At 46.7% G+C, this 144179-nt stretch overlaps 1 protein-coding gene across 2 annotated transcripts; it reads left to right on the plus strand.

The window, feature by feature from the left end:
- The first annotated feature begins 1602 nt into the window (after positions 1 to 1602).
- Positions 1603 to 120599, plus strand: LOC148431061 (uncharacterized). Of its 2 annotated transcripts, XR_015877274.1 has the most exons (6): positions 1603 to 1684; positions 53865 to 53997; positions 84614 to 84709; positions 87839 to 87976; positions 90784 to 92608; positions 120534 to 120599. XR_015877274.1 is itself a non-coding variant. In XM_088466381.1 (5 exons), exons 1-5 carry the CDS (start codon positions 1661 to 1663, stop codon positions 91998 to 92000), a joined length of 1608 nt encoding a protein of 535 aa, XP_088322507.1. In that variant the 5' UTR covers positions 1603 to 1660; the 3' UTR covers positions 92001 to 93850. The 2 variants fall into 2 exon arrangements, 1 of the variants encoding a protein (XP_088322507.1); XM_088466381.1 differs by lacking the exon at positions 120534 to 120599 and having other exon boundaries at positions 90784 to 93850.
- The last annotated feature ends 23580 nt before the right edge of the window (positions 120600 to 144179 follow it).

Here is a 144179-nt window from a genome sequence, read left to right on the forward strand (position 1 = left end):
GAGGCACTGATCACACACACACACAGGGACATCAGTGAGGCACTGATCACACACACACACAGGGACATCAGTGAGGCACTCATCACACACACACAGGGACATCAGTGAGGCACTCATCACACACACACAGGGACATCAGTGAGGCACTGATCACACACACACAGGGACATCAGTGAGGCACTGATCACACACACACAGGGACATCAGTGAGGCACTGATCACACACACACACAGGGACATCAGTGAGGCACTCATCACACACACACAGGGACATCAGTGAGGCACTGATCACACACACACAGGGACATCAGTGAGGCACTGATCACACACACACACACAGGGACATCAGTGAGGCACTGATCACACACACACAGGGACATCAGTGAGGCACTCATCACACACACACAGGGACATCAGTGAGGCACTCATCACACACACACAGGGACATCAGTGAGGCACTGATCACACACACACAGGGACATCACTGAGGCACTGATCACACACACACACAGGGACATCACTGAGGCACTGATCACACACACACACAGACGGACATCAGTGAGGCACTGATCACACACACACAGGGACATCAGTGAGGCACTCATCACACACACACAGGGACATCAGTGAGGCACTCATCACACACACACAGGGACATCAGTGAGGCACTGATCACACACACACAGGGACATCAGTGAGGCACTCATCACACACACACAGGGACATCAGTGAGGCACTGATCACACACACACAGGGACATCAGTGAGGCACTGATCACACACACACAGGGACATCACTGAGGCACTGATCACACACACACACAGGGACATCACTGAGGCACTGATCACACACACACACATACGGACATCAGTGAGGCACTGATCACACACACACAGGGACATCAGTGAGGCACTCATCACACACACACAGGGACATCAGTGAGGCACTCATCACACACACACAGGGACATCAGTGAGGCACTGATCACACACACACAGGGACATCAGTGAGGCACTCATCACACACACACAGGGACATCAGTGAGGCACTCATCACACACACACAGGGACATCAGTGAGGCACTGATCACACACACACAGGGACATCACTGAGGCACTGATCACACACACACACAGGGACATCACTGAGGCACTGATCACACACACACACAGACGGACATCAGTGAGGCACTGATCACACACACACAGGGACATCAGTGAGGCACTGATCACACACACACAGGGACATCAGTGAGGCACTCATCACACACACACAGGGACATCAGTGAGGCACTGATCACACACACACAGGGACATCAGTGAGGCACTGATCACACACACACAGGGACATCAGTGAGGCACTGATCACACACACACAGGGACATCAGTGAGGCACTGATCACACACACACACAGGGACATCAGTGAGGCACTCATCACACACACACAGGGACATCAGTGAGGCACTGATCACACACACACACACAGGGACATCAGTGAGGCATGCTGGGGGCTGTCAGTGTTGGGTGACAGCAGCGTGTTGGGGGCGTGGTCAGTCTCAGGCCCCTCCCAATCTTCCCCAGAATCCTTTGTAGCTGCAGCCATTCTGTGACTCTGCGGAAGACTCAAATCTCCTCCTATCCCCGGAGCTGCGACAGCACCATGGAGACTGCCGGGGGCACAGGGGTGAGTGCCGGGGGCACAGGGGAGACTGCCGGGGGCACAGGGGTGAGTGCCGGGGGCACAGGGGAGACTGCCGGGGGCACAGGGGAGACTGCCGGGGGCACAGGGGTGAGTGCCGGGGGCACAGGGGTGAGTGCCGGGGGCACAGGGGTGAGTGCCGGGGGCACAGGGGAGACTGCCGGGGGCACAGGGGTGAGTGCCGGGGGCACAGGGGTGAGTGCCGGGGGCACAGGGGAGACTGCCGGGGGCACAGGGGTGAGTGCCGGGGGCACAGGGGTGAGTGCCAGGGGCACAGGGGAGACTGCCGGGGGCACAGGGGTGAGTGCCGGGGGCACAGGGGAGACTGCCGGGGGCACAGGGGTGAGTGCCGGGGGCACAGGGGTGAGTGCCGGGGGCACAGGGGTGAGTGCCGGGGGCACAGGGGAGACTGCCGGGGGCACAGGGGTGAGTGCCGGGGGCACAGGGGTGAGTGCCGGGGGCACAGGGGAGACTGCCGGGGGCACAGGGGTGAGTGCCGGGGGCACAGGGGAGACTGCCGGGGGCACAGGGGTGAGTGCCGGGGGCACAGGGGTGAGTGCCGGGGGCACAGGGGAGACTGCCGGGGGCACAGGGGTGAGTGCCAGGGGCACAGGGGTGAGTGCCGGGGGCACAGGGGAGACTGCCGGGGGCACAGGGGTGAGTGCCGGGGGCACAGGGGAGACTGCCGGGGGCACAGGGGTGAGTGCCGGGGGCACAGGGGTGAGTGCCGGGGGCACAGGGGAGACTGCCGGGGGCACAGGGGTGAGTGCCGGGGGCACAGGGGTGAGTGCCGGGGGCACAGGGGTGAGTGCCGGGGGCACAGGGGAGACTGCCGGGGGCACAGGGGTGAGTGCCGGGGGCACAGGGGAGACTGCCGGGGGCACAGGGGTGAGTGCCGGGGGCACAGGGGTGAGTGCCGGGGGCACAGGGGTGAGTGCCGGGGGCACAGGGGAGACTGCCGGGGGCACAGGGGTGAGTGCCGGGGGCACAGGGGTGAGTGCCGGGGGCACAGGGGAGACTGCCGGGGGCACAGGGGTGAGTGCCGGGGGCACAGGGGAGACTGCCGGGGGCACAGGGGTGAGTGCCGGGGGCACAGGGGTGAGTGCCGGGGGCACAGGGGAGACTGCCGGGGGCACAGGGGAGACTGCCGGGGGCACAGGGGTGAGTGCCGGGGGCACAGGGGAGACTGCCGGGGGCACAGGGGTGAGTGCCGGGGGCACAGGGGAGACTGCCGGGGGCACAGGGGTGAGTGCCGGGGGCACAGGGGTGAGTGCCGGGGGCACAGGGGTGAGTGCCGGGGGCACAGGGGAGACTGCCGGGGGCACAGGGGTGAGTGCCGGGGGCACAGGGGAGACTGCCGGGGGCACAGGGGTGAGTGCCGGGGGCACAGGGGTGAGTGCCGGGGGCACAGGGGAGACTGCCGGGGGCACAGGGGTGAGTGCCGGGGGCACAGGGGAGACTGCCGGGGGCACAGGGGTGAGTGCCGGGGGCACAGGGGTGAGTGCCGGGGGCACAGGGGAGACTGCCGGGGGCACAGGGGTGAGTGCCGGGGGCACAGGGGTGAGTGCCGGGGGCACAGGGGAGACTGCCGGGGGCACAGGGGTGAGTGCCGGGGGCACAGGGGAGACTGCCGGGGGCACAGGGGTGAGTGCCGGGGGCACAGGGGAGACTGCCGGGGGCACAGGGGTGAGTGCCGGGGGCACAGGGGTGAGTGCCGGGGGCACAGGGGTGAGTGCCGGGGGCACAGGGGAGACTGCCGGGGGCACAGGGGTGAGTGCCGGGGGCACAGGGGAGACTGCCGGGGGCACAGGGGTGAGTGCCGGGGGCACAGGGGTAAGGGACGCGGGCACAGGGGTGAGTCCCAGGGGGCACAGGGGTAAGGGACGGCGGCAGGGCGCTGCTGTAAGGGGTCAGTGACGGGGGCAGGGCGCTGCTGTAAGGGGTCAGGGACGGGGGCAGGGCGCTGCTATAAGGGGTCAGTGACGGGGCAGGGCGCTGCTATAAGGGGTCAGTGACGGGGCAGGGCGCTGCTGTAAGGGGTCAGGGACGGGGGCAGGGCGCTGCTATAAGGGGTCAGTGACGGGGGCAGTGCGCTGCTATAAGGGGTCAGGGACGGGGACAGTGAACTCATTCCACGTATGAGAGTTACGCTAATGTGCCACAGATGACATAGAAGTCAGTGTGAAGTGTGTAGAGTAGCTGGAATCTCCTCACAAAATATTTCTAGGGTTTGGATAAGAAGTAGTAGAGCAGTATCAGGGGAAGAGAAGTTGTGGCAGAGAGGTGGAAAGTTGTAGGACACTATTAGAGTTAGTCTGTGGTATGAGGAGGCTTGGTAGGGTTCTATAACAGAGAGGTGGAAAGTTGTAGGACACTATTAGAGTTAGTGTGTCTGTGGTATGAGAAGGCTTGGTAGGGTTCTATAACAGAGAGGTGGGAAGTTGTAGGACACTATTAGAGTTAGTGTGTCTGTGGTATGAGGAGGCTTGGTAGGGTTCTATAACAGAGAGGTGGAAAGTTGTAGGACACTATTAGAGTTAGTGTGTGGTATGAGAAGGCTTGGTAGGGTTCTATAACAGAGAGGTGGGAAGTTGTAGGACACTATTAGAGTTAGTGTGTGGTATGAGAAGGCTTGGTAGGGTTCTATAACAGAGAGGTGGAAAGTTGTAGGACACTATTAGAGTTAGTGTGTCTGTGGTATGAGAAGGCTTGGTAGGGTTCTATAACAGAGAGGTGAAAAGTTGTAGGACACTATTAGAGTTAGTGTGTCTGTGGTATGAGAAGGCTTGGTAGGGTTCTATAACAGAGAGGTGGGAAGTTGTAGGACACTATTAGAGTTAGTCTGTGGTATGAGAAGGCTTGGTAGGGTTCTATAACAGAGAGGTGGAAAGTTGTAGGACACTATTAGAGTTAGTGTGTGGTATGAGAAGGCTTGGTAGGGTTCTATAACAGAGAGGTGGGAAGTTGTAGGACACTATTAGAGTTAGTGTGTGGTATGAGAAGGCTTGGTAGGGTTCTATAACAGAGAGGTGGAAAGTTGTAGGACACTATTAGAGTTAGTGTGTCTGTGGTATGAGAAGGCTTGGTAGGGTTCTATAACAGAGAGGTGGGAAGTTGTAGGACACTATTAGAGTTAGTGTGTGGTATGAGGAGGCTTGGTAGGGTTCTATAACAGAGAGGTGGAAAGTTGTAGGACACTATTAGAGTTAGTGTGTCTGTGGTATGAGGAGGCTTGGTAGGGTTCTATAACAGAGAGGTGGAAAGTTGTAGGACACTATTAGAGTTAGTGTGTGGTATGAGAAGGCTTGGTAGGGTTCTATAACAGAGAGGTGGGAAGTTGTAGGACACTATTAGAGTTAGTGTGTGGTATGAGAAGGCTTGGTAGGGTTCTATAACAGAGAGGTGGAAAGTTGTAGGACACTATTAGAGTTAGTGTGTCTGTGGTATGAGAAGGCTTGGTAGGGTTCTATAACAGAGAGGTGGAAAGTTGTAGGACACTATTAGAGTTAGTGTGTGGTATGAGGAGGCTTGGTAGGGTTCTATAACAGAGAGGTGGAAAGTTGTAGGACACTATTAGAGTTAGTGTGTCTGTGGTATGAGAAGGCTTGGTAGGGTTCTATAACAGGTGGAAAGTTGTAGGACATTATTACAGTTAGTATGTCTGTGGTATGAGAAGGCTTGGTAGGGTTCTATAACAGGTGGAAAGTTGTAGGACACTATTAGAGTTAGTGTGTGGTATGAGAAGGCTTGGTAGGGTTCTATAACAGAGGTGGGAAGTTGTAGGACACTATTAGAGTTAGTGTGTCTGTGGTATGAGAAGGCTTGGTAGGGTTCTATAACAGAGAGGTGAAAAGTTGTAGGACACTATTAGAGTTAGTGTGTCTGTGGTATGAGAAGGCTTGGTAGGGTTCTATAACAGAGAGGTGGAAAGTTGTAGGACACTATTAGAGTTAGTGTGTGGTATGAGAAGGCTTGGTAGGGTTCTATAACCGAGAGGTGGGAAGTTGTAGGACACTATTAGAGTTAGTGTGTGGTATGAGAAGGCTTGGTAGGGTTCTATAACAGAGAGGTGGAAAGTTGTAGGACACTATTAGAGTTAGTGTGTCTGTGGTATGAGAAGGCTTGGTAGGGTTCTATAACAGAGAGGTGGGAAGTTGTAGGACACTATTAGAGTTAGTGTGTGGTATGAGGTGGCTTGGTAGGGTTCTATAACAGAGAGGTGGAAAGTTGTAGGACACTATTAGAGTTAGTGTGTCTGTGGTATGAGGAGGCTTGGTAGGGTTCTATAACAGAGAGGTGGAAAGTTGTAGGACACTATTAGAGTTAGTGTGTGGTATGAGAAGGCTTGGTAGGGTTCTATAACAGAGAGGTGGGAAGTTGTAGGACACTATTAGAGTTAGTGTGTGGTATGAGAAGGCTTGGTAGGGTTCTATAACAGAGAGGTGGAAAGTTGTAGGACACTATTAGAGTTAGTGTGTCTGTGGTATGAGAAGGCTTGGTAGGGTTCTATAACAGAGAGGTGGAAAGTTGTAGGACACTATTAGAGTTAGTGTGTGGTATGAGGAGGCTTGGTAGGGTTCTATAACAGAGAGGTGGAAAGTTGTAGGACACTATTAGAGTTAGTGTGTCTGTGGTATGAGAAGGCTTGGTAGGGTTCTATAACAGGTGGAAAGTTGTAGGACATTATTAGAGTTAGTATGTCTGTGGTATGAGAAGGCTTGGTAGGGTTCTATAACAGAGGTGGGAAGTTGTAGGACACTATTAGAGTTAGTGTGTGGTATGAGAAGGCTTGGTAGGGTTCTATAACAGAGGTGGGAAGTTGTAGGACACTATTAGAGTTAGTGTGTCTGTGGTATGAGAAGGCTTGGTAGGGTTCTATAACAGAGAGGTGGAAAGTTGTAGGACACTATTAGAGTTAGTGTGTCTGTGGTATGAGAAGGCTTGGTAGGGTTCTATAACAGAGAGGTGGGAAGTTGTAGGACACTATTAGAGTTAGCGTGTGGTATGAGAAGGCTTGGTAGGGTTCTATAACAGGTGGAAAGTTGTAGGACACTATTAGAGTTAGTGTGTCTGTGGTATGAGAAGGCTTGGTAGGGTTCTATAACAGAGAGGTGGGAAGTTGTAGGACACTATTAGAGTTAGTGTGTGGTATGAGGAGGCTTGGTAGGGTTCTATAACAGAGGTGGAAAGTTGTAGGACACTATTAGAGTTAGTGTGTCTGTGGTATGAGGAGGCTTGGTAGGGTTCTATAACAGAGAGGTGGAAAGTTGTAGGACACTATTAGAGTTAGTTTCTACTTCAGGGTCCATAGGGGGTCCACAGGGTTGACCTTGGGGTATAGGTTGGGAACCAAATCCGGGCACCACGCAGTTAAAGCTTTTAGCTCCCAGGATGCACTGGGTCCACTCTCCCTATAACCCCACCCCCAAGCCAGAGGCACCTTAGTTTAAGTTGGTGCCCGGCCGGAGTCGGGTCACCGTTAGCGCAGGGGGAGCTGATTAGCAGCCCCTAAGCTTATTTTATTTTTTTAGGGACAAAGTTTTTTCCATGGACTTTGGACTCTTCAGAGCGGCAGCGTCGGACTGTCCATAGGACGTCTAAGCTGCCGCTCCGTCACCCCGCTGGCGCTGAGACGCCAGTACAGATCTGGGGATCTCAGCGGGACCCCAGAGTCTGTACTAGCCGGACTCTGTGGGCGCCCAGGACTGCTGCCGGATCCACGGGGAGCAGGTAAGGTCGCGGATCACCGCTTGCGGTGATCCGCGCATTTCAAATGCAGTCCTGTGCCTCCGGTCTCAGGGGACAGACCGGAGGCGCCGGCAGTGGCGGCGGGCCCCCCATACCCCGTGTGTCCACTAGACCACCAGGGACTTAACGATCGGTGCAGGGAGCCGGCGTCCCGGGGGTTAATAGCCGGCCAGGGGAGGCAGCCTTCCCTGTTACAGCGGCTCCTCCCCTCAGCTCAGCGCGCCTTTCAGTATCCATAGTCTGGCGTCGCTGAGCTGCTTCCTCCGCGGGCCACGCTTCCTCTGAGGTCTCCAGCGGCCATTTTATCTCTGTGGTGCAGCAGAAATCTCTCAGGATGGCAGTGAGTCCAGTCCCCCTGCGTACCTCACCATCAGGTCAGTGTACACAGCACTGTAGCCTTCCCAGACACTGACTCTGGGCAGTTGAATGCAGTGTAATAGTGCAGTATATTATATGACATGTTTATGTATATATGTATATATCTGCATTGTATGTGACTTATGCTAGTGCTGACTGTACTTTATTCTCTCACCTGTCAGTGTATATCTATCCCTTTTCTTTATCTGCCCTAATACAGCTGTACTTAGGGTGGTTCTGAGACCTCACATTTATATACTTGTTAATATTTGTGTGGTTTGTCACATACTGTTGCGTGCTGCACGTTGCCATATTTTAGATGGAACTGTGTGTTGCATACGCTGAAAATGGGTCCCTGCAGCTAATTTTTGGCATCAGTCAGGACCAGTATAGCGCTGCTTAATATTTCCGCCAAGATTGGTCAGATATGTCTGACCAGGAGATAGAGCGTTATACTGCACCCATTTTTACTATCCTGCAAGTCATGTGCTGCAGGTGTTAGTGCGGAGGATTTGACTCATAAAGGGTTCTGTATGTGGCGTCATCTGGTGCTGGCCTCTTTCACGACCCCCTTGGGCGGTTTGTTTTCTCGGGATCCTCTCAATTGCGGATCGCCGGGCGGGCCCCATTGTTGTACCTCACTTGGGGTTACTTCACCATACTGCCCTTTTCATCTCAGGGTATCTCGCAGCTTCTTGCACTCTTCCCCTGTGACACAGACTACCTCTCCCTGCAGGGGTTTTTCGCAGTATATGAATTCCCCCTGGTGCCACAATAGTCTGTCATTCCCCTTGCAGGGATTACCACAACAGCCACCCTGGGTGGATGTCGTTTTCTACGAAACGCTAATTGGCGTGGTTGACGCCCTGTGGTTACTTCCCAGTTGGCTCTGCCGTGAACTGGGTACTGTTCGGGGCTCTTTCCCTCTTACACGGGGGGAAGCCTATTTCAGGTATTATTATCCCTGCTTTAGGGCTGGTAGCAGGTCCATTCTGGTTAGAGTGAATGTTGACCTGCACCTGTATCATACACCCTCAGTATTGCGTGCCTTCGGGTTCCCTGTTGCTGACTAGCGGGTGGATCGCATAGCGGGACTCTGGCTGTTGCCAGATAGGAGGTGTTACAACAGTGTTTGGCCTCCTGTCCCAAATTCCCTGAGGGTCATCACGAGCCCCTCCTGGGGGGGATGGGCGTGTTACTCGTCTGATTACAGACGTTACTACGCCTCCCATTCCTGCGTGGTCGGATTCTTCGGATCCGTAGGTGGTAACTCTGCCTGAAATCAGTATACTTGCTTTCAGGAGTTGTTACCCATCCTACCATGGCTATAGCATGGTTGGTTAATACTATTGCATATTGGGTTGATGCATTTGTAACGTTTTTTCCCCTCCAACACGTCGGGGGTTCAAATGTATTTGGTCGCTCACGTAATATATGCTGTTGTCATAGGTGGAAATGCCTATATTGGATACCAGTCTCCTAACTTTCAGAGTTCCGGCTGCGACTGTATCCTCCGTAATACCCTATGGCTGCGCTCTGGGAATGCAGAGGTGCAGATACCATCTTTAGGGTTGATATTGTTTGGTCCTGACCTTGACAAGATTGTAGTAACATTGGCAGTATTACTAACGACAAGTTTACCGCTTTCAGCTATGCCCACTACAAGGCCTCAGACTAAGTCTGTTAAGTCTTTTTTGTCCTCTGGGTCAGCCTAAAGGTCTGTTTCTTCGTAGACTGTCGGCATCTACAAGGGCCGACATATCCAGTACCGAGCAGGCCTGGACTGCCAGCCGATCCTGCTTCTGAACCTACGGATATCTCTTCAGCCTGACGGGACAGGCCTACAACTGGGAGATACCGATTTTCTCAGTTCGCCCGGTATTAGTGTCAAGTTGCCGCGGCTACGTGGGTAGGAGGGTACGCCCTCTTTACAAGGGCCTTACAGATCCAGAAAGCTATGCAGTTGTTGCGGTAAGCGGAGCTAATTAGGCCATCCCCACTATCTCAGTGAGGGACTGGTTGTTCTGCTTTCTTTCTGGTGCGGTGGCTGAATGGTCCTCTTTGGCCTATTCTCTGTCTCAATTCCCTGAACCAGTTCCTAAAGCTACCTGGGCTCAGGAGGAAATCCCTATGCTCCATCATACGATGTTTGGAACCTGGGGACTTTATGGTATCACTGGATATACAGGACGCGTGCCTACGGGTACTTACAGAGACCTTTCCTCAGCATGGGCTGAGGTTTGCTGTATCACAGCAACACTTACAATTTTTCGGGCTCTGCCTGTTGGGACTGTCCTCAGCCCCACAGGGGTTTACCAGCGTTTTGGATTTTCTGACAGTTCTTCTGTTCAGTATATCCCAATGCTCCTGTACCTGGACGGCCTCCTGCTCTTAGCGGGATCACCGGGGTACTTTACGGCCAGGTCAGGATGACTGTGGCTTCTTCAGGGTGCAGACGTTTAATCAACGGGGAAAAAGTCCTCCCTGCATCCCTCTCTGGGTATTCTTCATCTAGGATCCCTGCTGGATTCTCAGAATCTGAGAATTCTTCTGGCTTAAGACGGAATCTCCTCTCTTCCATTAGGAGTACATGGTTGTCTGCGCAGTCGACAGATGTCTTTACACTCTGGGATGCATGGTGGAATGGGCTCAGTTCCATTCCAGGCCTTTCCATAATTGGCTCATCTCCAGATGGAATGAGTTTTTTCTGTCGGATAACTGTTCAAACGATGATGCTCTCTCCGGAGGCAAGTCGGTCCCTGTCCGGGTGGCTATGGCCATCTCGTCCAGGGTTTTCTTTGCTATGGACAGTGTCTGGATCGAATCCTTTTCAGTGCAGTTGGACGTCTGTCGATTCCACCCTGTCAATTAACTTACTCTGGCATAACTCTTGTTTCCCGGTGAACCTGAAAAGGTTCAGTCCGACAGGGTCAGGACAGTGGCTTCCTTTTTAGCAACACTGTTCGTTGGGTGGCAATGACAGGTATGTCACATATTCGGACATAGTCCGAGGGTCTCCTCCCGACCATCTCGGCAGCGTTCATTTCAGGAGCTCTCCATTGGGAAGCGGGAGTCCTCAGCCGTCACGACGTGCATCCCGGGGACTAGTCTCTTCCCCAAGAGAGGTTTCATCTCCTGGTGAGCAGGGGGGGCCCCCCTGAGGTGACCCTCATGGCCTTCTGACTTTATCACACTATGGTGTTACAGTTCAGCTTTGGGGATTCTGAAGCAACCTTCAGCGACTCTTTGTCGGTGAAGTGGTCCTTCCACTTTGTGTACCTGTGTTCTCCGGTCTCCCTTCTTCCTCAAGGTCTTTGGAAGTGTTTTCAATCGAGACGGAGATGCTTTCCTGCTGGTGGCTCCTGATTGCCCCAGATGTCAGGGGTACTTGGATCTTCGGAGTCTCTACATCGATACTCCATCCCTGATGCTTCACTGCCCGGACCTGTTGTCTCAGGGTCTTTGGTTTTGCCTTGGACCTGGGTCGTTTGTCTTTGACTGTGTCCTTACAGTGGTCTTACGGCTTCCCTGGCTTTGTCATCGTTGGAATGATTAGAGCACATGGATCAGCTTTTGCTGGGACCTACCACAAACTGTGGCAGCCATAAATCTTATGGTATTGTACCTGTCGATACAATCCTCCGGTGTCCAGGATTTCCAGATATTCTGGCATTCCTTCCGGCTGGCTTGGGTTTCACACTTGGCCTGGTCTTCCTGACAGTGCGGATCTCTACACTGTCAGTATGGTTAAGATATGGAATTGCTCCACTCTGGTATCCAGTTCATCCTTTGGAGTGTTTTCTTGATTATGCCTCCATTTGTCCTCCCTAGGGACTCCTGGGGAGTAAGTAGTGGTTCTTCGTTACCTCCGGGGACAGTCAATGGAACCGCTGGTTGTGATAGCCATTACATGGTCTATTGCTTAGGCTCTCTCTTTCTCTCAGGGTGTTTATATCAACCAGGAGAGTGTCTGAATTGGGAGCGTTCTCATGTGGCTCCCTCTTCTGGAGGGCATCATGTCAGGGTGGGAGTTGCTCTCGCCCTGTGTTGCTTCTTAGTGGTTTTCAGGTTCCATATTATTCTGGAACTTATGGTACGGCCATTCTGTCCCCAGTCCTCTCGGCTGGTGTGGCCTCATTGACTGTGGTCTGGCCTCTTTGGATTTTTGTGATCCGTTCAGGTTCCTTACGGAAATCGGACTCCTTATTGGTGGTCTGAGATTTCTGGTTTTCACAGGAAAGGATGGCCGGCCTATAACCAAATGTTGGCTGGATGGCCTCGTAGGTCTTCCTCAGGGGCCTACCCATGGGTAGGCCTTCCTGTTGTTGATGCTTGTTTTTTCTCGGGCCATGTGTGCGGCTCGCTGTGGCGCCTCGGCTGTTTTACCTTACTAGGTGGCCACGTGGTCTTCTGTCCACACCTTTTTAAGGTTCTAGGCATTGGTTTCCTTTGCCTCTCAGGATGCTTCCTTTTTGGCGACGGATTCTCCTCTCAGCACAGGAGCGTCCCCACCCTTGGTTGAACTGCTTTGGGACATCCCCAAGGTCAACCCTGTGGACCCCCTATGGACCCTGAAGTAGAAAACAAGAGATATGGTAAGAACTTACCTTTGTTATCTCTGTTTCTACGAAGTCCATAGGGTCCACAGGGCGCCCGCCCTGACGCACCTGGCTTCATATGGGCTGTGTGGCTGGTCACCGGTTTTCCGTCTCCCATTTCGGTGAGTATGGTTATTGAGTGTTCCAGTTTTCTCTCTCTTTTTCTCTCCTCCTCCGGCCTTTGGCTACTTACAAACTGAGGTGCCTCTGGCTTGGGGGTGGGGTTATAGGGAGAGTGGACCCAGTGCATCCTGGGAGCTAAAAGCTTTAACTGCGTGGTGCCCGGATTTGGTTCCCAACCTATACCCCAAGGTCAACCCTGTGGACCCTATGGACTTCGTAGAAACAGAGATAACAAAGGTAAGTTCTTACCATATCTCTTGTTGTGTCTGTGGTATGAGAAGGCTTGGTAGGGTTCTTAAAAAGTGGGAGGCACATAGAGAAACCGTTGTAATTCCTACACCGTTCACCTGATTTGGATGTAATTACCCTCAAATTAAATCTGAATGTCTGCAGGTAAAGCACATCTTGTTTGTTTCATTTCAAAGCCATTGTGGTGGTGAATAGAGGCCAAAATATGAAATTTCTGTCAATGTCCCAATATTTATGCACCTGACTGTGTGTATATATATATATATATATCAGTGTGTACACCCAATGTCTGTCATATATATACTGTATCAGTGTATACACCCAATGTCTATCATATATTCTGTATCAGTGTACACACCCAATGTCTATCATATATACTGTATCAGTGTGTACACCCAATGTCTATCATATATACTGTATCAGTGTGTACACCCAATGTCTATCATATATACTGTATCAGTGTGTACACCCAATGTCTAACATACATACTGTATCAGTGTGTACACCCAATGTCTGTCACATATACTGTATCAGTGTGTACAATGTCTATCATATATACTGTATCATTGTACACACCCAATGTCTATCATATATACTGTATCAGTGTGGACACCCAATGTCTATCATATATACTGTATCAGTGTGTACACCCAATGTCTATCATATATTCTGTATCAGTGTGTACACCCAATGTCTATCATACATACTGTATCAGTGTGGACACCCAATGTCTATCATACATACTGTATCAGTGTGGACACCCAATGTCTATCATACATACTGTATCAGTGTGTACACCCAATGTCTGTCACATATACTGTATCAGTGTGTACACCCAATGTCTGTCACATATACTGTATCAGTGTGTACACCCAATGTCTGTCACATATACTGTATCAGTGTGTACACCCAATGTCTATCATATATACTGTATCAGTGTGGACACCCAATGTCTGTCATATATACTGTATCAGTGTGTACACCCAATGTCTAACATACATACTGTATCAGTGTGTACACCCAATGTCTGTCACATATACTGTATCAGTGTGTACAATGTCTATCATATATACTGTATCATTGTACACACCCAATGTCTATCATATATACTGTATCAGTGTGGACACCCAATGTCTATCATATATACTGTATCAGTGTGGACACCCAATGTCTATCATACATACTGTATCAGTGTGTACACCCAATGTCTATCATATATACTGTATCAGTGTGGACACCCAATGTCTGTCATATACTGTATCAGTGTGTACACCCAATGTCTATCATATATACTGTATCAGTGTGTACACCCAATGTCTATCATATATACTGTATCAGTGTGTACACCCAATGTCTATCATATATACTGTATCAGTGTGGACACCCAATGTCTATCACATATACTGTATCAGTGTGGACACCCAATGTCTGTCACATATACTGTATCAGTGTGTACACCCAATGTCTGTCATACATACTGTATCAGTGTGTACACCCAATGTCTATCATACATACTGTATCAGTGTGGACACCCAATGTCTATCATACATACTGTATCAGTGTGTACACCCAATGTCTATCATATATACTGTATCAGTGTGTACACCCAATGTCTATCATATATTCTGTATCAGTGTGGACACCCAATGTCTATCATACATACTGTATCAGTGTGGACACCCAATGTCTGTCATATATACTGTATCAGTGTGGACACCCAATGTCTATCACATATACTGTATCAGTGTGGACACCCAATGTCTATCATATATACTGTATCAGTGTGGACACCCAATGTCTATCATATATACTGTATCAGTGTGGACACCCAATGTCTATCACATATACTGTATCAGTGTGGACACCCAATGTCTGTCATATATACTGTATCAGTGTGGACACCCAATGTCTGTCATATATACTGTATCAGTGTGGACACCCAATGGTTGAGCACTATTGTGTGTGTGCAGCTCAACAGTCCATGTTGTAAGGATATCCCTGCTTTTGCATGGGTGACTTAATCATCATTTTATTCACTTTGATTAAACCACCTGTGCCACGTATATCCTTAAATCCTGGACTGTTAGGGTACTTTGAGGGCATACCTGTAGTTTGGGAACCACTAGTCTAGTGTAAGAGTCAGACCTAAGGCCGAGTCCGAGATAGGAGGTTAGAGAGAGTATCCGAAGGCACGGCGGGAATGTGATCAGTCAGTCACACGTGGTGGCGGCGGCGGTGGTGGTCAGAGGAAAAGAAATGAGGCAGCCTGGCAGAGTCATATAGAAGGAATTGTTAGTATGGTCCAGGAGGCGATAGATCACATGTAGGTAGAATGGGGTGACCGTCCTGATAGATGTACTTCAACATATGTGACAGAGCCAGGTAGTAATGAATCCCTTCCTAGCGGTATGTCCTTACTGATTACACCCTCCCTACATTACTGATTACACCCTCCCTACATTACTGATTACACCCTCCCTACATTACTGATTACATCCTCCCTACATTACTGATTACACCCTCCCTACATTACTGATTACACCCTCCCTATATTACTGATTACACCCTCCCTATATTACTGATTACACCCTCCCTACATTACTGATTACACCCTCCCTACATTACTGATTACACCCTCCCTACATTACTGATTACACCCTCCCTACATTACTGTATGTCCTTACTGATTACACCCTCCCTACATTACTGATTACACCCTCCCTACATTACTGATTACACCCTCCCTACATTACTGATTACACCCTCCCTACATTACTGATTACACCCAAACTACATTACTGATTACACCCTCCCTATATTACTGTATGTCCTTACTGATTACACCCTCCCTACATTACTGATTACACCCTCCCTACATTACTGATTACACCCTCCCTACATTACTGTATGTCCTTACTGATTACACCCTCCCTACATTACTGATTACACCCTCCCTACATTACTGTATGTCCTTACTGATTACACCCTCCCTACATTACTGATTACACCCTCCCTACATTACTGATTACACCCTCCCTACATTACTGTATGTCCTTACTGATTACACCCTCCCTACATTACTGATTACACCCTCCCTACATTACTGATTACACCCTCCCTACATTACTGATTACACCCTCCCTACATTACTGATTACACCCTCCCTACATTACTGATTACACCCTCCCTACATTACTGATTACACCCTCCCTACATTACTGATTACACCCTCCCTACATTACTGATTACACCCTCCCTACATTACTGATTACACCCTCCCTACATTACTGATTACACCCTCCCTACTTTACTGATTACACCCTCCCTACATTACTGATTACACCCTCCCTACATTACTGATTACACCCTCCCTACATTACTGATTACACCCTCCCTACATTACTGATTACACCCTCCCTACATTACTGTATGTCCTTACTGATTACACCCTCCCTACATTACTGATTACACCCTCCCTACATTACTGATTACACCCTCCCTACAGTACTGATTACACCCTCCCTACATTACTGATTACACCCTCCCTATATTACTGTATGTCCTTACTGATTACACCCTCCCTACATTACTGATTACACCCTCCCTACATTACTGATTACACCCTCCCTATATTACTGATTACACCCTCCCTATATTACTGATTACACCCTCCCTACATTACTGATTACACCCTCCCTACATTACTGTATGTCCTTACTGATTACACCCTCCCTACATTACTGATTACACCCTCCCTACATTACTGATTACACCCTCCCTACATTACTGATTACACCCTCCCTACATTACTGATTACACCTTCCCTACATTACTGTATTTCCTTATTGATTACACCCTCCCTACATTACTGATTACACCCTCCCTACATTACTGATTACACCCTCCCTACATTACTGATTACACCCTCCCTACATTACTGTATGTCCTTACTGATTACACCCTCCCTACATTACTGATTACATCCTCCCTACATTACTGATTACACCCTCCCTACATTACTGATTACACCCTCCCTACATTACTGTATGTCCTTACTGATTACACCCTCCCTACATTACTGATTACACCCTCCCTACATTACTGATTACATCCTCCCTACATTACTGATTACACCCTCCCTACATTACTGATTACACCCTCCCTACATTACTGATTACACCCTCCCTATATTACTGATTACACCCTCCCTACATTACTGATTACATCCTCCCTACATTACTGATTACACCCTCCCTACATTACTGTATGTCCTTACTGATTACACCCACCCTACATTACTGATTACACCCTCCCTACATTACTGATTACACCCTCCCTACATTACTGATTACACCCTCCCTACATTACTGATTACACCCTCCCTACATTACTGATTACACCCTCCCTACATTACTGTATGTCCTTACTGATTACACCCTCCCTACATTACTGATTACACCCTCCCTACATTACTGTATGTCCTTACTGATTACACCCTCCCTACATTACTGATTACACCCTCCCTACATTACTGTATGTCCTTACTGATTACACCCTCCCTACATTACTGATTACACCCTCCCTACATTACTGATTACACCCTCCCTACATTACTGATTACACCCTCCCTACATTCTGATTACACCCTCCCTACATTACTGTATGTCCTTACTGATTACACCCTCCCTACATTACTGATTACACCCTCCCTACATTACTGATTACACCCTCCCTACATTACTGATTACACCCTCCCTACATTACTGATTACATCCTCCCTACATTACTGATTACACCCTCCCTACATTACTGATTACACCCTCCCTACATTACTGATTACACCCTCCCTACATTACTGATTACACCCTCCCTACATTACTGATTACATCCTCCCTACATTACTGATTACACCCTCCCTACATTACTGTATGTCCTTACTGATTACACCCACCCTACATTACTGATTACACCCTCCCTACATTACTGATTACACCCTCCCTACATTACTGATTACACCCTCCCTACATTACTGATTACACCCTCCCTACATTACTGATTACACCCTCCCTACATTACTGATTACACCCTCCCTACATTACTGATTACACCCTCCCTACATTACTGATTACATCCTCCCTATATTACTGTATGTCCTTACTGATTACACCCTCCCTACATTACTGATTACATCCTCCCTACATTACTGATTACACCCTCCCTACATTACTGATTACACCCTCCCTACATTACTGTATGTCCTTACTGATTACACCCTCCCTACATTACTGATTACACCCTCCCTACATTACTGATTACACCCTCCCTACATTACTGATTACATCCTCCCTACATTACTGATTACACCCTCCCTACATTACTGATTACACCCTCCCTACATTACTGATTACACCCTCCCTACATTACTGATTACACCCTCCCTACATTACTGATTACACCCTCCCTACATTACTGTATGTCATTACTGATTACACCCTCCCTACATTACTGATTACACCCTCCCTACATTACTGATTACACCCTCCCTACATTACTGTATGTCCTTACTGATTACACCCTCCCTACATTACTGATTACACCCTCCCTACATTACTGATTACACCCTCCCTACATTACTGATTACACCCTCCCTACATTACTGATTACACCCTCCCTACATTACTGATTACACCCTCCCTACATTACTGATTACACCTTCCCTACATTACTGTATTTCCTTATTGATTACACCCTCCCTACATTACTGATTACACCCTCCCTACATTACTGATTACACCCTCCCTACATTACTGTATTTCCTTACTGATTACACCCTTCCTACATTACTGTATTTCCTTACTGATTACACCCTCCCTACATTACTGATTACACCCTCCCTACATTACTGATTACACCCTCCCTACATTACTGATTACACCCTCCCTACATTACTGTATGTCCTTACTGATTACACCCTCCCTACATTACTGATTACACCCTCCCTACATTACTGATTACACCCTCCCTACATTACTGATTACACCCTCCCTACATTACTGTATGTCCTTACTGATTACACCCTCCCTACATTACTGATTACACCCTCCCTATATTACTGATTACACCCTCCCTACATTACTGATTACACCCTCCCTACATTACTGATTACACCCTCCCTACATTACTGATTACATCCTCCCTACATTACTGATTACATCCTCCCTACATTACTGATTACACCCTCCCTACATTACTGTATGTCCTTACTGATTACACCCTCCCTACATTACTGTATGTCTTTACTGATTACACCCTCCCTACATTACTGATTACACCCTCCCTACATTACTGATTACACCCTCCGTACATTACTGATTACACCCTCCCTACATTACTGTATGTCCTTACTGATTACACCCTCCCTACATTACTGTATGTCTTTACTGATTACACCCTCCCTACATTACTGATTACACCCTCCCTACATTACTGATTACACCCTCCGTACATTACTGATTACACCCTCCCTACATTACTGATTACACCCTCCCTACATTACTGATTACACCCTCCCTACATTACTGATTACACCCTCCCTACATTACTGATTACACCCTCCCTACATTACTGTATGTCCTTACTGATTACACCCTCTCTACATTACTGATTACACCCTCCCTACATTACTGATTACACCCTCCCTACATTACTGCATGTCCTTACTGATTACACCCTCCCTACATTACTGATTACACCCTCCCTACATTACTGATTACACCCTCCCTACATTACTAATTACACCCTCCCTACATTACTGATTACACCCTCCCTACATTACTGATTACACCCTCCCTACATTACTGTATGTCCTTACTGATTACACCCTCCCTACATTACTGATTACACCCTCCCTACATTACTGATTACACCCTCCCTACATTACTGTATGTCCTTACTGATTACACCCTCCCTACATTACTGATTACACCCTCCCTACATTACTGATTACACCCTCCCTACATTACTGATTACACCCTCCCTACATTACTGTATGTCCTTACTGATTACACCCTCCCTACATTACTGATTACACCCTCCCTACATTACTGATTACACCCTCCCTACATTACTGATTACACCCTCCCTACATTACTGATTACACCCTCCCTACATTACTGATTACACCCTCCCTACATTACTGATTACACCCTCCCTACATTACTGATTACACCCTCCCTACATTACTGTATGTCCTTACTGATTACACCCTCCCTACATTACTGATTACACCCTCCCTACATTACTGTATGTCCTTACTGATTACACCCTCCCTACATTACTGTATGTCCTTACTGATTACACCCTCCCTACATTACTGATTACACCCTCCCTACATTACTGATTACACCCTCCGTACATTACTGATTACACCCTCCCTATATTACTGATTACACCCTCCCTACATTACTGTATTTCCTTACTGATAACACCCTCCCTACATTACTGATTACACCCTCCCTACATTACTGTATGTCCTTACTGATTACACCCTCCCTACATTACTGATTACACCCTCCCTACATTACTGATTACACCCTCCCTACATTACTGATTACACCCTCCCTACATTACTGATTACAACCTCCCTACATTACTGATTACACCCTCCCTACATTACTGTATGTCCTTACTGATTACACCCTCCCTACATTACTGATTACACCCACCCTACATTACTGATTACACCCTCCCTACATTACTGATTACACCCTCCCTACATTACTGTATGTCCTTACTGATTACACCCTCCCTACATTACTGATTACACCCTCCCTACATTACTGTATGTCCTTACTGATTACACCCTCCCTACATTACTGATTACACCCTCCCTACATTACTGATTACACCCTCCCTACATTACTGATTACACCCTCCCTACATTACTGATTACACCCTCCCTACATTACTGATTACACCCTCCCTATATTACTGATTACACCCTCCCTACATTACTGATTACACCCTCCCTACATTACTGTATGTCCTTACTGATTACACCCTCCCTACATTACTGTATGTCCTTACTGATTACACCCTCCCTACATTACTGATTACACCCTCCCTACATTACTGATTACACCCTCACTACATTACTGATTACACCCTCCCTACATTACTGATTACACCCACCCTACATTACTGATTACACCCTCCCTACATTACTGTATGTCCTTACTGATTACACCCTCCCTACATTACTGATTACACCCTCCCTACATTACTGATTACACCCTCCCTATATTACTGATTACACCCACCCTACATTACTGATTACACCCTCCCTACATTACTGTATGTCCTTACTGATTACACCCTCCCTACATTACTGATTACACCCTCCCTACATTACTGATTACACCCTCCCTACATTACTGATTACACCCTCCCTATATTACTGATTACACCCTCCCTACATTACTGTATGTCCTTACTGATTACACCCTCCCTACATTACTGATTACACCCTCCCTACTTTACTGATTACACCCTCCCTATATTACTGATTACACCCTCCCTACATTACTGATTACACCCTCCCTACATTACTGATTACACCCTCCCTACATTACTGATTACACCCTCCCTACATTACTGATTACACCCTCCCTACATTACTGATTACACCCTCCCTACATTACTGATTACACCCTCCCTACATTACTGATTACATCCTCCCTACATTACTGTATGTCCTTACTGATTACACCCTCCCTACATTACTGATTACACCCTCCCTACATTACTGATTACACCCTCCCTACATTACTGATTACACCCTCCCTACATTACTGATTACACCCTCCCTACATTACTGATTACACCCTCCCTATATTACTGATTACACCCTCCCTACATTACTGATTACATCCTCCCTACATTACTGTATTTCCTTACTGATAACACCCTCCCTACATTACTGATTACACCCTCCCTATATTACTGATTACACCCTCCCTACATTACTGATTACATCCTCCCTACATTACTGTATGTCCTTACTGATTACACCCTCCCTACATTACTGATTACACCCTCACTACATTACTGATTACACCCTCCCTATATTACTGATTACACCCTCCCTACATTACTGATTACACCCACCCTACATTACTGATTACACCCACCCTACATTACTGATTACACCCACCCTACATTACTGATTACACCCTCCCTATATTACTGATTACACCCTCCCTACATTACTGATTACACCCTCCCTACATTACTGATTACACCCTCCCTACATTACTGATTACACCCTCCCTACATTACTGTATGTCCTTACTGATTACACCCTCTCTACATTACTGATTACACCCTCCCTACATTACTGATTACACCCTCCCTACATTACTGATTACACCCTCCCTACATTACTGATTACACCCTCCCTACATTACTGATTACACCCTCCCTATATTACTGATTACACCCTCCGTACATTACTGTATTTCCTTACTGATTACACCCTCCCTACATTACTGATTACACCCTCCCTACATTACTGATTACACCCTCCCTACATTACTGATTACACCCACCCTACATTACTGATTACACCCTCCCTACATTACTGTATGTCCTTACTGATTACACCCTCCCTACATTACTGATTACACCCTCCCTACATTACTGATTACATCCTCCCTACATTACTGATTACACCCTCCCTACATTACTGATTACACCCTCCCTACATTACTGATTACACCTTCCCTACATTACTGTATTTCCTTACTGATTACACCCTCCCTACATTACTGATTGCACCCTCCCTATATTACTGTATGTCCTTACTGATTACACCCTCCCTACATTACTGATTACACCCTCCCTACATTACTGATTACACCCTCCCTACATTACTGATTACACCCTCCCTACATTACTGTATGTCCTTACTGATTACACCCTCCCTACATTACTGATTACACCCTCCCTACATTACTGATTACACCCTCCCTACATTACTGTATGTCCTTACTGATTACACCCTCCCTACATTACTGATTACACCCTCCCTACATTACTGATTACATCCTCCCTACATTACTGATTACACCCTCCCTACATTACTGTATTTCCTTACTGATTACACCCTCCCTACATTACTGATTACACCCTTCCTACATTACTGTATGTCCTTACTGATTACACCCTCCCTACATTACTGATTACACCCTCCCTACATTACTGATTACACCCTCCCTACATTACTGATTACACCCTCCCTACATTACTGATTACACCCTCCCTACATTACTGATTACACCCTCCCTACATTACTGATTACACCCTCCCTACATTACTGATTACACCCTCCCTACATTACTGATTACACCTTCCCTACATTACTGATTACACCCTCCCTACATTACTGATTACACCCTCCCTACATTACTGATTACATCCTCCCTACATTACTGTATTTCCTTACTGATTACACCCTCCCTACATTACTGATTACACCCTCCCTACATTACTGATTACACCATCCCTACATTACTGATTACATCCTCCCTACATTACTGTATTTCCTTACTGATTACACCCTCCCTACATTACTGATTACACCCTCCCTACATTACTGATTACACCCTCCCTACATTACTGATTACACCCTCCCTACATTACTGATTACACCCACCCTACATTACTGATTACACCCTCCCTACATTACTGATTACACCCTCCCTACATTACTGATTACACCCTCCCTACATTACTGATTACATCCTCCCTACATTACTGTATTTCCTTACTGATTACACCCTCCCTACATTACTGATTACACCCTCCCTACATTACTGATTACACCCTCCCTACATTACTGATTACATCCTCCCTACATTACTGATTACACCCTCCCTACATTACTGTATGTCCTTACTGATTACACCCTCCCTACATTACTGTATTTCCTTACTGATTACACCCTCCCTACATTACTGATTACACCCTCCCTACATTACTGTATGTCCTTACTGATTACACCCTCCCTACATTACTGATTACACCCTCCCTACATTACTGATTACACCCTCCCTACATTACTGATTACACCCTCCCTACATTACTGTATGTCCTTACTGATTACACCCTCCCTACATTACTGATTACACCCTCCCTACATTACTGATTACACCCTCCCTATATTACTGATTACACCCTCCCTACATTACTGATTACACCCTCCCTACATTACTGATTACACCCTCCCTACATTACTGATTACACCCTCCCTACATTACTGATTACACCCTCCCTACATTACTGATTACACCCTCCCTACATTACTGATTACACCCTCCCTACATTACTGTATGTCCTTACTGATTACACCCTCCCTACATTACTGATTACACCCTCCCTACATTACTGATTACACCCTCCCTACATTACTGTATGTCCTTACTGATCACACCCTCCCTACATTACTGATTACACCCTCCCTACATTACTGATTACACCCTCCCTACATTACTGATTACACCCTCCCTACATTACTGATTACACCCTCACTACATTACTGATTACACCCTCCCTATATTACTGATTACACCCTCCCTACATTACTGATTACACCCTCCCTACATTACTGATTACACCCTCCCTACATTACTGATTACACCCTCCCTACATTACTGATTACACCCTCCCTACATTACTGATTACACCCTCCCTACATTACTGATTACACCCTCCCTACATTACTGATTACACCCTCCCTACATTACTGTATGTCCTTACTGATTACACCCTCCCTACATTACTGATTACATCCTCACTACATTACTGATTACACCCTCCCTACATTACTGATTACACCCTCCCTACATTACTGTATTTCCTTACTGATTACACCCTCCCTACATTACTGATTACACCCTCCCTACATTACTGATTACACCCTCCCTACATTACTGATTACACCCTCCCTATATTACTGTATTTCCTTACTGATTACACCCTCCCTACATTACTGATTACACCCTTCCTACATTACTGATTACACCCTCCCTACATTACTGATTACACCCTCCCTACATTACTGTATGTCCTTACTGATTACACCCTCCCTACATTACTGATTACATCCTCCCTACATTACTGATTACACCCTCCCTACATTACTGATTACACCCACCCTACATTACTGATTACACCCTCCCTACATTACTGATTACACCCTCCCTACATTACTGTATTTCCTTACTGATTACACCCTCCCTACATTACTGATTACACCCTCCCTACATTACTGTATTTCCTTACTGATTACACCCTCCCTACATTACAGATTACACCCACCCTACATTACTGTATGTCCTTACTGATTACACCCTCCCTACATTACTGATTACACCCTCCCTACATTACTGATTACACCCTCCCTGCATTACTGATTACACCCTCCCTACATTACTGATTACACCTTCCCTACATTACTGATTACACCCTCCCTACATTACTGATTACACCTTCCCTACATTACTGTATTTCCTTACTGATTACACCCTCCCTACATTACTGATTACACCCTCCCTACATTACTGATTACACCCTCCCTACATTACTGATTACACCCTCCCTACATTACTGATTACACCCACCCTACATTACTGTATGTCCTTACTGATTACACCCTCCCTACATTACTGATTACACCCACCCTACATTACTGATTACACCCTCCCTACATTACTGATTACACCCTCCCTACATTACTGATTACACCCTCCCTACATTACTGATTACATCCTCCCTACATTACTGTATTTCCTTACTGATTACACCCTCCCTACATTACTGATTACACCCTCCCTACATTACTGATTACACCCTCCCTACATTACTGATTACACCCTCCCTACATTACTGATTACACCCTTCCTACAGTACTGATTACACCCTCCCTACATTACTGATTACACCCTCCCTACATTACTGTATGTCCTTACTGATTACACCCTCCCTACATTACTGATTACACCCTCCCTACATTACTGATTACACCCTCCCTACATTACTGATTACACCCTCCCTACATTACTGATTACACCCTCCCTACATTACTGATTACACCCTCCCTACATTACTGATTACACCCTCCCTACATTACTGATTACACCCTCCCTACATTACTGATTACACCCTCCCTACTTTACTGATTACACCCTCCCTACATTACTGATTACACCCTCCCTACATTACTGATTACACCCTCCCTACATTACTGTATGTCCTTACTGATTACACCCTCCCTACATTACTGATTACACCCTCCCTACATTACTGATTACACCCTCCCTACATTACTGATTACACCCTCCCTACATTACTGATTACACCCTCCCTATATTACTGTATGTCCTTACTGATTACACCCTCCCTACATTACTGATTACACCCTCCCTACATTACTGATTACACCCTCCCTATATTACTGATTACACCCTCCCTACATTACTGATTACATCCTCCCTACATTACTGTATGTCCTTACTGATTACACCCTCCCTACATTACTGATTACACCCTCCCTACATTACTGATTACACCTTCCCTACATTACTGCATGTCCTTACTGATTACACCCTCCCTACATTACTGTATTTCCTTATTGATTACACCCTCCCTACATTACTGATTACACCCTCCCTACATTACTGATTACACCCTCCCTACATTACTGATTACACCCTCCCTACATTACTGTATGTCCTTACTGATTACACCCTCCCTACATTACTGATTACATCCTCCCTACATTACTGATTACACCCACCCTACATTACTGATTACACCCTCCCTACATTACTGTATGTCCTTACTGATTACACCCTCCCTACATTACTGATTACACCCTCCCTACATTACTGATTACACCCACCCTACATTACTGATTACACCCTCCCTACATTACTGTATGTCCTTACTGATAACACCCTCCCTACATTACTGATTACACCCTCCCTACATTACTGATTACATCCTCCCTACATTACTAATTACACCCTCCCTACATTACTGATTACACCCTCCCTACATTACTGATTACACCCTCCCTATATTACTGATTACACCCTCCCTACATTACTGATTACATCCTCCCTACATTACTGATTACATCCTCCCTACATTACTGATTACACCCTCCCTACATTACTGTATGTCCTTACTGATTACACCCACCCTACATTACTGATTACACCCTCCCTACATTACTGATTACACCCTCCCTACATTACTGATTACACCCTCCCTACATTACGGATTACACCCTCCCTACATTACTGATTACACCCTCCCTACATTACTGATTACACCCTCCCTACATTACTGTATGTCCTTACTGATTACACCCTCCCTACATTACTGATTACACCCTCCCTACATTACTGTATGTCCTTACTGATTACACCCTCCCTACATTACTGATTACACCCTCCCTACATTACTGATTACACCCTCCCTACATTACTGATTACACCCACCCTACATTCTGATTACACCCTCCCTACATTACTGTATGTCCTTACTGATTACACCCTCCCTACATTACTGATTACACCCACCCTACATTACTGATTACACCCTCCCTACATTACTGATTACACCCTCCCTACATTACTGATTACACCCTCCCTACATTACTGATTACACCCTCCCTACATTACTGATTACATCCTCCCTACATTACTGATTACATCCTCCCTACATTACTGATTACACCCTCCCTACATTACTGTATGTCCTTACTGATTACACCCACCCTACATTACTGATTACACCCTCCCTACATTACTGATTACACCCTCCCTACATTACTGATTACACCCTCCCTACATTACTGATTACACCCTCCCTACATTACTGATTACACCCTCCCTACATTACTGATTACACCCTCCCTACATTACTGATTACATCCTCCCTATATTACTGTATGTCATTACTGATTACACCCTCCCTACATTACTGATTACACCCTCCCTACATTACTGATTACACCCTCCCTACATTACTGTATGTCCTTACTGATTACACCCTCCCTACATTACTGATTACACCCTCCCTACATTACTGATTACACCCTCCCTACATTACTGTATGTCCTTACTGATTACACCCTCCCTACATTACTGATTACACCCTCCCTACATTACTGATTACACCCACCCTACATTACTGATTACACCCACCCTACATTACTGATTACACCCTCCCTACATTACTGATTACACCCACCCTACATTACTGATTACACCCTCCCTACATTACTGTATGTCCTTACTGATTACACCCTCCCTACATTACTGATTATACCCTCCCTACATTACTGATTACACCCTCCCGATTACACCCTCCCTACATTACTGATTACACCCTCCCTACATTACTGATTACACCCACCCTACATTACTGATTACACCCACCCTACATTACTGATTACACCCTCCCTACATTACTGATTACACCCTCCCTAAATTACTGATTACACCCTCCCTACATTACTGATTACACCCTCCCTACATTACTGATTACACCCTCCCTACATTACTGATTACACCCTCCCTACATTACTGTATGTCCTTACTGATTACACCCTCCCTACATTACTGTATGTCATTACTGATTACACCCTCCCTACATTACTGATTACACCCTCCCTACATTACTGTATGTCCTTACTGATTACACCCACCCTACATTACTGATTACACCCTCCCTACATTACTGATTACACCCTCCCTACATTACTGATTACACCCTCCCTACATTACTGATTACACCCTCCCTACATTACTGATTACACCCTTCCTACATTACTGTATGTCCTTACTGATTACACCCTCCCTACATTACTGATTACACCCTCCCTACATTACTGATTACACCCTCCCTACATTACTGTATTTCCTTACTGATTACACCCTTCCTACATTACTGTATTTCCTTACTGATTACACCCTCCCTACATTACTGATTACACCCTCCCTACATTACTGATTACACCCTCCCTACATTACTGATTACACCCTCCCTACATTACTGTATGTCCTTACTGATTACACCCTCCCTACATTACTGATTACACCCTCCCTACATTACTGATTACACCCTCCCTACATTACTGATTACACCCTCCCTATATTACTGATTACACCCTCCCTACATTACTGATTACACCCTCCCTACATTACTGATTACACCCTCCCTATATTACTGATTACACCCTCCCTACATTACTGATTACATCCTCCCTACATTACTGTATGTCTTTACTGATTACACCCTCCCTACATTACTGATTACACCCTCCCTACATTACTGATTACACCCTCCCTACATTACTGATTACACCCACCCTACATTACTGATTACACCCTCCCTACATTACTGATTACACCCTCCCTACATTACTGTATGTCCTTACTGATTACACCCTCCCTACATTACTGTATGTCCTTACTGATTACACCCTCCCTACATTACTGTATGTCTTTACTGATTACACCCTCCCTACATTACTGATTACACCCTCCCTACATTACTGATTACACCCTCCGTACATTACTGATTACACCCTCCCTACATTACTGATTACACCCTCCCTACATTACTGATTACACCCACCCTACATTACTGTATGTCCTTACTGATTACACCCTCCCTACATTACTGATTACACCCTCCCTACATTACTGATTACACCCTCCCTACATTACTGTATGTCCTTACTGATTACACCCTCTCTACATTACTGATTACACCCTCCCTACATTACTGATTACACCCTCCCTACATTACTGCATGTCCTTACTGATTACACCCTCCCTACATTACTGATTACACCCTCCCTACATTACTGATTACACCCTCCCTACATTACTAATTACACCCTCCCTACATTACTGATTACACCCTCCCTACATTACTGATTACACCCTCCCTACATTACTGTATGTCCTTACTGATTACACCCTCCCTACATTACTGATTACACCCTCCCTACATTACTGATTACACCCTCCCTACATTACTGTATGTCCTTACTGATTACACCCTCCCTACATTACTGATTACACCCTCCCTACATTACTGATTACACCCTCCCTACATTACTGATTACACCCTCCCTACATTACTGTATGTCCTTACTGATTACACCCTCCCTACATTACTGATTACACCCTCCCTACATTACTGATTACACCCTCCCTACATTACTGATTACACCCTCCCTACATTACTGTATGTCCTTACTGATTACACCCTCCCTACATTACTGATTACACCCTCCCTACATTACTGATTACACCCTCCCTACATTACTGTATGTCCTTACTGATTACACCCTCCCTACATTACTGATTACACCCTCCCTACATTACTGTATGTCCTTACTGATTACACCCTCCCTACATTACTGTATGTCCTTACTGATTACACCCTCCCTACATTACTGATTACACCCTCCCTACATTACTGATTACACCCTCCCTACATTACTGATTACACCCTCCCTACATTACTGTATGTCCTTACTGATTACACCCTCCCTACATTACTGATTACATCCTCCCTACATTACTGATTACACCCACCCTACATTACTGATTACACCCTCCCTACATTACTGTATGTCCTTACTGATTACACCCTCCCTACATTACTGATTACACCCTCCCTACATTACTGATTACACCCACCCTACATTACTGATTACACCCTCCCTACATTACTGTATGTCCTTACTGATTACACCCTCCCTACATTACTGATTACACCCTCCCTACATTACTGATTACATCCTCCCTACATTACTGATTACACCCTCCCTACATTACTGATTACACCCTCCCTACATTACTGATTACACCCTCCCTATATTACTGATTACACCCTCCCTACATTACTGATTACATCCTCCCTACATTACTGATTACATCCTCCCTACATTACTGATTACACCCTCCCTACATTACTGTATGTCCTTACTGATTACACCCACCCTACATTACTGATTACACCCTCCCTACATTACTGATTACACCCTCCCTACATTACTGATTACACCCTCCCTACATTACGGATTACACCCTCCCTACATTACTGATTACACCCTCCCTACATTACTGATTACACCCTCCCTACATTACTGTATGTCCTTACTGATTACACCCTCCCTACATTACTGATTACACCCTCCCTACATTACTGTATGTCCTTACTGATTACACCCTCCCTACATTACTGATTACACCCTCCCTACATTACTGTATGTCCTTACTGATTACACCCTCCCTACATTACTGATTACACCCTCCCTACATTACTGATTACACCCTCCCTACATTACTGATTACACCCTCCCTACATTCTGATTACACCCTCCCTACATTACTGTATGTCCTTACTGATTACACCCTCCCTACATTACTGATTACACCCACCCTACATTCTGATTACACCCTCCCTACATTACTGTATGTCCTTACTGATTACACCCTCCCTACATTACTGATTACACCCACCCTACATTACTGATTACACCCTCCCTACATTACTGATTACACCCTCCCTACATTACTGATTACATCCTCCCTACATTACTGATTAAACCCTCCCTACATTACTGATTACACCCTCCCTACATTACTGATTACACCCTCCCTACATTACTGATTACACCCTCCCTACATTACTGATTACATCCTCCCTACATTACTGATTACATCCTCCCTACATTACTGATTACACCCTCCCTACATTACTGTATGTCCTTACTGATTACACCCACCCTACATTACTGATTACACCCTCCCTACATTACTGATTACACCCTCCCTACATTACTGATTACACCCTCCCTACATTACTGATTACACCCTCCCTACATTACTGATTACACCCTCCCTACATTACTGATTACACCCTCCCTACATTACTGATTACATCCTCCCTATATTACTGTATGTCATTACTGATTACACCCTCCCTACATTACTGATTACACCCTCCCTACATTACTGATTACACCCTCCCTACATTACTGTATGTCCTTACTGATTACACCCTCCCTACATTACTGATTACACCCTCCCTACATTACTGATTACACCCTCCCTACATTACTGTATGTCCTTACTGATTACACCCTCCCTACATTACTGATTACACCCTCCCTACATTACTGATTACACCCACCCTACATTACTGATTACACCCACCCTACATTACTGATTACACCCTCCCTACATTACTGATTACACCCACCCTACATTACTGATTACACCCTCCCTACATTACTGTATGTCCTTACTGATTACACCCTCCCTACATTACTGATTATACCCTCCCTACATTACTGATTACACCCTCCCGATTACACCCTCCCTACATTACTGATTACACCCTCCCTACATTACTGATTACACCCACCCTACATTACTGATTACACCCACCCTACATTACTGATTACACCCTCCCTACATTACTGATTACACCCTCCCTAAATTACTGATTACACCCTCCCTACATTACTGATTACACCCTCCCTACATTACTGATTACACCCTCCCTACATTACTGTATGTCCTTACTGATTACACCCTCCCTACATTACTGTATGTCCTTACTGATTACACCCTCCCTACATTACTGATTACACCCTCCCTACATTACTGATTACACCCTCCCTACATTACTGATTACACCCTCCCTACATTACTGATTACACCCTTCCTACATTACTGTATGTCCTTACTGATTACACCCTCCCTACATTACCGATTACACCCTCCCTACATTACTGATTACACCCTTCCTACATTACTGATTACACCCTCCCTACATTACTGATTACACCCTCCCTACATTACTGATTACACCCTCCCTATATTACTGATTACACCCTCCCTACATTACTGATTACACCCTCCCTACATTACTGATTACACCCTCCCTATATTACTGATTACACCCTCCCTACATTACTGATTACATCCTCCCTACATTACTGTATGTCTTTACTGATTACACCCTCCCTACATTACTGATTACACCCTCCCTACATTACTGATTACACCCTCCCTACATTACTGATTACACCCTCCCTACATTACTGATTACACCCTCCCTACATTACTGTATGTCCTTACTGATTACACCCTCCCTACATTACTGTATGTCCTTACTGATTACACCCTCCCTACATTACTGTATGTCTTTACTGATTACACCCTCCCTACATTACTGATTACACCCTCCCTACATTACTGATTACACCCTCCGTACATTACTGATTACACCCTCCCTACATTACTGATTACACCCTCCCTACATTACTGATTACACCCACCCTACATTACTGTATGTCCTTACTGATTACACCCTCCCTACATTACTGATTACACCCTCCCTACATTACTGATTACACCCTCCCTACATTACTGTATGTCCTTACTGATTACACCCTCTCTACATTACTGATTACACCCTCCCTACATTACTGATTACACCCTCCCTACATTACTGCATGTCCTTACTGATTACACCCTCCCTACATTACTGATTACACCCTCCCTACATTACTGATTACACCCTCCCTACATTACTAATTACACCCTCCCTACATTACTGATTACACCCTCCCTACATTACTGATTACACCCTCCCTACATTACTGTATGTCCTTACTGATTACACCCTCCCTACATTACTGATTACACCCTCCCTACATTACTGATTACACCCTCCCTACATTACTGTATGTCCTTACTGATTACACCCTCCCTACATTACTGATTACACCCTCCCTACATTACTGATTACACCCTCCCTACATTACTGTATGTCCTTACTGATTACACCCTCCCTACATTACTGATTACACCCTCCCTACATTACTGATTACACCCTCCCTACATTACTGATTACACCCTCCCTACATTACTGATTACACCCTCCCTACATTACTGATTACACCCTCCCTACATTACTGATTACACCCTCCCTACATTACTGATTACACCCTCCCTACATTACTGTATGTCCTTACTGATTACACCCTCCCTACATTACTGATTACACCCTCCCTACATTACTGTATGTCCTTACTGATTACACCCTCCCTACATTACTGATTACACCCTCCCTACATTACTGATTACACCCTCCGTACATTACTGATTACACCCTCCCTATATTACTGATTACACCCTCCCTACATTACTGTATTTCCTTACTGATAACACCCTCCCTACTTTACTGATTACACCCTCCCTACATTACTGTATGTCCTTACTGATTACACCCTCCCTACATTACTGATTACACCCTCCCTACATTACTGATTACACCCTCCCTACATTACTGATTACACCCTCCCTACATTACTGATTACACCCTCCCTACATTACTGATTACACCCTCCCTACATTACTGATTACACCCACCCTACATTACTGATTACACCCTCCCTACATTACTGATTACACCCTCCCTACATTACTGATTACACCCTCCCTACATTACTGTATGTCCTTACTGATTACACCCTCCCTACATTACTGATTACACCCTCCCTACATTACTGTATGTCCTTACTGATTACACCCTCCCTACATTACTGATTACACCCTCCCTACATTACTGATTACACCCTCCCTACATTACTGATTACACCCTCCCTATATTACTGATTACACCCTCCCTACATTACTGATTACACCCTCCCTATATTACTGATTACACCCTCCCTACATTACTGATTACATCCTCCCTACATTACTGTATGTCCTTACTGATTACACCCTCCCTACATTACTGTATGTCCTTACTGATTACACCCTCCCTACATTACTGATTACACCCTCCCTACATTACTGATTACATCCTCCCTACATTACTGTATGTCCTTACTGATTACACCCTCCCTACATTACTGTATGTCCTTACTGATTACACCCTCCCTACATTACTGATTACACCCTCCCTACATTACTGATTACACCCTCCCTACATTACTGATTACACCCTCCCTACATTACTGATTACACCCTCACTACATTACTGATTACACCCTCCCTACATTACTGATTACACCCACCCTACATTACTGATTACACCCTCCCTACATTACTGTATGTCCTTACTGATTACACCCTCCCTACATTACTGATTACACCCTCCCTACATTACTGATTACACCCTCCCTACATTACTGATTACACCCTCCCTATATTACTGATTACACCCACCCTACATTACTGATTACACCCTCCCTACATTACTGTATGTCCTTACTGATTACACCCTCCCTACATTACTGATTACACCCTCCCTACATTACTGATTACACCCTCCCTACATTACTGATTACACCCTCCCTATATTACTGATTACACCCTCCCTACATTACTGTATGTCCTTACTGATTACACCCTCCCTACATTACTGATTACACCCTCCCTACTTTACTGATTACACCCTCCCTATATTACTGATTACACCCTCCCTACATTACTGATTACACCCTCCCTACATTACTGATTACACCCTCCCTACATTACTGATTACACCCTCCCTACATTACTGATTACACCCTCCCTACATTACTGTATGTCCTTACTGATTACACCCTCCCTACATTACTGATTACACCCTCCCTACATTACTGATTACACCCTCCCTACATTACTGATTACACCCTCCCTACATTACTGATTACACCCTCCCTACATTACTGATTACACCCTCCCTATATTACTGATTACACCCTCCCTACATTACTGATTACATCCTCCCTACATTACTGTATTTCCTTACTGATTACACCCTCCCTACATTACTGATTACACCCTCCCTACATTACTGATTACACCCTCCCTACATTACTGTATGTCCTTACTGATTACACCCTCCCTACATTACTGATTACACCCTCCCTACATTACTGATTACATCCTCCCTACATTACTGATTACACCCTCCCTACATTACTGATTACACCCTCCCTACATTACTGATTACACCCTCCCTACATTACTGTATTTCCTTACTGATTACACCCTCCCTACATTACTGATTACACCCTCCCTACATTACTGTATGTCCTTACTGATTACACCCTCCCTACATTACTGTATGTCCTTACTGATTACATCCTCCCTACATTACTGATTACACCCTCCCTACATTACTGATTACACCTTCCCTACATTACTGTATTTCCTTACTGATTACACCCTCCCTACATTACTGATTGCACCCTCCCTACATTACTGATTACACCCTCCCTACATTACTGATTACACCCTCCCTACATTACTGTATGTCCTTACTGATTACACCCTCCCTACATTACTGATTACACCCTCCCTACATTACTGATTACACCCTCCCTACATTACTGATTACACCCTCCCTACATTACTGTATGTCCTTACTGATCACACCCTCCCTACATTACTGATTACACCCTCCCTACATTACTGATTACACCCTCCCTACATTACTGATTACACCCTCCCTACATTACTGATTACATCCTCCCTACATTACTGATTACACCCTCCCTACATTACTGATTACACCCTCCCTACATTACTGTATGTCCTTACTGATTACACCCTCCCTACATTACTGATTACACCCTCCCTACATTACTGTATGTCCTTACTGATTACACCCTCCCTACATTACTGATTACACCCTCCCTACATTACTGATTACACCCTCCCTACATTACTGATTACACCCTCCCTACATTACTGTATGTCCTTACTGATTACACCCTCCCTACATTACTGATTACATCCTCACTACATTACTGATTACACCCTCCCTACATTACTGATTACACCCTCCCTACATTACTGTATTTCCTTACTGATTACACCCTCCCTACATTACTGATTACACCCTCCCTACATTACTGATTACACCCTCCCTACATTACTGATTACACCCTCCCTACATTACTGATTACACCCTCCCTATATTACTGTATTTCCTTACTGATTACACCCTCCCTACATTACTGATTACACCCTTCCTACATTACTGATTACACCCTCCCTACATTACTGTATGTCCTTACTGATTACACCCTCCCTACATTACTGATTACATCCTCCCTACATTACTGATTACACCCTCCCTACATTACTGATTACACCCACCCTAAATTACTGATTACACCCTCCCTACATTACTGATTACACCCTCCCTACATTACTGTATTTCCTTACTGATTACACCCTCCCTACATTACTGATTACACCCTCCCTACATTACTGATTACACCCTCCCTACATTACTGTATGTCCTTACTGATTACACCCTCCCTACATTACTGATTACATCCTCCCTACATTACTGATTACACCCTCCCTACATTACTGATTACACCCACCCTAAATTACTGATTACACCCTCCCTACATTACTGATTACACCCTCCCTACATTACTGTATTTCCTTACTGATTACACCCTCCCTACATTACTGATTACACCCTCCCTACATTACTGTATTTCCTTACTGATTACACCCTCCCTACATTACAGATTACACCCACCCTACATTACTGTATGTCCTTACTGATTACACCCTCCCTACATTACTGATTACACCCTCCCTACATTACTGATTACACCCTCCCTGCATTACTGATTACACCCTCCCTACATTACTGATTACACCCACCCTACATTACTGTATGTCCTTACTGATTACACCCTCCCTACATTACTGATTACACCCTCCCTACATTACTGATTACACCCACCCTACATTACTGATTACACCCTCCCTACATTACTGATTACACCCTCCCTACATTACTGATTACACCCTCCCTACATTACTGATTACATCCTCCCTACATTACTGTATTTCCTTACTGATTACACCCTCCCTACATTACTGATTACACCCTCCCTACATTACTGATTACACCTTCCCTACATTACTGTATTTCCTTACTGATTACACCCTCCCTACATTACTGATTACACCCTCCCTACATTACTGATTACACCCTCCCTACATTACTGATTACACCCTCCCTACATTACTGATTACACCCACCCTACATTACTGTATGTCCTTACTGATTACACCCTCCCTACATTACTGATTACACCCTCCCTACATTACTGATTACACCCACCCTACATTACTGATTACACCCTCCCTACATTACTGATTACACCCTCCCTACATTACTGATTACACCCTCCCTACATTACTGATTACATCCTCCCTACATTACTGTATTTCCTTACTGATTACACCCTCCCTACATTACTGATTACACCCTCCCTACATTACTGATTACACCCTCCCTACATTACTGATTACACCCTCCCTACATTACTGATTACACCCTTCCTACATTACTGATTACACCCTCCCTACATTACTGATTACACCCTCCCTACATTACTGATTACACCCTTCCTACATTACTGATTACACCCTCCCTACATTACTGATTACACCCTCCCTACATTACTGTATGTCCTTACTGATTACACCCTCCCTACATTACTGATTACACCCTCCCTACATTACTGTATGTCCTTACTGATTACACCCTCCCTACATTACTGATTACACCCTCCCTACATTACTGATTACACCCTCCCTACATTACTGATTACACCCTCCCTACATTACTGATTACACCCTCCCTACATTACTGATTACACCCTCCCTACATTACTGATTACACCCTCCCTACATTACTGTATGTCCTTACTGATTACACCCTCCCTTCATTACTGATTACACCCTCCCTACATTACTGATTACACCCTCCCTACATTACTGATTACACCCTCCCTACATTACTGATTACACCCTCCCTACATTACTGATTACACCCTCCCTACATTACTGATTACACCCTCCCTACATTACTGTATGTCCTTACTGATTACACCCTCCCTACATTACTGATTACACCCTCCCTACATTACTGATTACACCCTCCCTACATTACTGATTACACCCTCCCTACATTACTGATTACAACGTCCCTACATTACTGTATGTCCTTACTGATTACACCCTCCCTACATTACTGAATACACCCTCCCTACATTACTGATTACACCCTCCCTACATTACTGATTACACCCTCCCTACATTACTGAATACACCCTCCCTACATTACTGATTACACCCTCCCTACATTACTGGTTACACCATCCCTACATTACTGTATTTCCTTACTGATTACACCCTCCCTACATTACTGATTACACCCTCCCTACATTACTGTATTTCCTTACTGATTACACCCTCCCTACATTACTGATTACACCCTCCCTACATTACTGTATGTCCTTACTGATTACACCCTCCCTACATTACTGATTACACCCTCCCTACATTACTGATTACACCCTCCCTACATTACTGATTACACCCTCCCTACATTACTGATTACACCCTCCCTACATTACTGTATTTCCTTACTGATTACACCCTCCCTACATTACTGATTACACCCTCCCTACATTACTGTATGTCCTTACTGATTACACCCTCCCTACATTACTGATTACACCCTCCCTACATTACTGATTACACCCACCCTACATTACTGATTACACCCTCCCTACAATACTGATTACACCCTCCCTACATTACTGTATTTCCTTACTGATTACACCCTCCCTACATTACTGATTACACCCTCCCTACATTACTGATTACACCCTCCCTACATTACTGTATGTCCTTACTGATTACACCCTCCCTACATTACTGATTACACCCTCCCTACATTACTGATTACACCCAAACTACATTACTGATTACACCCTCCCTACATTACTGATTACACCCTCCCTACATTACTGATTACACCCAAACTACATTACTGATTACACCCTCCCTACATTACTGATTACACCCTCCCTACATTACTGATTACACCCTCCCTACATTACTGTATTTCCTTACTGATTACACCCTCCCTACATTACTGATTACACCCTCCCTACATTACTGTATGTCCTTACTGATTACACCCTCCCTACATTACTGATTACATCCTCCCTACATTACTGATTACACCCTCCCTACATTACTGATTACACCCTCCCTACATTACTGTATGTCCTTACTGATTACACCCTCCCTACATTACTGATTACACCCTCCCTACATTACTGTATGTCCTTACTGATTACACCCTCCCTACATTACTGATTACACCCTCCCTACATTACTGATTACACCCTCCCTACATTACTGATTACACCCTCCCTACATTACTGTATGTCCTTACTGATTACACCCTCCCTACATTACTGATTACATCCTCACTACATTACTGATTACACCCTCACTACATTACTGATTACACCCTCCCTACATTACTGATTACACCCTCCCTACATTACTGTATGTCCTTACTGATTACACCCTCCCTACATTACTGATTACACCCTCCCTACATTACTGATTACACCCTCCCTACATTACTGATTACACCCTCCCTACATTACTGATTACACCCTCCCTACATTACTGATTACACCCTCCCTACATTACTGTATTTCCTTACTGATTACACCCTCCCTACATTACTGATTACACCCTCCCTACATTACTGATTACACCCTCCCTACATTACTGATTACACCCTCCCTACATTACTGATTACACCCTCCCTATATTACTGTATTTCCTTACTGATTACACCCTCCCTACATTACTGATTACACCCTTCCTACATTACTGATTACACCCTCCCTACATTACTGTATGTCCTTACTGATTACACCCTCCCTACATTACTGATTACACCCTCCCTACATTACTGATTACACCCTCCCTACATTACTGTATTTCCTTACTGATTACACCCTCCCTACATTACTGATTACACCCTCCCTACATTACTGTATTTCCTTACTGATTACACCCTCCCTACATTACTGATTACACCCTCCCTACATTACTGTATTTCCTTACTGATTACACCCTCCCTACATTACAGATTACACCCACCCTACATTACTGTATGTCCTTACTGATTACACCCTCCCTACATTACTGATTACACCCTCCCTACATTACTGATTACACCCTCCCTGCATTACTGATTACACCCTCCCTACATTACTGATTACACCTTCCCTACATTACTGTATTTCCTTACTGATTACACCTTCCCTACATTACTGTATGTCCTTACTGATTACACCCTCCCTACATTACTGATTACACCCTCCCTACATTACTGATTACACCCTCCCTACATTACTGATTACACCCTCCCTACATTACTGATTACACCCTCCCTACATTACTGATTACACCTTCCCTACATTACTGTATTTCCTTACTGATTACACCCTCCCTACATTACTGATTACACCCTCCCTACATTACTGATTACACCCTCCCTACATTACTGATTACACCCACCCTACATTACTGTATGTCCTTACTGATTACACCCTCCCTACATTACTGATTACCCCCTCCCTACATTACTGATTACCCCCTCCCTACATTACTGATTACACCCTCCCTACATTACTTATTACATCCTCCCTACATTACTGCATGTCCTTACTGATTACACCCTCCCTACATTACTGATTACACCCTCCCTACATTACTGATTACACCCTCCCTACATTACTGATTACACCCTCCCTACATTACTGTATGTCCTTACTGATTACACCCTCCCTACATTACTGATTACACCCTCCCTACATTACTGATTACACCCACCCTACATTACTGATTACACCCTCCCTACATTACTGATTACACCCTCCCTACATTACTGATTACATCCTCCCTACATTACTGTATTTCCTTACTGATTACACCCTCCCTACATTACTGATTACACCCTCCCTACATTACTGATTACACCCTCCCTACATTACTGATTACACCCTCCCTACATTACTGATTACACCCTCCCTACATTACTGTATGTCCTTACTGATTACACCCTCCCTACATTACTGATTACACCCTCCCTACATTACTGATTACACCCTCCCTACATTACTGTATTTCCTTACTGATTACACCCTCCCTACATTACTGTATGTCCTTACTGATTACACCCTCCCTACATTACTGATTACACCCTCCCTACATTACTGATTACACCCTCCCTACATTACTGATTACACCCTCCCTACATTACTGATTACACCCTCCCTACATTACTGTATGTCCTTACTGATTACACCCTCCCTTCATTACTGATTACACCCTCCCTACATTACTGATTACACCCTCCCTACATTACTGATTACACCCTCCCTACATTACTGTATGTCCTTACTGATTACACCCTCCCTACATTACTGATTACACCCTCCCTACATTACTGATTACACCCTCCCTACATTACTGATTACACCCTCCCTACATTACTGATTACACCCTCCCTACATTACTGATTACACCCTCCCTACATTACTGTATGTCCTTACTGATTACACCCTCCCTACATTACTGATTACACCCTCCCTACATTACTGATTACACCCACCCTACATTACTGATTACACCCTCCCTACATTACTGGATGTCCTTACTGATTACACCCTCCCTACATTACTGATTACACCCTCCCTACATTACTGAATACACCCTCCCTACATTACTGATTACACCCTCCCTACATTACTGATTACACCATCCCTACATTACTGTATTTCCTTACTGATTACACCCTCCCTACATTACTGATTACACCCTCCCTACATTACTGTATTTCCTTACTGATTACACCCTCCCTACATTACTGATTACACCCTCACTACATTACTGTATGTCCTTACTGATTACACCCTCCCTACATTACTGATTACACCCTCCCTACATTACTGATTACACCCTCCCTACATTACTGATTACACCCTCCCTACATTACTGATTACACCCTCCCTACATTACTGTATTTCCTTACTGATTACACCCTCCCTACATTACTGATTACACCCTCCCTACATTACTGTATGTCCTTACTAATTACACCCTCCCTACATTACTGATTACACCCTCCCTACATTACTGATTACACCCACCCTACATTACTGATTACACCCTCCCTACATTACTGATTACACCCTCCCTACATTACTGTATTTCCTTACTGATTACACCCTCCCTACATTACTGATTACACCCTCCCTACATTACTGATTACACCCTCCCTACATTACTGATTACACCCTCCCTACATTACTGATTACACCCTCCCTACATTACTGTATGTCCTTACTGATTACACCCTCCCTACATTACTGATTACACCCTCCCTACATTACTGATTACACCCTCCCTACATTACTGATTACACCCAAACTACATTACTGATTACACCCTCCCTACATTACTGATTACACCCAAACTACATTACTGATTACACCCTCCCTACATTACTGATTACACCCAAACTACATTACTGATTACACCCTCCCTACATTACTGTATGTCCTTACTGATTACATCCTCCCTACATTACTGATTACACCCTCCCTACATTACTGATTACACCCTCCCTACATTACTGATTACATCCTCCCTACATTACTGTATGTCCTTACTGATTACACCCTCCCTACATTACTGATTACACCCTCCCTACATTACTGATTACACCCTCCCTACATTACTGATTACACCCTCCCTACATTACTGATTACACCCTCCCTACATTACTGATTACACCCTCCCTACATTACTGATTACACCCTCCCTACATTACTGATTACACCCTCCCTACATTACTGATTACACCCTCCCTACATTACTGATTACACCGTCCTTACATTACTGATTACACCCTCCCTACATTACTGTATGTCCTTACTGATTACACCCTCCCTACATTACTGATTACACCCTCCCTACATTACTGATTACACCCTCCCTACATTACTGATTTCACCCTCCCTACATTACTGATTACACCCTCCCTACATTACTGATTACACCCTCCCTACATTACTGTATGTCCTTACTGATTACACCCTCCCTACATTACTGATTACACCCTCCCTACATTACTGATTACACCCTCCCTACATTACTGATTACACCCTCCCTACATTACTGATTACACCCTCCCTACATTACTGATTACACCCTCCCTACATTACTGTATGTCCTTACTGATTACATCCTCCCTACATTACTGATTACACCCTCCCTACATTACTGATTACACCCTCCCTACATTACTGATTACACCCTCCCTACATTACTGTATTTCCTTACTGATTACACCCTCCCTACATTACTGTATGTCCTTACTGATTACACCCTCCCTACATTACTGATTACACCCTCCCTACATTACTGATTACACCCTCCCTACATTACTGTATGTCCTTACTGATTACACCCTCCCTACATTACTGATTACACCCTCCCTACATTACTGATTACACCCTCCCTACATTACTGTATGTCCTTACTGATTACATCCTCCCTACATTACTGATTACACCCTCCCTATATTACTGATTACACCCTCCCTACATTACTGATTACACCCTCCCTACATTACTGATTACACCCTCCCTACATTACTGATTACACCCTCCCTACATTACTGATTACACCCTCCCTACATTACTGTATGTCCTTACTGATTACACCCTCCCTACATTACTGATTACACCCTCCCTACATTACTGATTACACCCTCCCTACATTACTGATTACACCCTCCCTACATTACTGATTACACCCTCCCTACATTACTGATTACACCCTCCCTACATTACTGATTACACCCTCCTTACATTACTGTATGTCCTTACTGATTACACCCTCCCTACATTACTGATTACACCCTCCCTACATTACTGATTACACCCTCCCTACATTACTGATTACACCCTCCCTACATTACTGATTACACCCTCCCTACATTACTGGATGTCCTTACTGATTACACCCTCCCTACATTACTGATTACACCCTCCCTACATTACTGATTACACCCTCCCTACATTACTGGATGTCCTTACTGATTACACCCTCTCTACATTACTGATTACACCCTCCCTACATTACTGATTACACCCTCCCTACATTACTGATTACACCTTCCCTACATTACTGTATTCCTTACTGATTACACCCTCCCTACATTACTGTATGTCCTTACTGATTACACCCTCCCTACATTACTGATTACATCCTCCCTACATTACTGATTACATCCTCCCTACATTACTGTATGTCCTTACTGATTACACCCTCCCTACATTACTGATTACACCATCCCTACATTACTGTATTTCCTTACTGATTACACCCTCCCTACATTACTGATTACACCCTCCCTACATTACTGTATTTCCTTACTGATTACACCCTCCCTACATTACTGATTACACCCTCCCTACATTACTGTATGTCCTTACTGATTACACCCTCCCTACATTACTGATTACACCCTCCCTACATTACTGATTACACCCTCCCTACATTACTGATTACACCCTCCCTACATTACTGATTACACCCTCCCTACATTACTGATTACACCCTCCCTACATTACTGATTACACCCTCCCTACATTACTGATTACACCCTCCCTACATTACTGATTACACCCTCCCTACATTACTGATTACGCCCTCCCTACATTACTGATTACGCCCTCCCTACATTACTGTATGTCCTTACTGATTACATCCTCCCTACATTACTGTATGTCCTTACTGATTACACCCTCCCTACATTACTGATTACACCCTCCCTACATTACTGATTACACCCTCCCTACATTACTGATTACACCCTCCCTACATTACTGATTACACCCTCCCTACATTACTGATTACACCCTCCCTACATTACTGATTACACCCTCCCTACATTACTGATTACACCCTCCCTACATTACTGATTACACCCTCCCTACATTACTGATTACACCCTCCTTACATTACTGATTACACCCTCCCTACATTACTGATTACACCCTCCTTACATTACTGATTACACCCTCCCTACATTACTGTATGTCCTTACTGATTACACCCTCCCTACATTACTGATTACACCCTCCCTACATTACTGATTACACCCTCCCTATATTACTGATTACACCCTCCCTACATTACTGATTACACCCTCCCTACATTACTGATTACACCCTCCCTACATTACTGATTACACCCTCCCTACATTACTGTATGTCCTTACTGATTACACCCTCCCTACATTACAGATTACACCCTCCCTACATTACTGTATGTCCTTACTGATTACACCCAAACTACATTACTGATTACACCCTCCCTACATTACTGATTACATCCTCCCTACATTACTGTATTTTCTTACTGATTACACCCTCCCTACATTACGGATTACACCCTCCCTACATTACTGATTACACCCTCCCTACATTACTGATTACACCCTCCCTACATTACTGATTACACCCTCCCTACATTACTGATTACACCCTCCCTACATTACTGATTACACCCTCCCTACATTACTGATTACACCCTCCCTACATTACTGTATGTCCTTACTGATTACACCCTCCCTACATTACTGATTACACCCTCCCTACATTACTGATTACACCCTCCCTACATTACTGATTACACCCTCCCTACATTACTGATTACACCCTCCCTACATTACTGATTACACCCTCCCTACATTACTGATTACACCCTCCCTACATTACTGATTACACCCTCCCTACATTACTGATTACAACGTCCCTACATTACTGTATGTCCTTACTGATTACACCCTCCCTACATTACTGAATACACCCTCCCTACATTACTGATTACACCCTCCCTACATTACTGATTACACCCTCCCTACATTACTGTATGTCCTTACTGATTACACCCTCCCTACATTACTGATTACACCCTCCCTACATTACTGATTACATCCTCCCTACATTACTGATTACACCCACCCTACATTACTGTATGTCCTTACTGATTACACCCTCCCTACATTACTGATTACACCATCCCTACATTACTGTATTTCCTTACTGATTACACCCTCCCTACATTACTGATTACACCCTCCCTACATTACTGTATTTCCTTACTGATTACACCCTCCCTACATTACTGATTACACCCTCCCTACATTACTGTATGTCCTTACTGATTACACCCTCCCTACATTACTGATTACACCCTCCCTACATTACTGATTACACCCTCCCTACATTACTGATTACACCCTCCCTTCATTACTGATTACACCCTCCCTACATTACTGTATTTCCTTACTGATTACACCCTCCCTACATTACTGATTACACCCTCCCTACATTACTGTATGTCCTTACTGATTACACCCTCCCTACATTACTGATTACACCCTCCCTACATTACTGATTACACCCTCCCTACATTACTGATTACACCCTCCCTACATTACTGATTACACCCTCCCTACATTACTGATTACGCCCTCCCTACATTACTGATTACGCCCTCCCTACATTACTGATTACGCCCTCCCTACATTACTGTATGTCCTTACTGATTACACGCTCCCTACATTACTGATTACACCCTCCCTACATTACTGATTACACCCTCCCTACATTACTGATTACACCCTCCCTACATTACTGATTACACCCTCCCTACATTACTGATTACACCCTCCCTACATTACTGATTACACCCTCCCTACATTACTGATTACACCCTCCTTACATTACTGATTACACCCTCCCTACATTACTGTATGTCCTTACTGATTACACCCTCCCTACATTACTGATTACACCCTCCCTACATTACTGATTACACCCTCCCTATATTACTGATTACACCCTCCCTACATTACTGATTACACCCTCCCTACATTACTGATTACACCCTCCCTACATTACTGATTACACCCTCCCTACATTACTGTATGTCCTTACTGATTACACCCTCCCTACATTACAGATTACACCCTCCCTACATTACTGTATGTCTTTACTGATTACACCCTCCCTACATTACTGATTACACCCTCCCTACATTACTGATTACACCCACCCTACATTACTGATTACACCCAAACTACATTACTGATTACACCCTCCCTACATTACTGATTACACCCACCCTACATTACTGCATGTCCTTACTGATTACACCCTCCCTACATTACTGATTACACCCTCCCTACATTACTGATTACACCCAAACTACATTACTGATTACACCCTCCCTACATTACTGATTACACCCACCCTACATTACTGCATGTCCTTACTGATTACACCCTCCCTACATTACTGATTACACCCTCCCTACATTACTGATTACACCCTCCCTACATTACTGATTACACCCTCCCTACATTACTGATTACACCCTCCCTACATTACTGATTACACCCACCCTACATTACTGTATGTCCTTACTGATTACACCCTCCCTACATTACTGATTACACCCTCCCTACATTACTGATTACACCCACCCTACATTACTGCATGTCCTTACTGATTACACCCTCCCTACATTACTGATTACACCCTCCCTACATTACTGATTACACCCTCCGTACATTACTGATTACACCCTCCCTACATTACTGTATTTCCTTACTGATAACACCCTCCCTACATTACTGATTACACCCTCCCTACATTACTGTATGTCCTTACTGATTACACCCTCCCTACATTACTGATTACACCCACCCTACATTACTGCATGTCCTTACTGATTACACCCTCCCTACATTACTGATTACACCCTCCCTACATTACTGATTACACCCACCCTACATTACTGCATGTCCTTACTGATTACACCCTCCCTACATTACTGATTACACCCTCCCTACATTACTGATTACACCCTCCCTACATTACTGTATGTCCTTACTGATTACACCCTCCCTACATTACTGATTACACCCTCCCTACGTTACTGATTACACCCTCCCTACATTACTGATTACACCCTCCCTACATTACTGCATGTCCTTACTGATTACACCCTCCCTACATTACTGATTACACCCTCCCTACATTACTGATTACATCATCCCTACATTACTGATTACACCCTCCCTACATTACTGATTACACCCTCCCTACATTACTGATTACACACTCCCTACATTACTGTATGTCCTTACGGATTACACCCTCCCTACATTACTGATTACACCCTCCCTACATTACTGATTACATCCTCCCTACATTACTGATTACACCCTCCCTACATTACTGATTACATCATCCCTACATTACTGATTACACCCTCCCTACATTACTGATTACATCATCCCTACATTACTGATTACACCCTCCCTACATTACTGATTACACCCTCCCTACATTACTGATTACACCCTCCCTACATTACTGTATGTCCTTACTGATTACACCCTCCCTACATTACTGATTACACCCTCCCTACATTACTGATTACACCCTCCCTACATTACTGATTACACCCTCCCTACATTACTGATTACACCCTCCCTATATTACTGATTACACCCTCCCTACATTACTGATTACACCCTCCCTACATTACTGATTACACCCTCCCTACATTACTGATTACACCCTCCCTACATTACTGATTACACCCTCCGTACATTACTGATTACACCCTCCCTACATTACTGTATTTCCTTACTGATAACACCCTCCCTACATTACTGATTACACCCTCCCTACATTACTGTATGTCCTTACTGATTACACCCTCCCTACATTACTGATTACACCCACCCTACATTACTGCATGTCCTTACTGATTACACCCTCCCTACATTACTGATTACACCCTCCCTACATTACTGCATGTCCTTACTGATTACACCCTCCCTACATTACTGATTACACCCTCCCTACATTACTGATTACACCCTCCCTACATTACTGATTACACCCTCCCTACATTACTGTATGTCCTTACTGATTACACCCTCCCTACATTACTGATTACACCCTCCCTACATTACTGATTACACCCTCCCTACATTACTGATTACACCCTCCCTACATTACTGATTACACCCTCCCTACATTACTGTATGTCCTTACTGATTACACCCTCCCTACATTACTGATTACACCCTCCCTACATTACTGATTACACCCTCCCTACATTACTGATTACACCCTCCCTACATTACTGATTACACCCTCCCTACATTACTGTATTTCCTTACTGATTACACCCTCCCTACATTACTGATTACACCCTCCCTACATTACTGCATGTCCTTACTGATTACACCCTCCCTACATTACTGATTACACCCTCCCTACATTACTGCATGTCCTTACTGATTACACCCTCCCTACATTACTGTTTACACCCTCCCTACATTACTGATTACACCCTCCCTACATTACTGATTACACCCTCCCTACATTACTGTATGTCCTTACTGATTACACCCTCCCTACATTACTGATTACACCCACCCTACATTACTGCATGTCCTTACTGATTACACCCTCCCTACATTACTGTATGTCCTTACTGATTACACCCTCCCTACATTACTGATTACATCCTCCCTACATTACTGATTACACCCTCCCTACATTACTGATTACACCCTCCCTACATTACTGATTACACCCTCCCTACATTACTGATTACACCCTCCCTACATTACTTATTACACCCTTCCTACATTACTTATTACACCCTCCCTACATTACTGATTACACCCTCCCTACATTACTTATTACACCCTCCCTACATTACTGATTACATCCTCCCTACATTACTGTATGTCCTTACTGATTACACCCTCCCTACATTACTGATTACACCCTCCCTACATTACTGATTACACCCTCCCTACATTACTGATTACATCCTCCCTACATTACTGATTACATCCTCCCTACATTACTGATTACACCCTCCCTACATTACTGATTACACCCTCCCTACATTACTGATTACACCCTCCCTACATTACTGATTACACCCTCCCTACATTACTGATTACACCCTCCCTACATTACTGATTACACCCTCCCTACATTACTGATTACACCCTCCCTACATTACTGATTACACCCTCCCTACATTACTGATTACACCCTCCCTACATTACTGATTACACCCTCCCTACATTACTGATTACACCCACCCTACATTACTGATTACACCCTCCCTACATTACTGTATGTCCTTACTGATTACACCCTCCCTACATTACTGATTACACCCTCCCTACATTACTGATTACACCCACCCTACATTACTGATTACACCCTCCCTACATTACTGATTACACCCTCCCTACATTACTGATTACACCCTCCCTACATTACTGATTACACCCTCCCTACATTACTGATTACACCCTCCCTACATTACTGATTACACCCTCCCTACATTACTGATTACACCCACCCTACATTACTGATTACACCCTCCCTACATTACTGTATGTCCTTACTGATTACACCCTCCCTACATTACTGATTACACCCTCCCTACATTACTGATTACACCCACCCTACATTACTGATTACACCCTCCCTACATTACTGATTACACCCTCCCTACATTACTGATTACACCCTCCCTACATTACTGATTACACCCTCCCTACATTACTGATTACACCCTCCCTACATTACTGATTATACCCTCCCTACATTACTGATTACACCCACCCTACATTACTGATTACACCCTCCCTACATTACTGTATGTCCTTACTGATTACACCCTCCCTACATTACTGATTACACCCTCCCTACATTACTGATTACACCCACCCTACATTACTGATTACACCCTCCCTACATTACTGATTACACCCTCCCTACATTACTGATTACACCCTCCCTACATTACTGATTACACCCTCCCTACATTACTGATTACACCCTCCCTACATTACTGATTACATCCTCCCTACATTACTGATTACACCCTCCCTACATTACTGATTACACCCTCCCTACATTACTGATTACATCCTCCCTACATTACTGATTACACCCTCCCTACATTACTGATTACACCCTCCCTACATTACTGATTACACACTCCCTACATTACTGATTACACCCTCCCTACATTACTGATTACACCCTCCCTACATTACTGATTACACCCTCCCTACATTACTGATTACACCCTCCCTACATTACTGATTACACCCTCCCTACATTACTGATTACACCCTCCCTACATTACTGATTACACCCTCCCTATATTACTGATTACACCCTCCCTACATTACTGATTACACCCACCCTACATTACTGATTACACCCTCCCTACATTACTGTATGTCCTTACTGATTACACCCTCCCTACATTACTGATTACACCCTCCCTACATTACTGATTACACCCACCCTACATTACTGATTACACCCTCCCTACATTACTGATTACACCCTCCCTACATTACTGATTACACCCTCCCTACATTACTGATTACACCCTCCCTACATTACTGATTACACCCTCCCTACATTACTGATTACACCCTCCCTACATTACTGATTACACCCTCCCTACATTACTGATTACACCCTCCCTACATTACTGATTTAAAGCCTCAATTATTTTTAGGCAAAAATCAATGTGGTTTTGTCTTTATAAAATTGCTCCTTTAAATTCTGTGTTACTACTTTTGGCACACTCCGGGGACAGTGGTAGGTGGCGCGGTACACATGTCACACCGTAACGCAGGTGTCCTTTGGCGAGCTCAGGGAGGATATAAAGCTCCCTTGTAGGGCTATCGGGACCTGTCATCTGTGTGTAATGATTAGCCCATGATTAATGCCAGCCTCCTATGGGCCTCTTACCAGGCACTGATTAATGCCAGCCTCCTATGGGCCTCTTACCATGCACTGGTTAATGCCAGCCTCCTATGGGCCTCTTACCATGCACTGGTTAATGCCAGCCTCCTATGTGCCTCTTACCATGCACTGGTTAATGCCAGCCTCCTATAGACCTCTTACCATGCACTGGTTAATGCCAGCCTCCTATAGACCTCTTACCATGCACTGGTTAATGCCAGCCTCCTATGGGCCTCTTACCATGCACTGGTTAATGCCAGCCTCCTATGGGCCTCTTACCATGCACTGATTAATGCCAGCCTCCTATAGACCTCTTACCATGCACTGATTAAGGCCAGCCTCCTATAGACCTCTTACCATGCACTGATTAATGCCAGCCTCCTATGGGCCTCTTACCATGCACTGGTTAATGCCAGCCTCCTATGGGCCTCTTACCATGCACTGATTAATGCCAGCCTCCTATAGATTACCGCAGCCATAGTTATCCCCTTTGCTTGAAACCTGAGCAATGAAACATGCAATGATTAACTCCTTAACTGCTAGGATTCTTCTGAGACTTGTATAACTCTTTCCGTGATAGAGAGAGGCTGGAAATTCTGAGGGAGAGATGTGCCTCATTATTCCCCTTTGTTACTATGCAGAGCAATAAGGAACCCTGAGCCTGATGTACGCAGTTTCTGGGTAACACTCCGCTAATGCTGCAGGAAAAAGACGCCTCCTGCTGGCCACTCTGATCCAAGACAGCATCCGATGGCACCGGACGGGAAAGGCATGGCAGCCGTCAGTTGTGATGTTTGTAGCATCGGCCATCTTGCTCATGGCGACCACCTCCTACGCGCTTGGGAGACAGACCCTGGTCTCGGCACTCCTAGAAAATGGGGCGACACTCAGCCGCTCACCCATAGGGCTGGAGGCAGTTGCGATGGAGCGGCCAATGGTAACATCTAAGGACGCGCCAATCGGTATTTCAGTGCCTGCGGGCATCTCAGTCCTTGCACAGTCGGGCGCAGGGGTGATGTACACCAGGAAAGGGCTTTGTAGTTACATTGCTACGTATGACTTAGGGTACTTCCTGCCGCCATTGCTGGATCCTGTCACGTGACCATCCTGTATTATAGGGACATCAGCTGCTCATATCATGGAGTTAGTTACATAAACCATCTATGTACTAAGCACTAACCTTATCTGCTTCCAGTATGTGGCCCCAGTGACGTTTGAAGAGGTGTCGGTGTATTTCTCCGAGGAGGAATGGGCGTGCCTGGCAGGATGGCAGCGCCAGCTCTATAAAGAGGTCATGTTGGAGAATTTCCATCTTGTGACATCAGTGGGTGAGCAATGGACGCCTTATACAGAGGGAAATGTCTGTACAAAGTGCTGTAATGACTCATTATTCCAAACGTAATGCAAGTATACATAATGACTGAGATATGGCAGACAACATGGCGTTCATTCTAGGACCGGCGCGGAACAGGACGCTAGACCGTAGAAAGGACGCTCACAACGTGCCCCCTTTTCATCACATTTAGGGGTGCGCCCAGCACTTATACACATGTGCATGCACACGGCATCTATTCACCGGCAGTGGGCATGGCACCGCAGGTTGTTTTAGCAGGGCGCCGACATGGTGCCGCCATTAGGGAAGGGCACATTCTACCCTTTGAAATTGGACACGGCGCGGCGTCCCGCTAAGACAGCCTAATGGGAACGCTACAACAGTACTAAATGATTAGGTGGAGGTAGGAATAAGTACCATATGATGGTGTAATATGGAGGCAACAACTCCACTCGCTTCCATACCAAACCATTCGCTGCTGTACAACTCGCCTTTCCCTTTACACTAAGGAGCCATTCGGTTAGTTGGTGTCACCGTAGCTAATGAGAGAGGCAATAGAAAAGCTATATGAAGAGAGACACCCACAACAAAGACACAGATTGCTGTACGTTCCCACCACCGAGGCACAACCCATCCACATAACTACAGGAGGGGCAGGAAGCTGATCTCCCCTCTTATATAAGCTAAGCCACGCTCTTACACATACTACCATCACCGAGGCACCAACCCATCCACATAACTACGGGAGGGGGCAGGAAGCTGATCTCCCCTCTTATATAAGCTAAGCCACGCTCTTACACATACTACCATCACCGAGGCACCAACCCATCCACATAACTACGGGAGGGGGCAGGAAGCTGATCTCCCCTCTTATATAAGCTAAGCCACGCTCTTACACATACTACCATCACTGAGGCACCAACCCATCCACATAACTACAGGAGGGGGCAGGAAGCTGATCTCCCCTCTTATATAAGCTAAGCCACGCCCTTACACATACTACCATCACCGAGGCACAACCCATCCACATAACTACAGGAGGGGGCAGGAAGCTGATCTCCCCTCTTATATAAGCTAAGCCACGCCCTTACACATACTACCATCACCGAGGCACAACCCATCCACATAACTACGGGAGGGGGCAGGAAGCTGATCTCCCCTCTTATATAAGCTAAGCCACGCCCTTACACATACTACCATCACCGAGGCACAACCCATCCACATAACTACAGGAGGGGGCAGGAAGCTGATCTCCCCTCTTATATAAGCTAAGCCACGCCCTTACACATACTACCATCACCGAGGCACCAACCCATCCACATAACTACAGGAGGGGGCAGGAAGCTGATCTCCCCTCTTATATAAGCTAAGCCACGCTCTTACACATACTACCATCACCGAGGCACCAACCCATCCACATAACTACAGGAGGGGGCAGGAAGCTGATCTCCCCTCTTATATAAGCTAAGCCACGCTCTTACACATACTACCATCACCGAGGCACCAACCCATCCACATAACTACAGGAGGGGGCAGGAAGCTGATCTCCCCTCTTATATAAGCTAAGCCACGCCCTTACACATACTACCATCACCGAGGCACAACCCATCCACATAACTACGGGAGGGGGCAGGAAGCTGATCTCCCCTCTTATATAAGCTAAGCCACGCTCTTACACATACTACCATCACCGAGGCACCAACCCATCCACATAACTACAGGAGGGGGCAGGAAGCTGATCTCCCCTCTTATATAAGCTAAGCCACGCCCTTACACATACTACCATCACCGAGGCACCAACCCATCCACATAACTACAGGAGGGGGCAGGAAGCTGATCTCCCCTCTTATATAAGCTAAGCCACGCTCTTACACATACTACCATCACCGAGGCACCAACCCATCCACATAACTACAGGAGGGGGCAGGAAGCTGATCTCCCCTCTTATATAAGCTAAGCCACGCCCTTACACATACTACCATCACCGAGGCACAACCCATCCACATAACTACGGGAGGGGGCAGGAAGCTGATCTCCCCTCTTATATAAGCTAAGCCACGCCCTTACACATACTACCATCACCGAGGCACAACCCATCCACATAACTACAGGGGGGGGCAGGAAGCTGATCTCCCCTCTTATATAAGCTAAGACACACCCTTACACATACTACCATCACCGAGGCACCAACCCATCCACATAACTACAGGAGGGGGCAGGAAGCTGATCTCCCCTCTTATATAAGCTAAGCCACGCCCTTACACATACTACCATCACCGAGGCACAACCCATCCACATAACTACAGGGGGGGGGCAGGAAGCTGATCTCCCCTCTTATATAAGCTAAGCCACGCTCTTACACATACTACCATCACCGAGGCACAACCCATCCACATAACTACAGGAGGGGCAGGAAGCTCGTCTCCCCTCTTATATAAGCTAAGCCACGCCCTTACACATACTACCATCACCGAGGCACAACCCATCCACATAACTACAGGAGGGGGCAGGAAGCTGATCTCCCCTCTTATATAAGCTAAGCCACGCTCTTACACATACTACCATCACCGAGGCACCAACCCATCCACATAACTACAGGAGGGGGCAGGAAGCTGATCTCCCCTCTTATATAAGCTAAGCCACGCCCTTACACATACTACCATCACCGAGGCACAACCCATCCACATAACTACAGGAGGGGGCAGGAAGCTGATCTCCCCTCTTATATAAGCTAAGCCACGCTCTTACACATACTACCATCACCGAGGCACCAACCCATCCACATAACTACAGGAGGGGGCAGGAAGCTGATCTCCCCTCTTATATAAGCTAAGCCACGCCCTTACACATACTACCATCACCGAGGCACCAACCCATCCACATAACTACAGGAGGGGGCAGGAAGCTGATCTCCCCTCTTATATAAGCTAAGCCACGCTCTTACACATACTACCATCACCGAGGCACCAACCCATCCACATAACTACAGGAGGGGGCAGGAAGCTGATCTCCCCTCTTATATAAGCTAAGCCACGCCCTTACACATACTACCATCACCGAGGCACAACCCATCCACATAACTACAGGAGGGGGCAGGAAGCTGATCTCCCCTCTTATATAAGCTAAGCCACGCTCTTACACATACTACCATCACCGAGGCACCAACCCATCCACATAACTACAGGAGGGGGCAGGAAGCTGATCTCCCCTCTTATATAAGCTAAGCCACGCCCTTACACATACTACCATCACCGAGGCACAACCCATCCACATAACTACAGGGGGGGGCAGGAAGCTGATCTCCCCTCTTATATAAGCTAAGACACACCCTTACACATACTACCATCACCGAGGCACCAACCCATCCACATAACTACAGGAGGGGGCAGGAAGCTGATCTCCCCTCTTATATAAGCTAAGCCACGCTCTTACACATACTACCATCACCGAGGCACAACCCATCCACATAACTACGGGAGGGGGCAGGAAGCTGATCTCCCCTCTTATATAAGCTAAGCCACGCCCTTACACATACTACCATCACCGAGGCACAACCCATCCACATAACTACAGGGGGGGGGCAGGAAGCTGATCTCCCCTCTTATATAAGCTAAGCCACGCCCTTACACATACTACCATCACCGAGGCACCAACCCATCCACATAACTACAGGAGGGGGCAGGAAGCTGATCTCCCCTCTTATATAAGCTAAGCCACGCCCTTACACATACTACCATCACCGAGGCACCAACCCATCCACATAACTACGGGAGGGGGCAGGAAGCTGATCTCCCCTCTTATATAAGCTAAGCCACGCTCTTACACATACTACCATCACCGAGGCACCAACCCATCCACATAACTACGGGAGGGGGCAGGAAGCTGATCTCCCCTCTTATATAAGCTAAGCCACGCCCTTACACATACTACCATCACCGAGGCACAACCCATCCACATAACTACAGGAGGGGGCAGGAAGCTGATCTCCCCTCTTATATAAGCTAAGCCACGCTCTTACACATACTACCATCACCGAGGCACCAACCCATCCACATAACTACAGGAGGGGGCAGGAAGCTGATCTCCCCTCTTATATAAGCTAAGCCACGCCCTTACACATACTACCATCACCGAGGCACCAACCCATCCACATAACTACAGGAGGGGGCAGGAAGCTGATCTCCCCTCTTATATAAGCTAAGCCACGCTCTTACACATACTACCATCACCGAGGCACCAACCCATCCACATAACTACAGGAGGGGGCAGGAAGCTGATCTCCCCTCTTATATAAGCTAAGCCACGCTCTTACACATACTACCATCACCGAGGCACCAACCCATCCACATAACTACAGGAGGGGGCAGGAAGCTGATCTCCCCTCTTATATAAGCTAAGCCACGCCCTTACACATACTACCATCACCGAGGCACAACCCATCCACATAACTACAGGAGGGGGCAGGAAGCTGATCTCCCCTCTTATATAAGCTAAGCCACGCTCTTACACATACTACCATCACCGAGGCACCAACCCATCCACATAACTACAGGAGGGGGCAGGAAGCTGATCTCCCCTCTTATATAAGCTAAGCCACGCCCTTACACATACTACCATCACCGAGGCACCAACCCATCCACATAACTACAGGAGGGGGCAGGAAGCTGATCTCCCCTCTTATATAAGCTAAGCCACGCCCTTACACATACTACCATCACCGAGGCACAACCCATCCACATAACTACAGGAGGGGGCAGGAAGCTGATCTCCCCTCTTATATAAGCTAAGCCACGCTCTTACACATACTACCATCACCGAGGCACCAACCCATCCACATAACTACAGGAGGGGGCAGGAAGCTGATCTCCCCTCTTATATAAGCTAAGCCACGCCCTTACACATACTACCATCACCGAGGCACAACCCATCCACATAACTACAGGGGGGGGCAGGAAGCTGATCTCCCCTCTTATATAAGCTAAGACACACCCTTACACATACTACCATCACCGAGGCACCAACCCATCCACATAACTACAGGAGGGGGCAGGAAGCTGATCTCCCCTCTTATATAAGCTAAGCCACGCTCTTACACATACTACCATCACCGAGGCACAACCCATCCACATAACTACGGGAGGGGGCAGGAAGCTGATCTCCCCTCTTATATAAGCTAAGCCACGCCCTTACACATACTACCATCACCGAGGCACAACCCATCCACATAACTACAGGGGGGGGGCAGGAAGCTGATCTCCCCTCTTATATAAGCTAAGCCACGCCCTTACACATACTACCATCACCGAGGCACAACCCATCCACATAACTACAGGGGGGGGGCAGGAAGCTGATCTCCCCTCTTATATAAGCTAAGCCACGCCCTTACACATACTACCATCACCGAGGCACCAACCCATCCACATAACTACAGGAGGGGGCAGGAAGCTGATCTCCCCTCTTATATAAGCTAAGCCACGCCCTTACACATACTACCATCACCGAGGCACAACCCATCCACATAACTACGGGAGGGGGCAGGAAGCTGATCTCCCCTCTTATATAAGCTAAGCCACGCTCTTACACATACTACCATCACCGAGGCACCAACCCATCCACATAACTACAGGAGGGGGCAGGAAGCTGATCTCCCCTCTTATATAAGCTAAGCCACGCCCTTACACATACTACCATCACCGAGGCACCAACCCATCCACATAACTACAGGAGGGGGCAGGAAGCTGATCTCCCCTCTTATATAAGCTAAGCCACGCTCTTACACATACTACCATCACCGAGGCACCAACCCATCCACATAACTACAGGAGGGGGCAGGAAGCTGATCTCCCCTCTTATATAAGCTAAGCCACGCCCTTACACATACTACCATCACCGAGGCACAACCCATCCACATAACTACGGGAGGGGGCAGGAAGCTGATCTCCCCTCTTATATAAGCTAAGCCACGCCCTTACACATACTACCATCACCGAGGCACAACCCATCCACATAACTACAGGGGGGGGCAGGAAGCTGATCTCCCCTCTTATATAAGCTAAGACACACCCTTACACATACTACCATCACCGAGGCACCAACCCATCCACATAACTACAGGAGGGGGCAGGAAGCTGATCTCCCCTCTTATATAAGCTAAGCCACGCCCTTACACATACTACCATCACCGAGGCACAACCCATCCACATAACTACAGGGGGGGGGCAGGAAGCTGATCTCCCCTCTTATATAAGCTAAGCCACGCTCTTACACATACTACCATCACCGAGGCACAACCCATCCACATAACTACAGGAGGGGCAGGAAGCTCGTCTCCCCTCTTATATAAGCTAAGCCACGCCCTTACACATACTACCATCACCGAGGCACAACCCATCCACATAACTACAGGAGGGGCAGGAAGCTCGTCTCCCCTCTTATATAAGCTAAGCCACGCCCTTACACATACTACCATCACCGAGGCACCAACCCATCCACATAACTACAGGAGGGGGCAGGAAGCTGATCTCCCCTCTTATATAAGCTAAGCCACGCCCTTACACATACTACCATCACCGAGGCACCAACCCATCCACATAACTACAGGAGGGGGCAGGAAGCTGATCTCCCCTCTTATATAAGCTAAGCCACGCTCTTACACATACTACCATCACCGAGGCACCAACCCATCCACATAACTACAGGAGGGGGCAGGAAGCTGATCTCCCCTCTTATATAAGCTAAGCCACGCCCTTACACATACTACCATCACCGAGGCACAACCCATCCACATAACTACAGGGGGGGGGCAGGAAGCTGATCTCCCCTCTTATATAAGCTAAGCCACGCTCTTACACATACTACCATCACCGAGGCACAACCCATCCACATAACTACAGGAGGGGCAGGAAGCTCGTCTCCCCTCTTATATAAGCTAAGCCACGCCCTTACACATACTACCATCACCGAGGCACCAACCCATCCACATAACTACAGGAGGGGGCAGGAAGCTGATCTCCCCTCTTATATAAGCTAAGCCACGCCCTTACACATACTACCATCACCGAGGCACAACCCATCCACATAACTACGGGAGGGGGCAGGAAGCTGATCTCCCCTCTTATATAAGCTAAGCCACGCTCTTACACATACTACCATCACCGAGGCACCAACCCATCCACATAACTACAGGAGGGGGCAGGAAGCTGATCTCCCCTCTTATATAAGCTAAGCCACGCCCTTACACATACTACCATCACCGAGGCACCAACCCATCCACATAACTACAGGAGGGGGCAGGAAGCTGATCTCCCCTCTTATATAAGCTAAGCCACGCTCTTACACATACTACCATCACCGAGGCACCAACCCATCCACATAACTACAGGAGGGGGCAGGAAGCTGATCTCCCCTCTTATATAAGCTAAGCCACGCCCTTACACATACTACCATCACCGAGGCACAACCCATCCACATAACTACGGGAGGGGGCAGGAAGCTGATCTCCCCTCTTATATAAGCTAAGCCACGCCCTTACACATACTACCATCACCGAGGCACAACCCATCCACATAACTACAGGGGGGGGCAGGAAGCTGATCTCCCCTCTTATATAAGCTAAGACACACCCTTACACATACTACCATCACCGAGGCACCAACCCATCCACATAACTACAGGAGGGGGCAGGAAGCTGATCTCCCCTCTTATATAAGCTAAGCCACGCCCTTACACATACTACCATCACCGAGGCACAACCCATCCACATAACTACAGGGGGGGGGCAGGAAGCTGATCTCCCCTCTTATATAAGCTAAGCCACGCTCTTACACATACTACCATCACCGAGGCACAACCCATCCACATAACTACAGGAGGGGCAGGAAGCTCGTCTCCCCTCTTATATAAGCTAAGCCACGCCCTTACACATACTACCATCACCGAGGCACAACCCATCCACATAACTACAGGAGGGGCAGGAAGCTCGTCTCCCCTCTTATATAAGCTAAGCCACGCCCTTACACATACTACCATCACCGAGGCACCAACCCATCCACATAACTACAGGAGGGGGCAGGAAGCTGATCTCCCCTCTTATATAAGCTAAGCCACGCCCTTACACATACTACCATCACCGAGGCACAACCCATCCACATAACTACGGGAGGGGGCAGGAAGCTGATCTCCCCTCTTATATAAGCTAAGCCACGCTCTTACACATACTACCATCACCGAGGCACCAACCCATCCACATAACTACAGGAGGGGGCAGGAAGCTGATCTCCCCTCTTATATAAGCTAAGCCACGCCCTTACACATACTACCATCACCGAGGCACCAACCCATCCACATAACTACAGGAGGGGGCAGGAAGCTGATCTCCCCTCTTATATAAGCTAAGCCACGCTCTTACACATACTACCATCACCGAGGCACCAACCCATCCACATAACTACAGGAGGGGGCAGGAAGCTGATCTCCCCTCTTATATAAGCTAAGCCACGCTCTTACACATACTACCATCACCGAGGCACCAACCCATCCACATAACTACAGGAGGGGGCAGGAAGCTGATCTCCCCTCTTATATAAGCTAAGCCACGCCCTTACACATACTACCATCACCGAGGCACAACCCATCCACATAACTACAGGAGGGGGCAGGAAGCTGATCTCCCCTCTTATATAAGCTAAGCCACGCTCTTACACATACTACCATCACCGAGGCACCAACCCATCCACATAACTACAGGAGGGGGCAGGAAGCTGATCTCCCCTCTTATATAAGCTAAGCCACGCCCTTACACATACTACCATCACCGAGGCACCAACCCATCCACATAACTACAGGAGGGGGCAGGAAGCTGATCTCCCCTCTTATATAAGCTAAGCCACGCTCTTACACATACTACCATCACCGAGGCACCAACCCATCCACATAACTACAGGAGGGGGCAGGAAGCTGATCTCCCCTCTTATATAAGCTAAGCCACGCCCTTACACATACTACCATCACCGAGGCACAACCCATCCACATAACTACAGGAGGGGGCAGGAAGCTGATCTCCCCTCTTATATAAGCTAAGCCACGCTCTTACACATACTACCATCACCGAGGCACCAACCCATCCACATAACTACAGGAGGGGGCAGGAAGCTGATCTCCCCTCTTATATAAGCTAAGCCACGCCCTTACACATACTACCATCACCGAGGCACCAACCCATCCACATAACTACAGGGGGGGGCAGGAAGCTGATCTCCCCTCTTATATAAGCTAAGACACACCCTTACACATACTACCATCACCGAGGCACAACCCATCCACATAACTACGGGAGGGGGCAGGAAGCTGATCTCCCCTCTTATATAAGCTAAGCCACGCCCTTACACATACTACCATCACCGAGGCACAACCCATCCACATAACTACAGGAGGGGCAGGAAGCTCGTCTCCCCTCTTATATAAGCTAAGCCACGCTCTTACACATACTACCATCACCGAGGCACAACCCATCCACATAACTACAGGAGGGGCAGGAAGCTCGTCTCCCCTCTTATATAAGCTAAGCCACGCTCTTACACATACTACCATCACCGAGGCACAACCCATCCACATAACTACAGGGGGGGGGCAGGAAGCTGATCTCCCCTCTTATATAAGCTAAGCCACGCCCTTACACATACTACCATCACCGAGGCACCAACCCATCCACATAACTACAGGAGGGGGCAGGAAGCTGATCTCCCCTCTTATATAAGCTAAGCCACGCCCTTACACATACTACCATCACCGAGGCACAACCCATCCACATAACTACAGGAGGGGGCAGGAAGCTGATCTCCCCTCTTATATAAGCTAAGCCACGCCCTTACACATACTACCATCACCGAGGCACCAACCCATCCACATAACTACAGGAGGGGGCAGGAAGCTGATCTCCCCTCTTATATAAGCTAAGCCACGCCCTTACACATACTACCATCACCGAGGCACAACCCATCCACATAACTACAGGGGGGGCAGGAAGCTGATCTCCCCTCTTATATAAGCTAAGCCACGCTCTTACACATACTACCATCACCGAGGCACAACCCATCCACATAACTACAGGGGGGGGCAGGAAGCTGATCTCCCCTCTTATATAAGCTAAGCCACGCTCTTACACATACTACCATCACCGAGGCACAACCCATCCACATAACTACGGGAGGGGGCAGGAAGCTGATCTCCCCTCTTATATAAGCTAAGCCACGCCCTTACACATACTACCATCACCGAGGCACAACCCATCCACATAACTACGGGAGGGGGCAGGAAGCTGATCTCCCCTCTTATATAAGCTAAGCCACGTCCTTACACATACTACCATCACCGAGGCACAACCCATCCACATAACTACAGGGGGGGGCAGGAAGCTGATCTCCCCTCTTATATAAGCTAAGCCACGCTCTTACACATACTACCATCACCGAGGCACAACCCATCCACATAACTACAGGGGGGGGCAGGAAGCTGATCTCCCCTCTTATATAAGCTAAGCCACGCTCTTACACATACTACCATCACCGAGGCACAACCCATCCACATAACTACAGGGGGGGGGCAGGAAGCTGATCTCCCCTCTTATATAAGCTAAGCCACGCTCTTACACATACTACCATCACCGAGGCACAACCCATCCACATAACTACGGGAGGGGGCAGGAAGCTGATCTCCCCTCTTATATAAGCTAAGCCACGCTCTTACACATACTACCATCACCGAGGCACAACCCATCCACATAACTACGGGAGGGGGCAGGAAGCTGATCTCCCCTCTTATATAAGCTAAGCCACGCCCTTACACATACTACCATCACCGAGGCACCAACCCATCCACATAACTACAGGAGGGGGCAGGAAGCTGATCTCCCCTCTTATATAAGCTAAGCCACGCTCTTACACATACTACCATCACCGAGGCACAACCCATCCACATAACTACAGGGGGGGGGCAGGAAGCTGATCTCCCCTCTTATATAAGCTAAGCCACGCCCTTACACATACTACCATCACCGAGGCACAACCCATCCACATAACTACAGGGGGGGGGCAGGAAGCTGATCTCCCCTCTTATATAAGCTAAGCCACGCCCTTACACATACTACCATCACCGAGGCACCAACCCATCCACATAACTACAGGAGGGGGCAGGAAGCTGATCTCCCCTCTTATATAAGCTAAGCCACGTCCTTACACATAGTTCCAACGCCATTGGTTACCGGAAAATAAATACACGCACCTGAAGCAACCAAATGGGGGTCATTCGTCATAGCCTCAGCCTCCCGTTACTCTAATACTGAGATGTGTCCTCCATATAGCGAGGGACCCTTCACCATTCACACTCTGGGCACTATTTCATACTTTTTCCTAAATGTCTGCATATAGTGTACGAGCTACTCACACCTATTAGCACTGCATGACGTGGCTCACGTGAATCGGACCTGTCTTTTGCTATATGACATTGCTTATAGTGTACTAGGTACTTAGGATTAGTAGTTTTGTAGCAGAGGAATTCGTATAGAGTCAAAGATTAACCCTAACAATGCATGGGGCTGGTCACTCGTGCTATGGAGGGGCACCGACTGCAATCTCTGTTCAACCTGGCATAGACACAGCCGTCTCTCCCGTCACAGGGGGCTTTCTCTGTATGTGCCCGGTATACACACAGCCGTCTCTCCCATCACAGGGGGCTTTCTCTGTATGTGCCCGGTATACACACAGCCGTCTCTCCCGTCACAGGGGGCTTTCTCTGTATGTGCCCGGTATACACACAGCCGTCTCTCCCGTCACAGGGGGCTTTCTCTGTATGTGCCCGGTATACACACAGCCGTCTCTCCCGTCACAGGGGGCTTTCTCTGTATGTGCCCGGTATACACACAGCCGTCTCTCCCGTCACAGGGGGCTTTCTCTGTATGTGCCCGGTATACACACAGCCGTCTCTCCCGTCCCAGGGGGCTTTCTCTGTATGTGCCCGGTATACACACAGCCGTCTCTCCCGTCACAGGGGGCTTTCTCTGTATGTGCCCGGTATACACACAGCCGTCTCTCCCGTCACAGGGGGCTTTCTCTGTATGTGCCCGGTATACACACAGCCGTCTCTCCCGTCACAGGGGGCTTTCTCTGTATGTGCCCGGTATACACACAGCCGTCTCTCCCGTCACAGGGGGCTTTCTCTGTATGTGCCCGGTATACACACAACCGTCTCTCCCATCACAGGGGGCTTTCTCTGTATGTGACATGAGCTCACTCTCTTCCTCTGCTGAGTTTGCAGATTCTGGTACATGGTTCTTTTCTGACCACTTCCTGCCATTTACGGGCATTCTCTGGTTTCCTTCTGGGTTCACACTGTGGAGATTATTCAGACCTGGTCGTTAGGGGTCTCGTAGCAGACGGGGTGAGCTGTCGATGTTGAATGACAGCTCGCTCCTTTTGCTGGGTGGGCAGGGGGCGTGTCCAGCCAAACTTTGGCGTTTCTGTCGGAACGCTTGCCGTTTAGGGGCGGCCCCAAACAGAACAGGAAGCTCCCTGGGGCTTAAAGTTGACGAGACCCTACCTTAGGGTCTCGTCGTAATCACCGATGGTCGCAATGGTTTTGATCATCGCGACCACCACCCTTAGTGGTCGTTAGAGCTGTGGGTGTTAACCCACAGCCTAACGACCGACATGGAGGCGGCCGTTCAGGATGCAAGCGGCCGCCCTGTTTCAGACCGACCGCTTGCATCCTACGACCGCCTCTGAATGAGGCCCTGTGCACCCACTCAGCTCTGAGCTTCCCCAGTGACTTGTGGGAGCTGTGATTCAGTGCTAGCTGCCCCAAACGCAGCCAAACGTCACTGGCCGGGGGCACTGGCAGTTGGTGTGACTCCCCTATTTGAAGTCTGGACTGCGCTGCAGCCTCACCCCTGGAGCCGCCACTGGTTGTGTCCAGCGAAATGTGCAATACTGAATAAGTGTTATTGTGCGAAAATGAAATAGCGACGTTATCTCAATAGTATTGATATCACGTTTTATTTTTTTGTGCTCTTTCCCAAAATTCCCACATTAGATCTATTTATCTATCTGTGTAATATGCTCTATTTAGTATGTATATCAGGGATGGGAAACCTCCTGACTGGGGGGCCGTACAAGGCCCTCGGAAGCATTTGGTCTGGCCCTCAGAGCTTATTCTGCTAGCCTCATATGGATAACAGGGAACCTATAATGTCACCTGCAGCCAGAATCTATGCAGCAGCGCCACCTGGAGGGTCCTTAGGGTGCTACAGCTGGTCACACCGCTGCCCCCTCCTGAGGATACTCCGGGCATTGCTGTAATCACCGGCGATTGTAGCCCTGCCCCCGTGTGACATCATACAGAGGGGGTGTGGCCTGCACCATGCCTGCAAATAATCTTCTATATATCAAAATGGCCCTCAGCAGAAATAGGTTCCCCACCCCTGATGTATGATCGCTAATAATAGCACTTTCCTAATAGGAGAATGTATGGGGCATAGGGGGTTTTCATGAAAGCTTGTAAAGTGATACAATTGTGAATGATAAAGTACCAACCAAACAGCTCCTAACTGTCATTTTTCAAACACAACCTGTTGGCTATTATTGCTGCACTAGATGCTCCTAGAGAACAGGGAACACTGTAATCAGAAACAATAGTTGCAGTTGATATTAGCATGATGAGATCAGTAGATACATTTTATTCCGTCAGCTCAGAAGGATCAGTATTACCCCAATACCTGATTTATACATAGGATAATCCTCCAAGTTACTAAGCTGCTGGTGTGTTGCAAAGAGAAAAAAAAAATCTGCAACTTTGTCCCGTATTCAATTTGAGGCGAAAAAGTCTGAGCCATCACCGCTGTTTTTTTCAGGGAAAAAGTATCGGGCGCGCGCCCGCTTATCCCCGTATTCAATTTGGATCCGGCGAAAACTGGACCCGGTGGAAAGGTAAGTATCAGAAAAGTCTTGGGAAACTTTGGGAAATCATCCTGCGTCCCCCAAAAGATGGTCTGACATGGGGGATCACTATGGGTACCCCCGTTTTGGCCTGCAGAAAGTAAGCCGGGTTTTTAAATAGCGCGGCAGGTGCATAAATGCGCCTGTGAAGAAGGGGTGAAGAATAGCATTTAGTCCCTAAAATAAGTTTCTACTTCGGGGTCCACAGGGTTGACCTTGGGGGTATAGCTGGATCTGTATCCACGGGCACCACGCAGTTAAAGCTTTTGCTGCTCCCAGGATGCACTTGTGTCCATCCTCCTCTATACCCCGAGCCACAGGCACCTCAGTTTTAGTTGGTGCCCGGACGGAGTCTGGTCACCCTTGCGTAGTGGGGGCAGCTTATTTTTAAAAATAGAAGTTTGTTTAATTAATTTTTTTATATTTTTTTACACTCTTCAGAGCGGCAGCATCAGACTGTCCATTAGGAGGACGTCCACGCTACCGCTCCTACACCCCGTTGGCGCTGCAACGCCAGTACAGCTCTGGGGATCGCAGCGGGACCCCGGAGTCTGTACTAGCAGGACCGCCCAAGACTGCTGCCTGATTGCCGGGGACAGGTAAGCCGCGGGCAGCGCAAACTTGCTTTGCTCGCAGGGAAATGCAGTCTTCAGCCTCCTGTCTCTGGGGACAGACCGGCGGCGCTAGTTAGCACGGCGGGCTCCCCCTATCCAGGCATACCCCGCGCGTCCGCTAGACCACCAGGGAGTAATGGCTGGCAGCGGGAACCGGCGTCCCTGGGGTTAATGACTAGCCAGGGGAGGGAGCCTTCCCTGTTTAGCGGCTCCTCAGCTCAGTGCGCCTTTTCTCATGTGTACTGGCGACGCTGAGCTGCGTTCCTCATGCGGCCACTCCTCCTCTGAGGTCTCCGGCGGCCATTTTCACTGGCACAATGCAGATCTCTCAGGAAGCGCGTGGACCGGTCCCCCTGTGTACCTCTCCCCTGCAGAAGGACAGTGTACACAGCGCTGTAGCCCTCCCAGACACTGAATCTGGGAGGTGATTGTAGCGGAAGGTGCAGTGAGTATATCTTCCTGCATGGTATGTGACTATTGCTAGTGCTGCTGTCTGTGCTTATTTCTACTTACTGTCAGCCTATATCTATCCCTATCCTTCTCCTACAGCCCGCAGATGTGGGGGGGAGGGGCGTTTTCTGAGGACCTCACGTGTATAAATCACGTATATGTGAGGTCAGTCACATACAGTTGGGTGCTACACAGTACCATATTGTGAGCTGTTGTGTTGCATACCTGTGAGTGCGCAGGTGTTAAACACCATACTCCTCTATTGTGATACATATATACATTGAATATTTATTGTGTCATGTCGGATGAGGAGATTGAGCGCTCTGTGGCTCCTGTGTTTTTCTCTTGCAGACGCTGTTCTGCGGGAGTGGATAGGGAGGATTTATCACAGGATGGTCTGTCCGGACGGTGCCAGCTGTTGCCTGGCCCCTCTCAACCCCCTATGTCGCAGGACGATGTTTTCACAGGTGCTGGTGTCAATCGCGGACCAGCTGGCGGTCCCGACTGCTGTCCCTACTAGGGCGTTACCCCAGCTGACCATCCCCCATTCCCCGGTATTCCGCAGTAATTGCAGTCTCCCCCCGTGTCTCAGGCTGTTGGTCAGTATACGGGGTTGCCTATGTATGTTCAGTCTACGCCGGTGACGCAGCAGTCTGTGGTGCCCTTTCAGGGTTTTCCTCAGGCGGCTCCTCCACCCTGGGTGGATGTACTCTCCAGCTCCGTCCAAAGTTTGACGGCCTCGTCTTCGGCTTTTCAGTCGATGTTACAGGGTGACATGCCTCCAAAGGTCTAAGCACCCAGTAGTGGCTGCCCAGGCTGCGCATTTGATGGACACTGACGTGTCTTCAGATGACGGGGAGCTACATGAGGACACTGACTCTGATGCCACGGCTCAAGAGGTAGAGGCTAAGTCCTCCATTAATGTGCGGCATTGGTTAGGGCGGTGCGGGCCATCCTTCACATAGAGGATGATGCACCGGCCCCTAGGTCAAAGTATCCTAATTTTAAGAAGGCTAAGGTGACTTAGACGGTTTTTCACCTGTCTGACCAGCTGACTGATCATATGGCGGGGACCTGGCAGTTGCCCAGTAAGAGATTCCAGCCACAGAAACGGCTGGCATCCAATGATCCGTTTCCTGAGGCTCATTGCAGGAAATGGGAAACCCCACCGGCGGTGGATTCCCATGTCACCCGCTTAATCAAAAGCGCTACATTGCCCTTACTGTCAATCTCCTCCCTGAAGGATCCCACGGACAGGAAGGTAGAGACTTGTTTAAAGTCCATTTACTCTCTTTCAGGGGCAGTGGCCCGTCCGTCCATGGCCATCTCCTGGGTGGCAAAAGCCATTGAGAGCTGGGCCAACGCATTAGAGGATACCTTTCCAGACGATGCTCCGGATGTCCAGAGAGTGTTAATTGGACAAATGAGAGATGCTGCGTCCTACATTGGGGAAGCGTCTTTAGATGCAAGTCTACTAACCTCTAGGGTTTCGGCGGCAGCAGTGTCTGCTCGTCGGTCCTTGTGGCTGAGGTCCTGGAGAGCAGACGCAGATTCTAAGAAGGGCCTGGAGGCCTTACCCTTTAATGGGGGGTTGTTATTTGGTCCAGACTTGGACAAAATAGTGGATACTCTGGCTAAATCCAAGTCCGCTTTCCTCCCTTCGAGTACAACGCATGCTAAGGTCAGGAGCTCTGCCTTTAGGTCCTTTCGGGTTCTGAGTAAGGCCAAAGGACAGTCCTTCCCGGGGCAGTCGGCGACCAAGACCGCCTCTAAGCCCAAGAAGCAGGGCTGGAGTGCTAGGCGCCCTTCTTCCAAGCAGGAAGATAAACCTTCTGCCTGATGGGACGGGCCTCCCTCTGGGGGACCCCAGAGTGGGAGGCCGACTTCTTTAAATTTGCCCAGTGCTGGCACAATACCACCACGGATGCCTGGGTTCGAGAAGTGGTCTCCCAGGGGTACGCCCTGTCTTTTCGGCACAGACCGCCCCACCAGTTTTTCTGCACGAGTCCTTCTCAGGACAAAACCAAAGCTTTGCAGATTCAGGTAGCTATAAAGTCCTTGCTGTTCCCGTTCCTCAGTCACAATGGGGGACGGGGTACTACTCTACTCTGTTTCTGGTGCAGAAACCAAATGGTTCTCATCGCCCTATCCTCAATTTGAAGTCTCTGAACAAGTTTCCCAGAGTTCCCAAGTTCAGGATGGAAACGTTACGTTCCATCATTCTAGTGATGGAACCTGGGGATTACGTGGTCTCCCTGGATATCCAGGATGCCTACCTCTATATTCCTATAGCACCTTCACACCAGTGGTGTCTGAGGTTTGCTATACTGCAACATCACTTACCCTTTGGCCTCTCCACGGCACCAAGGGTTTTCACCAAAGTGATGGCGATCATGGCCGCACACCTTCGGAGCCAGAGTATATGGCTGCTGCCGTATCTAGACGACCTCCTCTTGCTGGCAAGCTCTCCGGAGGTACTGCTTCAACATCTCCACCTGACGATCGCTTGTCTGCAAGCGCACTGGTGGTTGATAAATTGGAAAAAGTTCTCCCTGATTCCATCACAGCGGATGGTTCATTTGGGAGCCGTGCTAGATTCTCGTTAGCAAAGGATCTTCCTGACTCCGGAAAAGGTCTCCTCCCTGCAGCTGTGGATAACAGTTGTCTGAGCAGTTGCCGAGTGTCTGTCCACTCGGTAATGAGAGTTCTGAGGTCCATGGTGTCGGTCCATTCAACATGGTGGAATTTGCCCAGTTCCATTCCAGGCCCCTGCAGGGGCTGATTCTATCCGAATGGAACGGGTTACCTCACCGGATCCAGCCTCAGATGCTGGTTTTGTCCCTGGAGGTTCGGCTGTCTCTAGCTTGGTGGCTTCAGACAGCTCATCTCATCGAGGGGCACCCCTTTTTGATCCCGGACTGGGTTCTGCTCACAACAGATACCAGTCTCCGGGGTTGGGGGGCAGTGACAGGCTCGTTGTCACTTCAGGGCCATTGGAATACGGATGAAGCGGTTCTCCCCATCAACATTCTGTAGCTGCGGGCCGTATACAGGGCCCTGCAGTCGTCCGGCACCGCTCTTCAAGGAAGGGCAGTACAAGTTCAATCCGACAACGCCACCACTGTGGCGTACATCAACGACCAGGGAGGAACTCTCAGTCGTGCTGCGATGTCGGAGGTGTCTCGCCTTCCTAGCTTGGGCGGAGTGCCACCTTCCAGCAATTTCGGCAGTCTTCATCCCCGGGGAATGGTCGCTTCACCCAGAGGTATTTCAACTACTCGTGGACAGATGGGGACTGCCGGAGCTGGACCTGATGGCCTCCCGTCACAATCACAAGTTACCCGTGTACGGGTTAAGGACAAGAGACGCGGGCGCAAGTCTGGTGGACGCACTGTCGGTGAAATGGACGTTTCACCTGATGTATCTGTTTCCTCCGATATCCCTGCTGCCTCGGGTCCTGCGAAAATTCAAGCAGGACGGCGGCACGCTTCTGCTGGTGGCTCCAGCTTGGCCCAGACGTCCTTGGTACTCCGATCTGCGGAACCTCTCCATCAACACTCCGTACCTTCTTCCTCAGCGTCGGGAACTGTTGTCTCAAGGGCCCTGCCTTTACCCGAATCTGGGTCGGCTGTCTTTGACGGCATGGCTCTTGAGACAGCCGTCTTAAAGTCTCGGGGCTTCTCAGGTTCTGTTACTAGTACCATGCTTAGGGCTTGCAAGCCTGCCTCTGCACGGATTTACCTCAGAGTGTGGGACACGTACTGTCAGTGGCGTGAGTCCAGAAACTATGATCCTCGGGTGTTCCGAGTTTCTAGGATCTTGGAATTTCTTCAATCAGGTTTGGACCTAGGCTAGTCTTGCCTCTCTAAAGGTACATGTGTCTGCACTGTCTGTGTGGTTCCGATGTAGGATCGCTACACTGCCAGATGTTCACACCTTTTTCCAAGGTGTTCTTCGAATCCAGCCTCCCTTTGTGCCTCCAGTGGCTCCTTGGGACTTGACGGTGGTTCTTCGGGCCCTGCAGGGTCCTCCTTTTGAGCCTCTTGAGTCAGTGGAACTCAAGTGGTTGACATTTAAGACTGTTTGTTTTTCTTATGGCAATTGCTTCAGCCAGGAGGGTGTCAGAATTGGGGGCGCTTTCCTGTCGCCCTCCTTTTCTGATTTTTCACCAGGCCAGAGTGGTGCTTCGCACTCGTCCTGAGTTTCTGCCTAAAGTGGTTTCTAAGTTCCACATTAAACAGGAACTTGTTGTGCCAGCTTTTCAGTCACCTGATCTTTCGGCTGGTGAGGCTTCCTTAGATGTAGTTCGTGCTCTCAGAATTTATGTGGACCGGACTGCCTATGTTAAGAAGTCTGATTCCTTGTTTATCCTCTTTGGTTTTCACAGGCAGGTTGGCCCGCCAACAAACAGACGTTAGCCCGTTGGCTTCGTTCCGTTATTTGTGAGGCTTATGCACAGGAGGGTTTACCTGTGCCAGCCTCTGTTAAGGCTCATTCCACTCGGTCTGTTGGTCCTTCTTGGGCTGCTAGATGTGGCGCCTCTGCTGTTCAGCTGTGTAAGGTGACCACCTGGTCTTCCATTCAGACATTTTTGAGGTTCTATGTGTTTGACACCTTCGCCTCTCAGGATGCATCCTTCGGGCGCCGGGTTCTTCTTTCTGCAGAGGAGCGTCCCCGCCCTTAGCTGAACTGCTTTGGGACATCCCCAAGGTCAACCCTGTGGACCGCCTATGGACTCTGAAGTAGAAAACAAGAGATATGGTAAGAACTTACCTTTGTTATCTCTGCTTCTACGAAGTCCATAGGGTCCACAGGGCGCCCGCCTTGACGCACCGGGCTTCATATGGGCTGTGTGGCTGGTCACCGGTTTTCCGTCTCCCATTTCTGTGAATATGGTTTCTTGTGTGTTCCAGACTTCCTTCTCTGTTTAGTCTCCTCCTCTGGCCTTGGCTGCTTACCAACTGAGGTGCCTGTGGCTCGGGGGCGGGGTATAGAGGAGGATGGACCCTTTGTAGAAACAGATATAACAAAGGTAAGTTCTTACCATATCTCTTGTTTTTAAAAATTCTTCAAAAATGCTCCTGCTGCTACCAGCCACATTCTAGAAAACACCTGCCGCATACTTGGGAGCCCCGGCTGAATTCATTTCGCTACTTTAAAACTGTTCCCCAATTTTTTTTTCTATTCAACCCCAAAATTAAAGTAAATTTTTTATGGTGTCCTTTAGGCTTTTTAATTTTTTTTTTTTTTATACACAGATTACTTTTATAGGACACTCCCAGGGGTGCAGGCTATTTTTTTTTTAGCCTGCACCCCTAAATCCCAATTCTGCACTTTCTTTTCGCCATGTATTACATGGAGAAAAGTTATCCCCGGTGACGCAGCAGTCTGTGGTGCCCTCTCAGGGTTTTTTCGGGCGGCTCCTCCACCCTGGGTGGATGTACTCTCCAGCTCTGTCCAAAATTTGGCGGCCTCGTCTTCGGCTTTTTAACAAATAACGGGTTTTCGCAGCCTACTTGAATATGGGCATTTATATCCATTATTTCTTAGTCTCACAAAGTTGCTTCTGTGTACAATGGGTGTGAGCTTATTACCCCATCTCACCCCAATGTTATGGTTGTGCTAGAGGCGGTCACAGTGAAGGACTCGCATTTCCCCTGCACAGATAACGTCAGAGACCGCGTTGCGCTGTGTTGTAGATACAGTACATACCTGATACAGGTGGCAGCCAGTATGGGAGGTTATATACAAAGTGTGACGCGGTGCCCCCACAGCCTATCTCCCCTTCATGTACACTCGCCACTCGTGGTTCTACACCATGACAGCTGGGTGTGTAGTGGAACAGAAAAGCGCAGCTCGCTGTAACTGGTGTACCTGCCGCTGCTAAACGCCATTCTCCATTATATGGCGCGTTTCTCCAATAGGACTCAAAGTGCTTTACGGAAAATGAACAAAATACAGAGGTGAGGTCGTCATTTTGGGTTATCATTTCGGGATTATTCATCCTACCTCACAAGTGTACTAGGCGAGCGACCATCTTGGGCGCACTTCCGAGATTACACTGGGCACAATAGGCATCGTGGAAGAGATGAGATGTAATGTGGGAGCTAAAGCCAGATGGTCAGGTCCATGCGTTGTACATCCTTACCATGAAAGTAGCAGGTGAGGAAGCTATATGGGGCACATTACACAGGTTACAATGGGTGGAGTAACCAATACCTGGAGATATGACCTTCTACATCCAACACATGAGACTAAATAACTGATGCCCACAGAATCGTCAGACACTGTTTATGCTACCAACAAGCACTACCAGGTGAGACAGCCATCGTAGGAGCACCACATAGGAGACAGTGGGTGGGATAAACATGAGAAATACAAAATACAACATATGAAATGTCCACATTAGTAACATGGATCATTTATCCTACCCATGAACGTACTAGGTGAGGCAGATATCTATAGAAAACGATAGTCAGTGCTTCTCTGCTACAGCCTACAAAGTGCTCATCAGCACCACCTGCAGCTCCCACTGCTCACCTACGCTATACAGCCTGGTCCTCTCAGCACCACCTGCAGCTCCCACTGCTCACCTACACTATACAGCCTGGTCCTCTCAGCACCATCTGCAGCTCACACTGCTCACCTACACTATACAGCCTGGTCCTCTCAGCACCACCTGCAGCTCCCACTGCTCACCTACGCTATACAGCCTGGTCCTCTCAGCACCACCTGCAGCTCACACTGCTCACCTACGCTATACAGCCTGGTCCTCTCAGCACCACCTGCAGCTCCCACTGCTCACCTACGCTATACAGCCTGGTCCTCTCAGCACCACCTGCAGCTCACACTGCTCACCTACACTATACAGCCTGGTCCTATCAGCACCACCTGCAGCTCACACTGCTCACCTACACTATACAGCCTGGTCCTCTCAGCACCACCTGCAGCTCACATTGCTCACCTACGCTATACAGCCTGGTCCTCTCAGCACCACCTGCAGCTCCCGCTGCTCACCTACACTATACAGCCTGGTCCTCTCAGCACCACCTGCAGCTCCCGCTGCTCACCTACACTATACAGCCTGGTCCTCTCAGCACCACCTGCAGCTCCCGCTGCTCACCTACACTATACAGCCTGGTCCTCTCAGCACCACCTGCAGCTCCCGCTGCTCACCTACACTATACAGCCTGGTCCTCTCAGCACCACCTGCAGCTCACGCTGCTCACCTACACTATACAGCCTGGTCCTCTCAGCACCACCTGCAGCTCACGCTGCTCACCTACACTATACAGCCTGGTCCTCTCAGCACCACCTGCAGCTCACGCTGCTCACCTACACTATACAGCCTGGTCCTCTCAGCACCACCTGCAGCTCACGCTGCTCACCTACACTATACAGCTGGTCCTCTCAGCACCACCTGCAGCTCACGCTGCTCACCTACACTATACAGCCTGGTCCTCTCAGCACCACCTGCAGCTCACGCTGCTCACCTACACTATACAGCCTGGTCCTCTCAGCACCACCTGCAGCTCCCGCTGCTCACCTACGCTATACAGCCTGGTCCTCTCAGCACCACCTGCAGCTCCCGCTGCTCACCTACGCTATACAGCCTGGTCCTCTCAGCACCACCTGCAGCTCCCGCTGCTCATCTACGCTATACAGCCTGGTCCTCTCAGCACCACCTGCAGCTCCCGCTGCTCATCTACGCTATACAGCCTGGTCCTCTCAGCACCACCTGCAGCTCCCGCTGCTCACCTACGCTATACAGCCTGGTCCTCTCAGCACCACCTGCAGCTCCCGCTGCTCACCTACGCTATACAGCCTGGTCCTCTCAGCACCACCTGCAGCTCCCGCTGCTCACCTACACTATACAGCCTGGTCCTCTCAGCACCACCTGCAGCTCCCACTGCTCACCTACACTATACAGCCTGGTCCTCTCAGCACCACCTGCAGCTCCCACTGCTCACCTACACTATACAGCCTGGTCCTCTCAGCACCACCTGCAGCTCCCGCTGCTCACCTACACTATACAGCCTGGTCCTCTCAGCACCACCTGCAGCTCACACTGCTCACCTACACTATACAGCCTGGTCCTCTCAGCACCACCTGCAGCTCACGCTGCTCACCTACACTATACAGCCTGGTCCTCTCAGCACCACCTGCAGCTCACGCTGCTCACCTACACTATACAGCCTGGTCCTCTCAGCACCACCTGCAGCTCCCACTGCTCACCTACACTATACAGCCTGGTCCTCTCAGCACCACCTGCAGCTCACACTGCTCACCTACACTATACAGCCTGGTCCTCTCAGCACCACCTGCAGCTCCCACTGCTCACCTACACTATACAGCCTGGTCCTCTCAGCACCACCTGCAGCTCCCACTGCTCACCTACACTATACAGCCTGGTCCTCTCAGCACCACCTGCAGCTCACACTGCTCACCTACACTATACAGCCTGGTCCTCTCAGCACCACCTGCAGCTCACACTGCTCACCTACACTATACAGCCTGGTCCTCTCAGCACCACCTGCAGCTCACACTGCTCACCTACACTATACAGCCTGGTCCTCTCAGCACCACCTGCAGCTCTTCTGAAATCTTTTCCTGCTCAGCTATAATTGGCGGTCCTAGCGCGGTTTCCTATTGCTATAATGGTCACAGCCCGGTTACCATACGCTATACCAGTTCCAGTCTGGTTACCTTATATTATTCATCTCCTAGGAATCGTATCTCGCTAATTCCTATCCAGTGCCAGCTCTTCTCCTCAGTCCTTACTCCATGTGAAGGAACTTAAGCCACCTAGTTTTCTTCACATAGCCTCCAAAACAGCTCACACTGGGTACAGATAGCTCCTCAGTCCTGACCAGGTTATAGTGGACAGGATAAGCATTTAGAAGTGTAATCAGCTGCATTTCTTGCTCCCCTGGTGGTTTAGCTCCTTCTAGCTGATGAGCGATCTTTCCGGACACCTGTTACAGCTGGGAATCTGGGGGGCTCCGTGGCTTACCGGTCGGCTGTGGTGAGCGGTGGGGCCGGCTGGTGCGTTTGGGCTCCCGTCTATGTGGGCTGCTGCTCTGGCTGGGCTCTCCCTCTGCGAACTGCCGGGTGTCCCTGCTGTGTCCCTGCGCTCCGACTTCTCGCCGGGCTTCCTGGCTCTGTCTGTTTCTGGTGCTGTGGTGCTGCACAGTGGGACTGGCTGCCGCGCCTGAAATGTCCGGCCGTGGGAGCCCCTGACCCGTAATAGCCTGTCCCCCTGTGTGTGCTGTGAGCAGCTGGCTTCCCCGGATACAGGTGGAGTGAGGGGGTCCCCGGTGCTGTGGGTGGACCTGGGCGTCCTTTCTGTGGGGTGTCCACTATCACAGCTCCCCTATGAGGTGGCAGAATCGGGCAATATTAAGGAGCAGAAATTGATGTTGGAGCCCTGTGTACAGTTGAAGCTGCTCTACTGAAGTAACATTGAATGTATACTAAAAAGCTGGGAAATATTGCATTATTTTGCTTCGTATCCTTGTGAAGTGCAGTATTGGAAACCACTGGTATAAGGTGACAACAGTTGAGACATCACTGATTGTCATTGGGTTTATCTCTCTCCCTGTTGTGTGTGAATGGCCTCCATATTGCTTGTGTTATTATAGGGAAAGCCGGACGTGGGGCTGGGGCACCTGCCAAGCCTGAGAAATATGATAGAACAGCTCCGACTTCTCCATTATCTAATCGGGGTGTAAATAATTCCCCTGCCGATCAGAATAGTGCAGCCCAGCATACCCTACAAGCCATTTCTGCCTACCAGTAATGGGGGGTTACTGATAAGATTGGTCAGGTACAGGCTGATGTGTCCTTACTTCCGCAAGATCTACAAAAAATAAGAGCGAGTTGGCGAAACTGAACGCTGTATTCAGACTGGGAGCAAATTACCTCTCCTTTAAAAAGCTAAATTGAGGACTTGGTGTCACAGGTGGCATTTATTCAAGCCAAACTATCTGACGTTGAGGGACTGCTTAGACAAAATAATATCCGTATTGTTGGCTCCCTGAAAGGGTAGAGGGCTCGGTGTCTGAAATCTTTCTTGATAATTTGTTGACTAAGCTGTTTACCTGTGAAGATTTTAGTCCTCAATTTGCTGTGGAGCATGCCCACCGGCTCCCTACAGCCCCTTGTACCTGGTGCTTCTGCTAGAACTTTGATTGCCCGGTCAATATCCAGTATTCTATGTTATTTCCTGCAAGACTGAGAGCACTACATGATCACTCCACTCATATTTTCACCAATCCTAGAGATGTGTCAGTGTTACAGGGGAGAGAGGACCATGTTGGGGAGTATAGAGAGATATGGAAAGCTGTCAGTGTTACAGGGGAGAGAGGACTATGATGGGGAGTATAGAGAGATATGGAAAGCTGTCAGTGTTACAGGGGAGAGAGGACCATGTTGGGGAGTATAGAGAGATATGGAAAGCTGTCAGTGTTACAGGGGAGAGAGGACCATGATGGGGAGTATAGAGAGATATGGAAAGCTGTCAGTGTTACAGGGGAGAGAGGACCATGATGAGGAGTATAGAGAGATATGGAAAGCTGTCAGTGTTACAGGGGAGAGAGGACCATGATGGGGAATATAGAGAGATATGGAAAGTTGTCAGTGTTACAGGGGAGAGAGGACCATGATGGGGAGTATAGAGAGCTAAGGAAAGCTGTCAGTGTTACAGGGGAGAGAGGACCATGATGAGGAGTATAGAGAGATATGGAAAGCTGTCAGTGTTACAGGGGAGAGAGGACCATGATGGGGAGTATAGAGAGATATGGAAAGCTGTCAGTGTTACAGGGGAGAGAGGACCATGATGGGGAGTATAGAGAGATATGGAAAGCTGTCAGTGTTACAGGGGAGAGAGGACCATGATGGGGAGTATAGAGAGATATAGAGAGGACCATGATGGGAAGTATAGAGAGATATGGAAAGCTGTCAGTGTTACAGGGGTGAGAGGACCATGATGGGGAATATAGAGAGATATGGAAAGCTGTCAGTGTTACAGGGGAGAGAGGACCATGATGGGGAGTATAGAGAGATATAGAGAGGACCATGATGGGGAGTATAGAGAGATATGGAAAGCTGTCAGTGTTACAGGGGAGAGAGGACCATGATGGGGAGTATAGAGAGATATGGAAAGCTGTCAGTGTTACAGGGGTGAGAGGACCATGATGGGGAATATAGAGAGATATGGAAAGCTGTCAGTGTTACAGGGGAGAGAGGACCATGATGGGGAGTATAGAGAGATATGGAAAGCTGTCAGTGTTACAGGGGAGAGAGGACCATGATGGGGAGTATAGAGAGATATGGAAAGCTGTCAGTGTTACAGGGGTGAGAGGACCATGATGGGGAGTATAGAGAGATATGGAAAGCTGTCAGTGTTACAGGGGAGAGAGGACCATGATGGGCAGTATAGAGAGATATGGAAAGCTGTCAGTGTTACAGGGGAGAGAGGACCATGATGGGGAGTATAGAGAGATATAGAGAGGACCATGGTGGGGAGTATAGAGAGATATGGAAAGCTGTCAGTGTTACAGGGGAGAGAGACCATGATGGGCAGTATAGAGAGATATGGAAAGCTGTCAGTGTTACAGGGGAGAGAGGACCATGATGGGGAGTATAGAGAGATATGGAAAGCTGTCAGTGTTACAGGGGAGAGAGGACCATGATGGGGAGTATAGAGCGATATAGAGAGGACCATGGTGGGGAGTATAGAGAGATATGGAAAGCTGTCAGTGTTACAGGGGAGAGAGGACCATGATGGGGAGTATAGAGAGATATGGAAAGCTGTCAGTGTTACAGGGGAGAGAGGACTATGATGGGGAGTATAGAGAGATATGGAAAGCTGTCAGTGTTACAGGGGAGAGAGGACCATGATGGGGAGTATAGAGAGATATGGAAAGCTGTCAGTGTTACAGGGGAGAGAGGACCATGATGGGGAGTATAGAGAGATATAGAGAGGACCATGGTGGGGAGTATAGAGAGATATGGAAAGCTGTCAGTGTTACAGGGGAGAGAGGACCATGGTGGGGAGTATAGAGAGATATGGAAAGCTGTCAGTGTTACAGGGGAGAGAGGACCATGATGGGGAGTATAGAGAGATATGGAAAGCTGTCAGTGTTACAGGGGTGAGAGGACCATGATGAGGAGTATAGAGAGATATGGAAAGCTGTCAGTGTTACAGGGGAGAGAGGACCATGATGGGGAGTATAGAGAGATATGGAAAGCTGTCAGTGTTACAGGGGAGAGAGGACCATGATGGGGAGTATAGAGAGATATGGAAAGCTGTCAGTGTTACAGGGGTGAGAGGACCATGATGAGGAGTATAGAGAGATATGGAAAGCTGTCAGTGTTACAGGGGAGAGAGGACCATGATGGGAAGTATAGAGAGATATGGAAAGCTGTCAGTGTTACAGGGGAGAGAGGACCATGATGGGGAGTATAGAGAGATATGGAAAGCTGTCAGTGTTACAGGGGAGAGAGGACTATGATGGGGAGTATAGAGAGATATGGAAAGCTGTCAGTGTTACAGGGGAGAGAGGACCATGATGGGGAGTATAGAGAGATATAGAGAGGACCATGGTGGGGAGTATAGAGAGATATGGAAAGCTGTCAGTGTTACAGGGGAGAGAGGACCATGATGGGGAGTATAGAGAGATATGGAAAGCTGTCAGTGTTACAGGGGAGAGAGGACCATGATGGGGAGTATAGAGAGATATGGAAAGCTGTCAGTGTTACAGGGGTGAGAGGACCATGATGAGGAGTATAGAGAGATATGGAAAGCTGTCAGTGTTACAGGGGAGAGAGGACCATGATGGGAAGTATAGAGAGATATGGAAAGCTGTCAGTGTTACAGGGGAGAGAGGACCATGATGGGGAGTATAGAGAGATATGGAAAGCTGTCAGTGTTACAGGGGAGAGAGGACCATGATGGGCAGTATAGAGAGATATGGAAAGCTGTCAGTGTTACAGGGGAGAGAGGACCATGATGAGGAGTATAGAGAAATATGGAAAACTGTCATTGTTACAGGGGAGAGAGGACCATGATGGGGAGTTTAGAGAGATATGGAAAGCTGTCATTGTTACAGGGGAGAGAGGACCATGATGGGGAGTTTAGAGAGATATGGAAAGCTGTCAGTGTTACAGGGGAGAGAGGACCATGATGGGGAGTATAGAGAGATATAGAGAGGACCATGGTGGGGAGTATAGAGAGATATGGAAAGCTGTCAGTGTTACAGGGAAGAGAGGACCATGATGGGGAGTATAGAGAGATATGGAAAGCTGTCAGTGTTACAGGGGAGAGAGGACCATGATGGGGAGTTTAGAGAGATATGGAAAGCTGTCAGTGTTACAGGGGAGAGAGGACCATGATGGGGAGTATAGAGAGATATAGAGAGGACCATGGTGGGGAGTATAGAGAGATATGGAAAGCTGTCAGTGTTACAGGGGAGAGAGGACCATGATGGGGAGTATAGAGAGATATGGAAAGCTGTCAGTGTTACAGGGGAGAGAGGACCATGTTGGGGAGTATAGAGAGATATGGAAAGCTGTCAGTGTTACAGGGGAGAGAGGACCATGATGGGGAGTATAGAGAGATATGGAAAGCTGTCAGTGTTACAGGGGTGAGAGGACCATGATGAGGAGTATAGAGAGATATGGAAAGCTGTCAGTGTTACAGGGGAGAGAGGACCATAATGGGAAGTATAGAGAGATATGGAAAGCTGTCAGTGTTACAGGGGAGAGAGGACCATGATGGGGAGTATAGAGAGATATGGAAAGCTGTCAGTGTTACAGGGGAGAGAGGACTATGATGGGGAGTATAGAGAGATATGGAAAGCTGTCAGTGTTACAGGGGAGAGAGGACCATGATGGGGAGTATAGAGAGATATAGAGAGGACCATGGTGGGGAGTATAGAGAGATATGGAAAGCTGTCAGTGTTACAGGGGAGAGAGGACCATGATGGGGAGTATAGAGAGATATGGAAAGCTGTCAGTGTTACAGGGGAGAGAGGACCATGATGGGGAGTATAGAGAGATATGGAAAGCTGTCAGTGTTACAGGGGTGAGAGGACCATGATGAGGAGTATAGAGAGATATGGAAAGCTGTCAGTGTTACAGGGGAGAGAGGACCATGGTGGGGAGTATAGAGAGATATGGAAAGCTGTCAGTGTTACAGGGGAGAGAGGACCATGATGGGGAGTATAGAGAGATATGGAAAGCTGTCAGTGTTACAGGGGAGAGAGGACCATGATGGGCAGTATAGAGAGATATGGAAAGCTGTCAGTGTTACAGGGGAGAGAGGACCATGATGAGGAGTATAGAGAAATATGGAAAACTGTCATTGTTACAGGGGAGAGAGGACCATGATGGGGAGTTTAGAGAGATATGGAAAGCTGTCATTGTTACAGGGGAGAGAGGACCATGATGGGGAGTTTAGAGAGATATGGAAAGCTGTCAGTGTTACAGGGGAGAGAGGACCATGATGGGGAGTATAGAGAGATATAGAGAGGACCATGGTGGGGAGTATAGAGAGATATGGAAAGCTGTCAGTGTTACAGGGAAGAGAGGACCATGATGGGGAGTATAGAGAGATATGGAAAGCTGTCAGTGTTACAGGGGAGAGAGGACCATGATGGGGAGTTTAGAGAGATATGGAAAGCTGTCAGTGTTACAGGGGAGAGAGGACCATGATGGGGAGTATAGAGAGATATAGAGAGGACCATGGTGGGGAGTATAGAGAGATATGGAAAGCTGTCAGTGTTACAGGGGAGAGAGGACCATGATGGGGAGTATAGAGAGATATGGAAAGCTGTCAGTGTTACAGGGGAGAGAGGACTATGATGGGGAGTATAGAGAGATATGGAAAGCTGTCAGTGTTACAGGGGAGAGAGGACCATGATGGGGAGTATAGAGAGATATAGAGAGGACCATGGTGGGGAGTATAGAGAGATATGGAAAGCTGTCAGTGTTACAGGGGAGAGAGGACTATGATGGGGAGTATAGAGAGATATGGAAAGCTGTCAGTGTTACAGGGGAGAGAGGACCATGATGGGGAGTATAGAGAGATATGGAAAGCTGTCAGTGTTACAGGGGAGAGAGGACCATGATGGGGAGTATAGAGAGATATGGAAAGCTGTCAGTGTTACAATTAGAAGTACAGATGTGTCCACATAAGTCTTACGTCCGTGCTCTACAAAGCGCATTAAACATAACGTGTGAGTTTTTTTTTTACCTTTAAGATGCGTCTTATTCGTTGCGATCAGGACACATTTTACCCTATTCAAAATCTCAACTGGTTGCAAACTGTTGGTCACTACTTCTGCAAGTGTATTGGTGCTGGTCTTATTCCTTTGGTTATGGTGTTGGATAGAACACACTGTACAGGGAGGTGTTTGTACTGCAGGCTAATTCACTAATAACTGCGTTATGCAATAGGTTAATATATAAACACAATTATATTAATGTTTAGGCATAAACATTTGTATGGTGCTAATGGAGCATTACGTTATCAGTTTAATTTCTCTGCTGTTCTCCACAGGTCTCCTAATTAAAAAAGTCAACTGGTCAAACTTGGAATCAAAACAGATGTCACAATACCTGAAGACAGAGAAGATACCTCAGGAATCTTATGACGGTGAGCAAGATGGATGTGGGAGTAATGAAGCAATGTTCTCCCCAGGCTGTTTTTTGCGGGAGCACCACCCAGCACTTTGGGAGCCTGCAAGTGGGGACAGTATCTGAGAGATGTATAAAAAGGACCAGATCCTACAGACTTTGCAGCTTTTTCATATTCCGACGACTGGGCCTCTAATAAGAAGAGGAGAATTAATATATAAAATGTTATTTGAAATCATAAGGTCAAAGTTTAAAATATTTTATTATTGCGAAGGCCCCATCCGGTGGCTACTTGATGCCACCCGGCTGGAAAAATTTTCTGGGGAGAACACTGTAGTGGGAGATTAGGCATTGGAGAACGAAGGTGGGAGTTGGGGAATGTGAGAGCGATGGAAGGAGATGGGGAGTGTGAGAGCGATGGAGGGATATGGGGAGTGTGAGAGCGATGGAGGGATATGGGGAGTGTGAGAGCGATGGAGGGAGTCGGGGATTGTGAGAGCGATGGAGGGAGTCGGGGAGGGTGAGAACGATGGAGGGAGTCGGGAAGGGTGAGAACGATGGAGGGTGATGGGGAGTGTGAGATCGATGGAGGGAGAAGAGGAGGGTGAGAGCGATGGAAGGACTCAGGGAGGGTGAGAGCGATGGAGGGAGTCGGTGAGGGTGAGAGCGATGGAGGGAGTCGGGGAGTGTGAGAGCGATGGACGGAGATGGGGAGTGTGAAAGCGATGGAGGGAGATGGGGAGTGTGAAAGCGATGGAGGGAGATGGGGAGTGTGAGAGCGATGGAGGGAGATGGGGAGTGTGAGAGCGATGGAGGAAGTCGGGAAGGGTGAGAACGATGGAGGGTGATGGGGTGTGAAAACGATGGAGGGTGATGGGGAGGGTGAAAGCGATGGAAGGACTCGGAGAGGGTGAGAGCGATGGAGGGAGCCGGGGAGTGTGAGGGCGATGGAAGGACTCGGGGAGTGTGAGAGCGATGGAAGGAGTCGGGGAGGGTGAGAGCAATGGAGGGAGCCGGGGAGTGTGAGGGCGATGGAGGGTGATGGGGATCATGAAAGGGATGGAGGGAGTCGGGAAGTGTTAGACGAATGGAGGGAGTCTGGGAGGGTGAGAGCGATGGAGGGAGTCTGGGAGGGTGAGAGTGATGGAGGGAGTCTGGGAGGGTGAAAGCGATGGAGGGAGTCGAGGGTGAGAGCGATGGAGGAAGTCGGGGAGGGTGAGAGCGAAGGAGGGAGTCTGGGAGGGTGAGAGCAATGGAGGGATATGGGGAGTGTGAGAGCGATGGAGGGATATGGGGAGTGTGAGAGCGATGGAGGGATATGGGGAGTGTGAGAGCGATGGAGGGATATGGGGGGTGTGAGAGCGATGGAGGGATATGGGGAGTGTGAGAGCGATGGAGGGAGTCTGGGAGGGTGAGAACGATGGAGGGAGTCGGGGAGTATGAGAACGAAGGAGGGAGTCTGGGAGGGTGAGAGCAATGGAGGGCTATGGGGAGTGTGAGAGCGATGGAAGGAGATGGGGAGGGTGAGAATGATGGAAGGAGTTGGGGAGTGAGAGCGATGGAAGGAGATGGGGAGTGTGAGAACGATGGAGGTAGTCGGGGAGTGTGAGCGATGGAGGGAGTCGGGGAGTGTGAGCGATGGAGGGAGTCGGGGAGGGTGAGAGCGATGGAGGGAGTCGGGGAGGGTGAGAGCGATGGAGGGAGTCTGGGAGTATGAGAACGAAGGAGGGAGTCTGGGAGAGTGAGAGCAATGGAGGGATATGGGGAGTGTGAGAACGATGGAGGGATATGGGGAGTGTGAGAACGATGGAAGGAGTTGGGGAGTGTGAGAGCGATGGAAGGAGATGGGGAGTGTGAGAGCGATGGAGGGAGTCTGGGTGGGTGAGAACGATGGAGGGATATGGGGAGTGTGAGAACGATGGAAGGAGTTGGGGAGTGTGAGAGCGATGGAAGGAGATGGGGAGGGTGAGAGCGATGGAAGGAGATGGGGAGGGTGAAAGCGATGGAGGGAGTCTGGGAGGTTGAGAACGATGGAGGGATATGGGGAGTGTGAGAACGATGGAGGGAGTCGGGGAGTGTGAGAGCGATGGAGGATGACGGGGCGTGTGAGAGCGATAGAGGGTGACGGGGCGTGTGAGAGCGATGGAGGGAGTCGGGGAGGATGAGAACGATGGAGGGAGTCGGGGAGTGTGAGCGATGGAGGGAGTCGGGGAGTGTGAGAGCGATGGAGGGAGTCGGGAAGGGTGAGAGCGATGGAGGGAGTCGGGAAGGGTGAGAGCGATGGAGGGAGACGGGGCGCGTGAGAGCGATGGAGGGTGACTGGGCGCGTGAGAGCGATGGAGGGTGACGGGGCGCGTGAAAGCGATGGAGGGTGACGGGGCGCGTGAGAGCGATGGAGGGCGACGGGGCGCGTGAGAGCGATGGAGGGCGACGGGGCGCGTGAGAGTGATGGAGGGCGACGGGGCGCGTGAGAGCGATGGAGGGCGACGGGGCGCGTGAGAGCGATGGAGGGCGACGGGGCGCGTGAGAGCGATGGAGGGCGACGGGGCGCGTGAGAGCGATGGAGGGCGACGGGGCGCGTGAGAGCGATGGAGGGCGACGGGGCGCGTGAGAGCGATGGAGGGCGACGGGGCGCGTGAGAGCGATGGAGGGCAACGGGGCGCGTGAGAGCGATGGAGGGCGACGGGGCGCGTGAGAGCGATGGAGGGCGACGGGGCGCGTGAGAGCGATGGAGGGCGACGGGGCGCGTGAGAGCGATGGAGGGCGACGGGGCGCGTGAGAGCGATGGAGGGTGACGGGGCGCGTGAGAGCGATGGAGGGTGACGGGGCGCGTGAGAGCAATGGAGGGCGACGGGACGCGAGAGCGATGGAGGGCGACGGGGCGCGTGAGAGCGATGGAGGGCGACGGGGCACGTGAGAGCGATGGAGGGTGACGGGGCGCGTGAGAGCGTGACGAGGCGCGTGAGAGCGATGGAGGGTGACGGGGCGTGTGAGTGCGATGGAGGGTGACGGGGCGTGTGAGAGCGATGGAGGGTGACTGTGTAGTGGATGGCAAATTGTAAAATGCTTTATATGATGGAGACGGATAGGGGAAAGTAAATTGTCACTTAGCTGGACTCATTATTCTTATTATTTTCTCCTTCATCAGATAAACCTGTGTTTAATATTGTTATAAAAGAAGAAAAAGAGGAGGACAGCACAGGCTCTGCCCCACCATCTGTCCTGACGGAGTACAGCTATATTGCTGAGAAATGGCAAAGAACACATTATCCTCCATGTTCCCCAGGTATCTCCTCATGTCATATACAGTAAGGAGAGTGCATTGTCCCCTATACAACACATCATCCCCAACTGTATAATGTGACACACACATACCCTCATTGTTACCTGTGTACAGCACATATACATATCACACATCATCCCTTACTGTATAATGTGACACACACATACCCTCATTGTTACCTGTGTACAGCACATATACATATCACACATCATCCCTTACTGTATAATGTGACACACACATACCCTCATTGTTACCTATGGGAATACAGGGATAGTCCTATAACAAGTAATGTAGTAACATGGGAACGCTAGTCTAAGTGTATTGTTATCACATGTCACATCCTATTGTACAATGTGTCTCTATGGGAATACAGGGATAGTCCTATAACAAGTAATGTAGTAACATGGGAACGCTAGTCTCAGTGTATTATTATCACATGTCACATCCTATTGTACAATGTGTCTCTATGGGAATACAGGGATAGTCCTATAACAGGTAATGTAGTAACATGGGAACGCTAGTCTCAGTGTATTATTATCACATGTCACATCCTATTGTACAATGTGTCTCTATGGGAATACAGGGATAGTCCTATAACAAGTAATGTAGTAACATGGGAACGCTAGTCTCAGTGTATTATTATCACATGTCACATCCTATTGTACAATGTGTCTCTATGGGAATACAGGGATAGTCCTATAACAAGTAATGTAGTAACATGGGAACGCTAGTCTCAGTGTATTGTTATCACATGTCACATCCTATTGTACAATGTGTCTCTATGGGAATACAGGGATATTCCTATAAGAGGTAATGTAGTAACATGGGAACGCTAGTCTCAGTGTATTATTATCACATGTCACATCCTATTGTACAATGTCTCTATGGGAATACAGGGATAGTCCTATAACAAGTAATGTAGTAACATGGGAACGCTAGTCTCAGTGTATTATTATCACATGTCACATCCTATTGTACAATGTGTCTCTATGGGAATACAGGGATAGTCCTATAACAAGTAATGTAGTAACATGGGAACGCTAGTCTCAGTGTATTATTATCACATGTCACATCCTATTGTACAATGTGTCTCTATGGGAATACAGGGATAGTCCTATAACAAGTAATGTAGTAACATGGGAACGCTAGTCTCAGTGTATTATTATCACATGTCACATCCTATTGTACAATGTGTCTCTATGGGAATACAGGGATAGTCCTATAACAAGTAATGTAGTAACATGGGAACGCTAGTCTCAGTGTATTGTTATCACATGTCACATCCTATTGTACAATGTGTCTCTATGGGAATACAGGGATAGTCCTATAACAAGTAATGTAGTAACATGGGAACGCTAGTCTCAGTGTATTATTATCACATGTCACATCCTATTGTACAATGTGTCTCTATGGGAATACAGGGATAGTCCTATAACAGGTAATGTAGTAACATGGGAACGCTAGTCTCAGTGTATTATTATCACATGTCACATCCTATTGTACAATGTGTCTCTATGGGAATACAGGGATATTCCTATAAGAGGTAATGTAGTAACATGGGAACGCTAGTCTCAGTGTATTGTTATCACATGTCACATCCTATTGTACAATGTGTCTCTATGGGAATACAGGGATAGTCCTATAACAAGTAATGTAGTAACAAGGGAACGCTAGTCTCAGTGTATTATTATCACATGTCACATCCTATTGTACAATGTGTCTCTATGGGAATACAGGGATAGTCCTATAACAAGTAATGTAGTAACATGGGAACGCTAGTCTCAGTGTATTATTATCACATGTCACATCCTATTGTACAATGTGTCTCTATGGGAATACAGGGATAGTCCTATAACAGGTAATGTAGTAACATGGGAACGCTAGTCTCAGTGTATTATTATCACATGTCACATCCTATTGTACAATGTGTCTCTATGGGAATACAGGGATAGTCCTATAACAGGTAATGTAGTAACATGGGAACGCTAGTCTCAGTGTATTATTATCACATGTCACATCCTATTGTACAATGTGTCTCTATGGGAATACAGGGATAGTCCTATAACAAGTAATGTAGTAACATGGGAACGCTAGTCTCAGTGTATTATTATCACATGTCACATCCTATTGTACAATGTGTCTCTATGGGAATACAGGGATAGTCCTATAACAAGTAGTGTAGTAACATGGGAACGCTAGTCTCAGTGTATTATTATCACATGTCACATCCTATTGTACAATGTGTCTCTATGGGAATACAGGGATAGTCCTATAACAAGTAATGTAGTAACATGGGAACGCTAGTCTCAGTGTATTATTATCACATGTCACATCCTATTGTACAATGTGTCTCTATGGGAATACAGGGATAGTCCTATAACAAGTAGTGTAGTAACATGGGAACGCTAGTCTCAGTGTATTGTTATCACATGTCACATCCTATTGTACAATGTGTCTCTATGGGAATACAGGGATAGTCCTATAACAAGTAATGTAGTAACATGGGAACGCTAGTCTCAGTGTATTGTTATCACATGTCACATCCTATTGTACAATGTGTCTCTATGGGAATACAGGGATAGTCCTATAACAAGTAATGCAGTAACATGGGAACGCTAGTCTCAGTGTATTATTATCACATCTCACATAGGGAAAACATTTTATAAACAATTTAGATTTCTTTGTTTCACCGATATATTAATTTATCTTTAACACATTATATTTAAATCCTCAGACTTCAGTCCTGTAGGTCATTTTATCTCTTCTTCATTCTTATAGTGATATTAACATTCTGTTTGGTCTTTTTGCAGGCACAGATTTCCGGGTCACATCTGACGCCCGTTTGTCCTCTCACCACATCTTCCTCACAGACCTGATTACCAATGATTCCCAGCAAGTGTCGCAAATATCTGTGGAAAGACCTTACTCGTGTTCAGACTGTCATCGGAGCTTCATTCGTAAGTCACACCTGACCAGCCACCAGCGCACGCACCGCGGAGAGCGTCCATACCCCTGTGAGGTGTGCGGAAAGAGATTCCACTACCGCCACCACCTGGTCGGTCACAAGCGAATACATACTGGAGAAAAACTCTTCTCCTGTGAACACTGTGGTATCAAATTCAACCATAAAGGAAACTACCAGACTCATCAGCGCTTGCACACCGGAGAGCGACCGTTCGCTTGTGAACGATGTGGTAAAAGCTTTAACCGCAAGGCTGATCTGATCACACACTGCCGCGTACATACCGGAGAAAGGCCTTTTACGTGTGCTGACTGCGATAAGAGCTTCAGCCGGAAACAACATCTGGTGACTCATCGACGCAGACACACCGGTGAGACCCCATTTCCTTGTGACCAATGTCAGCAAAGTTTTGCCCAGCGCAAGGCGCTGCTGCGGCACCAGGAATTGGCTCACAGTGCAGAGCGGCCGTACAGCTGTGCGGAGTGCGGGAAAGGATTCGCATGTCGCTCACATCTGCTTACACACCAGCGTGCTCACCAAAATGGTGGTGGCAGCTGTGGGGTTGGCGGAAAGCCATTCTCCTGCGATCAGTGCCGGAAAAGCTTTGTGGCACAGCCTCACCTGCAGGCACATCAGAAATCCCACAGCGGGGTCCCGGGAGATAGACCCTATACTTGTGCTGTCTGTGGGAAAGGATTTAAGAGCAGACAATTCTTGAGCCGCCACCAAAAAATACACACAGGGGAACGCCCTTTCCGATGCAATGTTTGTGGGGACAGTTTCATTCAGAAGCCCAACCTAGAGCGGCATAAAGGTATCCACAGCGGCCATCGACCCTTCCCCTGTCTGGTGTGTGGAGGCAGCTTCTACAAAAAACACAACCTTGTGCGACACCAGCGGATACACACTGGGGAGAGGCTACATTTCAGCTGTAAAGTATCCCAGCCAGTAAAACACCCAGCAATTGTGTCTGATCGGGAACCTGAGAGGTGTCCCAATGACCTCCAACCAGCCGAAAACCCCTGCAGGAATGTCTGCAGCAATCGTACGCGCACGGAGCAGTGAGGGGCTGACAGGTTCTAGGGGCCAAATAGCTGGCGAAATGCATGACAGGCAAAGCTGGTAATAAGCCAACAAAACTGGCACATCTGGTAGAAAGCCAACAAGACTGGCACATCTGGTAGAAAGCCAACAAGACTGGCACATCTGGTAGAAAGCCAACAAGACTGGCACATCTGGTAATAAGCCAACAAGACTGGCACATCTGGTAGAAAGCCAACAAGACTGGCACATCTGGTAATAAGCCAACAAGACTGGCACATCTGGCAGAAAGCCAACAAGACTGGCACATCTGGTAGAAAGCCAACAAGACTGGCACATCTGGTAGAAAGCCAACAAGACTGGCACATCTGGTAATAAGCCAACAAGACTGGCACATCTGGTAATAAGCCAACAAGACTGGTCCAGCTGGTAATAGGCCAACAAGACTGGCACAGCTGGTAATAAGCTAACAAGACTGGCCCAGCTGGTAATAAGCTAACAAGACTGGCCCAGCTGGTAATAAGCTAACAAGACTGGCCCAGCTGGTAATAAGCCAACGAGACTGGTATATCTGGTAATAAGCCAACAAGACTGACACAGCTGGTAATAAGCTAACAAGACTGGCACATGATGTGAGGATTATTATATTTAGAGGATAGTATATTATTGGGTGAGACAAGCTGGCACAGTATAATGTACACAGGGAGAGACAGGTCGATATTGTATGATGTAAATGGAGATAGGCACCTGGCACAGTGTGTACACAGGGAGAGATTAGCTGGCACAGTGTGATATATGGGGAGAGATGGGCTGGTACAGTGTGATATATGGGGATGGGGTGGTCTAACACAGTATAATGTACACAGGGAGTGATGGACTGGCACAGTATGATGTACAAAATGAGAAATGGGCTGGCACAGTATTATACACGGAGAGAAGGGCTGGCACACTGATGTATATGGGGAGAGATGGGCTGGCACAGTGTGATGTACACTGGGAGAGATGGGCTGGGACAGTATGATGTATATGGGGAGAGATGGGCTTCCACAGTATGATGTACATAGGGAGAGATGGGCTGGCACAGTATGATGTACATAGGGAGAGATGGGCTGGCACAGTATGATTTACACAGGGAGAGATGGGCTTCCACAGTATGATGTATATGGGGAGAGATGGGCTGGCACAGTATGATGTATATGGGAAGAGATGGGCTGGCACAGTATGATGTACATAGGGAGAGATGGGCTGGCACACTATGATGTATATGGGGAGAGATGGGCTGGCACAGTATGATATATATGGGGAGAGATGGGCTGGCACACTATGATGTACATGGGGAGAGAGGGGCTGGCACAGTATGATGTACATAGGGAGAGATGGGCTGGCACACTATGATGTATATGGGGAGAGATGGGCTGGCACAGTATGATATATATGGGGAGAGATGGGCTGGCACAGTATATTGTATATGGGGAGAGATGGGCTGGCACAGTATGATGTATATGGGAGAGATGGGCTGGCACAGTATGATGTATATGGGAGAGATGGGCTGGCACAGTATGATGTATATGGGGAGAGATGGGCTGGCACAGTATGATGTATATGGAATAGATTTGCTGGCACAGTATATTGTATATGGGGAGAGATGGACTGGCACAGTATGATGTACATGGGGAGAGATGGGCTGGCACAGTATGATGTACATGGGGAGAGATGGGCTGGCACAGTATGATGTACATGGGGAGAGATGGGCTGGCACAGTGTGATGTACATGGGGAGAGATGGGCTGGCACAGTATGATGTATATGGGGAGAGATGGGCTGGCACAGTATGACGTATATGGAATAGATTTGCTGGCACAGTATGATATACATGGGGAGAGAGGGGCTGGCACAGTATGATGTATATGGGGAGAGATGGGCTGGCACAGTATGATGTATATGGGGAGAGATGGGCTGGCACAGTATGATGTATATAGGGAGAGAGGGGCTGGCACAGTATGATGTATATGGGGAGAGATGGGCTGGCACACTATGATGTACATGGGGAGAGAGGGGCTGGCACAGTATGATGTATATGGGGAGAGATGGGCTGGCACAGTATATTGTATATGGGGAGAGAGGGGCTGGCACAGTATGATGTATATGAGGAGAGATGGGCTGGCACAGTATTTATTTTATTTTATTTATTTACAGTTTCTTATATAGCGCAGCATATTCCGTTGCGCTTTACAATTGGAAACATTGATAGAACAAAACAGGGTAATAACAGACAGACATAGAGGTAAGAGGGCCCTGCTTGCAAGCTTACAATCTATAGGGAAACAGGCATTGATACACAAGGATAGGTGCTATATATATTGCAATTTGGTCTGGCCAGAATGCAGAGTTTCTTGGTGGGCTGCTTGATCCAGTCACATAGGAATGTCGGCAAAATGTCAGGAGTATGTGAGAGAAAGACAATATGTGAGGTTATGTATGGACTGTGAGAGGGGATGTGATAAGACATGGAAGCTATGAAGGTTATGTGGTCGGTTCTGGAATCTGATAAGCTTGTCTGAAGAGGTGAGTTTTCAGGGAACGCTTGAAGGATTGAAGAGTAGAGGTAAGTCTTATTGTGTGTGGTAAGGCATTCCATAGAGTAGGTGCAGCCCGAAGAAAGTCCTGTAACCGTAAATGGGAGCAAGTAATGCGTGGGGATGAGAGAGGCAGTTCTTGTGCTGAGCGGAGAGGTCGGGTTGGGAGATATTTTGAGATGAGTGAAGAGATGTATGTTGGTGTAATTCGGTTAATGGACTTATGTGTAAGTAACAGTATTTTGTATTGAATACGGTAGAAAACTGGCAACCAATGGAGGGACTGACAGAGCGGGGCAGCAGATGATGAACGTTTGGCAAGGAAGATAAGCCTCGCAGCTGCATTCATAATGGAATGTAATGGCGATAGCCTGTTTTTGGGAAGACCAGTAAGGAGACTATTGCAATAGTCAATGCGGGAAATAATGAGTGCATGGATTAGAGTTTTTGCAGTGTCTTGTGTGAGATATGGTCGAATTTTGTATATGTTTTTTAGATGTATGTAACATGATTTTGAGACAGATTGAATGTGGGGAACAAAGGACAATTCAGAATCAAGGATGACACCAAGGCAGCGAGCTTGTGGGGTGGGGTGGATTGTTGAGTTATCAACAGTGATAAAGAGATCAGATTGGTAACTGTTATTGGCCGGTGGAAATATAATTAATTCTGTTTTAGAAATATTAAGTTTCAGGTAGCGAGATGACATCCAAGATGAAATGGCAGAAATACATTCAGTGACACGGACCAATACAGATGGTGATAAATCTGGAGAGGATAGGTAGATTTGGGTATCATCCGCATACAGATGGTACTGAAATCCAAAAGAGCGGATTAGTTTGCCAAGAGAGGTGGTATAGATTGAGAATAGCAAAGGACCTAAGACAGAGCCTTGCGGTACTCCAACTGATAGAGGTAGCGAAGAGGAGGCAGAATCAGAAAAACGAACAGAAAAAGAGCGATCAGATAGGTAGGAAGAGAACCAAGAAAGGGCTGTGTCCTTAAGACCTAGGGATTGTAATGTTTGTACGAGAAGAGAGTGGTCAACAGTGTCAAAAGCAGCAGAGAGATCTAGAAGAATTAGAAGTGAGTAATGGCCTTTAGCCTTGGCAGTGACCAAATCATTTACTACCTTAGTCAGTGCTGTCTCTGTGGAGTGCTGGGAACGGAAGCCAGACTGAAGTATGATGTATATGGGGAGAGATGGGCTGGCACAGTATGAAGTACCTGGGGAGAGATGGGCTGGCACAATATGATGTACATGGGGAGAGATGGGCTGGCACAGTATGATGTATATGTGGAGAGATGGGCTGGCACAGTTGAATGTACATAGGGAGAGATGTTCAATAGAGTTCTTTAAAATATCTGAGCTTCATTTGCTCTGTCATTATGTAATGCTTAGAGTGTGTCTTCTGGTCAATGTTGGCTACTGTATGGCTGGGACTCTGATATGCATTTACTGTAGGGTCACTTTTGGGGACAGGTACATTGCAGCACAGTAATAGAGACGATTCCACATGCATCTATCCTCCGTGCGCTGCAACTTGATCCAAACGTAGTGCAGGATTGCTGTGTGACTCTGTAGCGCCGAGCGTCTTTTATGCATCTTTTTAGCCTTTATGTGTCTTATTAGCACAAGCAGCTTCAGGTGATGAAAATGATATGTAGAATGCCTATGTTCTGTGAGCCAGTACGGGTGTATCTGCAAGCAAATCACTACGTTAAAGTGTTATTGTCGCTATTAGTGTAACGTAATGTTTCGCGTGCAGATACACCCGAACTGGCTCACAGTATATAGGCATGCTGCATATCAATTTAATCAGCAGAAGCTGCTTGTGCTATCAATTCGATTCGCTATATGATTCAGATGCATTTGAAGGTAAAAAGTTGCATAAAAGACACTCGTGCTACCCAGTACCCAGTCATCATGTCTCATTGAAAGCTGTTCATGCCTGTGACACCTGTCTGAGCCCATGAGACAAAAATATATATTTTTTTTTCTTTAACAGTACAGGACTCACACACATACTGTACTGTTATTATTTAATACTTTATTACACATTCTTCTACACTGATTCCATGACCAAAATGCTATACTATAGTGTACCCAATCACAGCTTCTGTCAGTCAATCAATCATCGGGCGATGATACAGAAAATGCATTGGAAATGTGACGCATGCACTGTGTAGTTTAGGAAAAGTGACACCTGGTGGACAATAAGTTGTATTACACTATATGACTTTTTTCCAGTGCTACGCTACGTTCCGTTATGAAATATTCTGTGTGGCGCGACTCAAGGCTTCTGTGTGGCGCGATATGCATGGCACGCTACATGGCTGTATGAAGCGACAAACTAGCTGGGCACATCTGTAGGGAGAGAGTGGCTGGCACAGTATGATGTATATGGGGAGACATGGGCTGGCACAGTATGATGTACAAGGTAGAGATGGGCTGGCACAGTTTGATGTACACGGGGAGTGATGGGCTGGCACAGTATGATGTACATAGGGAGAGATGGGCTGGCACAGTATGATGTATATGGGGAGAGATGGGCTGGCACAGTATGATGTATATGGGGAAAGATGGGCTGGCACAGTATGATGTACATAGGGAGAGATGGGCTGGCACAGTATGATGTATATGGGGAGAGATGGGCTGGCACAGTATGATGTATATGGGGAGAGATGGGCTGGCACAGTATGATGTATATGGGGAGAGATGGGCTGGCACAGTATGATGTATATGGGGAAAGATGGGCTGGCACAGTATGATGTACATAGGGAGAGATGGGCTGGCACAGTATGATGTATATGGGGAGAGATGGGCTGGCACAGTATGATGTACATGGGGAGAGATGGTCTGGCACAGTGTGATGTACATGGGGAGAGATGGGCTGGCACAGTATGATGTATATGGAATAGATGGGCTGGCACAGTATATTGTATATGGGGAGAGATGGGCTGGCACAGTATGATGTATATGGGGAGAGATGGGCTGGCACAGTATGATGTATATGGGGAGAGATGGGCTGGCACAGTATGATGTATATGGGGAGAGATGGGCTGGCACAGTATGATGTATATGGGGAGAGATGGGCTGGCACAGTATGATGTACATAGGGAGAGATGGGCTGGCACAGTATGATGTACATGGGGAGAGATGGGCTGGCATAGTATGATGTATATGGGGAAAGATGGGCTGGCACAGTGTGATGTACAAGGTAGAGATGGGCTGGCACAGTATGATGTACATAGGGAGAGATGGGCTGGCACAGTATGATGTACATAGGGAGAGATGGCCTGGCATAGTATGATGTATATGGGGAAAGATGGGCTGGCACAGTGTGATGTACAAGGTAGAGATGGGCTGGCACAGTTTGATGTACACGGGGAGAGATGGGCTGGCACAGTATGATGTACATAGGGAGAGATGGGCTGGCACAGTATGATGTACATGGGGAGAGATGGGCTGGCACAGTATGATGTATATGGGGAGAGATGGGCTGGCACAGTATGATGTACATAGGGAGAGATGGGCTGGCACAGTATGATGTACATAGGGAGAGATGGGCTGGCACAGTATGATGTACATAGGGAGAGATGGGCTGGCACAGTATGATGTACATAGGGAGAGATGGGCTGGCACAGTATGATGTATATGGGGAGAGATGGGCTGGCACAGTATGATGTACATAGGGAGAGATGGGCTGGCACAGTGTGATGTACATAGGGAGTGATGGGCTGGCACAGTATGATGTACATAGGGAGAGATGGGCTGGCACAGTATGATGTATATGGGGAGAGATGGGCTGGCACAGTATGATGTACATAGGGAGAGATGGGCTGGCACAGTATGATGTACATAGGGAGAGATGGGCTGGCATAGTATGATGTATATGGGGAGAGATGGGCTGGCACAGTATGATGTACGTGGGAAAGATTTCTGGACTGCACAACCTGACTATATATAATGGGAGGTGCTACCTGATGAGACTAATTGAGATAGTCTCTTTACACTGCACTTTTCTTACTATGCTGGTGCCCTGGGTGGCTTGGCTGGGGTAGTTCTTGGGGGGTCCTGCGCTCTGGATTTGAACCCTAGTATGTTAGGGACCTACCCGAAAGAGGTTACCTGGATATGGTGGGTAGGCCCATAAGCTTGGCCAAGATTATGCTAAAAACCTCTATTGAATGCATTTATATATATTATTAATAATTTGGAGTTGTGCACCTGAGATTTGTCTGTTACAGTATGATGTACACCTGGAGAGATGGGCTGGCACAGTGTGTTATATATGGGGAGAGATGAGCTGGCACAGTATAATGTACATAGGGAGAGATGGGCTGGCACAGTATAATGTACATAGGGAGAGATGGGCTGGCACAGTGTGATGTACAAGGGGAGAGATGGGCTGGCACAGTGTGATGTATATAGGGAGAGATGGGCTGGCACAGTGTGATGTATATAGGGAGAGATGGGCTGGCACAGTGTACACAAGGGGAGAGATGGGCTGGCACAGTGTGATGTATATAGGGAGAGATGGGCTGGCACAGTGTGATGTACAAGGGGAGAGATGGGCTGGCACAGTATGATGTACATGGGGAGAGATGGGCTGGCACAGTATGATGTACATGGGGAGAGATGGGCTGGCACAGTATGATGTACATGGGGAGAGAAGGGCTGGCACAGTATGATGTACATGGGGAGAGATGGGCTGGCACAGTATGATGTATATTGTAGAGGGGCTTGCACAGTCTGATGTACATGGGGTGAGATGGACTGGCACAGTCTGATGTATATGGAAGAGATGGGATGGTCACTTGTGAAGCCAGGTCTGTCACTGGCGCAGACTGGCCTCGTCCATCCCGGAAAACGGGGATGACATGCCCCTGTTTCTGAGAACTGTGCCCAGCCAAGCTCTCACTCTGCCTCCAAAATATGGCTTGTGGGGCATCTGTGAGTGGGATCGCAGGCCCTGTTTTGCACGTGCACCGTACAGCTCCTGTGACCCCAAAACATCGGAAATGTGCGCTAACATTGGACTGACATCCTGAATCTCGACCACTGTGCAAAAAGGTCATTTTCCGACAACTTTACACTCGCCCCTTTATTTCAATGAAATTTATTGGGATTTTTTCACAAAATAATTTTTATCATTATTACTACATTTCACGGAGGATATATAGAGGCACAAAACACAATTCATTACAGGTATTTTCAAGATCCCTAAAATTCACCCTTTCTACCCCAAAATCTAATTTCAATAATCTTGCTAAAGGTACAGTATGTGCACTGTATGTATCCAGACATGCCCATCTCTCCCTCTGCCCTTCTCTCCCTGCCCCACTCTCTGCCTATCTCTCTGCCCACTGGCCTTCTCTCCGTGCCCATCTCTCTGCCCATCACCCTTCTCTCCCTGCCCTTATTTCTGCTCACCGTCCTTCTCTACCTGCCCTTCTCTCCCTGCCCTTCTCTCCCTGCCCATCTATTTCTGCCCACCGCCCTTCTCTTCCTGCCCTTCTCTTCCTGCCCTTCTCTTCCTGCCCTTCTCTTCCTGCCCATCTCTCTGCCCACCGCCCTTCTCTTCCTGCCCATCTCTCCCTGCCCATCTCTGCTCACCACCCATCTCTCCCTGCTCATCTCTCCCTGTTCATGTCCCTGCCCAACTCTCTGCCCACTGCCCTTCTCTCCTGCCCTTCTTTCCCTGCCCAACTCTCTGCCCACTGCCCTTCTCTCCCTGCCCATCTATTTCTGCCCACCGCCCTTCTCTCCCTGCCCTTCTCTCTGCCCATCTATTTCTGCCATTGGGATAGGGATATAGTGGTTCTTGTTTGCGCTTGAATTTCCACAGGTCAAAATTGGTCAAATTTAAATTGGGCGGGTATATCAGCGCTGGTGTAAGAATGTACAATAACTGCCTATGAATCTAAAATATGTTGGTAGATAATGGTGCAAGTGTTACTGAAGTCAAAATTATTGAATGAATGACAGTAGATGCAAACCAAATGAAATAAAAATATGAAAATGGAATTTAAAAAAAATAAAAATTTCAATGAAAAAAAAAAAAAATTGAAAATAAAATGAAAGTTCAACAATAAATGATTAATAAAAACAGTGAGAAAAGAAAGAAGGAAAGGAAGTAGGAGTCAAGAAAAGAGATTGGCATACAATTATTAAAATAATGTTAAAATAATAGTCTTAATAGACTATTTGGAGGTGTGCCAGTTCTGTAAGTAGCCCAGTTGGATCTGCTATGATGCAATCTGCAATCCTAGTGCCACCTAACTCACCCTGACTACCTTTGTGTTATAGTGGACTTCAGCTGCGGACTCCCGTCTGAGCCGCGATCAGGTGACACGCCGGGTTGGCGTCGCTTGATGACTTAGCACGCCGGGGGATGTTCGGTGGACTGGTAGTGGTGGCTGCAGTGTTGTTCTCCGGGCACTTCCTCAGACTCTCCAACACGTTTCAGACCTCCAAGGGTCCTTTGTCAAGGTTGGGGAATGATGTCTCTATGGACTATTTATAGGGAAATCTTTATTGTAAAAACAGGATATCCTGTCCCGGAAGTTGTGGGTAAAAGTAGGCAAGCACATGTTTTGTGCTCCATATTGTTTTTATGCCAAATCAAGGAAAATGAAAGTTTAGGGATAGTGAGTAGATAAGTAGGGAAAGAAACAGAAATTGAATAAAACAAAAATATAAATAAAATAAATGGAATATAAAATTATATAGGTGTATATCATCTACATGGATGGATTGTGCAGGAATACTAGTTTATAAAATACCATTGAAAATTACCTATAGGGTTTATTTCTTTTTTAGAATTACTATGGATAAAACTGGCTCTTTAAAAAGTAATAGGATATTTATTAAAATGCTTTTAGTTCTATATTGATGTTTAGTCCGTATGGTTCCAGTGTCTTAAGGTTGTAGATCAACTCAGTTTCTTTTCCAATTTTGTGTTATTTTTTCAATGCCCATGAACCTCAGTCCTTTTGGGTCCTTATTGTGACTGTGTAGAAAGTGAGCCGATACAGTGTGAGTAGTGAGGCCTTCTCTGATGTTATATATATGTTCGGATATTCTTACTTTGATTTACCGCTTGGTTTGGCCAATATACTGAATGCCACATGGGCATTCTAATAAATATATTGCGCCTTCCGTCTCACATGAGATAAAATCTTTGATTGGGTACTTGCGTCCTGTTTGCTTTGAGGTAAATTCTATTGTTCTGTTAGTGGTTTTAATTTGATTTTTACATCCACTACAGTTTTTGCAAAAGTGGAACCCTTTTGATGCTTTATTTGTTCTTTCTTGTGTCCTCGGTTCTATAGAAACTATTAGTAAGTTGTTTGAGGTTCTTTGCCTTTCTTTATATAATGCATGGTTTTGCTGGTAGTATTTTCTTTGCTTCTTCGTGCAACTGCAGTATGTTCCAGTGTTTTGTTAGGATGTTTTCAATCTGTTTGTTGTTACTGTTAAATTGGGTTATGAATGATATCGGTCTTTCTTCCTCTATTGTTGTTTCTTTGTATTGAATGAGTTTCTTCCTGTCTATTTTGCCAATTTTTTCTATTTCTTCTGATGATATCTTTTCTTTGTAGCCCTTCTTGATGAAATTTGACTTAATTTCTTTTGCCTGTTCTCTGATGGTGTCATCTTTCGTGCAATTTCTTCTTAGATGATGAAATTGGCCACCTGGGATGTTACTTATTCATTTTCTGTGGTGGTTACTTTGGGCAGGGAGAAAATTATTGCCGCTTACATCTTTAATATGGTTCCTGGTCACGATTTTTTCATCTTCTATAAATATATCCAAATCGAGAAAGGTGATGGTCTCTTTACTGTAATTGGATGAAAATTCTAGATTCAAATTATTTTGATTAAGATACATAAGGAATTGTTCCAGGTCATTTTCTGTTCCGTCCCAAATAAATAGGAGGTCGTCGATGTATCTGCGCCATAATATGATGATGTTGGAATAAGGGTTATTTTGCCAGAGGTAGTTTACCTCCCACTATGCTACAAACAGGTTAGCATAGCAGGGGGCAAAAGATGTGCCCATTGTGGTTCCTCTTGTTTAGAGGAAGAAGTTGCCGTTATGCCAAAAGTAATTTTTCCTTAGAATGAAGTCTATTGAATCCATTAAGAAATGTATTTGTTCGTTTGGAATTGCCGATAGTGTTGATAGGTAATGTCTCGTTGCATCACATCCATCCTGGTGGTTTATGACTGTATTCAGAGATTTTATATCACTGGAGCATAAGATGTAGCACTCCTTCCAGTCGAAGGTGTCCAAGGTCTGTAGTACTTGCATTGTGTATTTAAGATAACTTTTTTGTTTTGATACAAGGGGTTGCAGAAAGAAGTCCACATATTTAGAGAGGTTAGCTGTATGGGATCCAATTCCCGAAACTATTGGTCTTCCAGGTGGGTTGACCAATCTTTTATGTATTTTGAGTAGGTGATAGAACGTAGGGATTTGTGGATGTTCAATGTTCATATTCTTTTTTTGTAATGATGCCCAGTTGTACTCCTTTGTTTAGTTGTTCCTGTAGTATTCTCTTGTAATCTTGTGAGGGATCTTTGTTAAGTTTCTGATAGGTAGTTGTATCTGAAAGGAGGTTGTTAGCTTCATTGCTGTACTCCTCTATGTCCATTATTATGACTCCTCCCCCTTTGTCTGCTGGCTTTATTATGATTGTTTTGTCTTTCAGTTCTTTTATGCTTTCTTTTTCTTCTTTTGTGAAGTTATATGGAGTCTTAATTTTTTCAGGAAGTTGTCTTATTTCTTCTTCTATTAATCGTTGGAAAGTGGTGATATGTGGACCTTTGATGTGAGTCGGAACGAAAGTTGATGTAGCTTTGTAGTCAGTGTGTATGTATTCTCTTGATCGTGATGTACATGATCTTGATACTGGAGTTTTTGCAAAAACAATTTTTAGACACCTTTCTGATAAATTTCTGTGTGTCTATGCATAGATTGAATTTGTTGATGTTTGAATGGGGGGCAAATTTCAGTCCTTTTTTTTAGAAGGTTTGTTTGTGCTATTGTTAGTACTTTCTTGCTTAAGTTGAAAATTTGTCCTTTATCATCTTTTTCTGTTGTTAATGTTGTTTGTTTCTTTTTTCTTTTCCCCCCTCTTGTTCCCCTCTTCTGTGTAGTGGGCTGTTCCTTCTTCTTTTGTTCAATGATCGTGTTTGGTCTGGTGGTTTTTCTGGACCCCAGATGTCCTCTAAAAATCATCCTCACTTCCTGATTCTTCATAATTTCTTTTTTGGACTTTTCTTGGCATGTTCTGTTGTTCTTCTATATCTTTTAACAATGTTCTAAAATTCTTCTGTTCTATTACTTTGGCTGATTCTGCTCCTTGTTGATATGATTATCTAATGAGATTGTATGGATTGTGTTGTTGGTATGGTTATTTTTTCTGATATGAAAAGTTCCTTTGATCATATGGTTTGTACTCTCTTGGTGTGTTCGTTCTTTGTGGGTGATCTTGTAGGAGGGGTGTTCTCACTTTATATGGGTTTTGAGTTTTCTTAAACTGTTGATACCCTTGTCTTTGTTTCTTATTATCCATAGTGGATGTGATAGTCCTTTTTTCATTGTTGGTTTCGGTGTATAGCCCTTTTTTACTTAATAGTCTCTTAGGAATTTTCTTTTCTTTTGTGAGATGATATAGTCTTCCAGTTTTTCCATTTTATTTCTTCGTTCCATTCATTTTTGGTAGTCTTGCATTGTATTCAGTGGCTCGAAATTTTTTTCTATACGTTCGATGTTCTCATTTATATCTTTCATTGAGCTCTCTCTGTCCTTGATAATTAGTTTTATTAATTCTCTGGAACAAGTATCTAAAATGTTGTTCCATTGAACAAATTGCCAAAGAAGATGGCTTCTGCAAACAGTTTCTCAAATTGGAGAAATATTAAGCACAAGAGACACGGCAATGGTGGGAAATCATCACATTATCCAAATATTTAGAACAAGGTCTTATCCCAAAAGGCCTAAGGACGCAAAATAATCCAACATTCATACCCATTACAATAGACTTTTTAAAAAAATGGAACAACGTTTTAGATACTTGTTCCAGAGAATTAATAAAACTAAATGAGAACATCGAACGTATAATTTCGAGCCACTGAATATTTTTGACATTTTAATTTCATTTGATTTGCATCTACTGTCATTCAATTAATAATTTTGACTTCAGTAACACTTGCACCCTTATCTACCAACATATTTTAGATTCATAGGCAGTTATTGTACATTCTTACACCAGTGTTCATATACCCACCCAACATCTATTTCTGCCCACCGCCCTTCTCTCCCTGCTCATCTCATCTCTCTGCCCCTCTCACCCTGCCTAATCTTCTGCCTCTCCAGAAACTCCTGTGCATTAATGGAATTCTAGGTGGCATCTGCAGGACCAATATTTATTTTTGTAATATGTCGGCTCTTATACTAAAGAATCTTAATCAGAGTCTATGGATTATACTTAAAGCTGCCACTGAGCAGACTGGGGACCTCATTCAGAGGTGCTCGCAAAAAGCGAGCGCTCGCTCTGAATGAGGGCGGCCGCTTTTTTTTTTTAAACCGTCCTGGCCGCTCGCTAAGCTGTGGGCAATTTATACCCATTGTGTTGCAGTGGCGATAGCCTGTGGCAATTTATACACTGATGTACATGTAGAGGGACAGGCTGGCGCTGTGTGTGATGTACATGTAGAGGGACAGGCTGGCGCTGTGTGAGGTACATGTAGAGGGACAGGCTGGCACTGTGTGATGTACATGTAGAGGGACAGGCTGGCACTGTGTGTGAGGTACATGTAGAGGGACAGGCTGGCGCTGTGTGAGGTACATGTAGAGGGACAGGCTGGCACTGTGTGTGAGGTACATGTAGAGGGACAGGCTGGCGCTGTGTGAGGTACATGTAGAGGGACAGGCTGGCACTGTGTGTGAGGTACATGTAGAGGGACAGGCTGGCGCTGTGTGAGGTACATGTAGAGGGACAGGCTGGCGCTGTGTGAGGTACATGTAGAGGGACAGGCTGGCACTGTGTGTGAGGTACATGTAGAGGGACAGGCTGGCGCTGTGTGAGGTACATGTAGAGGGACAGGCTGGCGCTGAGTGATGTACATGTAGAGGGAAAGGCTGGCGCTGTGTGATGTACATGTAGAGGGACAGGCTGGCACTGTGTGATGTACATGTAGAGGGACAGGCTGGCACTGTGAGTGATGTACATGTAGAGGGACAGGCTGGCACTGTGAGTGATGTACATGTAGAGGGACAGGCTGGCGCTGCGTGATGTACAGGTGTCAGTCTCAAAACTTTTGTCCATGGCTGTACAATCACAAAGTTGCTGCATCAGTGTTTATGATGGCAATTTGCATATACTCCAGAATGTCATGAAGAGTGATCAGATGATCTGCAATTAATTGCAAAGTCCCTCTTTGCCATGACAATGAACTTAGGGCCTGATTCAGACCCGCTCGCGAGCGCATAGCGCTCGCAAGCGGGTCGATAGGGTACTGCGCATGCCCCGGAGCGAGAGAGATGCTCTCGCTCCGGGACTCACAACGAAAGGCGTGGCTGTCGATGTTGATCGACAGCTCGCCCTGTTTTGTAGGCGGGGAAGGGGGGGTGGCTACACAAAACGAGGCATTCCCGAAGGAACGTCTGCAGTTTGTGGGAGACACCATTGACTTCTCCAGTGATGTCAGTGGAGAGCTTCCTGCTCTGTTAGAGCAGGAAGCTCTCTGGAGCTTGCGACGGATGAGACCCTACCACAAGGGTCTCGTCGCAAGCCCCGATGGTCACGACCATCACCTAGCCGCCCGCAAAAGCTGTATGTGGTCACCCACAGCTTAGCGAGCGGCCAGTAGGCTGCAAACCCCCCCCCCCAAAAAAAACGCCCTCCTTCTTAAAGACTGTCCGGCTATAAATCAGGCCCTTAATCCCAAAACCAACATTTCCACTGCATTTCAGCCTTGCCACAAAAGAACCAGCTGACATCATGTCAGTGATTCTCTCGTTAACACAGGTGAGAGTGTTGACAATGATAAGGCTGGAGATCACTCTGTCATGCTGATTGAGTTAGAATAACAGACTGGAAGCTTTAAAAGGAGGGTGGAGCTTGAAATCATTGTTCTTCCATGTTAACCATGGTTACCTGCGAGGAAACACGTGCAGGCATCATTGCTTTGCACAAAAAGGGCTTCACACATAAGGATATTGCTGCTAGTAAGATTGCACCTAAATCAACCATTTATCGGATCATCAAGAACTTCAAGGAGAGAGGTTCAATAGTTGTAAAGAAGGCTTCAGGGCACCCAAAAACATCTCCTAAAGTTGATTCAGCTTTGGGATCGGGGCACCACCAGTGCAGAGCTTGCTCAGGAATGGTAGCAGGCAGGTGTGAGTGCATCTTCATGCACAGTGAGGCGAAGACTTAGAGGATGGTCTGGTGTCAAGAAGAGAAGCAAAGAAGCCACTTCTCTCCAGGAATAACATCAGGGACAGACTGATATTCTGCAAAAGGTACAGGGATTGGACTGCTGAGGACTGGGGTAAAGTTATTTTCTCTGATGAATCCCCTTTTATATTGGGGAATCTGGAAAAACATCCGGAGAAGGAAAGGTGAGCGTTCCATCAGTCCTGTCATGCCAACAGTAACGCAGCCTGAGATCATTCATGTGTGGGGTTACTTCTCAGCCAAGGGAGAGGGATCACTCACAATTTTGCCTAAGAACACAGCCACGAATAAATAATGGTACCAAAACATCCTACAAGATCAACTTCTCCCAACCATCCAAGAAGAATTCGGTGATGAACAATGCCCCACCTCCCCCCATAGCATTATCCTGCTCAAACAAGCCAAAAGGTGCTCCTGCCCATATACTGCTCCCAGTCCGTGCAACGACGCATTAGTTCATACCACAATGTCCTGGTTCTGAATTTGCACCACTATGACGACCCAAGTGCCCCCCAAGCTTGTTACTAACCCTGCAGCTTGGCTTGTCCCAAAATCATGTACTTTTACAGCCTGTTTCTGCTTTCTAGTGTATGAGTGCAGGAGGGGGAAATTGCTTTTTTCTCCTGTGCAGCACCCCTGCATGTGTGTCAGTGGAATGTGGCATGTTATAATACATATGAAGTGTTTGTGCATCACATACTGCTATAGACATTATTAGGACCTTATATTGAGAAATAATGAACATGTTACTGTGTGTAATAGTGACCCTACTGCGGGAAATAGTATAGTTGCTTATTCCACCATCAGGATGTATATGACATATGTAATGATGGTGGAATAAATGTATTTAGGTATGGCATTAGGGAACAGCGCCTGTGCATCCTCAATAGTGTAATGTGCTTTGTGGGTACAGGGGGTGAAATTTTGTGCCTGAGAGCACTCTAATTCCAGCCAGGTGTGTGTGTACTGCTGGATTACTTACAGGAAGGCCCTAAGCTGATACCGCACACAGCCCCTTTCTAAGCTACAGACAGGAAGCTAGAATCATCTGGAAGGTCTCTGACATCACAGTTGAGAAGAAGGGGTTAACAGGGACTCCTTCTATAGCCCCAGGGGAGCCAGCCCCCGTATCAATATGATTGTTTCCTTTGTACTAGTGTGGCCTTTGCAAGACTGGCAGGCACCTGAAATCCACAGGGGGAAGTAAGGAACCACAGACTAACTGCTCTGTATTCAACCTCTGCATTCAAACCACCCAATACCAGAGCTCAGGGGTGTCACCTAATTGTGTGAAAATCAGAGGTTTTAGAATAGCAAACTGAGGGTTCTTCCGAGAGATCAGAGTTTGGAGTGGCGTTCCTAGCCTGAGCGGCAGGATGTAGGCAGAGCTGGGCACAGGAGTCAGGGGATCCAGCCCATTTGTCCTCCACGGACCTTGCTCTGCAGAGAATGTCCAGTAATAGATACTCAACACATATATATGCTCCCTCCGAAGCTGTCCCAGGTGTGCGGCTGGTGTGTTGACTGGAGCCAGGTGACTGGTTGGTGCACCCTGCTCTTTTCGGGCAGAGGACTATCGGGCCAAGCGGCTGGGATCAGCAAGACAGGGACGGAGAATCCATTTTCCTGAGAAGCGTGGAGCACACAGCAGCCTATCCCAAGTGTAGTATTCCCCCAGCCCAGGAGGGTAAGTGTGATGCAGTAACTGTTCCCATTTCTAATACTAAAGGGCCTCTGCTTTAGGAACATGATGGGATCCACAAAGTTTAGCTAATACTACTAGTAATTCTGTATATAGTGTGTATAGTTTGCAGTGTGGTTTTTATATGACTAGTGTGTATGTAAATAAAGGTAACATTGTACCTTTGCTATTGTGTCATTCCTGTGTGATCCAAAGGGACTCATAAAGGAACCGGGGTACTGGGCAAGGCGGTGAAGGGCGTTAGGCAAAAATCAAGCACGCATAGATCATATGTGGTGCATACGACATATGTAATGATGGTGGAATAATTGTATTTAGGTATGGCATTAGGGAACAGTGCCCATGCATCCCCTTTATGGTGTACATGTGTTTTATGGGTACAGGGGGGGTGAAATGGTGTTCCTGAGAGCACCCTAATCCTAGCCAGGTGACTGTGTACTGCTGGGTTACTTACAGGAAGGCTCTAAGCTGATACCACACACAGGGGCCGATTCAGACCCGGACGCTAAGCCGCAATCGCTCTCATCCAAAAGGGGCCGGGTATGAAAGTAAGGACGCCCTCTTTGTCTTAGAGAGTGACGGCATAGTGATTGCACGCTGGTGTAAAGACGCACACTTTTCTTTCTTAGCACACGTCCTCTCCAGGAAGTGTATTATGGATATCCCTTAATCGCCATTTAGCGCTGTAAGTCGCTAAAGTGAAATAATTGCTTTCCAATCCTATTGTGGTTCCAAAGCACAAAAGGTTATATTCAAGAAAAAGTAAAAGACGCTTTGATCTAAACAATTAGTGCAAAAAGCAAGTAAAATACAAGGTACAGCCGATACATACGCTAGCGCTCTGGTTCCAGTTCTCAGTCATCAATCCTGAAGCCTGTGGTTATCTAAGAAGGGAAAATGACTTCCCTATAGTGTCCCTAGCAGTAGCCTATATACCTTACAGGTCACAGATAGAACAATAGAGACAAGCTGGCATAATTCCATTGGTCCTTGCTCCTGGTCATTCTGATCATTGGTTAGTTAATACGGTGTCATCAGGGGTATGTCCTAGTTCTCCAACAGTTGCTTTGTGTAGTTTCCCACCGAAGAACTGGTTAAACTGGCTACAGACACTACATACAAAATGTTAACGTGCTAACCAATAACTCTATAGTTCGTAACTTGCAGACGCATGATGCGATCTCCTTGCCGATAGAACCGGAGATCTGCTATTGAACAGTGATTTGATATAATACCAAACATGACATGTCTACTATGTTCTAAACCTTAGATCTTATTTAATTACATATTACATCATAATTACTTGTTAAAAAGACCTTTAATAACTCTATTAACTTACTGTAAATAGGAACCATTATATACATATGTGTTCGCATATGTGCATCTGTGAATTGATGTAGGCAATGTTCGTATGTATGTGAGGACGCATGTGGTTACCCATATGAGAGTCTATGTGTAAGCCTTCAAGTCAATGTGTGTGCGTTGTGAATCAGTGTATGTGTGTGGTGGGTTCGCAGTTGTGCGCATTGGATTTCGCCGACGCAAAGTAGCGTCCGATTTACCCTTTATCGGACAACAGATGACTAGATCGTCAGATAATTGCAAACGATCATACTATATTTGACTTCGACAGTCCACCCTTTGATAGCAAACAAAACTATCACATTCTTATCTTAGCCTTTCCAGTCATGCATAATGATGTATTATTATTGTTCTAAACGGTGTGACAAATGTAGGTTATTGAACCGTTAATAATGCATTTCAAAAGGGTAGAACAACCCTTATACGCCATCTGATCTATAGGGGATCATTGGTAGGATGTGGGATCTCATCGAACCTATAAAGGAAGTTTGGGGGAATTGAGACTACATTATCTAGGAAGTTTAATGGAACATTTACAATAATTATTATTATACATGACTTAGCATATTATTAACTGTAGGCACATTCATTGTCAGGATTGTAATGCAGTTCTTTATCAACCTTAGTACCCATATCACCACTATTCACTACCATCAAGATTTCATTTTTACTGTTCACCTTAGTGGTACATTTTCCACACTTCAACACAGCAAAGACACACCTGACACATAAACCAATTACTAAGATGACAATAGGTATAAGGATAAGGAGCTTACCTATGCTAGCAACCATTTCCTGTGCCCACTCTCCTAGACCAGAGAACCATTTTACAGGATTCAACCATGAGAACCACTCTGTTACCTTCTCCGTCTCAATTAGCGAGGAATTATGGTTCTTTCGAAATTCCCATTTCAGCTGGAGAATTTCATCCATCTTCCGGTCAATCACTTCCTTGGGGTCATTGGTATTATTGGTAACATGTGCAACTCTTGACACCAAATTGGGTGGAGAAAGTCACACAATATCCACCAGTAATAGTACAACATAGGCTAGTGCTAAACTATTTAACATCTAACTCCTATTTATAAGCTTCTAGCTCTTTACCTGTATACCTGAACGTTTCATCATACATCTCGGTGATATTATCTATTCTTTTAGCAAGGTCTTGGATGTATCTAAAATGTAAAGTTCCCCGAGCGATCCTGGTGGGATCCAATGCTACCAACATTTGTAATCCAGTTTCGCTAATCAACTGTGTGGCTGTATGTACTTCACCAGGAATCATGTTTCTTTTGTCTCAGTGTTCATACTGCGAATGAAAGTATGGAGATGGTGTGTTTTTATGGATACCAAGCATTTCACCATGTGTAAGGGTCATAACCTCTGGTAACACTACCAATAAAACATAAACCTTCTGAATTCTGAGAGAGCCACTTGTACGCTTTCATTCCACATATAAAATACATATCATCTGGGAGTATATAAGGAATAGAATGCATCATTATCATGGAACACATTATTTTAATGAAGGATCCTGCCCCTCTTTCCTCCATTTGACTTGTACACATTTCCGGTTGTATGATATCTGCACAGTACCCTATTGGTACTCTGCTAACCATTACTTTAACATAACTACGCGTCTACCTGTGCCATCTCCCACTTACAATAATTTTGCGTACAAGTTCAGAATCTATTGGTTCATTATCAGCTCTGTGTGAAAAGGTCATTGTCTGATCGTTCCCGGTCACCTCCCAATTTCCTGGCTTATTGAAATTGGTGACATTTAAGCATAACAGGGATCTATCTACCTGATACTGGTGGAGCTTCAAATTAGGGGGGTTAGATATGTTACATTTCTTGTCCACCATATCCCCCCCCCTGTAATTCAAGAACCTCAGAGACATTTAACGGGAATGGTACTAATCCTACATTATGTTGTCCCTGAGGAACATGAGTGCAAACCCAACACTCACTCAGTGGGTAAGGTCTTAAACCAAAGGAATGGTAATCTAAAGGATGCTCGTCTAAATACAGACTTCTTGGACTGGCACTGCTGGATGCACTTTTCATCAATAAGGGATCCACAGGTCGCACACATACAGTATACCTCAGACAATAGCCCTTCACACTGACTCCGAGCTTCTAGGATAACAGATCTCTTAATTACTGTACTGAGTTTTGCCATATACCACCCTGATTGTTTTATCGCTCCTTCTCCTGACCCCACTCCATCGATATCACCATCAACCACTCTATCTGTCCTCTGTCACAGAAACAGAAAATCCCGAAACAAATAAGGATGATGAGAACCCTGAGAGGAAGCAGAAACACAAACCCAGCCCACCACTCCATTGCTGGAATAGTGGTCTGCAAATTTCTCTAGCTCAGGTGTTCTACTGCAGTCTCTAATTCTCCCAGAACAGGCTCGCAATCAACAGGTCCACGTTATCTGTCTCGACTCCGCCTTGTATCTCCGGGTAGTTGACCTTTGTGCAGTGAGAGGAATGGACCCAGGTATCTCTCTCTGCTACTTTCAGCGATGTCGTACTTGTCAGTAACACTTGATACGGACCTTCCCACCGATCTGCCAACCTGAGCGTAAGAAATTTCAGATCATAACAAATTCTCCAGGTTCAAAATCATGACAGTTTGTTTCTGGCATATCAGGTGATAACATTTTCAATTTCTGTTGCTGCTGTTTCAGCTGTTTACTCATTTTTATAAGATATTTCACAGTAACCTCATTATTGCTCTTCAAATCCTGTGGACTTATAATCAAATGAGGTTGTCTCCCAAACAGTATCTCAAAGGGGGACAGATTAAGAGGAGGTCTAGGAGTGGTCCTGATGCTATGGAGGACTAGTGGTAAGGCTTCTGGCCATCCTAATCCAGTTTCAGCCATGATCTTGCTCAGTTTGTTCTCAATAGTACCGTTCACTCTCCACCTTCGCACTGGCTTGCAGTCGGTAGGGGGTGTGAAGTCTACTATTAATACCCATAAGCTTACACATGTTCTGGAACACATCACCAGTGAAATGAGTACCCCTATCACTTTCTATGATTCTAGGTATACTGTATGCATACAAATTCCTGAACAATCATTTTAGCAGTAAAAACAGCAGTATTAGTGGTAGCTGGATATGCCTCTACCCAGATAGAAAATACGTCAGTACAAACTAATGCATACTTCAGATTCCTGCAGGGTGGTAATTGGATGAAATCCATTTGTATTACCTGAAAAGGACCGTCTGTTGGAGGGATATGAGATGGCTCTGTTGGTATTGTCTTCCCAACGTTTTTCCTCAAGCAGGTTAGGCAGGACATTGCCCTTTTTTCAGCTTGGGAAGAAAAGCCTGGTGCACACCGTTATGCTCTGACCAACTTGCACATGCCTTGTTTTCCCAGATGAGTCAGACCATGCGCTGCCTCAGCCAGGCGTGGGTAATATGCCCTGGGAGCAAAAGTCTTACCTTGTCCATCCCTCCAGAGGAATACTGACCACATCCTTTCGACCTCCAGACTGCCTTTTCCTGTAGGGGACACAAATTTTGCATCTCAATTAATTTCTGCATGTCTATTGTCTGGAAGACCATCACTTTATCAGTTGTTTACACAAAGAAAAAATACAGGTGCACAACTCCAAATTAACTGATTATGCCAAAAACCTCTATTGTATTTACTGCAAAATGTATTTATTTATATATAATCAGTTAATTTGGAGTTGTGCACCTGTATTTTTTCTTCGTGTATATATCAATGGTCTCCACAGGTAGCATCTCCAATTATATATATATATATGTCCAGAATGTGCAGTCTGAGATCTATTTTCTTTATCAGTTGTTAACTTTATGCGCAACCCTGCTGCCCACTTGTCAGCTTCATCTGCTCTGTTATTGCCCAATCATACCGGGTCTTCACATGTGTGGGCTTTACATTTGATGACAGGTACTGCCTTTGGTAGCTGGATTGCTGTCAAGAGTCCTTTTATGTGGTGTGAGTGTGCGACTGGTGTGCCTGCTGCTGTCATAAAATTTCTCGGTCGCCAAAGAGCCCCAAAACCATGTACTACTCAAATGCGTACCTGGAGTCAGTGTAGATATTAGCTGACTTACCTTCTGCCAGCTCACATGCTCTCCTTAATGCCACCAGTTCAGCCACCTGTGCTGAGTGAGGTGGACCAAGTGTTTCGGCTTCTACAACATCCTCATCTACAACAGCATAACCTGTGCATAATTCTCCTGTGTCATTTTGTCTATGACAAACTCCCATCCGTGTAAAACATCAAATCTACATTTTCTAATGGTGTATCACGTATGTCAGGTCTTGTAGTAAAGGTCTGATTCAGATATTCCATACAATCATGTGCATCAGTATACCTGCAGAACTCACCTTCCGCCAGCGACTCACCTCTCTCCACCCTTTGTGCATCTTGTGGCACATATGGTAAGTACATTGCTGGGTTTAACGTATTGCACCGTTTAATGGTAATATTTGCAGGTACCACTAGAGCTAGTTCCCATTTTGTGAACCTAGCTGAAGAAACATCTGGTTTGAGCAGAATTCAGCAAAGCAGATACAGCATGGGGTGTATAAACAATCATATCATGACCTAATACTACATCCTCGCTCTTATTGACCAGAAGAGTGGTTGCTGCTACACTTCTTAAACACGTTGGGAGTGATATTGCCACAGTGTCCAATTGTGCACTGTAGTATGCTACAGGTCTGCTAGCATCACCATGTTTTTGTGTGAGAACACTTGCTGCGCAGCCATCAACCTCCATACAATATAAATCAAAAGGTTTTTCATAATCTGGTAATCCCAATGCAGGTGTTTTCATCAGACTGTCCTTAAGGTTAAGGAAAGCCTGCTCTGTTTCCTCAGTGTGTGTGACACGGTCGGGTTTTGAGGATGAGACAAAGTCCTGCAATGGTAATGCCAAAACAGGAAAAACCTGGGATCCACGTTCACAGTCTGTATGGCCTGTATTCTGTCAGTCATCAAATGTCGTAGCCCCTGGGTTAGACAGTATCCCAAGTATTTAACCTTAGTCTGGCATGGCTGTAATTTGTCCTTTGCAACCTTGTGCCCTGTTTGCGAGAGATGAAGTAATAACAGTTTAGTATCATTTAAACATGACATAAACTAATTAGAGCACAACTACAAATCGTCTACATATTGAATTAGAACAGATCCATTGCCTGGTTGAAAAGATTGCGATCAGTCATGTAAGGCCTGAGAGAAAATACTGGGGCTATCTATGAAACCCTAGGGCAATCGTGTCCATGTATATTGTACCCATCTGTAGGTGAATGCAAAGATATATTGGCAGTCAGGGTGCAGAGGGACAGAGAAGAAGGCAGAACATAGGTCAATGACAGTGAAGTGGGTTGCAGATGGTGGGACCTGCATGAGGATGACAGCTGGATAGGGCACTATGGGGAATTGGCTCTCAACTACTTTGTTAACCCCCCTAAGGTCCTGTAGTAGTCTATAGCCCCTCCCCCAGCCTTCACTGGAAAAATGTGACTATTGGCTGGGCTAGCTGTATAAATTAAAATCCCCTGTTGTAACAACCTATCAATTATGGAATAAACCCCTAACTCTACCTCTGGCTTTAACGGGTACTGAGGGATTTTTGGAGCCTGCATACCACTTATTAAATTTACCATTACAGGAGATACATTTGCCATCAATCCAGTGTCCTGTCCATCTTTGGTCCAAAGGGAACCCAGTATTTGAGATAACATCTCTTTTACCTGAGATGGGTTTGTTCTAAAATGGTAGAGTGAAGCATTAACCTTTGTGGAGTGTACAATATATCCCTTACCTCATGCGCAACCTTCTCTGAGATATCTAGGAATATACCATCAGGGGGTATAGTAAATGACACATCCCATTTTACACAACAAATCCCTTCCCAGCAGGTTAGTAGGAGCCGCCGCTGCCAGGAGAAAGGAATGTTTGGTTTGCAGCGGCCCGATAGTAACCTCTGCCGATTTGGTTAAAGGATAATGCTGCACTCACCCTGCTACTCCCATTGCTGGTACTGTCTTGTTAGTAATCTGTAAATTAGATGGAGAATTTAACATGGATCTGGTCGCCCCTGTTTCTATAAGAAAAGCATGTTTAGTACCAGATATATCAACTGTCATTGTAGATTCTTCCCGAGTATTCTCCGTGAACCTGAGTGGCTGTAGACTACAGGTATGACCTGACCCCTAGCGCTGACTATCACTCTCTAGCAGAGCATTCACTGCAACTATGTGAGCAGGTGATTGTTGGACGTTTCCTGAATTATGTGGATGTCCTCTCTGTGTATAATTTGGTGTTCCTTTCCTAGGTGGCCCCCCCCTACTTTATTGCAATTATAACACCTTTGTGGTTGGTATGTGTTTTGTGGCTGTGCGGGTTGATATTTGTTGAGATCTTGTCCTTGTGCAGGTAAATATGTGTTTTGCGGGTGTGTATGTGAACCCTCTAAAGCCTGAATGCTCACAGCCATTAACCTGTCGCTTGTGTCTTTCTTCCTGAGTATGTTCTTATCATGGTCCATGGCCGACTCTTTAAGAGCATCTACAGTAATTCCTCTTCAGTTGGGCTGAGAGGTTTGCACCCTGGTTTTCAGAGTGTTTTTGAGACCATCCATGAGTACCGTTATAGCTACCTCCCTGTGGTGTATATCATCCTTTATATTTTCTATCCCATTGTACTGAGATATCGTCTGCAACGCCCTGGTGAAATAGTCTGCTGCAGATTCACTATCTTTTTGTTTGATAGTGAAGATCTTGCTCCAGTTCCTACTATCACTGCTGCCCGGAGACTACCAACTGCAGTTAGAGTGAGTCAATTAAGGAGCGTGACTCTTTACCTTGTGTAAGCTGTAGTTGCCTGATAGCGGGTAAAGACCGGCCCAGCAATACCCCAGTCAATTACTGGGAGGAAGCTGGGGATCTACACCGGGACATCTGTATTCCTTTACTGCTGATGATATAGCTGTTTTAATGGGACTTCAATCCTCTAGACAATTATAAGCTCCTTTATATATCCACTTGGACATGGGTGATTACCTCTAAGATTTTCATATATGATTGACATTTTCATTAATCCTAAACATCTGTCAATATGTATCTTATTCACAGTGGAATTAATGTCATTTGAACCTTTTTCATGCTCTTCATATTTTAATTAGCCAAGTGCTAATTTATTGGTTTTATTTTTATTAATAAACAACCTTTGAATTTGTGTTCTTGTTAATTTGTAAGCGCCCCCTTTGATATGTCATTTTGACATATCTTATGTTTGTTTAGCTCCTCCCCACAACTACCCAAGTCACAGTCACAGTTTACGCAACTATGTGGTCCGATCGCATTGCCCCAGAGAACCTAACTGATCAATGGACTTTGCGATTACTATTGGGTTTTTCATACCACAATATACCTGCTGTGTATACTGGCCCGGTAGCAGTTTGCCTTGTCAGACACCTACTGAATTTCCTCTATAACCTTTTCATATCACAAACACATGTTCACTTTCATATCCACTTTTCGTTTTCTGCGCAGAAAAACGTTTACCCAACTCTAGCAGTGCAATTTAGAGGTTTTACCAAGTAATCACGCTATGCATGTAACAAGACTGTCTATCAAAACGATTGTTTAAACACGTGGCAGCAGTACAGGAAATATGTATACGCTATTGTGCAACATATACGCTATTGTGCGAGTTGCACTTTTGCGCCAAAAGTGACACTAAAAGAAACAAACTTTTCTCTCTTGTCCCCAGGTCCCTAATCAGCGCTCCTTAAAATCACACAATAACGGACATCAGTTTCTCAACACTGATTGGTAACAAGTTTTGAACACAGTGCGTTCTTACCTGCTTATGGCGCCTTCCACCCTTTGTTGAGGAACATAGATCTGTACGCTACTGTGTGACTTCCGGTAAAGTGATATCAACTGCGAGCCCCCATCTATGGATATCCCTTAATTGCTATTTAGCGCTGCAAGTCACTAAAGTGTGGTTCCAAAGCACAAAAAGTTATATTATGTAAGAAAAAGTAAAAGACTCTTTGATCTAAACAATTAGTGCAAAAAGCAAGTAAAATATAAGGTACAGCCGATACATACGCTAGCGCTCTGGTTCCAGTTCTCAGTCATCAATCCTAAAGCCTGTGGTCATCTAAGAAGGGAAAATGACTTCCTTATAGTGTCCCTAGCAGTAGCCTATATACCTTACAGGTCACAGATAGAACAATAGAGACAAGCTGGCATGATTCCATTGGTCCTTGCTCCTGGTCATTCTGGTCATTGGTTAGTTCATATGGTGTCATCAGGTGTATGTCCTAGTTCCTCCAACAGTTGCTTTGTGTAGTTTCCCACCGAAGAACTGGTTAAACTGGCTACAGACACTACATACAAAATGTTAACGTGCTAACCAATAACTCTATAGTTCGTAACTTGCAGACGCATGATGCGATCTCCTTGCCGATAGAACCGGAGATCTGCTAATGAACAGTGATTTGATATAATACCAAACATGACATGTCTACTATGTTCTAAACCTTAGATCTTATTTAATTACATATTACATCATAATTACTTGTTAAAAAGACCTTTAATAACTCTATTAACTTACTGTAAATAGGAACCATTATATACATATGTGCGTCTGTGCATTGATGTAGGGAATGTTTGTATGTATGTGAGGATGCATGTGAGCGTCTATGTGTACGCATATGTCTGTGTGTGCGTTATGTGAATCAGTGTATGTGTGTGGTGGGTTCGCAGTTGTGCGCATTGGATTGCTCCGACGCAAAGTAGTGTCCGATTTACCCTTTATCAGACAACAGATGACTAGATCGTCAGATAATAATTGCAAATGATCACACTTAATTATTTGACTTCAACAGTATGATTAATCAGTAACATCAAGAGCCAACGGAGCTGCACACCGCTTGAGGTAGGCCCTACCCTGCTGCAAGCACTGCGATCACTGCAGGCTGATCTACAACAAAGTGACGAGTATAATGACGCTTCCATGCTAATTATGGACGCCCATTAAACGCCGTTTTCACACCCAGACATGCCCGCGTTCACAGCACCACTGCCCCATTCACAAGCACCTTCCCGTTACCACCCACAAATGGCGCTATCTGTCACTAAAAGTAGCATCCAGTCTGTGTACTACGAGCGCACGAATCCCGAGCGCAGTGAGTGGCTCACGCATATTGACGCATACACATGCACAGACTCAGCCCCACAGCCCCCTCTCTAAGCTAAAGACAGGAAGCTATAATTAGCTGGAAGGCCTCTGACATCACAAATGACAAGAAGGGGTTAACAGGGACTCCTTCTATAGCCCCAGGGGAGCCAGCCCCCGTATCAATATGATTGTTTCCTTTGTACTAGTGTGGCCTTTGCGAGACTGGCCGGCACCTGAAATCCACAGGAGTGTAGGGAGTAAGGAACGACAGACTCACTAACTGCTCTGTTGCCAGCCCCTGTGTTCAAACCACCCAATAACAGGGCTCAGGGGTGTCAATCGTGGGAGAATCGGAGGTATTAAAATAGCACACAGCGTTTTTCCAAGATATCTGAGATCAGAGTGGAGTTGAGTTCCAACCAGCTAACGCATATATAGGCTCCCTTTGGAGCTGTCCCAGGTGTGTGGCTGTCTGCTGGCTGGAGCCAGGTGACTGGTCGGTGCACCCTGCTCTTTGCGGGCAGAGGACTATCAAGCCGGGATCAGCAAGACAGTGTCGAAGCTGGATTGCTGGCTGAGACAAGATCAGTTTAAAATTGAATCGCAGCGACACCATCTTGTGACTGGCTGCAAGACGCCATTTTGCGAAATGGCCGCCTAAGCGCCATTTTAGATAAACTCACATTTTAGTACATGTGGCGATAATACCATTAGCATCATGCGAATGCATCTGTGACCATTACCATAGGTTACGGCGATTCACTAAAAGCCTACTTCATTACTTTACGTATTATAAGGGATATATTCCAGAAATGGCTTTGCAGTATTACATTAAGCAAGTGGGCCAGGTGACAACTGGCTTGTGTACATAAGCTTCCTGCATAGTGTTTGCCCACAACGGGTGGTCTGGCTAGAATAAATAAGCAAGCTTCCTGCAATAACACAGGAAAGGTGGGAGGGCCTGTTGACAGGACATGTAGAACTATCTGGCCCAGCATGCTAAAATGTTAGAGACAAATGCACTCATCTTCATACACACATTAAATATGTCTTTATACCAAACCCTGAATACCCACACATTTCATATTCACTCATAAGATTCCATAAGCATCAAAATGTATGATCTAAGTTGGTTAAGTTAGTTTCAACGCTGAGAAATAAAGGTTTTTGATAACTAAGGTATTATACATGATAAGCAAGTTGTGTTTGGTCTTGTTCTGATGCATACGTTTTTTACAGCATTCCAGTATTATCGGTGGAGAGATCGCATCATGCAAACTCAAGTTATGGATCGCAGAACTTACAAGCAACAAAATGTTTAAACTGTTGGAATGTACAGAAGGTGTTACTAGAAAGATTCCCCGGCTGTTAGAGGCAGGGAGAGTCAATTTGAACCAGCCTGTTAAATGTACTGTAACATATGCTTCTCCTCTGGGAACCAATGATAACAGCAAGGAAATTTCTCCTTTGTCCTGTTTTAGTCCTGGGGGGGATAAATACATGTGTCCGAATACTGGTTAGTTAGTCCATGCTGAAGGTTGTATGAACTTGAGGGTCTCTAGTCTGAGGTCTATCTCTGGGTCCGGAGGCGCAGCGTTTGTATACTGTACTTGGGTCTGTAATATTTCCTTTTACGCCTAAATTGTGTATGTATCAATTGCGTGTAACTGACTGTACTTTTACCTGAATAATACTTGTGCGTTGGAACCATAGATTCCACTCCTGTCTTTATTTGTGGTCAGACTGCGTACGCAAATTAGCGTTATTCTTAGAGGTTTATAGAAAGGATATTTAGAAGGTATAGGCAGGGGTATATAAAAGTTCTGATCCAGTTTCGTTAACAGGGACGGAGAAGCCATGTCCCTGAGAAACATGGAGCACACACCAGCCTATCTCAGGCGTAAAGTTCCCCCAGCCCAGGAAGGTAAGCGTGACTCAGTAACTGTTCTTATTTCTAATACTAAAGGGATTCTGCTTTAGAAACCTGATGGGATCACCAAAGTTTAGCTAATACTACTAGCAATTCTGTATATAGTGTGTATAGTTTGCAGTGCGGTTTTTACAGGGCTATGTTGTGTGTGTGTAAAATAAAGGTAACATTGTACCTTTGCTATCATGTCATTCCTGTGCGATCCAAAGGGACTCCTAAAAGAACCAGCAAGGCAGTGAAGGGTAAAGGGCGAAAATAAAGCGCGCTTAAACCCGGTATCCTTGCAGCCACCTGCACTGGAGCTGGTACCAGAGTATGCTTCAATGACTGGAATGCCAACTTACGAGCGGGTAGCCAGTCCACTGACTTGGTAAGTCCCTCCCTCATCAAATCTGTAAGGGGTGTCACTACAGTCCGAGGCAACTCATCCGTAGGGCCCAACAATTTCTAAGGTCAGTACCTGTTGTGGGCCAGGGACAACCTCTGGTTGCCTCTACCTCCACTGGTTTAGGCCGACCCCTGTCTCCTCCCACACTATACCCCAGGCACTGCCTCTGTCACTTCTGCCTGGCATCCGTCTGCCCTAACTGTCAGACACCCTCCCATCCTCCTTTAATGTCCTATGACCCAGGGAACCTACCCTGTTACCTAGGTCTACTCTTAGCACCTCGCCCGCTCCCTGTTTGACATGTTCCCTGTCTGATCTATCCCCTTCTACCTTCCTGTCTACCCTGTACCTTAACTCTTCCTGCAAGGTCACATTACCACCATCCCTGAAAGGCCACTGCCAGCTTGGCACTGCATGCCTTCCTGAGATGGGTCAGCAAGCTGAGCTTCCCTGAACTCCTGCCTGTGGCCTTCACTTCCTTCTAAGTTGGGATATTCCTACAGGGTGGTATGGGTTTTCATCACTAGGGTCAGTCTTTTTGAGGTCTGTCAAAGAGAAGTCCATGTGTTCACTCATACTCACTGCTGGAGTTGGCAAACCACTAAGGATTAAGCATCACTGATCACCCCACACAGGATCCAACGAACCAGAACCAACATCCTCTGCGTTGCTAGGGGACATAGGCATACCAGAGGCAAAAGGCATGCTTGGTAGATGGGATGATCTAGCTGCTGTGGTCTTTTTCCTCTGGGCTGGGCTACTCTGGTACAGAGGTTGTAGACTAGTCTGCAAACTTAATTCTTTGTGACGGCGTCAGCAAACGTAATGATTCCACCACCAAGGTAATTTCCCATGACGACATCAGTTGAGAGGCCATCCATGATGGCAACATCTCGCAACTCTTGGCCAGCTCTACAGGGGCAGGTAGACTGTTGCCATTGGAATCTCTTGCTCCATTCAGCCTGCCACGGTCACTTTGACAGTGCAACCCTGCAGGGCTGCAGCAGGGTCAAAAAGGTGGAGGCTCACTACAGTGATTGAGGCCCCAGAGTTTCTTAGGCCTCCCTGCTGGGGCCCCACTTGAACCGGCTGCAGGTGCCACCACTTTTGTGGTGGCCCTATGGCCATGTAGATGATTCTCTGCAGAGTCCTCCTGTCCATCGCCACACTCCATTGGACTGACTGGTGTGGGAACAGTTTCTATGGGCTCACCTCCACACATCAAATAAGCAAGGCAGGCTCCAGCACTCGAGTTTGGGTCATGAGTCTGGGGTGCTTGGGGTGTGGGACAGTTCATCCTCAGATGTCTGATTTTCTCACAGCTGTAGCACTTTTTGTTAGGCCCCGATAGTCTCTGATGATTTGCAGGGATAGGAAGGAGCAGTTGCTGGCAAAGTGCACCCGGGATGGAGGATTTTTGCTTTGGAGGGTGATGAGCAGCAGAGGGGTGCCCCCTGGTTGTTCAGTCCTTTCAGGTTGGCTGCTGTTCAGGCGCCTCTGCCCTTGTAGCTGAATTTCCACATACTTGTCTGCTATCTGGGCTGCCCTCATCAAGCTGGGTTGCTCCCAGTCTAGCACCCACTCCTTCACCACTTCTCTGCGATAGAACTGTTCTCGGCACATCAGGTCAACCAGTGCATCCCAGGTGGTGGCACCAGATTCCTTCACCTCGTACTGCCTAAGCTGGGTGGCAAAATGCTTGTGGGTGCTGTAGGGTTCTTGGGCAAGTCCTGGAACTTTTCCCTGTAGGACTCAGGAGTGATTAAATATCACTGTAGGAGGGCTCTTATGACTTCATCATGGTCACCGCAGTCCTTGGTGGCCACTCCTTGATAGGCCTCCAGTGCCTCTTAATGCAGAGTGGGTACTAAGTGTCTGACCCACTCTTGCTTGGTCAACTTGTGAAGTCTGCAAGTCCTTTCATGCCATGCTACATCCAAATGATGAGCATGCATTCCTGCTGTATTGCTTTTTCTCGCGATTCCACTAGCTGATCAGCTAGGGTATGCATTCTGTCCCCCCTGGAAGGTTTGGATTCCTGCCCTGCTTGGGAATTTTGGGAAACAACAATTTGGGTGGGGCTTGCAGATCTTCCTAGGTTCTGGAGGTGTCCACTGTTAGGTCGTCCTCTTGGATGCTGCTGTCATCAATGCTTCCCACCTCTGACTGGTGTGACTTCTGGAAGCTCTTGAGTGCTTCCTTCATGTCACTTTGGCTTGTGTTGGAGTTCAATGCCTTTTTCTTGGAACACAATTTCAAAAATTGCCCTTGAACATTTCTGTGCGTACTCCTGAACTGCAGTTACTCCTCTCCTGAGTAACCACGCTTCTCCAATCGGGTGATCAAAAAGCTGCCTGAAATTATCCCACTGCTGCCACCAATATCTGTGACCAGATGACCTCTCCCTGCCACCCCATCACAGCTTAGTTTTGACCTTGGTGTATTAGGGATTCCCTCTTTCCGTCAGTAACTGCCTGTTACTGCGCAGTGGATGCTTAACACACAGCCATCACCAAACTCCTACCATTGGCGCTTGGAACTGCTTCTTGTGTACACCCACGCTCCTAAACTGGCACCTGGAACCACTTCTCCTAGGCTCCTACCATCGGCACCTGGAGCCGATTCTGTGGCATATGTGTAGACAAGCTGGGGCCACACCTCCTGATTGGTATCGGCTGATACCACTGATCCCTCGAACAGAGCCAGACTCGGCACAGTAGCTGACCAGAGGGCTTGAGCCGAGCACAGGTTATACATTTACAATGGGCGCCTAGCACCTGTTTATTTCAAATATGGTGCCACAGCATGGGGGCTAACCCCTTCCGTGCCATAGCGGCCATTTTACCCACTTCTGGCCGGAGGGCTGGGCACTGTGTAATGTACATGGGGAGGGACAGGCTGGCACTGTGTAATGTACATGTAGAGGGACAGGCTGGCACAGAGTGATCTACATAGGGAGAGAATGGCTGACACTGATGTACATGGGGAGGGACAGGATGGCACAGTGTGATGTACATGGGGAGGGACAGGCTGGCACAGTGTGATGTGCATGGGGAGGGACAGGCTGGCACAGTGTGATGTGCATGGGGAGGGACAGGCTGGCACAGTGTGATGTGCATGGGGAGGGACTCGCTGGCACAGTGTGATGTACATGGGGAGGGATAGGCTGGCACAGTGTGATGTACATGGGGAGGGACAGGCTGGCACAGTGTGATGTGCATGGGGAGGGACAGGCTGGCACAGTGTGATGTGCATGGGGAGGGACAGGCTGGCACAGTGTGATGTGCATGGGGAGGGACTGGCTGGCACAGTGTGATGTACATGGGGAGGGACAGGCTGGCACAGTGTGATGTGCATGGGGAGGGACTGGCTGGCACAGTGTGATGTACATGGGGAGGGATAGGCTGGCACAGTGTGATGTACATGGGGAGGGACAGGCTGGCACAGTGTGATGTGCATGGGGAGGGACAGGCTGGCACAGTGTGATGTGCATGGGGAGGGACTGGCTGGCACAGTGTGATGTGCATGGGGAGGGACTGGCTGGCACAGTGTGATGTACATGGGGAGGGACAGGCTGGCACAGTGTGATGTGCATGGGGAGGGACAGGCTGGCACAGTGTGATGTGCATGGGGAGGGGCAGGCTGGCACAGTGTGATGTACATGGGGAGGGACAGGCTGGCACAGTGTGATGTACATGGGGAGGGACATTCTGGCACAGTGTGATGTACATGGGGAGGGCACTGTGCAGTGTTAGTATGTTCCCTGTGTAAGGTAGTAAATCTGGCTGATGCAGCCGCTCTGTGGGGTGATACTAGTGCAATGCTGATTGCAGATCCCCGATGATCAGGAATCTGCACTGGACCCATACTGTGATGTCGCACGCAATCCGGCAGCAGACTGTCAGTGATTAACAGCCTGCTGCCATTTCTCGGCAGGGAGGGGACGGCGACTGCCTGCGTTTCTCAAAACAGAGGGGTGTTGCTACCATTGGGGGTGGACTAGAGAGTCCAGGATCTCCATCGGCTGATGGAGATTTCCTGGTCTCTTTGTGCATCTGCAGCAGCCGGATAGCGTGACCCCATGTTCAATCCAACCGATGGTATCACAGAAGATCCGATACTGTGTCCAAGGATGCAGCTCGGATCAGTCATGCATGCAGGAAGCATGAGGCCTCCAGACGCATTAAAGTATTACAGTTACTGCAGATGCTAGCATCAGACGCTAATGTCCGCAGCTAAATTACTGCCCGCAGCTGAATACCACCGGCAGCTGAATTACCACCCGCAGCTGCATTACCGCCCACAGCTGAATCAGCTCCAGAAAATGATCATGTGTCTTTTAACGGGTATAAATGATCGGGTGTGATGTACAGGTCTTTTATTTACTAAGCATCTGGTTCTAAAACCAGATACTTCCGATCGTGTTTATGCCTGAAATATAAAAGGGCAATGCTCTTACTAGCCGTGATTTACTAGCCGAATGTCGCTAATATTTTCCTTTTTACTTTTGGGCATAAACACGATCGGAAGCGACCCTGGTTTTAGAACCTGATGCTTAGTAAAGTTTATTTCTATGAATTCACCAGTATGTGCCCATACCTGCCAATATACCACACCCCCTATACACCCAGAATCACAGCACTTTCAGGGTACGTGAGAACTGAAGTTGAGACAATCTGCACTGCATGTACAGTCTAAATTTCTCTGTTTCTTTGGGAAGATCCATAAAACCTGTCCTGCTAACCACAGTACTTATCTCAAACGTCAAGGAGTTATGAATTCTAACAGCTTGTGGCCTGTATGTCAGAAAATCCAAGATCCATTTACAAGCAAGATTGTTTGGACCCAATTGAGACAGTGTATGTACTAAGGTCATTGGTACAACAGTATTAAAAGCAGAACTAGAGTCCAAAAATAAAATTCTTGCACAGGAGAGTTTAGTCTCCAAGTGGGTCAGCACCTGGTGAAGTAGGGTAAAGGCAGGATCATCTGTTCTATTAGCCCTTTATGCAAATTGATAGAGGTCTAAATTCCCCTATGCCCGAGCCTACCTGGTGTTTTAGTCGCCACCCTGAGTCAGCTCGTCTAGTGCCGGGGGAGGTTTCCCTCCAAAACGGACTTCCAGGAATCTGCCTGAATCTGAGCTACAGAGGTGGGAAAGCAGGGTCTCCGGGCAGGGTTTCCTGGCCACAGAAGGGAAGCTATTTCGGATCTCCCTGCACACAGTGCAGCACTGCAGCTCAATCTATGTGCCCAGCTCAGTGCTGCCTATACAGGGTTAAATACATTTACATTTCATGCCTGTGCACAGCATCAGACTTAGATTGAGCTGCAGTGCTGCACTGTGTGCTATGTGCCCAGCTCAGTGCTGCCTATACAGGGTTAAATACTTTTAGACATTTTATTCAACATTATTTCCAGTTGTTTTGGTGTTTTTACTGTACTCAGCGCTGGGCTCCACTAGCCTTGCAGTCTGGGACTACTGGGGCTTTCCCCTGGTGCCTGCTCACAGCGCTGGGGGTCCGGGGAGCTGGCTCTCCCTGTCCCCCAGCACGCAGCCACTTGGCCATGCTGCTAGGGTTCCGGGAGCTAGGATCCCCAGCATCAGTGCACCATCTAGCACTGCACAGGTTGCTGGCTAGTACAGTCCCCCTGTGTACCAGCTACCCTGGTCATCCACGCTGCACTGGGAGCCGGCTTCTCCAGTCTCCCAGTGTGTGGTCTCTCCTCCATGCTGTTGTTTGATTCTGGGCACCAGGAGCTAAGCTCCCAGACCCCCAGCAGTTACCCCAACACAGCCTTCCTCCGCACAGGGGCTGGCCACTCTGGTGCCTCTGGGTTAACATTCATAGACACAACAACCGTGGAACACCGTCTTGGCTGCAGTGCTCAGCCTGCTTTGTCCCCTCAGTGCTGGCCGTCCTGCAGTCCTGGTTCACCGCCTCACCCCTACTGAGCACCCACAGCCACCTGAGCTGGTCAAGGCTGCGTGGCGCCTGGTCCTCTGTACTGCCCTGGAGTACTGGGAGCTTGCACTCCCAGCCCCCAGTAGCCGGCCACTCATAGTCCTACAGTCCGTGATACTTGTCCCATCTGCAGTGGCTTCCTGCTGCCCTGGAGTGCTGGAGGGACAGGAGCTATGCTTCTGGTCCCCAACGGTTGGCACTCCACTGCCTAGCCACAGTAAGCAGTCGGCACGAAGGGACCTGCGGCACTCCTGTAGAGCTGGTGCGCCGGAAGCCAGACTCCCAGTCCCCAGCGTGGAGCCCTCACCACCGCAGCCACCGGAGATGGCATCCACATACTGTCCCCACCCCCGGTGCAGCTGTCCCCTTCTCACAAAAAACTGTTCTTATCGGGAGAGCTATTCTTTTCTTAATGCACACCGGTGTTATTAATGCCGGCATGAATGTAATGAGTGTCGGGATGCATCACATGCAAAATGTGATGTTTGATGCATCCCGCCCTATGAATGTGATACATTCCACTACTTACTGCATGTATAGCTGTGTTTCTTAATGCTGAAAGCTCTTCCAATAAGTGCAGTGTCCTTTGTGGTGTGAGGGATTCCGGGCTTATAACCCTGGAGTTCTTCTGCGCATGCGCCAGTTGCTGGGAGGGATCCTATTGGACCCCTCTCAGGGAATGCTGTGAAAAGAAGCCCATAGGCTTCTATTAGCAAAGTCATCGATAGATGACATTGCCTATCGGTTACAAGCTTTGGAAAGTTTCACTTCCCGAAGTTTTATACATGTGGGGAATGTCGAATAATTTGCAGGTTTCAAAGTTTTGACCATATTTTGCTGTGTTTGCATTGATTAGGTTACTTTCATCTACCAAAAATCTTTCCAAACTGGAGCAGCTCCTCCACATATGTTACAGTCTCCTTAGACTTACAGTGTAAGACCTCTAGAATCACTCAGGAGAGGTCTTCACCAATAACAGCACCCGTGAGATAATCGTAATGAAGTGTACTAGGTAGAGGTTGCGTAGTTGAGAAGCGCTAGAGTTGAAATGTGGCCTTGAGGCCCGAGGTGCAGCTATGACTGCCAGGATGCAGCTTTGGGAGCCGATATGGAAACGAGATGAAAGGTGGTTTTGAGAACTGATGTGCGGCTAATGAGCTACACAGATTTTGATGTGGCCTAGAGGGCCGAGGTGTGGCTTTGACAGGCAGGATGTGGCTTTGAGAGCCGAGGTGGTAACAGGCTGAGGTGTGGACTAGAGGCCGAGGTGCGGCTTTGAAACCCGGAATGTGGCTTTGAGAGCCAAGTTTACCACAAGCTGAGATGCAGCCTTGTGGGTATAGGTGTGGCTTTGACAGCAGGGATGCGGCTTTAAGAGCCAAGGTGGTAACAGACTGAGGTGCAGCCTAGAGGGCCAAGGTGCGGCTTTGACAGCTGGTAGTTATACAGATTTTGATGTGGCCTAGAGGGCGAGGTGGGGCTTTGACAGCCGGGATGCGGCTTTGAGAGCCAAGGTGGTAACAGGCTGAGGTGTGGCTTTGTGGGCCAAGGTGCAGTTAGACAGCCGGGATGCGCTTTGAAAGCCGAGGTGGTAATAGATGACTACAATGAGCTGCGAGGCAGATGATCAATGGAATCCACAGGTGAGGAAGAATCGTCATCCAGTATCACATGCCGTAGTCAAGCAATCCGATCTAACAACTGGATGTGCCGTGGCAGTATGGTGTGTAAGTTGACCAGGAGCAGAATTCCGGGAGAGTGGCTGGCGACCTGGAGGAGAGACACCTGGCACATGGGTAAGTAACAAGGCACACTGGTGACCCCTAAAACCGGGCTTGTTGGAGAAGTCCCTGAAGAATCTTTTTTTTTTTTTTTTTAAGCTTCGGAGCATGTAAAGACCTCTCAGAAGCCCAAGAATGCTCCTCTGGTCAATACACCTTCCAGTGAACCAGAAAAAGTAACTGTCCTCACGTAAACTTGGAGTCTATCATCTCCACCAAACACTCTTGTTGACCTTAAACGAGCACAGGATTTGGTCTTCCGGGACGATTAGATTTGAATTTTTACAGGAGATGAATACTGGCTTAGGAAGGAACAGTGAAAAGTGTAATTAATTTTGAATGTGTTGGGCAGTTTAAGGCAGAAGGTGACAGGATTTACTCGAGAAATGATTAGGAATGGTCCGATATATCTAGGACTGAGCTTCTGCGAGGGCTGATGGAGCCTGATATTCTTAGCAGATAACCAGATGAAATACCCAACTTTGAATTTACGTGGCTTCCGGTGTCTGTCTGCCAGCATCTTGGAACGCAAAGAAGCTTTGAGGAGACAATGATGTACCTTATTCCAGACAGAGCAGAGTCGGGAGACTGAAGATGGAGATGACGGACTCCTGGCATTAGGTTCAAAAGAATTAGCTCTGGGATGCAGTCCTGTGATACAGAAGAAAGGGGAAACTGCGGTGGAAGAGTGACATAAATTATTTAATGCAAATTCGGCCAATGGTAAATGGATGACCCAGTCGTTATGGCACTTGGACACAAAACATCAGAGACACTGTTCCAGAGACTGGTTAACCCACTCTGTCTGCCCATTCGGATTGGAGATGGTAGCCAGAGGGTAAGCTAAGACTGATGCCCAAAGAAGAACAGAGGCCTTTCAGAAGAGAGCAATGAACTGTGTCCCTCGGCCCGAAACAATATTCAGCAGTAACCCATGTAGCCAGAAGATATGTTGGAGGAATAGAGTGGACAGCTCCTTATCAGTGGGAAGTTAGGATTGAAATGTGCCATTTTACTAAACCGATCCACCACAGTACAAATTACGGTACATCGCGAGCAAGGTCCACCACATAATCCATTGCAATATGGGTCCAGGGTTTAGAAGGGATAGAGAGCGGCAGTAGTAGGCCAGAGGGAGTGACCCGAGGAGTCTTGTCCCTGGCGCAGATGTCACAGGCCAGAACGAACTCAAAAATCTTGAGAAAACGATGGCCACCAAACAGAACGGTAGAGCAACTCAAGAAAACCTAGATGACCTGCCTCTTTTCTGGGATAAAGGCATGACAGAACAGAGACTCTGAGTCATTCTGGAACAAATAACAATCCTGGAGATTTTGCCAATGGAGCTTCCGACTGAAGAGCCTAAAGGGCATCAGCCAAATTGCAGGTCAAGCCACATGAATCTGAGAACTAGGAATAATGGGTTCGTCAGAGGGAGTAGGCAGCTGGATGGGAAGAAAGCTTTGAGAGAGGGCATCAGCCTTAATGTTTTTGGATCTGGGCTGAAAGGAAATGATGTAATTAAAGCGAGTAAAAAACAGTGCCCAACGTGCCTGCCTGGAGTTCAATCTCTTTGCTGTCTCAACGTAAGATAAGTTCTTATGGTCGGTCAGGACTGTGATCTGCTGTTTGGCCCCTTTTAACCAATGTCTCCAATCCTCGTATGCCTATTTAATGGCGAGTAACTCTCGATTGCCCACATCATAATTTTTGTCAGCAGAGGTGGATTTGCAAGAAAAGAAGGCACAGGGATGTAGTTTTTTGTCCTGGGGATCCTCCTGAGACAATATGGTCCCAACTCCAACCTCAGAAGCATCTACCTCAACAACAAACTGAAGCTCAGGATTTGGGTGACGAAGGAGAGGAGCAAGGGTGAAAGTGGTCTTTAGGTTGTCAAAAGCCAGAACAGCTTGTGTGGACCAATTAACTGTGTCAGCTCCTTTTTTTTGTCAACTCCACTATTGGTGCCACGGTAGTGGTGAAGGATTTCATGCATCTCCGGTAATAATTTTTCGAATCCGAGGAAGAGTTGGATTGCTTTTAAACTAGCTGGTTGGACCCAATATAAAACCGCTTTCAGTTTGCTGGGATCCATGGAAAATCTACGAGAGGATATGAAATATCCTAGGAAGGAGGCTTCCCTCAAATCCGCACTTCTCGTGTTTTGTGTATAGATGGTTTTCACTATTCACGAAGTTTCTGTAGCACCAATCTGACGTGATGGTGATGTTGATCCAGTGACTTGGAATAGATCAGGATGTCATCTAGGTAAAATACAGCAAATATGCCTAGAAACTCGCAGAGGACATTGTTAATTAGGTCCTGGAAGACAGCGGGAGCATTGGTAAGACCAAATAACATGACCAAATATTCATAATATCCTGAGTGGGTGTTGAATGCTGTGTTGCATTCGTCACCCTTTCTGATCCTAATAAGCTCCCTGGAGGTTAATTTTGGAGAAGATGGTCGCTTCATGTAACTGGTCAAAAAGAACTAAGGAGCTCATTCAGACCCGGTCACAACGCAGTGCACTTTCGCAGCTGTTAAGGGGCGGGTATGCAAATTCCACAATCGCACAGCATGGCTTAAGGACGCCCTCTATGTCTTAGAGAACAACGGCTCAGCAATCGCACGCTGGTGTAATGTCACCCACTTTTCTTACTTAGCACACATCATCTCCAGGAAGTGTATGATTTTCAGTAACATTGAGAGCCATTGGAGCTGCTCGCAGCCCTTTAGGTAGACCCTACCCTGCCACAAGCACTGCGCTCACTGCAGTGTGAAATACAACCAGGTGACGTGTCCAATGACCCTTCCATGCTAATTATGCACGCCCAATGAACGCCGTTTTGATGCTCAGGCATGTCTGCATTCGCTCATCCACTCCCCCGTTTTCCTGGACCTCCCCCTGTTACCACCCACACACGGCACTATCTGTCACTCAAAGTAGCGCTCAGTCTGTGTACTACAAGTGCTCAATTCCCGATCGCAGTGACTGGCTTGAGCATGCGCACTGCAAAACATGCGCAGAATGCAAAAATCGGCCAGCTACGCACGACCGCAGTGTAGCGACCAGGTCTGAATCGGGCCCTAAGATCAATGGCAGAGGGTAAGAATTCTTGACCGTAACCTTGATGAGACCCCCGATAATCAATACAAGGTCGAATTGACCAATTTTTTTTCTCAACAAAATAGATACCTGCCCCAACTGGTGATTTAGAAGGACTGATAAAGACTTTTGATAAACTCTCTTGAATGTATTCCTCCATGGCTTTATTCTCAGGAATAGAGAGGGCAGTAAGGTAGTTTAGCGCCTTGTACTAAATTAATGGCACAATTATAAGACCTATTCGGTGGAAGAGTATCTGCTTTCTTCTTAGAGAATATATCCAGAAAGTCATGATAAGGAGCAGGCAATTCCGGGAATGACCATAGTGTAGAGGCCTGTATTGGCCGTACTGCAAGGGAGAGACACCTAGACATGCATCCAGAACCCCGAATTTCACCAGACTGCCAATCTACAACCGGATTGTGGTTTCTGAGCCATGGCAGACCAATGACAATCGGAGCTAAGGGGCAATTTAACAAATAAAAGGTGATGGATTCAGTATGTATAGTAGAGCTCAAATAGTGAGTCAGATGGATGGTGTTAGAAGCCCCACAGCACTGTTTGACAATGGACTTCCATCCAAGTTGCAGATGAAAATCGGGTGTGCAAGGACTTCAGATGGAATTCCCAGATTCTTAAAGAAGGGAATTTCCAGCTGCTCCACTATCCAAAAAGGTGGTAGTCGCAATTTCCCTTTCAGATACTTGAATAAGCGCAGGCCACTAAGATGGAATTTTTGGGAGAAACTGATGCAAGACCTAGATGTAGTTCTTCCGGCAGATTTAGACCTTACCTTTTCCAGACTTGGATGGGCAGGAGTTGGCAATGAGTCCTTTAACTCCACAGTAGAGACAGAGACCCAGGGACCGTCTACTGAGCTTCTCTTCTGTGGACAAGCAAACAGCCCATGTCTGCATAAGCTCTCCTTGCCCTGCTTAGGAATCCCATGCTGGGTACCGAGGGAACAAAATCATGAAGTCCTTCTCCACTTTGTGTTCCCTTATGCAGCAGTCAATGTGGATGGCAAGATGCATAAGGTCGTCCAGGGTCTCAAGCACTGGATGTTGGACCAGGATATCCTTAATTTGCTCTTACAGTCCAAGATGAAATTAACAGCGTAATGCTGGGTCATGCCATCCGTTATCTATGGCCCATTTATGGAACTCTGTGCAATAGTCCTCTGCGCTTTTCTCCCTTGCTTAAGGGATCGCTGATTTGCCTCAGCCATAGCTGCTTTAAAAGGGTCATCATAGAGAAGACCCATGGCTTTAAAGAAAGCATCGATTGATTGTAGGGCAATGTGGGTAGAAGGCAAACCGAAGGCCTAGGTCTGAGGATCACCTTGGAACAAGGAGATGAACTACACGCTGAACTTCAGTACCAGAAGAAAGAAGCAAGCTTGAAACTGAGCACAGGGGATAATTTAAATGTTGTGGGGTTGGATGCACTTAATAGAAGAATTCCCTCTCTTCTAACACAATGAAGTAGATACAAGGAAATAACCACGCTCAAAAATTTTAACTATGACACAATGTGGTTAACTGCAGATTCAGCACTCTCACAGAGTGAGATTGCTGTCACTCACAAAATGGTGGAGCTGCTAATTCACAGAATTGTGTGCTCATTGGAATACACACATGATGTCATGTCATAACATATCTGTATCAGGAAAGGAACACGTCCATTAAGGCATCAGCCTTAATGATCATAATTTAATTGCTTTTTGAATTTTGAGTGTTAGAAATTCAATAGGTTTTGTGAAATGTCAGATCATGTCTAAGAAGCCTTAATGGGACAAGTGAAACCATAAGGTTTTTTGTCTATGGAATTTCTTAGCTTTTTTAAAATGTATTAACTATCAGGGTTTGGAGGAGCAAACCGGGCCACCTGCAGGGCAGAAGGGCAACAAAATGGTACATTAGCACAGGTGGAGAAAGGCCAGCACACAGGAGGTGTTTTGGGGATTGTGACTGGACGCCTTTCGCCTAGGCCGTCACTGGTCACGGGTTAGCGCTTTTGGAATCCCAATCACCCTCAGTGACCGCCTGTCACTGACTCCGCCCACTGCGCTGTGGGCGTGTAACGATGCTGCCACCACCAAACTCTACCATCGGCGTTTGGAACCGCTCTGCTGTGTATGCGTCGACTAACTGTGGACACACCTCCTGTTTGGTGTTGGCTCTTCCCACCTGATTCCTCGCAATGGACCAGGTCTGCACGGTAGCTGGCAGAGGGCTTGAACTTGGAGACACGGAGCTCTTACCCAGAACAGCAGGAGAACGGAATAGCGTTTTACGCAATTCTGTTGGTCACAGGATACAGATATAGTAGCATTTAAAGGCAAAGGTGTTTATTGCTCTGTCTTAAAGAAGACCCTCCCTTCCGCCTGAAGGGGAATATCACACAGAAATCAAACAGCAATTCTTCTCCACAAAGGATTTTCAAAGATGTTCCACATACAGGAATCTTATCAGCAGCTCTTCTCCTCAGAGAAGTCACAGGGTTGTCCACATACAGGGCTCACAGGCCCTCTTTTTATGTCATTCTTACACACATCATCACAGGGGGGCAAATCCACCCTGTGTTCCAACCAATCACCTTAAGTGCATGACCTGTGCATGTGCTAGCCACATGCACATTTAACATTGTCCCCTATGGACAGTGGGGAGTGGTCACTCCCCTGAGCCTGAGACTACCTGGTGTTTTGGTCACCACCCAGGAGTCAGCTCGTCTAGGGCCGGGGGAGGTTTTCCTAAAAAAAAAAACATACTTCCAGGAATCTGCTAAGGGACCAGCCCAGCCACCTAAACTTTAAACACAACTGATTTATCATACATTATACTGTCTCCTATAATGTTGGTATAACATGTCACAGGAAATAGTAAATGACATTCATCCTTATCAATCAGTTTGGCATTTCCAACCTTAACACTATTCAGTGACATCCAAAAGGTTCTTAAAAACAGATTGTCTTTTCAAAGGAAGTTCTGTACATGTAGTGTTTGACTATATGACACCATTCACACCTTCATACAGAGAACTTCCAGTCACCCTCTTCATCAGACCTCCTGCTAAGGGAATCACAATCAGCATCTAGTATCTGCAGACACAGAGGCTGGTCATGTCTTATACAGATATATTCAAGAAGTGCATTTTCTCTACAAAATATACATGTAAACCATATAGTGCACAGCCTATTAAATATTCGTTGCTTCATGCACTAATGCATTGCAGATCAGCTGCAGTGCATTACAGCAATACATATATACTTTAATACAGTTTATTATAAACCATGTGCAGTGTGCTTTTATACTGTCCTTTTAAAAATGACGGCACAGCACGGGGGTCAACCCCTTCAGTGCTGTGGCAGCCATTAACCCCGTGTGGCCTGCCTCCGGCCACAGTTTGCTTTACCTGTATGTGGTTTCTCTGCTACGGGGAACCTCTGATGAAATTGATTGTCCCTGGGCACATGATGATTTCAGTCAGTTTTCATTGTTCATGTAGAAGATCACTTGGTCCAAAAGACGCCTGTTTGCATAGAATTATAACCAATGTCATTGTCATACTCGTATAGCAGAGGTTCGACCAGATAATACATAGTAACAGATGTTTTGGTGCAGAGCAATGTGAACTTCCCTGATCAAACTATTATATATTATTATTACAGTGTATTTGCAAATTTGGTACCATTTGTATCAGTAATGTTTCTTTAGAATGAAGATTACAGTCCCAGAACCTTTTTTCCTAATCCTGCCAGTTGTGGATAATCTCCAGCTACTCTCCCCCATTTCTTTTCAGCCTTATTCCCCCCATGTCTCTCCAGCTCCCTTTTGTCTCTCCAAACCTAGGACTTGATTCAGAGCTCTGCTCACTAGATGCGATGGCTCGCTCCCAACCTATGCAAATCCAGCGCACACCCAGCAAGGCAATCAATTGCACGGCAAGGAATTAGCACACCCACTATGTATTGGCGTGCGATCATTTGTGTATGCAGACACTCACCAGCCATTCATAAGATGCCCACTTGCACACGCCATCTCCTAGAAAAGCATGAAAACATTGGTACATCGAGCAACATCGGATGTGCTCGCAGCGCTTGGGGTTGACTATACCTGGCCGCAAGCACTGCGATCACTTCAGTGTGAAATTCAACCAGGTGACGTGTACAATGACGCTGCCTATTAATTATGCACGCCTCTGAAACGGCATTGAAACACACAGGCATGCCTGTGTTCGTACCTCCACTCCCCCGTTTCTAGTGGCCTGCCCCTGTTACCACCCACAAATGGCCTTTTCTGTCACTCATTCATCTGGGCTGTCTGCTGGGTAAGCGAGCGCTTCCCGATCTGTCGCAGTGGTTCGTGCTCGCGCATTGTGATGCATGCGCAGAATGCAAATATCGGCCAGCTACGAGCAATCGCATCCTTGCGAGCAGGTCTGAATCAGGTCCCTAGTCCACTTCTGTGTCTCAATCCACTGAAACATTTCTCCCCAGCCCCCACAGTGTCCCTCCAGCCCCCAGTGTATCTCCAGTCCCCACACTTGTGTTTCTGCAGTCTCATTCCCCTGTGTCTCTCCAGCTTCCTCTTGTCTCCAGCCCTGGCCCCCTTCTGTCTTTCCAGCTTTCTTCTGTCTGTCCAGCCCCTACAGTGTCCCTCCAGCCTCGTGTTTCTCCAGTCCCCCAGTGTCCCTCCATCCCCCAGTGTCCCTCCAGCGCCCACTGTATCTCCAGTTCCCACAGTGTCCTTCCAGCCCGTAGTGTATCTCCAGTCCCCACATTTACTTATTTTTATGTCTTCTGAAGTTCTGACTGTCCACCATGGCTCCCCTCTTTCAGCTGTACAGCATTGCATGATTGTATGACGTCATGAATGATGCACCGCAATAAACATAAACTACGAGTATATTGCACTGCCCAATAAAGCACCACTACAGCAGCTCCCAAGATGGATCCCATTGCCTGTGCTCTGCTGATCACTGCGGTAGTGCAGGCAGCGATTAGAGAGAGGTTCATCTGTTGGCTCCTATGTAGCCAGGTTTTGAGAGGGAGCAAAGAGTAAAAATATGAGCCAATTTTTGGATATGCCCCTGTATTTGAATTATTTGATTGTTCTTTGGGGGTGGGAGGGGTGACACCATGAGTTACAGCACCGGGTGACAAGTCTCTTCCCCCTTCCCCCAAATATGCCACAGCTCTGTGGTCTTAGTCTGTGGAGAGAGCATCAGCTGAGCCCCTTTGCTGTATGTGTGTGAGAGGGAGAGACTCAAACTCCCAACCTCACTCACTACAGTCAGACACCTAACACATGGAGCTACTTTCTCCTGCATAGAAAGTCTGGTAATTCTGACTATATGCAGCAGGATGGGTCAGTATTAAATCTTTGCAGTTGAGCAGATCTACAGTATGTAGTTTGCAGCTACACATCCAAACCCCTGAAACCACACCTAGATCTGCTGAGCTGCAATGGTTTTATACTGATCATTACATCCAGCTGCACCATCAGCCCCACAGAGTGTATACACCAATGGGACAGGAGGCATAGAAATGACTGATATATTCTGTGTACAGCGCTGTGTAAATTGCTGGTGTTATATAAGTAAGTAAATAATACATTACAAGTTGGTGAGAGTGGCGCTCACCATGTGAGGAGAGTGTATGTGACCAGTCCTTCATAGCTTGTTTTCCTGCTGTTTCTAGAGATCTGGATCCTTGGACATCATTTATCATTATAGCTGTGCTGCTATTTGGTTTGGAGTCTAAAAAATAAAAGCAGGGGTGTGTGCATCATTTGAGCTGTGGGCTCTCCACCCCCCAAGCCTTGCATCTTACCATGTGCCGGCATGTGGGTCCTTCCCTCTCTGTGTCGCCATCTTCCCAGTGGTATTCAGAAAGAGCAAAGGCTCTGGCACTCTGCTGTCACTGCACGGCGCCATTTTCCTGAAGATGTACTAGGAAGATGGCGTCACAGATCAGGAGGGACCTGCTAGCCGGCACAAGGTAAGTACTATAGGTGCTGGGAGTGTCATGGGTGCTGCACCCATTATAAATGACAGATGCCTGCTTTAGTTTTCCTGAAAAACTAACACACCCAAACTTATGGTTTCTGAGTCGAGTCTCAGGAGCTGATTCAGACCCTCTCGCTAGCTGTCGATGGTTCCCATTCTGCGCATTTGCGCGAACCGCAGCGAAAGATTGGGAGGCGTACGCTCACACACTATAGACAGCCAGGCAGAGTGAGTGACAGGAGAAGCCGTTGTGGGTGGTAACAGGGGCTGACCACTAGAACGGGGGAGTGTAGATTTGAACACAGGCGTACCTGACCGAAATAACGCTGTTTAAGAGGCGTGCATGATTAAAAGCAAGCGTCATTGCACACGTCACCTGGCTGCTTTTTACACTCAAGTGATCGCAGTGCTTGCGGTAGGGTATAGTCAACCTCAAGCGCTGCGTTTGCTTCCGATGGTACCCAATGTACCGATGGTTGCATACACTTCCTGGAGTTGACATGCGCAAGTGAGCATCTTAAGACAGGCAGGTGGGCGTCTACATACACAAAGCGTTCACACGCCAGGACATAGTGGGCGTGCTTATGCCTTGCCGTGCGATCGCCTGCCCTGCCGTTACTTAGCCGGATTTACAGACGCTGGGAACGAAAGAACGCGCCTAGTGAGCGGGTCTGAATGAGCTCCTAGTTCAGAATCACTTTGGGGTTCTCAGTGGACTCCCGGCTCGGGTCTGCTGTAAGTGTGGAACTCGGATTTAAAAACCAAACTTGGGTTTTGGATGACATCATTTTAGCAGTTTCTATCAATTTATTTTTTTTATATAGATTTTAAAGTAATCTAAAACCAAACCAAAACCGAATCTAAACCAAACACTTGAGGGTGGTTTTGCCAAAAGCAAAACACGATGATGAATTCGAACCAAAACCAAAATACGGGGGTCTGTGCTCATCTCTATAGTATAAATACACCTATGTACTAATAATACACTATTTAGCATTTTAATAAATATCATCTCATAAAGCTCAGACTAGGACTATATGGTGAAAACAGGGACATATCATTAAAAGATGGGTCTGTTCCTGCAAGTTAGGGAGAGATGTGGCTTAGCAGGGAAAGCCAGCACAGACCCTCCACTCCCCCTCCTCGCTGTACAGGGAAAGCCAGCACAGACCCTTCCCTCCTCGCTGTACAGGGATAGCCCTCACAGACCCTCCCCTCGACTCCCCCTCCTCGCTGTACAGGGAAAGGTAGAATGAAGCGGAGGGACGGCCAGATGCTGCAGCACTGGGAGAGATGGAAGCTCACAGACACACAGAGCAGGTGAGCTCCTCACATATTGAATGCAAGCTTTTAGGGCAAGTTCCTGTTCCTTCACATTCCTCTGTATATAACCTGCCAGCTCATATCTCCTTACATCTTACAGACCAGTATACATGGTGGAAGTGTCTCTGTGTAATTACCCCTCACAAGCACAGTAAATACCCTTCATGTATCACTTCCAGCCCACACAGCACTTATTATGTGTTTTATGGCACCATTGTATCACAGAGAGATTCCTATAGTACAATACAGCGGCAGAACTTCATCACCGGTGCCAGAAGCCAGGTCTCTTCTCACTCACTGCCTCTTATAACTTAGAGTAAAAGGACAGAGGGGTCCGGGGGCGCACAGACTAAACACAATAATCTGCGCTCCGCAGTATTCTGCCAGCACTGTGTATACAATGCACAGCGTAAACTGGCCACTGTGATCACAGTGACTATGCAGACCCATTGACGTGACTGATGGGAAGTGGCGATTGTGGGTGGTAATGGGGGGGTGATCGGCTGAACGCAGGCATTATAAAATATCCACTGCGAGGCTGTACACAGCCTTATTAATCAGTGCGTGCAATTAAGTTAGCAGTTCTTGAGTAAGGTCAGAGCCTGTGTAATTGTGTGTGAGGATGTGATGGTACTCCATATTACTGATGGTATCTTTGTCTTGTGTAATCACTGTGTGATGAGGTTAGTAATTCCTGAGTAAGGTCAGAGCCTGTGTAAGTGTGTGTGAGGCTGTGATGGTACTCCATGTTACTGATGGTATCTCAGCCTTGTGTAATCACTGGGTGTGATGAGGTTAGTAATTCCTGAGTAAGGTCAGAGCCTGTGTAAGTGTGTGTGAGGATGTGATGGTACTCCATGTTACTGATGGTATCTCAGTCTTGTGTAATCACTGGGTGTGATGAGGTTAGTAATTCCTGAGTAAGGTCAGAGCCTGTGTAAGTGTGTGTGAGGATGTGATGGTACTCCATGTTACTGATGGTATCTCAGCCTTGTGTAATCACTGGGTGTGATGAGGTTAGTAATTCCTGAGTAAGGTCAGAGCCTGTGTAATTGTGTGTGAGGATGTGATGGTACTCCATGTTACTGATGGTATCTCAGTCTTGTGTAATCACTGTGTGTGATGAGGTTAGTAATTCCTGAGTAAGGTCAGAGCCTGTGTAATTGTGTGTGAGGATGTGATGGTACTCCATGTTACTGATGGTATCTCAGTCTTGTGTAATCACTGTGTGTGATGAGGTTAGTAATTCCTGAGTAAGGTCAGAGCCTGTGTAAGTGTGTGTGAGGATGTGATGGTACTCCATGTTACTGATGGTATCTCAGTCTTGTGTAATCACTGTGTGTGATGAGGTTAGTAATTCCTGAGTAAGGTCAGAGCCTGTGTAAGTGTGTGTGAGGATGTGATGGTACTCCATGTTACTGATGGTATCTCAGTCTTGTGTAATCACTGTGTGTGATGAGGTTAGTAATTCCTGAGTAAGGTCAGAGCCTGTGTAATTGTGTGTGAGGATGTGATGGTACTCCATGTTACTGATGGTATCTCAGTCTTGTGTAATCACTGTGTGTGATGAGGTTAGTAATTCCTGAGTAAGGACAGAGCCTGTGTAGTGTGTGTGAGGATGTGATGGTACTCCATGTTACTGATGGTTTCTCAGTCTTGTGTAATCACTGTGTGTGATGAGGTTAGTAATTCCTGAGTAAGGTCAGAGCCTGTGTAATTGTGTGTGAGGATGTGATGGTACTCCATGTTACTGATGGTATCTCAGTCTTGTGTAATCACTGTGTGTGATGAGGTTAGTAATTCCTGAGTAAGGTCAGAGCCTGTGTAATTGTGTGTGAGGATGTGATGGTACTCCATGTTACTGATGGTATCTCAGTCTTGTGTAATCACTGTGTGTGATGAGGTTAGTAATTCCTGAGTAAGGTCAGAGCCTGTGTAAGTGTGTGTGACGATGTGATGATACTCCATGTTACTGATGGTATCTCAGTCTTGTGTAATCACTGCGTGTGATGAGGTTAGTAATTCCTGAGTAAGGTCAGAGCCTGTGTAATTGTGTGTGAGGCTGTGATGGTACTCCATGTTACTGATGGTATCTCAGTCTTGTGTAATCACTGTGTGTGATGAGGTTAGTAATTCCTGAGTAAGGTCAGAGCCTGTGTACATGTGTGTGAGGCTGTGATGGTACTCCATGTTACTGATGGTATCTCAGTCTTGTGTAATCACTGTGTGTGATGAGGTTAGTAATTCCTGAGTAAGGTCAGAGCCTGTGTAAGAGTGTGTGAGGCTGTGATGGTACTCCATGTTACTGATGGTATCTCAGTCTTGTGTAATCACTGTGTGTGATGAGGTTAGTAATTCCTGTGTAAGTGTGTGAGGCTGTGATGGTACTCCATGTTACTGATGGTATCTCAGTCTTGTGTAATCACTGTGTGTGATGAGGTTAGTAATTCCTGAGTAAGGTCAGAGCTATGTGTGTGTGAGGATGTGATAGTACTCCATATTACTGATGGTATCTCTATCTTGTGTAATCACTGCGTGTGATGAGGTTAGTAATTCCTGAGTAAGGTCAGAGCCTGTGTAAGTGTGTGTGAGGCTGTGATGGTACCGATGGTTTGCAGTCTTGTTAAAATTATGGATGTGTGTAATCTAAGGTGAACGTCCTTATGTTATGCTGTGGCGAGATAGTGATCGTAATGGATTAGCATACTATCGTAGTGAGACTGCGTGTGTAACTGCTATTGCATTCCCTTAGTTGCGATTCTTGCTGAAGTGAGATCCAGCAGCCTCAGATAGCAACACTCCTCTCTGCACAGTGCCTGCCCCCTCTATGCCCAGTGCCCGTCCCCTCTCTGTGCAGAATCACAAGTGTAATAATTAGCTTCACCTGTGGATCTTTTCAAATGTGTTAGTGAGTAATGAATACACCTGTGCACCTGCTGGGTGACCTGGGAAATGTGATATTGAGTAATGAGTACATCTGTGCACCTGCTGGGTGATCTGGAAAATGTGAACTGTTGGTAGCTCACGAGGACCGAGGTTGGCTGTCCCTGGTCTAGTGTGTGAGTACCCAGCCTTACTTTCATCTGGTGGTGGTCTGTCACAGACCTGGGAGTGGGAGTCGGGACTGTCCCTGCTGCATTGCCAGTTGCTGCCATCTCCTGTCCTAATGTCTGATGGGCACTGGTGGATATCAGAGGTGGGAGCCACGGCCATCTTCTTGTAGTCGGAATGTGCAGATGCTCATTCAGAGCTGAGCTACGTTCGCATTAGCGGCGGGGAGCCAGTAATCACTGTGGTACCGTCACTATGCCGCAGCCGGCGTCTGAAGAACCATGGGATGCCCCTAAGGCATTTATATAGAATATCTATGCCTAGGGCCGTCTCTGGGTGCAGCTCCCCATATGCCCCCTTACCTCCCTGACACCCGGCTCCCATACATGTATGTCTACATTGCCTCTGGGAGTTACCACTGATACAGTAAGTACAATAGTAGGGGAGGTTCATGCTGCACAGAACAAAGGGGGAGATGTATCAAAGCTTCGTGGCAATCAATGAACTTCTAGGTATAATGTTATAGAATACACTAATGATAGCTGGTAGCTGATTGGTTACTATTGGAAACTTGTCCATTCTTTAGCTTTGATACATCTCCCCCTTCCCCAAGTGTATGTATATGGCTGCTCTAGTGTATGTATATGGCTGCTCTAGTGTATGTATGGCTGCTCTATTGTATGCATATGGCTGCTCTAGTGTATGTATATGGCTGCTCTAGTGTATGTATATGGCTGCTCTAGTGTATGTATATGGCTGCTGTAGTGTATGTATATGGCTGCTCTAGTGTATGTATATGGCTGCTCTAGTGTATGTATGGCTGCTCTAGTGTATGTATATGGTTGCTCTAGTGTATGTATATGGCTGCTCTAGTGTATGTATGCCTGCTCTAGTGTATGTATATGGCTGCTCTAGTGTATGTATATGGCTGCTCTAGTGTATGTATATGGCTGCTCTAGTGTATGTATATGGCTGCTCTAGTGTATGTATGGCTGCTCTAGTGTATGTATATGGCTGCTCTAGTGTATGTACAGTATATGGCTGCCCTAGTGTATGTATATGGCTGCTCTAGTGTATGTACAGTATATGGCTGCTCTAGTGTATGTATATGGCTGCTCTAGTGTATGTATATGGCTGCTCTAGTGTATGTATATGGCTGCTCTAGTGTATGTATATGGCTGATCTAGTGTATGTATGACTGCTCTAGTGTATGTATATGGCTACTCTAGTGTATGTATATGGCTGCTCTAGTGTATGTATATGGCTGCTCTAGTGTATGTACAGTATATGGCTGCTCTAGTGTATGTATATGGCTGCTCTAGTGTATG

The sequence above is a fragment of the Taudactylus pleione genome, unplaced genomic scaffold (assembly GCF_031769625.1).
Source record: "Taudactylus pleione unplaced genomic scaffold, aTauple2 ptg002994l, whole genome shotgun sequence".
NCBI classification, from domain to species: Eukaryota; Metazoa; Chordata; class Amphibia; order Anura; family Myobatrachidae; genus Taudactylus; species Taudactylus pleione.

Excerpts from the sequence above, each read along its gene's own strand:
- LOC148431061 (XM_088466381.1), top strand. The coding sequence starts at position 1,661 with ATGGAGACTGCCGGGGGCACAGGG. Across the intron at positions 84,710-87,838 it reads ACCTCAGGAATCTTATGACG|ATAAACCTGTGTTTAATATT; the intron begins GTGAGCAAGATG and ends CTCCTTCATCAG. Across the intron at positions 87,977-90,783 it reads TTATCCTCCATGTTCCCCAG|GCACAGATTTCCGGGTCACA; the intron begins GTATCTCCTCAT and ends GTCTTTTTGCAG.